Raw genomic sequence first — 111,026 nt, 5'->3', positions numbered from 1 at the left:
ATATCGATCGAACCCGTGTATCTCCCCGAGTCTGTAACTTCCTTGACCAAGGTGTGTCCGTGTATAGATCGTAGTGGTCGTGCAAGAACACAGCGAACAAACCCGAGAAGGAATCGAATCACGAGTCTCGTTCCTAATTATGCCGTAATGAAAATAAATCGTTACATTTGTACGACTGTCGTGTTCCTTTAGACATTTTCGCGAAATCATTCTCCCTCTTCGTTTCACCCTTTTTCCATCGGCGAGGAAAGGATTCTCTCTTCCTGCCGGGAACTTCCTGATCGTCTTCTTCGGCTTCCGCCACGCCACCTGTTTGATTCTCTCCAAGGTACACTCGCTATCTATTTGTCTATTTCGGCGTTTCTACGCTTCTTTCCTCCCCATCCGGAAGTCCGCGACTTCGACAGGATTCAACTTCCAGCTAGTAGTTGGCTCACCCCGTCGCTGTCTCGCTTGAACAATCAATTCCAATTTCACGGGAATCTCTTTTAAATCTTGCATTTTCCGTGTTTCGCCCCGGGACCGTCGCGTCGTCTGAGGCTTCCTCCGTGGCCAGAGGTATCCGACAAACAGAACGATACAACCCGGCTGGAGCGATCATCTGCATCAGTGTTTCCCAACCTTTATCAAGTCATCTCACCGACTTTTTATGATAGGACAGATAATCCGTAATCTTACCTCGAATTCGTATAGAAAGGCATTTTTAATAGTCTGATCAAATAATTAAAATAATGTAAGACGTTTAATATATAGAGCGTGATAGGGCGCATGTTACAGCCAAATATTTTTACATGTGAAGCCTCGCTCTCGAGAAAGTCCATGTCAAATACTACTAGATTAAATACATTCAGAGAAAAGATCTGGATTTAGGTACGACCACACTAAATTGCAACACCTTTACGTTTATTTGTAATATATCAGTAAGAGCAGCAGTATTATAATTATAATAGTAATAATTATAGCGCAATAGCTATTATGTACAACCAAACAAAAAACAAATCCTTATGTCGTAAGTTTAGGAAAATATTTTACATAGACGCATCGAATTCAAAACCGCTTAAAACGATGAACGACATTCGTGTTCCCGATTTTTTTTCTTTTTACTTTACAATCCCCTTAGAACATCTTTCGTCGTCCTTTATACGGAAATGTACAGTGCTCGAACGCCACGAACACATCATTTTTCTTCCATCATAAATTTACATATATACGACAGAAGAACGTTCATAGTAAAGAATAAATATATGTATATATGTGCACTAAGTATCTCTTAACAAGTTCTGTCACCAATTAATCCTTACATATTATGACCACTATCGGTTAAAATTAATTGATCGAAAAATCGGTGTTCGATCCTCGTACCCACGCTAAAAAATCATGCTTATTCACATCAGAAACGCTTGTCGAATTAAGTAGAAAGAAGACAAAATAAAAGAAAAATTTATTATCTAATATACGTGACACAAAGGTACCTGCGATCGCTACAACCACGTTTCATGTCGGATGTATGGTACAATAAGGTTTCTTTCACGCTGATCAGCCATTGTAAGCTTTTTCAAATAACAACGCGACAACATGGAAACTTTACATCGACAAAGTAGAAGATATTTTCACTGACGTTCTTATTAATCTACACTCCTTTTTGTTCGTTTCGTGTTCCCTTAATCATAAACTTGTGTATAACGTTACAGTACGTAAAAGAATGTTAATGTTTCGCACGACACCGACACATATCTAGCGTACTACAATCCCCTTAATTATCTAAAACCTAAAGATAACGGTATTGGAGAACTTGCTGCGAGATACGAATTGCTTCTGACTTCACTCTGTACAACGGCGTTATCCGTAGAGAGATTCGAAACGTTTTCTTTTATAGATTACCAGAAATCACAGATCGATCGAATGAAATTTCAACGAAAACCAAATCATCGATGGTTCCTCGAGTTTAATATACAAACCTGCGAAGCTCAGAAAGAAAGTGCATGCAGGAATGATTCTTTGACTCGTTGAAAAGTCGTAAGTAAAATCGTAACGAAAATTTCAGCGATTCATCTCGCGAGATACACGGCGAAAAATTTGAATCCTGTTTCCACAAGTTTGTCCATTGTTCAGCGTACTACGATCAACATCCGTCCAGGAAGAAGAAATCTCTTTTTACGTATCGCGAAACAAGCGAACAAAGGAAAGGAAGGAATATTCACCGAAGGCACTCCAACTTGTTGCGCCCAGGAACTGTAGTCTCGCTATTCTCGCGATGTCGTTAGATACATATAATCGTCGTCGCCCGAGAAAACGAACAATAAATAAAAATCGTATGTTTCAAATTCAATCAATCGAATACTACAAACTCTATCCGCTCTATCTTTTAAAATTTTCAATGCGAATGATATTACACAAATCCTCGATGACGCAAGTATCTACGATACAAGAAGGTGCGTATACGCGTATACTCGCGGCAACGGAAAGACTCGTTTTTCCTTCAGATCTTGATAAAAAATCCTATTTTATTCATTTATATTTTCATGATCTATTATTCCTTTTCTCTGTGCTCTTCATATTCCACACATGTTATAATAATAAAATCTCGAACTCGTTTCTTGCGCTTCCTTTTTTTCGCTTTTCTCTCTGACCTCGGGGACACGATATGTACTGCATACGTTAACCTTCCAGTAGAGAGAATATAAATATATTTCACAAAATCTGGCCCTATAGCACGACGAGATTCAGTCACTAATTATCCCGTTTCATGTCCTGATCCTCCAATCCCTAGTTACTCGTTAAAACCTAACACCTGACCACCAACTGGCGTCAAACTACTCTCCCTGTGCTCTCACACCTCCCTTTCCTTCTCTCTCTCTCTCTCTCTCTCTCTCTCTCTCTCTCTCTCTCTCTCCATCTATCTATCTATCTTTCTATCTATATATCTATTTCTCTCTATCTCTGACTGAAGGATGAGCCTTTTTTCAAGATACTTGGATATCGAACTGTTCGAAAATAGACGTATTATTCCGGCCATGTATGGTCCATGTTGAACGATACGATCTCTCCTCCTTGATTTCAATTGTCAGCAAACCTCGAGGTCTTCGGTTCCAAGACGATCTATTCGCAGATGCTGCCGCGCTGAAATGACAACCTCTTCTCCTGGACTATCCTGACTATGCAACTGGCATGGCTCGAGGCGTTTTAACGTTTCTCTACTTGTCCTGACAGGATGTCGTTTCCTTACGCGTCGTCTCTGTAGCCTCGATCACCTCGAACCCTTCCGATGTAGAGGTATCGGTGGATGATCCATTGTCTCCGATCTTCGAGGAGGAAGCAGCGTTCCTAGATACTCCCACCTCCTCTATTTTCGGTTGCGTGCTCGCCTCCGCGCTAGTGTTCGAAGCTGTTGACTCCGTGAGATTCTCTGCCGCTAAGATTCAAAGCAATGTTCAGCAGATCCCGGTGTAACGATACTGGGAGAAGCGATGCACACAAAAAGCCATGGGAAGATTGGAAAACGAAATTAAGTGAGTAATTAGCAGGCAATAGAACCGTGACGAGCTGGGATCAAGATGAATGGAAAAACACGGTGATACATTTAAGTAAGCGTGGCAGCGGGCGTGAAACATTCGTGACATGTTAGATCTAATTAACCCTTTAAGTATCCGTGTCCCGAATAATCTGAACATGAATATATTTCCTATAAACGATGCAAGATTTGCCATGATCGTTAGTGCCAGTATGATGGTTTATGTGGACGATATACATATATATAACTTAAAAATTGTTCTTTTATGGAAGACCCAAGTACTTGGTCATGAATTGTCATGCCTCCTGTGTTACCATTGTGCGTAAAATTTTATATCATAGGAATAGGTTTTCTATAAACATTATTTACTAATGCATAGTTTGGTAAGAGTGAAAATTTGATCAACAGATAACCTGCTGATAATTGCTACCGTTTGTTCGTTTCACACAATTGGATATTCATTCAAGTTAATATTCGAATTGATCAATACCTTACTAAGGTAGGAATTATTCGTTTTATTGGTGACTTTGCTTATACTTTCATTATCGAGGTATCAGTTTATTTACGTAAATTTGATAGAATTAAGAGAGACGCATGAATACGAAAATAAATGAATAACAAAGAAGATAAAAAAATATTTTGCCATTCTATATGAGCGTATCAAAGAGCAGCGTTATCCGACTATGATAATGAGCGAGTTGTAAAAACGAACATCCAGCTACAAAGTGCCTTTTATGAAAATTAATATTACATGGCGAATCAATGAAATGTGACCAAGGTATTTTTACGAATTTACACTCACTCAGTAAAATCATTCTCAGCCAGGATTCGGAAACAAAAATAGGTATTTTTGTTCCGTAAAATGTGTGTTCCATAAAAATCATTATATCGGTAATTTTAATATAATTTAATGGAAAAATTAGAGAAGAATCGAAATACGTACAACTGTTCATTTTTGATAGAAGAGAAGGAAGACAAGAAACACTTTGCAATCTAAAATCGCGGCTAAAGTAGCTAGCTTGATAATCGTTTTCCCTTATATCTTGCTTTATTTTATTATTATATATAATATTATATATTATATATTATATATTATATATTATATATTATATATTATATATTATATATTATATATTATATATTATATATTATATATTATATATTATATATTATATATTATATATTATATATTATATATTATATATTATATATTATATATTATATATTATATATTATATATTATATATTATATGTTATATATTATGTATTATGTATTATATACTATATATATATTATTAATCACAGTGACTGCAAAATATTCTACCATATTCATTATTTCATGACGAATTATTTCCAACAGAAATATATAAATTATATAAGTACAAATACTACTCTATGTATCCATCTCACTCGTGGAGAGAATTATGGACTGCTTGAATCACGGAGAAACATGATAAATAGAGTTAAAAGAGGGAAAACTAATTGGTGCAAAGCATAAGTGCGAATTGATACATGATCATAAGGTATCGTATGCTGAATGATACAAACGATTCCTGAAGTGACAACTATCTGTTGCAGGAGCTACAAAACGTACTTTTAACGTTGTATAATGTTTCAAACCGCATAGTTTTAGCAGTATACATGCATGCGTTAAGCACACGGTCTTGGAACAACAAATGAAAATCAAAGCTTGTGTGTGAAAAGTCGAGGTGAGGAACTATGTAAGTGGTAGAATTAATGGAAATACGTTTTCTGTTTTTGTCGAAAATATCCGCTTCTGCGCTTACATGGTTTGCCATTTCGACTCGTACATTACAAAGGAACACAAAATGATATATGCAAATTATCGTCTACTTCTACCTTCGTTATTTACCTTTGTTATTTTGTTCTTCGGTGGACGAAGAGGTTGCTATTGTGACTTCGACTCGTTCCTCTAAATGAACAACGGAAGCGGTCGAATTCGACTCAGCTGGCGGTGGACTGGTCGATGATGTTTCTTGTGTCGGTTCAGGTTCTATCACACCTGCTGACTCTCGTGCTGGTGAAGGTTCAGGTATTGGTTCTGTGCTAGTCAGTGCCCGATTTAGACTAGGCGAAGGCTGTTCCGGTGAAGGGTCAGCCATGCCAGGCTGTGCATGATTGCGGAACAGGAGGTGCTGTAATTGAGCCTGCTGTAGGATCACGGGCAGCTCGTAGTGATGGAAGAAGTATAGCATCGAGTGCTAAAATTGGTAACAAAAACGTGGATAAATAAACTGATTACTTTTTACTCAGCTTTTTTAATAACTTTCTGTGAAAAGATTGCATAAAGGCTAACTCTGTAATAACCCTATAATAACTGACTCTAATTGTATGTCTCTAAGTCTCGACCAAAAAATCAAGATGATAATTTAAAAAGTCTTAGAAAGTCTGCGAGATTTCTTCAAACGGTAAACGATATCCATTTTTCCAACTGGAATTTCGTTTTCCATAATCGATTAATAAGCAAATTTAACATCATTGATTTGATGGTGTATTAAAACTACGATATTTAGTTTGTGAATTTGTGGCGGTCACTACCGATAGTGTTAGATGGAATATAGGTACGAGGCACATGGCCTCGTGATATCGGCTGTTCGACGAGGTACACGCATGTGTGTGTCGCTCCTGCCCAACAAATTTATATGGAAATTCACCAAATTTGTTCTATACCGTTTCTCTCGTTCTCTCCGTGCCCTTCGAAAGCTTTGCGTCATCCATCTCTCTTTATCCCTCTTCGTCATGCTTCCGAACTCACCGTCTATCGCAATACCCTTATTGAACTGTAGTTACAAACATTCCACGCGTGTATATGGGGTATGAATAATTTCGCTGTTACCGTAGAACAAATAAGAAAATTTCTACTGATACAATGAAGCAAGATTGGCCATTTTTGTTCCATCGAAATTTACCCTTCGTTGCTAACATTGACGAAACTTGATTGGCCGAAATTGGTATAAAATTGAGAAAGTACGCAATAATTATTGTCTTTTGAACATGGTAAATGATATCAAAATTTTATGATGCATTCGAACATCTTTCTACAAAATATCTGACAACAGTAACATTTGTCATCGTAACGTAATTCATCATAATTTATATTATAACAAATTGCTACTTTTCCTGAAATGTTTGTCGGTAGAATATATTTAGAACATCTGTTGTACGCGGCTGTTGTGCAAGTGACAAGAAAGAAAGAAACCTTAAGGTTAGTTCTATTATCTACCTTGTACTATGCTTTGGAATACTACGCTTTTATCCTACCCAATGATATCCATTTTCAGTTGAATGACCGATTCCATAAGTCACGTTGGTCAAGATAATACGTCATGTTAATCAAGATCCGATAAAACATTTACAAAGATTATTGATAACTTAGAAACAATAAAATTTCAAGTATCTATTACCAAAGATGGTAATGCAGTCTTTACAGTCCTAAAGATCATTTTATGTGGATATCGCTCTGATCATTGAAACTTTTCAAAAAAACTTTTAAGTCGTTTCGTGGAATACCAGTCGCGGATTAACCCACAATTAACAAAGGACAAAGACAAATGTTCTCTCGATCCTTCATTTTCGCATATTCTCGACGAATTATCGAAACGATATTGATCGATACGTTCGCATTCGGAGCAACATACAAATGTAGCCAAGATTCTTCCAAGCGGTCCAAATTAAAGATCCAAAAAAAAGCAACGTCGAAATGAAAAGCGTAAACCGATAACTTAAGAGAAACGAAACGGTAGAAGAAAAGGACGAGAGAAAAGAAGGGGAAAACCGGAGAAAGAGAAGAATTGGAAGAATGAGGCAAACGCGGAGAAGTTGAATATGGAAAATAGATATCTCGAGACATCGGGCACCTGTCGTCGACATGAAGGAAATGGTATCTACGGTGATTCGTCCGATATAACGAAACGAATTTGCATCGTTTCAGAAAAAAGAACACATCTACGCGAGTGATAGAGTTGAACCGAGGCAACTGCCATCAGTTAGGTTCGAGGGAAAAGGATGGCCAGGATAAAACGATAGCTAGAGTGAAACAGGTTACCGAGGAAACCGGATTTTCGTTTCCTGGATAATCAACGCCGATGACATCGATATCGACCGGCATATAATCACGCCGCGGGGCTAATCGCCCCGATTCTCTCACCTATATAGAAAAGAAGCGAATGGTTGGATGAGTGAGAATGAGGATAAGAGAGAGAGAGAGAGAGAAAGGGAGAGAATAAGCGAGAGCGAGGTAGGAGTCAAAACGATTCGGTTTAACCGATCGTGTCTTGTTGCCCGGCGGGTTTTCGAATTTTCCCGTGGTCTGGCTTCTATTCATAAACTCGTTCCGGGGAAATAATTGCCGATCGTTGCTTGGCCGGCTGGTTGCTCTTGTTAACGAGCACCGCTTAACTATCGGCTGATATTAATCGCGACTAGGACAGGAGTAAGTAACTTAATTTCAGCGCTCGAGGAATATAGCTAGATCACCTGATGGTTAACCGGTCATTGAATATAACCCAAGATGAATACAAAAATCCTCGAGAAAAATATCGCTTCTGGAAAAGTGATTTTTGAAATAGTAAGATAGGTATGTACTCGTCTAAAATAGTATTCGATATACAGCGTATGTGATTTAAATAGTTTAATATTCTACATTCAACTACCCCCATCGAATCAAGCGATATTCGTACGAAAATTTGTTTGCATTTTTTCATAGAGGTATTGTTAAATTAGGTATGTTGCAGATAACGAAACAAAAACATTGAAATACTTTCACGTTAGATTTAATCATCGATTTATCGATTTTAGATTGGATTTAATTATCGGCTATAAAGTGAAACAAAAGCTATTAAGAAATGACGAATACTTTTTTTTCTTTTTTCTTCTTCTTTTTTTTTTAAGAACAAGGATATTGGATTTGATTTTTATCTTATTGACGTAGTCTCGTTATCCATTTCAGATAACTACTTGACTATGTACTGTTTTTAAATGTACTAATTTTGGACTTTTCTAAGGCACTCAACAAAACAGAAAATATTTGAACACGTTATAATTTGTTCCACATAATTTTTCATAAAACGATATTTCTTTATTAATTAGTTAAAAATATTTAATTATACATCAAACTAAATACGATCGACTTGCCGTTACGTGTATCAACCATATTATTTTCTTCTAAAAATATCCATTTACACGCATAAATTCGCGATCTGCTCGAGATTATTACGAATTCCACCGTACTTTTAATACGCGATGGTGTCATAAAATGGATATTCCTTTTGTGAGCATATAACAGTCGAATCTGTTATTCATTCGTATCTTTTATCGGCTAATTAGCCGCTCCATTACACTTTAATGGTATTTAATTTTTCCACGCAAAATATATATACAGTACATACCGAACGCAATTATTAACGCAACAGCTAGCTATTGTAACGCCATTAGAGTAATAACTGTTAATACGCCCATCGCGATGATCTAATTATGATTCATTGCATTATCAAAATACGCTATCGAATCAGATTACCTAGGATATAATTGTTGTACTGAAAAATTTACTTTTTGGAAAATTCGCCAATTTCACGAAAACGAAATGTATACGACTACATATTTAGTCTTTCTCATTTACCGATAAAATAATGGAAGGAAATCAATTATCAAGGTATGCTATGTCGTTCGTTTAATTTAAAATTTCTTCAGTAAACTTGAAATTTGCAGTCAACAATTAAGACGATTACGAATGACTAATACAGATACGATGCGAAGTAAATGCTCATACGTAGAAAGACATGACGAAGTATTGGGTTATACATTTCAAAAAAATTGCAGAACATTTGTGTTTGTGTTAAATCCGCTCTTTATCAGATCTCCAAAAAACAGTAATTTCGAGGTAATAATGACAATTTCATCATCCATTGTTCTTATGGACTAATCTAATCAAACTCAACGAAACATACTCATTGCAAAGACTTAACTTAATCTTAATCTCTTAAGCGAAGATATGATCTCTTTTTCTGACGAAAGATAACAGATGTCTTATGATACGATTGAATATGTGGATTAGATATATAACTAAATACATTTAATAACAAATTAATGTTGTATTATTAACGTATATCGATATAGAGCTGATTAGTTCATTATTACAACAGGTAGGGTTTTATCAAGCTAGACGCAAGAAAAATTATAAATAACATCCGTGGGAAGAAATAGGATTGCAAATATCTGAAAATATTCAAGAGTAAATGGACTCGATTCTGAAAGTTATAAAGATGTATGTACAATGTATTCGGAGAGAGAAAGAGAGAGAGAGAGAGAGAGGCAGAAAGAAGGAGAGAGAAAACTAAAGTAAAGGAGAAAACTAAAACTGAATGGTATTTATACCCGCTCACTGAAATCCTAAGTTGGCATTAAATTATTCTCATTGATTGAACTGTCAGGTGCATTGTCCTGGTCGCGTTTACGTAACTTAAGTTTGAGTGATGGCAAGGTCTAGACTGCAAAGTAGTGGCTCTTCATTCGCTATCGTTACTGTCAATAGCAGAACTTTCACCAGAAGCCACTGGAATTCCTTGTAAAATATTCGCCTTTCGTTTTATATCGTTCGAACTGACGGAAACCTATCCCCGAACACCTAATTATTAAATCTACCGCGAAAAGAACTCAGCACTATAGCTCACTATACATCGTGGACCACGAATCTTCTGGATTGCACAACACCTCTTTTAATTTCTAATAAAAAGTAGCTATGTTGTTGTATTTTCATTCAGATATTATAACAACGATTCAAAGTTTTAATCAACTTTGCATAAAATCTGTCTCTAGATAAAATATGAATGTGAAAAAGTGCAACCAAAATTTGTTTCATTCGGTTACACTTATTTGAGCCACAATTAGTCTTTTTCGTCCATCAAAACGAATCCACCCTGTAACGTTCCCCGTCATTACGGTTTTCATCGATTTAATTCAGCCGGCTTCAAGCGTCCAATCGAACGAGCTCTCGGCCGCACAAGAGAGAAAACATATTTTCACGCACGACGAACATCCGGGGCTAAGCAATTTGAAAGGTAAACACATTTGCAGCCCTCTTGAGAAATTCACGATCGATGTCAGAAAGGAGTGATCGATCGGTAGGCGGTAGACGGTAGACGCCAAAGGGGAAAAGTACTCCGTGACATAATTTCTAAACGCGTGTGCTCATTGTTTGTGCAGAGTTCTTTGATAACCACCTCGAACGACCACCACTGTTAAGTTCGCTAGGAACATATTTATTCGGCCGAGTGTTTCTCAAGTAGGTCGCAAAGTATTCTTGATTAATGCGCAGGTTTTCAGTAGTAACGAGAACAAGTGTTCTTGCGCTTTCTACTTGTATTCCTGTCGGAACCGCTTACGATTATTTTACTATCCACGGCGACTGCTCGTTTGCGTCTTAATCCGGAAACATTTTACCCAAGTACACGCAATGCTAGACTTTGAAATATTCTCATATTTTTCTCTTGTTAAATCGGTATATTTTAGAACTGTTTAACTAAATCTACTTTCTTTTAAAAAATTATTAACAACGTCTAATAAACGTAAGTCTCTGGTATCGTATCCTTTCTTTGTGCTTTTTAATTGTTAAGCAAGGGTACTGAAGATATACTACCGAAAAATGACTGAGTTGCGAAGAAATGAAAAAAATTATTTGCCTAAAAGTGTATCTTGAGCGACGATATCAGTTGAATCATAAAATAACAATAATAATAGTGTTTATTTGTAATTAACGGGTAAAAAAGCGTGTAGTTACATGTTACTACAATTGGTGATTAATGATTACGGACCATGTTGTAAGCTGATAGTTTGAAAAAACCTAATGATTTACAAAACAAGTCAATAATACTACAAAACTGGTTAGCAATTATGCATACATAATATTTAACAATTTGAGGTAATTAGTTGGATAGGGTTCGGGTTTAAAGAAAGTAGAGAAATGTAGAAATTTACTTCGTGTAAGATATTAGGGAAGGTGATCATGTTATGGTGCGCCGCTGCTCAACGGTCAATAACTCCAGACGCGATTGAATAGTTTCGTAATCATGACAATACTAAGACATAGGTGTATTAGTTAAATATGAGGCGAACCTAAGAAACTTGGCTTATACTTATTCTATTTGGATAATTTGATTTTTATATTAAAGAGATCAAATAACAGAAACGTGTTCAAAATGAGGACGAACTAAAGAATTATAGAGCACGACGTACATAGTGCAGAAATATTGGGAAAAAATTTAGCGACACGATAAATAAAGCCAAGTGTTTTGTATGAGGTATGAATTACAATACTTGTTGGCAGTGAACTTGAAAAGAAAGGTTGTTAGAAAAGAATATTCCACAATCGCGGATGCGGTTGACGATGGATAGGTAGAGGCGAGTTTACGATTGAAGTGAATTATATTGCGTTTGGAATTGTTAATTTCTAATCTGTTTCTGGTGCATTATTGAGTAAATCTATCAAGATTCCTCTACAGGATAGTTGCATCTTTCACATATGTAATTACTCGATAAATCTTGAGGTCGTAGACAAAAAGTAACATTTTGTTGTGCAAGAAGACAGAAGAGATACCATTTATAAAGAGGATAAAAATTAGCGGACCAAAGTGGGATCCCTGAGGGACACCTAAGAGAACAGCAATTGCCTTCGAGTAGCATTCATTAAATTTAACAATTTGAAACCTGTTAGCGAGGTAACTATACTGTATAGCTAGGATAGGTTAACATTGAAGCCAAGGGATTTAAGTTCTAAAATAAGAATGACATGGTTAGCAGAGTCAAAGGCTTTACATAAACCAGTATAGATCGAATCCACTTGTAACCCATTCTCGATTAAGTTTGAGGTGAAATGTTGAACCAGAGACAAAGTCATGTTTTGTTTGTCAATTATTAAATTTTTAAGATACAATGGGACGTGATTAATAAACTTCGGTTGCCTTTTATGGTCTGCATCTAAACATTGATTGATTGATATTATAAGAATGAAAATTTAAAACAAAATAGCATTACAGTAGAAATTTGTATTACAACATGTAAACATTGTACTTTCATAATTTTTGCTCTGTGAATATTATTTCGTAGATGTCTACTCTCCATAGTCATCGAACAATACAATATGCAAGAAAATTCTTACACCAACCATTTATCAGCAAAGATACTTACCTGTATGAAAAGCCAGGATGTAACAAGGGCCAAGCTGCTGTACTGCCCATTAAATCGGTAATGATATGCGTAGAAGGAGAAGTGATAGAGATAAAAGAATCTGAAACAAAAATTATTTCGTCTATAAGAAGAAAGCATGCGGTTTTACTTTTATGTATTATATCGTATTTCTATCAGCACCAATGTTATTTAACAGATTATATAATTCCCCGATATTTACGATATAGCGGTACGTGCAACAACATGGACGCTTTATCGATCAAATCATATCAAGTTCCTGCCTATTGAAATATCAAGGCTGGCGCGATATCTGGCACGTCATTAGTATGACTAGAAAATTATAAGTAATGCCACGTTTACAATTTTTCTCATGAATAAATTTTTATACATAAAACTAAACGAAAATTCCATCCGAAATTAAAATACGAAATAACAGTTTCTAATAACAACATAGCAATATATTTTATTATCATTTACAACATCGCCGTTTAGATAAAAGAAACTGATAGCACATTTAAAACAATAACGATTTACTTAATAATAGTGATACTCAGTGAAGAATGATTGCGGAAAATATTTAATAATCAGATTTAATAAATATATTATTCGTAATCGTTGCAGTTACAGTAGAGCAGAAATATTATAAAAACACGTAAAGATAGCTACGTAGTAATGTTACTAGCTATTAAGTAATGACCACCTATTTATTGTAATTTATCAAAACGTTTTTGTATCGTTATAAACAGGTTATTTCGTTTACTAACGTCCATGGGTAATAAAATATTTTTAAACCGGCGAAACTTCCCGATTTCGCGTCTCGAAAAATCATAAAGTTTTTTCTCATCGCGTCAAGAATTAATCCACCTCTAGTTTATGGTAAGTAAAACACAGAAACATTTTATCTCTTAATCTTCTTCTAACTTAATTACTTGTTACGGTATTTCGTGCTACCTCGTTCGATGAACAAAGTCGCAAAGATTTTTCTTCATGATGGTTGCTTGCAACTGTCCAAAACAAGATTTTAATTTGTTTGTTGAAAAATTTACACAGTAACTAGCAATTTATAAATTCATTATTAGAGCAATTAACTTACTTTACTAACTCAAAGAACGTTCCATTTATTTCTTACCTCTCAGTAAAGAATGAGAACCACTGGTCCATAGAATATTGAAAGTTTTTTCGTGCCAAATTTCGTGTTTTCCTCAATGATCATAAAAAGGACGTAGGATGACTTTTTTTACTTTCCGCCTCATCTTACGGTGGCCCTCGAGGTGATAAGGGAGGGGTTGTAATCAAGTGATTTTTACGAGTAGCTGTTACGGGGTAGCCAATATTTGCGGTTCAGGGTGGAGTTCAGAGTGCAACGCCAACCTTAAGTGAGGAAAAGGTGGCACGCGAGGAAAATGCCAAGAAAAATGGATATCGTATACACCCTCGATAAATAATCTGACTAATTTCCTAACATTTATGCTGAAAATTCCTTTAACTTTCCATAGCGCACCGTGCTAACCCATAAAATTTCTACTAAATCTGCGGAAATTGCGATGCCAAAAATTTCGTTACAAATGGTGATGTATCTGCTGATTAATTTACGCGATACAACGCCATTTGTGCATGACATTTCCTTTCCCGTTAGCAAGTTATAAAACATAGGAAATAGCAGAAGAAACATCTAATATCGAACGTTTACGATATCTTCCAAGTTTAACGAAAACGACATGTGTCATTAATTCTTGACAAGCGATACGCAGAAATGTTTGTTATATTCAACCGATTATCATTATGCCTCGGGTGTGTATTCATGAAAACTTTATGATGAATTTAATCCTGAAGTAACTAATTTTACATATTAATGATAACGTGATAACCACGTTGTAGCGAAGTTGTTGCATAATTATATTTGACGTTCTGTATGAATATTAAATGTATTCAGTTTAAATAGTTATAATTAATCATATGCAACGTACCGGAGACCTAGGAAAATAGACTACAACGCGAAAATGCTACGAGCAAATATCCTTAAGCCATCGGCGGCTAAATTTCATATTATAATTTATAAACATAAAATAGTCAACGGTATAAAAGAGAAGCAAGAATACAATATCAAGCCGATGTTATCATTGACTTTGTCATTGGCAATAACAGATTAAACTTTACACATGTTTGGAATACGTTGGTAGTCGTTACTTAAACAATGACTATTTGTCCATAAACGATTCCGTCTCAACGTACAACTCTGCCAAAATCTTACATCGTGCGAATTTATATACGTCAAGCAACGGTCCAAAAGCGTTCTGCATTACGTTTTACGATGCTGTCAGTCGTAAAATACAGTTTAGGCATCCGGTCCATTCCGATCTTCGGTTTAGTACGCAAGTTACACGAACATCTAGTACATCGAGATAATCAGACCAAGGATATGTAACCTAGATCACACGACATAACAGGTGCAAACCTTTATAGTTTTCTTTCGTATATAGTTCTGCAGAAACAATGAAATATTTACAGAAATTGAAGGATTTCATTTCCCCAAGTATATTTATTTAAAAAGTAATATTTTTGGATATATCAAGCAGAGTAATAGTTTAGTAACAGATATAGAAAGAATAACATGTTTATTATTATTTTAATAATAAATTTATCTCTGTGATATTAATTTGCAACATCGACTAATTTAGAGTCGATGAACCAAAGACACTATATCTGCTTTAGTAGATACTGCCAGTCAGCCAGCCTTGGCCAGACAACGAGAAATTCGTCCGAACGGATGATACATTCTCTACGTTTGCATAACAGGATAATTCGATTTTAACGTAAGCGCCGAAAAAGTAGAAAAAGTGGAAAAGCATAAAGATAGGAGGATAGAGTGCAGAAGGGAAAAGGATAAGAAAGAATGCACGTTCAAAATCCCGAGTTACGTATTCCGGGGACATAGCCTCTAAAGTGTCCCACGCTCAGGGAACCGCAACCATCCGACGACGATTCATACGTCTTTCCCGAGAATGGTAAAGGTAAAGAGGGGACTGGAGACTCTCCAAACGCATTCTGAATTCAGTGAATAGCACTGCCCCTTCTCTGGATCGCGAGAAGGGATACCTTCGGACCTTGACGTAAGATTTTTACAAGTTACCAAGTTCCGGTCCATTCCTTTGAATTTTCTCGCGCGATAAATCCTATCATTATCGTATCAGCTGTTTGTCTATGTAACTTTAAATGGCTCGACGACTCATTTATCGATACACATACGATATCTATTGATAAACAGAAGTAAATTCTTTTATTAGCTTGAGAAGTAAGCTACGAAATATTCGTTTAATATTGATATTTAAGAAAATCATGGTTTAATAGAACTATTAAAATAGAGGTACAACTGCAGATTTGTAATTTGCAATTTGCAGTTCATCGTTTCCGAGCAGTGAAGATTTACGATGCAATATAAGGGTCTCTGGATGGAGCAGATCACACGAAATGGTTTCGCCAGGGTGTACTTTGTCTTTCGTTCACTTTCTCCGAGGGCACAATTCATGATAGCCCAACATACCGACAATGGATTTACGATACACACCAGCCGACAGTTTCCTATAAAATAGCCGCTCTGAAATATCGAGATGGCCCGTATTTAATTCACTTCGGGCAACATTTTGCGTAATCCGGAGAATAAGGAACAAACAAACTTCTAAATATACCAATGGACTTGAAACAAAAGACAACGTTGCGTAATGCTGATGCGGTTAAAAGAAAGGTGGCTTTCAATGGACGAAACGGATATCCTTCAGTGTTTTTCTATACAATGATTCGAAGTATTATCTCCTTCCTCCCGGTATATTACCAGAAAATAGTCATCACTTTGTAGAGGCGACAAAAAAATAAAGAAAAATGAAAACCGGAAAAAGGGAAACAGCAAAGTATATTGTGATGATGTAAATATACGAAAATGAATGGTATCAGATAGAGACAAAACAGCCGAGAGAACAAAAAATAAAGACGAACGAGAGAAAAAAAGAGGAAGAAACAGAAAAAGAAGAAGAAGAAAAAGGAGAAGCAGAGGAAAAAGAAGGCAAGAAGGGCTATTCAATGGGGGGTGTGACCGTCTCCATAACTGTACGGTCCACTCGACTAACGTAAGTATATTGTCAATCAATCCACGGTATAAAAGCAATCTGAGGTTCGGTCGACGGGGTGGCAAGATCCCGTGGGGCGTGGATGGGCCGATCGAGCCAAGGATCTAAGGAACAAGAGAAAGGAGAGTGGCTCTGGAAAGGAAGAGAGTAAAGAGTGCAAACAATCCCCCCTTGGTCCTAAGAGAAGGAACGAACGGGAGAGAAAAGTTGATAGAAAAGGAGAAGTTCTTTACTCTGGCCACTCGAAGGGCTCTGCCCAACAAGTAGGATGAAACGAAACTCCTGCCAGGCTCTGATACCTATACTTATACTCGGTGGGCACGAGTGTACGTGCGTCGCGGGATATGTGTGCCGTATATAGCGAACGACCAGCGTAACCAAACGGATATAGTCGATGCTAGGATATATCTAACAACGTCGCCGGAAGACCTCGATGTTCTCGGGAAGGTGACGTGTTCTGCTCATGCCGAGTTCCGAGTGCTAGGAAAATATATCGATTCGACCAGCGGAAGAAACAATGATAGGAATAAAGATTTGCAGATTCATGGACTTTCTTTCGATAGTTCGTTTGAATTTATCGATGACCAAAACAGGCGTTTAAAATGGACTCGTTTCAAGTCTGACGAATCGACCGTTTCGATTTATAAAGATTTTAGTTAACTTTCTTTCTTTCAAAGAATAGAAACGTGACAGGATTTTTCGATCAATCTAATTTGTATATAGCATATTTTCCTTTAAGAAGATGCTCGAAAAAAGAACAACGATGAAGAAATAAAGGCGGCGATACCGACAGAAATAACTCCTATCTAGGTAAGATAACGTAGATGACTTCAACCATGCACCAGCAAATAAGGTTACACATCCCTTATAACCCGACGGGAAGTTGTCTCTGCAGCGTCCAACGGAGAGTGGGCTGGAGTAGCGGAAAATGAAATAATATCGGCGTAAACACACGGGACTGGACGCCAAAAAGGCCGTGGAGAATAAATACGTAAGAGAGTTTACGGATGGGAAAAGGTGGGAAAAGGATATTGGAAAGAAGAAAAAGAAGGAGAAGAAGAAGAAGGAGAAGGAGGAAGGGGAGAAGAGGTGGAGGAGGAGGAGGAGGGGGAGAAGAGGTGGAGGAGGAGAAGAAGAAGAAGAAGGAGGAGGAGGAGGCGGAGAGAAATTGGAAAGCAGGGAACGGAGGAAAGATGAGATACGTCGTGGGATCGTACCACGTGGCAAAGCTCTTTGGATACCACAGGTTTTTCGACGTTGAGACGGCCAGCAAATCTGGATAATGTATTTACAGAATCTTACGTTGTGACCCGTCGCAGTCACGTAAAAATTGCTTGTGCCATCTTTTTGCAACGTCCTCTCGATCCCCAAGCTCATAGTTCACATGATAAATTTTCTTATCGGATATTGAAAAACAACGAATGTGAATTCGGATTTATAGACTACCGTGACAATATAAAAAAGACGAAAAATACGAAATAAGATCTAAACCACTCTGTGAGAATTGTTAAAGCAGATACACGAACCTCATGAAATCCGTTGAGTGCGATAGAATGATCTCTTTCAGGCGTGTTGAGCAAGCAAGGCGTAGTAAGAATCATTAATCATGCGCTACCACCTGTGGACCACCTCGAGTTACACTCGAGAAGTTCGAAAGGGAGGGACGAAGAAGAATGGAGTGGCACGAAAGCAGCCTCCCAAAGCTCGTACCAGTTATTGTACGGCTGGCAGGTTTATCCGGCCTTTAATGCGTCCCACTGCATTATACCAGTTATATACAAGGTCCGTGCTGTAATAATACAGAATAGAACGTGGAAATTGTTGATTATTCCACGAGAGTATACCGGATTACCGTACACCATGGCGTTGAATGTTACATCATGCTTCTGGAGTCAGAAAAAATGACCACGGTAGCACAATTTTATTATCACTTCCATTTCGTTCTTGCAAAGAAATATTTGATATCCCAAGCAACCCGATAGAATTCAAAGAACATTAATATTTTACATGTGTAAACCTGTTTAATCTATCGAAACGCAGTTGGAGAACTCCGACGTAGCTAGCATCGTAGAAACCAACATTAAAATTGATCGAATCGAAATGGACATTAGAAACTTCCGATAGAACATCTACATATGTACGCGAGTCACGAAACTCAAAACTTTCTCCAAAATGCACGAGATGGTAATCAACTGTCCCAAAGGATCACATCGATTGCTAGGGAAACGAGGATTCCCTTACGCATTTACGAACTCGTGACGGTCGCGAAGCAGAATCAGGAAGATCGATGATACGATGATCCGATAACCGTACGGTATGTCGTTAATATTTGATCACGCTACGTCCAGAAACTTTGCGGTCACACGTTCAGCTCGACGATCGCGATCCTTCCACTCACGGGACGATCGAATGTGTAATTTCCTCGCTATCTTTAATGAAATATATTTCTCGAATACGCTGGTTAGTGAATATTTGCATCGAATTTTTGTGTACTTTCCAGTTGGTTTTCTGAAAAATGAGATTGAAAGAGCGAAATTAATCGCAGAGAGAATAACGGTTAATATCTAAAGCAGCTGGTGTAGGTTAAAGCTAGTTTCCATTAATACACACCAGCAGAATAAACCGTTTTATTGTAGGTGTAAAAAAGCTTTCGCGTCTACGTCGATTGCAAGTTAATCGTTTTCCGTAGGTCGGCTTTTACATCACCGAATAAAGTAAAATTGCTTATTTTCCCGAGACGATAGAAGGCAATAGAACCATAAAACGCGTCTTTGTAGGCAGCATAGTGACCACTTGGAAGCGGTGGTATGTGGCTGAATTAGAGTTTAAGAGATCGCTAGCTATTGGCAAGCTGCTCGTGCAAATCGTCAACGGTCTCAATTGGACGAGTTTCCATGTCTTCCTAAACGATTGTACATACTTTCGAACATTCGAACGAATTTAACACGTCCACTCTTGAAATCGATTTACAATATCCTGATTTTTACACATCTTTTTTTCACTTGAATTTGAACATACAAAGCGTTAGATTAAAATCCACTACGAAAATGTCTAAATTGTGAAAATTGTTTGTGTAACAAACATGTGGAGTCTTTTATTTACTGGCTATTTCATTTACAAGATATGTAAAATAAATATAATATAAGACACCCTCTTTGCCTCCCTTTTCATGGTAGACTCATTTTCTAAGTGCGTTGAAAAAAGCCAATCGCTAGGTGGTATATGGAATCACACAAGCGGTGCATTACGTTCCACTACCGGAATTTCACTTGTCATTAGATGACTTTTATCGCGTAACGTATAAAGTCGATATCAAAACCTCGTACCTTTTTGTTCACTGAATAAGAAGCATTTCTTCTAATGACATTAACAATCGATCAAAGATTCAAATTAATTACGAATCTGTCCTATAAAAGCATTTTATGTCTCTGCAAAAATACCTTATTAAGGAAACAAATATGAAATGGTTAACCGATGAGCGTTCACATTAGCAACACAATCTCCACGAAACGAAAATAAAAAGAACACCATGCATCCGGTAGATTGCTAGATAAGCCATTTTCATGGAGGCATAGCAGAGGAGAGCAGAGTCGACAACGGCTTTCGTTGCGACGTGATACCACTCCACTAATTAGACATTAGCGCAACAAACAACCCCAAGGTACCGTGTACCTTGCTTCCACCCTGTCAACCACCTCCAGAAACCGCCCCAATCCTCCGGGCGGAATGCTCAAGTTACAAATTAACTTGCAGAGATCATCCGTTTCCACCTCGACGCTCACCGACGCCTATTCGGATCTCTCAGAGTTCGCTCCGGTGGAAATTCAAACACAGACAAAAAAAGAGAAGCGACACGATCCTGCGCACCCACGACTAGTGCTCTCTCCGTTAATGTATTTTAAATCTGCAGTATACGGTCGTGAAAGAGACTAAATCCATACCTCGAATCAATCTTTCTTACGAATATAGCATCAAAAAAATTTTCGAACACAATTATATTGTTTGCTTGCTAGAAAAGTGACAAAAAATCAGCAATTTAATATTATCGCACGATCAAATTATATTATTTAAGGAGAAAAGCGTGACGGCTTAACCATTTTCGAAGATTGAAAGCTTCGAATAACTTAACTTTCCTTATTCGCGTTTCGAGTAATTTATACCTTATTCTTATCGTGAAAAAGATACAAAAAATATAGTAATAACAATCCTACAAATTACAAACCTACAATCAAGTCAATTGCAAGGTATCGCTAATCACGACGAGAGTTCTCAGAATTATCGTTTTCGCGGTTCAGGGCCACAAGAAGGATGACGCGTTAACAAGTAAGAAACAACTCAATTGCACAAAATATTTTCAATTTGATCGCTCCGACGCTCTCGTAATTTCTTCTACCTTTTTTCCTTCGTTTCTTGTTTTTCTTCCTTTTTTCTTTGCCTCTCGGTAGACTGGACAAGATAACTATGACAAATGACGAATCACCGAGGCGTTTCGATTACGCAAGAAATCGGAAAAGTAACGAGGATTTTATCGATATGCGACAGCACGACAACCATTGAACCCCATGGAAACGCCGCTTGTGAGCTATGCTACAATGTTACATATCTTCGCGTTCGGAGGCTCCGGGTGTTAAGGTTCAGACGAGAAGAAGGAAAACGGGAGAAAGATAGTGAAGCAGCTTGTAACCAGAGAGCCATGAGAAATTCGAGAAAGAATGGGTGGGTCGAAGGATACCAATTATGAAAGAAATCACGGCTGATCGCGTTTAAGATGTGAAATTGCGTCCATTTTTGCCCTCAGCTTCATTAAGGACTTCGAATCAGCGATAGATGAGAAAAGAAAATAAAACTAGAGGAACATATTTTTACCATTGCTGGTCTTTTTAACAAAGCTATTGTTCTTTCATAGATAAAGGAAAACGTCGTAATCATTAGTTAGGAGATACTTGTTATGCCAGGTCGTCTCATAAGATGATTTTTACGACATAAATTCCGAAAAGATATTGCAATTCATTCGGCGGTTGGGTTTTGATTCTGACGAAGAAACAAAGAATCGTCCGAGCTGATCAAGTAAACGCAAGTTCGCGGCAAAAGCGTTTCGAAAAATACCGTAGAAGTTAAAGAGCAGAGGATAACCGGATTTTTATAATTGAAGGAAGCTTCGACCGTCTGGGTGTGACCGTACCCTGGCAACCGAGCCAAGGCTTTGCCTTCACCGAACCTTAGAACTGCAAGAAATGCGAACGGTAGAGGGGATGAAATTGAAAAGAGGAAAGCGGAAGAAGAAAAGCGTAAGGAAGAGAAAGAGAGAAACGAAGGGGAACCTACAATGCTCTCTCTACTTCCACCGATCTTCCCTCTCCACAATCACCCCTTCGTAATTAACCTCCATTACGGCAGTTTTCTGTTACTCAGCCATTCCTGTCCGAACAGTCCCCTCCTGTTAACCACCCCCTGTTCGATCCACCAGAGGGATAGAGTTGCCTGTTTCCTAGGAAGCAGTAGATATCGGTTATAGTTTATTATTCTTCTAATGGAAAGCAGCAGACATCCTCCTAGTCCTTCTTTCCTCCCGCCACTCCAGCAACCACTCTTCACCCCGTTCATCGTATTCATCGTCGTCGATGTCTACGGTATGGTAGTGTCGTAATCGTCTTACGCTTTCCGAGCAAGCTCCTAATTATCGCGAACTCCGCCTCGAGATACATTTCCATGGATATCTGGTACGGAGAATTGCGGATTTTCGGAGTATGCGAGATAATTAGAATTATAACGAATAATTGGGGGGTCGCGACTCATTGCTCGAGTAAGCTTTAACTCTGTCTTTTGACTGTCTTCTAACCGATGAAACACACCGGAGCCGGTTCGCAATAGCCTCCTAATTATCAACAACATTAACACTTATATGAATTTACGTAATGAATGAATTTCACGATTTCAATTGCACTCGTGTCAAACGCGTATACGATACGTTACTAAATATTTTAACGCTACAACTAGCGAACTAATACTGTTACGACCGTTCGCGGAGAGACGCGATCGCGAGGAAAGCGCGTCAGCGGGAGGCGTAAATTCTCGCTACGATTCAGAAAATCGACGCCGCGAAGTAGTCGTTCCTCTGTGTCTGTTAAGATGACAGAGGTGGTTGGTTGAGATTAACACTGAATTAACAGAGTTAACAAAAATTATATATTTGACAATATATATATATATAAACAACAGGATAGTGATGCGCCACAAATTAGTAGACAGATGATACAGTGAATTTGGTGTAATGATTCGACTCGACCTTACAATGTGTTTTGTATTTGGACGACTTACAATTCGTTGAAGACGTTAGCGTTTATAGTTTGGATCCTCCATCGATACTGATTGCCCTTCGATGGGCCTTTGTGTTTCATGGGAGACGATCCCCACCATGCTCGGGTCACGCCACCGATCACGCGTGTCACCTTATGAATGTTTGAAATAACGAACCGAATCGACGTTTCTCGAACTCGCTCTGTTTGATGTTGGCCGCTACATTGTATGTGTTGAGCTACTTGAGACGGTTCGCTCGCGATACTGCGATGCCACGAGCGACGGTTAGGAATAACGGCCTCTGGATAGCCACGTGGCGTAACAAATACTTCGCAGTAATTTTATGGATACATAATATAAATCATATACTCTAATCTACAAATTTCGAACGAACTTTTTTCAAATTAAATCGCAAGTAAACGCTAACGATATGTGATTCGTAGCGAACATAAAATTTTCTGCTCCGTGACTGAAGAAATTGGAAGAAAACATCGCGTAACTATGGAAGAGCAAATATCAAGGAACTAGGAGAAACTTTGGAGTATCTGGCAAGATGAAGGAACCATGGCGAGAACTTCTTCGGCTGAAAAGCTTCCGTATCGGTATTTATACGTTAAAGGGTGGCGAGCCGGAGGGTGGAGGAGGAAAGGGAAGCACGGCGCCATTACTATGCAAATAGATTCAGAGTGACACGACGAGAATGGGCCATACCCCGGTGCACCTAACTGGCGCCCGTCAGGACACCATTTAATAGTGTAGTTTCGCCTGCACACGCCGCCGCACTCGCCAACCGAGCGCCACCCACTGGTCGAGACACCCACTGGTCGAGCCACCCACATCAGATCTGCCCGCACCCTCTGTGCCTCTCGCTTCCGCCATCGCAACCACCAGCCCAGCGTCACCAAGCCCCCGATACAGGTAATGAAATTGTCCATGCATGAACCGACGGGGTGGCAAACGTTTGTTCTGCGATCGAGCGAATACGTCGTTGCGTGCCTTTTGCGCAGCGAACCAGATTCCCGAGGATTTGCAGGAATTTCAGATACACAAATGAGTGCCTATACGGTGCGTACACGCTCGCGCCAGAAACGCGATCCGACGCGCCGTCACGGTTTTGAAACGGGTATATGGCCATAGCTAGGTCGAGAGGAGACGGTGCCGGGACACGTAATACTACGTACACAGAATCCCAAAGGATGGATGGAAATAGACGTGATAAAAATATAAACGAGATGATGAGAGACGAATCGCGCGAGCAACACGGAACATCACGAAATTCCTCCACGGTAGATTTGCAGGCCGCTTTTGCGCATCCACCGCTGCTTCCGCCTCTGCTAATGGCTTCCGTTTCGTTTCGTTTCGTTTCGTTTCGTTTCATTCCATTCCATTCCTTCCTTCTTTTATTTATTTAACCAGTGCTGCTGTTCGCACGGTAAGATTTCGTCTTCCTCTGGAGGTATAGCAGGACGATGTTTAACAGGAAAATGTACACGTGTAGACTTTGGATTTTAAGGTGGGGTAAGGGGCTACGAGAGAAATAAGTGTGTGCAGCGGTGGAAGAAAAGCTTTCGCGTGAATTTTTTTTATTTATCTACAAGAAAATCACGCGGGGAGAATATGATAAGCCCATTTCTGTTGATTTTCTAAGTTTGATATTCTTTTAAAAGAGGGTAAGTATATGTATATTCCGATATAATAGAATCGGAGATTACTAGAAAAATTATTCGAGGTAGAATTCTATGGCTATAATTTCCAAAATTGCTTTGCGACAACATCTCCTAATTTGCCGCTTTAATTCGTTTAGACGCATTTGAACGCATTATTATTTTCATTACTTACGCATATAGAACGAATCGTATGTGGCACGGAAATAAAATTGATAAAAATATACACAAGGTGATGAGAGATGGATCACGAGCGACAACACAAACATCACGAAACTTTTGTACAGTAGGTTTCCCTGCTTGTTTGCGCGCGCGTATTGTATTATCCGCTGGTTTGTTTTCTCTTTGTTTGACCACGTGCGATTTTTAATATAATGAATCCTTGCGCGAGCGGTCTGTACAAATACAAACCTATGATTTTAAACATTACACACGGACGTGTGATATCAAAAACCAGATGTAAAAGAACATGACGTTCCTCCGTAACATTATACGTTAGTTTTATAAAACAGAGAAAGCAAGAATTGCGATCGATCTAGATATCGATTAAATTCTAATATCTTTTTCTAGATATATAAATTTAATATCAAATATCAAAAATAACGATTAACGAGTTTTTTTCGGTAATGTTCTGACGATTTAAATTATTTATACAGGATACTTATTTGTACGTTGTCGTAATTTGTAAAGCCTAACGTTGTCTCATTGAAAAATGATACATTTCCCATTAAGCAGTCGTGGATTTTTCTGTTTAATTGCTGCGTTTAACTAGGACCAATATCTGCTCGGATTCGGTATTTCGCTATTTGCTAAACGCACGTAATGAATAATCCTTTTTCAATCCAACTTAATACTCCATAGAATTTAATATCAATTGTCAAAAACGATAGGATCTTCTCAAACAATTCAATACGATAGTAATCTCTATTACCCAAATATTTCGCTATTCAAACATTCTATCATTTACACAGTGCGGTATATTCTTTTCATTGCTTCAATATAAAATTGATATTACGCAGGTGCTTTCGACAGAATTAACGTTGTCCCCGATCAAGCTAGGAACACGAGTATATATGTAGTATATACGCTCCTTTATTTTCATCTTTATTTATCACTTTAATTACAATATTCTATGTATAACATGTATATTTAGGTACGTGATAAAGATTGATAATTTTAGTATGAATAAATGTGCTCGAACGGCAGACCATGGTTCCCGAGTGCAACAATATGTTTCAGAATGATTGTCTCTGTTTAAAATGAGTGTTCTAAATCTTAGGGACGATGGCATACGTCTTGTAGACGCATGAAAATGTATCTCGCGATGAACATTTATAGTCTTCTCGCGATGGGAGCGATGCCATTTTGAATTACGCATACCATGAATAAACAGGAATTTCATTTTGACGATGTCGTAAAACTTGGTCCGGGGCCGCGTGCATTTCCAAACTTCTGCCGAGCCGATGCTTTTGATGACACACGAAATTAAATATGCAGACACGCTGGCAATATGAGTTTCGACGAATACTCTTTCCATTGGCGATACTTTAAACAGACGCCATACCCGGGGGCTTGTCAAATGAGATATTTATCGGCGAACGTATATTCCACTTATTTAGGATTAATTAAACATTAAAGAGACAACCTATGCTTGCCCGAAAATCCCATGAACGTTCTCGCTCGAATCAAGCTTGATTTCCCAATCGTTCGCGTGCATAACAGAAATTTAAGAGCATCGTTCGCATTTTATTATGCGCTAACCACTTTTATTTGAACATTTCGGTGGGGCACGGTAGCCGTGATCCAGAACAAACGAGCTCATAAATCTATGGTACGGTATTTACCAGTAAACGTTATAAAATTATTTCGATAATCGTCTTAATTCCTCGCGATGATATTCGGCGTTACCGAAAACGGAAATCAAATGAACCCCGCTTTAAAAGCACTGGACAAGCGTTGTAGGCGAATGAAATATTAAAACTCCGCGAAACGGTTCATAAAATTTAGCGATATCGCTGCGGATCGATCCTCTCTCCCCGGGTCTGGTACCGGTCCAAGTTAATTTGTTACAGAATATTCCGTCCGTTTCGCCTGTTTCATTTTGTCCCGGCTCGCTCTTCGAAATGATATTTGCACTTCGCGGAGGTTGTCCCGGCGATATTAATATTTCAATATTAACGACTTTGGATTACCGCGCGTACGTTCCTTGACTGAGGAAAAAAGACACGCACTCGACTTGTCTTGGGTATTTTCAGCTACCACGGACCGTATTAAAAAGTTGCTTTCCGAGGAAGGAGTTGAGAGCGGTTAAAGATTTTCAGAAAAGTGACAAAGGATGCTTAGAGGACAGGAGCCATTGAGGGTGCTTCACGAGTCCTGGATAGCTAGACTGCGCTAGCTGACAAGTACGTGGAACTTTTGAGAGTGATCGAATTACTGTACTCGATATTCTTATAAACGAGAGGCGTGTCGAAATGTCAACAGAACGAAAAGTGAGAAAATTGGCGTAATCGAGAATATGAACAAATTTCATTTCCAATGACCATTTACTTTGTGGTTGGCTCTGCATTTGTTGGCTCTCGTTCGTAAAGTCGATTAAATAGCAAATAAACAATTGGTTATACACTGTAAAAACTAAGTCGAAAAAAGAGTAAGGGAACCGCTAATGATTTGTTCCTCGACATTTTTTACAGGCTAATGCGCATACTTTCTCGTTCTCGGCCCTTATACCGAGTTAAAACACTGCGAATCTGTATTCATTTCGAGGCCTTCCCTTCAGCGGCGTTGCCTCGATAACGCGAAGAAAATATCGTTGTGTGCAGATTGTTATCATCCTCGTTAATTCTCATTATCCCTTAATTTTATAAGCGTATCCCAGCGGAAGGCCCGAGATCGGATATTCTTCCGTGCAACTACGTTTAACACATTTGCTCCTTAAGACGACAATATTCATCTTTTCAATGTCGCTGGAATTTCGTGTTGGGATGTGAATTATAATACGCCTCGAAAAAATTCAATTTCTCCGACACAGTTATCGTGCGAAAAAAAACTCGCGATTCGCACCAGACGAATTTCAATTTCTTCAAAATGAAATTACAAACAAAGATACAACTATGTATATAATCCCTCACACTTACAATCTTTCCTTTTTTTATAATACATTACGAATGCTATTTTGCGAATTACTTTATATTAAGAACCACCGTTGAAATGTATTCGGAAACCAGTTCGTTGCTTCCTTCAATTAAAAAATTTTGAAATTTTATATCAATCGATTTGATTAGGAAATTGATTGACAAATATTGTGGTAGATATCAATGTACGCTATGTTAACGTTCCGCCGACAGAACTCAGAGTAACGCAGCAAGCAACATAAGATCGATTACTATTCCTCTCTTTGGACAAAGTATTTTTCTGAACATAACCGGCAGTTCCTGTTTGGTATTCCAAACCATGCTGCCGGTAGTCAAGAAAATTAATTATGTTAGCTAATTATCTTAGGGGGACTAATTTTCCATCCACTGTTTACGATTAATCATGTGTCCTGCGCGGTAAATAACGTACCTACGTTTTCGTTTCGGGAAAACAGCACTGTACCCAACACCTTCTGCATAATGGTATATCCGCAGCATTGAATAATTCAAATTCCACGACAAATAAAACGTTATTAAATTACGACTAAACTTACTAAATCTTCCGCAGGTTTATAAAAAAGAATTTCCAGCTATCGTGTTCTGTTACATCGTTCATCTTCGTTCCAATACTACACGAATCGACTTGCGTTTGGACGATGGCAATACTAATTTCGCAAATTTGAATTGGAAAGAGTAAATCAAACAGAAATTAACGCTGTCGCAGAAACGTGGATTGAAGAGGGCAATCAATAAAACAGATAAACAAATGACGTTTAACGCCATTTCAATCAAACATTTTGAAGAAAAGGGAAAGGTAGAAAGAGACAAGAAAAATAATGTCAGAACGCGAACGACGAGGATTTCTGTTGGGCAAGCTGAAAAGTCCTAAACAAGAGGTCCGAAGATGGTATCCTTGTCAGGAGAATTTTTCGCACGCGCCGATATCGGTTTCATATCCAGAGCTATCGATCTTCGTAGCGGGGTAAGACGTAAATCCATACGTCTAGAGGTAAAAGGAACCCCCTATGGAGGGTGTTTCGGCACCCTGTCGCGTGGACAAAAGCGTTGACCGATCGTATATAGACGGAATGCGAAAGGGCGATCTGTGGAAAATGAAGTCAGCTCTTGGTTCCGTCAGCGTCGGAGCCAGAACACCGTTCTGGCTGGCGCCTGTCTGACGCTTCTCTGCTTCCATGCATCCCGTATCACCGTCCTATCCTAGATACCCGAGACGAACGCGACACCCTGATTAAAACGCCAACTCCGTGTGTATCGAGCTTCATCCCTTGCCATTTCCTTCCGAAGTCCACCTCTAGGAGGTAAACATCAGAGGTTGGTGGAAAGTAATTATAGGTTCTTGCGATGTTGCCCTCTTTGCTCGAATAAGAGAACGAGCAATGTTCAAAAAATTTTCACTGGGCAAGATGAAATAATGTACAAGAATTCTAGCGAATTACGTTTAAAATGTATATAGGAGTAATATTAAACATTAAACATGAAATATATCGGAGCAGATATAGAAAGAGTACATAGAAAGAAAGATTATCTTTTAGATTGTGAAAATTTTTTAGATAGTTAACAGGTATAGTTAAGTGGTAAAAAACAGGAAATACCTGCCGAAATATAAAGCTTTAAATAAATAGGTGCTATCAAATATTATTCTATCGTATTTTGAAATTGTTACCTTAAACTTGTTTCTCTGAATTTCTACATATTCGTGTTGCAAAGCTTTTAAAAATATTTAAACACAATTCAATCTACAAACAGGATATTTTCCAACACGAGGAGATAAGATGAAAACATCGCGTTTAAGCACATAATCCGAGTAAACGTGCGTGAGTGGTTTGAAAACAACTGCACAGCTACATACTAGTTAACACCATTCGGAATCGCACGTAATTCGCACTAGTTAAATAATAACTATTATTTATCGATTTACGCGTTCCAAAAAAATATAAAAAAAATTCTCGGATAGTCTGTTAACGCGATAGCGATACTTATTACTTCGCTCGAACCTTCGTACAATCCCAAACAAGCGAAACGCGATCTCATACCCATTGGAATTAAAAATCAGCAACCCTGTAGATCGTACAACGTCCATTAAACAGCAGACACTCGAATCTCATTTTTCATCCCTCATAAGAAATTAATCACACTCCAGCTACCTTTCGGCAAGCTCCATCGTTAAGGATTAAACTTCAATCTCTCCCTTCTTCGACCACTCTGGAACATCAACCTTATAGTCTTTTCCGCAAATGAAAGAACGGTGTTACGATCAATTTTCGGAGACTTATTTTAGCTTGACAATATTCATGATTCTGTTTGGAACAGCGTCAAGAGCTTGAACTGATCGCGGAGGGTGGTAGTTAAAATGATAAGAGTTCGATGGTAGAGAGGCAAAAAGAAGGGAATTCGAGATCATCGGCCCCACCTAATGGCGCATACACTAACGCAGCAACGCGATGTGCCGAGGGCTCGCGGTATACATATAGGTGCAGGTTATGTTTGCACTGTAATTTTCCAGGCAACTCGGCTGGCGCTCCTGCCTCGACAGCCAGGCCAGGGGAGAACGATAAAGAGAGAAAGGGAGAACCACCCCGTGCCACTCTCTCCCCATCATACTGAAATAACACCCCAGGCTGTCCACCAGCCGCACTCGTGGTATGCGTTTATGGGGCCCGTGTTCCGTCTATAAGCTTCTGCTGGCTGTCGGTGTCCGTGGTGTGTGCTTGTTATTTATATAATTGCTCAATAGCCTCAATTACGGGCCTTATTCAATCATAATCATCCTCCGGTGTTATTTGCGGACAAGCCCAGCTGATTGTAAGCACTCGACGCGCCACTTGCGAGCCGTGGCGACACACGCGTGGCGTCGACGCCAGTAATGGCACCCACCGACGCGACACCCACCGACGAGGCACCCGCGGCGACAGGATACTAGCTCCTGCGAGAGAACGATGCCTTTCGTAGGGTTAATTCGCCGCTAGCGAAATGTAAATACAGGATGAGTAGAATGGAACGGAAATGACGTGACGCGACGTACACCGTCGGAACTCCAGTGCCCGGATTGAAAATCGATTCGATTCGATTCAACTCGACTCGACTCGATTCGATAAGATCTCATTCAATTGGATTCAATACGATTCAATTCGATTCGAGTCGATTCGGCAATGCCGTTTTTTGTCGATACTTTCAAGCGTTGGGTCACCGCTTTTCCGCAAATATACTTACGGTAGTAACCTTATATGTCAAAGTAAATTCTTCGGTAAGGCCCATACGAATTAGGTATCAATAAACTAAGTAACCAAGTTGCTCGTAAAGGTCAAATCTAAAGGTAGACTTCGCCAACTAAAAATTAACGTTTCGAACGTTGAAGAAGATTTTAGAACAATCTATTTCCATTTTATTTCACAACAAACTATGCAAATATAGCGAAAGTATGAAGAATTTTAGCAAGCAATTCTCGTTGACATTAAGAACGCTGTTACCCAAAGTTAGAAAGTACAATGGAATTATAGCTGCGTGAGGTCAAAATTTAGTACCATCTTGTCTCGAAATATAAATTAGAACTAAGGAAGTTGTACATATACACTGATAACTCGACGAACTATTTAGAAAATCTGAGCAGAGCAGAAATGACGCTTATATTAAGTTATTAAATTTTAACGTAGTCTTAAATATCACAATTATTATCACAACCTGCGTTGTAACTGGGAAGTTGCTCGTAAATACACAGCTACGCTAATGAATTTCCTTTCGAATTTAATATTATTCAACAAATTGCTCTGGGGAACAATTTGCAAATATTCAGTAAACTATTAAAAAACACTTTTACGATTATTATGCCATGCTTATAATACCAAGTATAAATTAGATGCGAAATATCTTACAAAATTTTGTTTTCTACTTCAAAACGCGAACGAACTTCAACAAACATTTCGCATAAAATATACAATAATGGAAAGATCATAGACAAACTATCAAGTATGTACATTGGCTCGATGCCTCTTTAAACGAAATTCAAATTTTATCTATGTATCATGTAAAATAAACTAAATCATCGGAATAATTTTCATTACGCAACTTTGTTTAAGTAAAATTATTGTATTTCTTTAAAATTACACAAGACGGGGAAATACTTGAATTTAAAATAACATTATACGCATGAAAATTTAATAATTTAAAATCATTAAACCAATTTGCATACTACATACCTAATAAATCTTTGGTCCAATTTTAAACTTCCTACGATGTTAATCGCTCTGTCAAATACAATCATGAATCGTCGAGCGTCACCAGAGTAGTCAATGACGAGCGAAAGTATTAAATTATTACATTAGATCATTATTCGAGCTAATGTAGCTAACCCGTGTCTGTATGTGCACACAAGGTCGGATAAGTCAGCCAAGCAGAATGCTGAAGGAAAAGACAGCCCTTCTAGGCTCAAATGGGACTGAACGTGCGTTATCTACGAACCGCTGAAAATCCAGACCCACGTTACGGATCGAAAGTAAAGTGCACACCTCTGGCGACGACCTAACACCATCGCGTATAGTGAAACTAAGATTTCCAGGTTCTATCTCTATCTCTCTCTCTCTCTCTCTCTCTCTCTCTCTCTCTCTCTCTCTCCTTTTTCTTTCCCTAACTATTCCGTCGTTGTTCATATCAACTGGAAGCAAATACATTCGAACGTAGTTAGTGTAGTGATAGTAATTTAATTCAGTGGAAATGGACGAGGCATTTTCTTCTCTTTTTCTAAAGCAACTTAAATCTCGCCCACAAACTATGTATGTAGATGAAATTACTCTTATTTATTTAAAATGATATTTTATGATTATATTTATTTAAAATGATATTTTAGAATAGTGTATATTCAAACAAAAGTCTACGAAGAAAATGATACAAAAATTGCAATGAAACTAAAATATGGTACAATTTTGGTAATTCCCCTAAATGGGGAAAACACAAATATTTGTGTACACCAAACCCCTATGGATCATAATATTTGAATACTATTGGCAATGACAATTCACTCGGTAATCCGAGAGCATCCACGCCCTCGTATCAATCATACTCGTCGCCCACTAGTTCATCCTAATTCTTTGTAATGGATCTCGCGTAATTCCCATTTTGAAACGTACGTACGTGCTACACACGCCATTCAATCTGGGTTATCGAGTTTTAAACATCCGATAAAAATACATATTTTCAGTTTCGCGACTTCAAACTTTATCAAATGGCACCGTTCTTATATATAGACGTAATTTAATATTCACGAAGAAACGTAAAATCACATCGTAATAATTTTTTCACTACCCGGTTTTCATAACCGTGAAAAAGAAGCGTAAAAAAGGTGCTCGCGTGTGAAAACAAGCGAGAAAAATAATTAAGAGATTCACGGCGGCGGAAGATAATATGGGCAGAGGAGGAGAAAGCATAGAATACACTAAAACCGCCGGAAAGAATAAAATGTTCCGGCCGAGTTAAATTAAAAATACGTTTCGTCGTTAATTATGCACGATTTATACTCGACCCCTCTCTGAAATTATTTGCTCGACCATTACACGGAAACTATATTAATTTGCGCTTTGCATGAAAAACATGTACGCTAGACATGCGATGAAACGCGCACGAAGGGAAATTACAAAATAATCATTAACGAATTGCGATATTAATTTCGATTGCTTTTCGAGGCAACAAATATTTGTGCGAAAGTGAAATGTGCTTGCTTTCCTGTTCATCCTGACAGAGTTATTATAAATTCAACATAAGCAGAATTTTCTAGCATTTTGCGTTGTGTAACATAAAAAAATTAAAATATTTCCATTTTTCTTTTCGATATATCATCTTTGTTCCGACTTGAACAATGTCCAATACATTTCAAATTAGCAGATTTTCTCTGTTACTTTTCTGTTTTAACACAACGACCGATTTTCTTTTTACAATGACGATCACGGGGTTCGAACATTGTTGTTCGTCAATTATAGAGATTTAAATCTGTTAAACGGACCACTTCTTTCATCTCGATTTCAGAAATCAAACACCAAATCCGTATTAGCAGACAACACGCACCCTGAAACGCTTCAACAAAGCACTTTTCTAATTGTTTTCGACAACATACAACGGACATACACACGACTACCGCGTGTGCATGCTGGCTAGACTACGAACAGTGAGCCTTTCCCTTGAACAAATGAATGAAACTCTTACTACTGGGGTTGAGGTTTTAACAGGCCGAGCCTGTGAAATCAATTGCTCGATTGCATTTATCCTCCGGTCTTTAAAACAAGTAAAAACTCATCACAGATTGGTTCTTATGACAATCGGTAAATGTATGTCGTATTCAAACGTTGTGAACGGTTCGATATCGATAGATATCGTTGATAAGCATCTATCTACGTATTGCCACAGAGAAGTGTAATAATTTTAAATATCATTACTATATTATACAATTAACTACGTTCATGTTATGGGAATGAAAGCAAGCTCACAATCTTTATCGTTCAAACAATCTGTATCAAGTTATTTCGCATATTCGGGTTTAAGGGTTAATAAAAAATTACTCGTTCTATTTTTACGATACACCCAAGGGATTCTTTACTTGCAGAAATTGGGAAGAAAAAATATTGTTCGTACGTATCTAGGTGTCTACATATGTGGTATGTAAAAAGAGCAAGAAACACGTGAAAATACCCAATTCCACGAGCAACAGATATCAAGTATGGCAATCACTGAACTTTCAGTAGCTTTTGCCTTCCGGCAATGTCTATTCTTTCGTATCGCTAGCGATTTTCAACGTGTGAACGAACGAAACGTTACTGTACTGCACAGCATTGATTTCACTTCCAGAGTTTCATTCTGATCCGTAGTAAAAGTATACGCAAGAGAGTCGGACAAATTTGCAAGAAGATTTTTTATGCATCGCGTAGCCCAAAAGATATTCAAAACAAATCGAAGATCCATATCATGATGTTCATGTATACGAGAATTCACTAATTTAAAAAAAAAAAACGAGAAATTGTTTGTACGATGCGATTCTCTTCCTTCTACAATAGCAAAAACAAATAAAAAAAAGTTTATAGTTAAGGAGTTAATCATTTTTGTGTACTGACGAATCTTTTAACCTGTAAAATAACTTTTAACTTTAAAATTTTAACAAGTCAAACCATCGTAGATCTTTATGGCAGAAAATATTTGTCCACTGCCGATTCCACTCTTTACATTAATCATGTTCTTCGTTTCGATCCATGTTCCCTCCGATAAAGGCTTTGGATTACGAATGATGGGAGAATAGAGACGGGAACCGAACACGAAGTATCGGATAAACCACGTGTAAGCGGAAGTCGAGTTTCTAATTAAAAGCGGATGACCCGTAGAAACAGTCGGTCGAGGGTGTTCGGTGTTACATAGTTGCATACCTATCGTAACCCAAAGTCAGGCAACCAGAATCCTAAGAACTGAAGATCGTAGAGCAGTAAATTGAACCACGCTTACATCTGATCGATAGAAATGATTTCGGATAGAAAACGCTTTGCGGTTAATCGGACCAGCCCACGGTTACTTTCATCACCATTTTCGAACAGTATACTTGTTATTACGACATACTTGCTATCGTCATATGTAATTTTTACAAGTGTAGAAATTATCCGTTCAACGTATGAAACATGCCATTTCATTAAAAATTTAGTATAAATTGAATGATCAAATCGTCACTTATTTACGAGAAATGATATATGCACTTTAATTACTAATAAAAGAATGCATTAGATTAACACGAACTTTATATTTATCTAAGTTCTAAAAGGAACGAATCTTGAGACAGCGCTCATTCGCCTTTAAAAAGCCAATTTTTCTAAAAGGGGCCATCACCGTTCATTAAATCTATTTGGTTTACGTGACAAAAACCGATCCGAGTTGAAGCTCGAGCGAAATAGCTCTGGCACGGAAAAGAGGTCGAACCAAGTAGTTTTCCTTCGTTTTGAGAAAAGTAACTTGCACGGATAAAAAGAAGCCGATTACCCTGTTCGTCGAACGAATCTTGTTTATGCAATTAAAGTCGATCTAGTGTAAATCTCGCAGCCAACGACGTAGATTCAACACAATGCAACACATAATTCTGGTACTTGTAAGCGGTACTACAGGAGTATTACCACCGTCAGATCTGCTTAATTGTTGTCTAACACCGGTTGTTCTAATGCTGCGTGTCTAACCTCGAACCTACCTAAAGGAAACCTAACTGTCCTTACGACCATGTTTCGCCAGAGAGTAAAGCCGTTTAGATCTATGCCCTTTCCACGCCTGCTACCAACTAAATCAACGCCGAGATTAAACTAAACTAATCGGAAAATATATTCCAAAAATTAAAATGTCGCGAATAAAAGAATGTCTCCTTTATGTTTCGTTCTGAATAACATATATCCAGATATATCTGAATTTTCTTTTTTCTGATATTTTTGAAACAATTCGCAAATAATATATAAGCAATAAGCAAATCGTACAATGCTACACAAATGTCAAAATATAATAAAACCTTGCAACGATCCTTTTCGAAGAGTGATAGGCATGGATTAATCGAATGTCTGCTTAATTTCTGCCCCTTTGGAATTGGCTGCCTTATTCATTAAACACAATTTACTTGTATAAAAATGCAAATATTAATTTCAACTACCAACTGAATAATCAGTGCACTACACAAATGTATTATAAATAAAATATTTAATCCTTTCAGAACTAAGTTTCTTTGGTCTGTGAAAAAACTATTCTTCAACAAATTTATTAATTACTCGTTTAACATTTCCCTCGATATATTTCGTAATTTCAAGAATTTTAGAGAATTTTATTCTGGAATTTATCATTCCCAATTGCTCCCTATTTGATCCGAACTTCCTTGTTCCAACCAACTTGATTTGTCAAACTTTCACAATCATTTAAAATGTTCCGCTTTAAACATGTCATCTGCCATCCGCGAGCAATTTCGTTGACCGTTTACTTGCGCGTCACCAATCTGTTCAAACATCCCAAGCGACCGGCGACAATTTTGTTTAATCGCCGTCTAATGTCCCTAATGTTTCGTCCTATACCTTTGTCAGTCTAAGGAAATTACATCGTGCTTCTCTCTCTCTCTCTCTCTCTCTCTCTCTCTCTCTCGGCCGCTGGTAAGGCATATCGAGCGTAAAACTCGATTCCTCTTACGCGAGGGATTTCATCCTGATCCGGCTTTGACATCCGTACACAACCACCGACGGAACGGCGAATGGTCGAACGCGACAATTTGCCAAATCTAGGTTGATCGAAAGTATTTATGGCAATGGAGTGACAATCAAACCAATGTGAAAGACAAATCGAGTTTAATAACCACGAGGACCACGTAGCAGGAATGAGCAAACGACCTACGACCTGCATGAACATACGGATACACTTCGTAGGCTGCCATAGACCGCACTGTTTAATCAGGATTTCTCTGCACATACCGCGCTCGAGATCTACGCATTCCGTGCTAATCAATAAACAGCAATAATTACCGAAGGTATACGCATTCGTCCTCAATTATACAGAAATCTGGTAACATATGCGAATACCGGTCTAATTGTTTCATTAAGAAATATAGATCGGTATTTCTCAGAATGTCAGAAAGACATTCAAATCCTCTGTGACTGTGTGAAATTTTAATTTGTTTATATGTAGAAAGGTTTTAATTGATTCCTTCAACATACAAACTAAGGAGTAGCAATTACTATAATTATTGCCATTATTAATCGATACAGCAGATTAAATTGAAACAAGTACTCATCGATTAATTGATGATTTTGAGATTAGAGCATCAAAAAAATAAAAAAATAATTTTTAATACGTCGAAGGAAGAATTCAGTTGAAACGTAATTTAATAAAGTATCCATATGTCCTGGAAAGGCTTTGTTCAACTATCCTCGCTACGTAGCTTCGAGCATACAAAAGCATCGACGGCTCGTTCTTTTTTAATTCGCAAACGCGTTGTATATTAAACTCCTGTTGGTCCTCTCGTAAAGTTACTGTGACAAGGCAGGCAAGGCGTTTTATCGTCATCCAACAAAGGCTACTCTGAGACAGAGTAGATACTTTGATCGTTTCAGTTTTAGCCGGAGGTGCACGGGCCAGGATAAAGAGAAAAGGCGAGGTCTGCCGATATGCCCAGAACTACGACTGACTCGCTACTTAATACAGCTTAATCCTTTTTAATTAAATGCTCCTTCGATCATCTCTGTCCCAATCTAAAAAGGACGGGATGTATAACGACCTCTGAGACTTCTACGAATGAACTCGTTATAACCGTGCTCTCCATGACGAGTAAGACGAATAATATTTGAACAGGAATTTTCTATGTTTTCTTGATAATCCTAGCAAAAATAAAATTGTAGGATGTTGGTCGTAAAACAACGCTATTAACAATTTATCCGAATAATCTGATTTATGAGTTTAGTCGTATTTTTATTAGAAGTACCTTACCAATCCATTGATATTATTTTCATAAAAATAGGATAAAAATTACCGTAAGAATTTATTCTATTAATCATGACTGTTTTTAATATTGGTTTCCTAATTTTTACCAAATTACACAGATATAATTCAATAATCTTGCATTAATTAAGTCCCTAGCGTACCGGATTATTGGCAATTCTACTGCATGTATCTTTCTATACTTAAAAGGTATAACTAAAGATTAGATTCTTACTATTTTATACATATTATTTTAAGCAATATTCCTGTTAGAAGAAAAGTTAAAGTTAAGAGTTGCAAACAACTGTGTTTATTACTAAGCAAAATAGGAATTTTAGCGCAAGTGATTCGATAGCTACAAGCAGATCAAAACTCACCGTAACCAGTGTCTTTTTGTAACCGGTGTATGACAGCAAATAGCATCGTACTGATCAGCGATCCAAACGATCAATATGATGTAAAACGCAGTCGTGGTATCGTTAAAGAATTCTGACATGATCGCTTCCATTCCTGAAACAGTATAATTTATTTTTGAATGAATTACTCATAGCATAGAATAATCATAGAATAGTCGATCAATTACATTTGTGAAAAGAAGAGAGGTAGTCCAACGACCATTCCAACAAAAGCAAGATACGATTTTCGTTTAAAACTAATTTTAACCAATTATCGAAGTTAAATCGTACTTCCGATACATAACGAACGCCGTTCGTTCCTCGAATAATGTAACGACAATTATATCTGCGAACATTTTCAAGTAAATCCTTCCGACAAACGTGTTCTTCCCTTTTCCCTTTGGCGCGTAGTCGTTAATTGAAGCAGCTGCGTTTGAAAATTTAATTCGAACGAAAGAGGAGATTCGGGAAAACGAGGTGGACAGGAAATTTTCTTTGTCCATGAGATTTACTAAGACCGGGTTGTACGATGTTTTTCGAAGCCGTATTGCTTCGGCTATCGAGGGCCGCATAAACATCTGGGATTATTAATTTGCGGAACGGAGCAACGAAAAGGCGAAAGAGGAGAAGAGAAAACGTTCGAGGAAGCTTTGTAGAAATAGCGAAACAACTTCATGGCAATCGATACCGGCATTCATTCGCTATCGAACCCACAGGCCCGTCCTATTAATCGAATAGTTTCCGCACAATTAAAAGTTCGCGGCACGCTATACAAAACCTCTGCCCATGTAAATTTAATACCGACCCCCATGGACCATTATACCGTTAAAACAATACATTCACTACCGTTCCGCCAGCCGTTTTTATTGTTTCCCAGGCGTTGAACGTTAAATCTCACTTATCGGCTGAAACATCGGCTAAGTTATTCCGTTTGAAACGATTCTCTTCGTCAAACTACCCGTAAACGAAAATTAAGGGTCTCATACCGAAAACAATTTGACGAGGTCTTCTTATTTTTTTTCTTTTTTTTTTAACTAACAACGTTTAATAGTGCTCCAATAATCAAAAATCGGACTTGGTTAAGAAAATAGAAATTCGATTTGAATAGCTGTCAACCAAAGGCTATAACGCAAAGGTACGTAAGATAGCAACCAATAGATTTGCAACAATTCGTTATAAGATGCGCAAAACGTTCCCGCGCGATAATCAAAGAATCTACTATCGAATCGTCCGTAAGCGTTGTTTCACGAAATGCACGAGAACTAAAAGATATCGTGCAATTTTCTATGATATTTCGTGCAAACTGTTACGGAAAAATTCTTTGAATTTACATCTCCCAAAATAGATACAAAAGAGAGTCTGAAATTTAAGACTGAAATTTTAATTGCGAGTCTTTGAATTTTTCAATGTAATTTTAACTCGAACAGCTATAAAAACGCAAAGGAACGCTGAAACCTTCGTTGAAAACTTTCTAGAAATTTAATATAAATTTTCTCTCGGTTCATAGCTACAAAAATATCGGACGTGCTTATAAATATCGTTGTGTTATAATTAAAAAGTATCGAGGTACAGTTTTTACAATGCAAATAATCTACGTATTAACGTATCGTATTTTTGACTGGATCACTGAATCATATAGTATAGGTATAGAATAAAGCTAATGTGTTTCGAGGAAAGTATAGAACAATGTTGTACAGCTAGCGTGTTTCCTAATGAATTGTAACGATATGAAACCCCCCCGGGGACTGAGCGGAAATAATAAAAGTATCCTAGGGTGTGTCGTGGCCAGGTCACGAAAGTGCAAAACGACCAACCTGAAATATAACGTTCCAACGGTGATTAATGACAACGTTGAAAGTTTTCCGTTGAAAAATCGACACGATATTTCCTCGATTAATTCGCGACGTACGAGTGCGAACGCGAACGCAGTCAATTAGTTATCTTACCAAAATTTTAAGGACAACTTAATAGTAATCTATGTTTTAGATTAGATTCGAATTGCAATATTTTTCTGCTATATTACATTTTTATTAAAATCGATTAATCACTGTCGTTTCATATTTTCAACATCACCAAAATCGCGAACATCCATTATATTCCCGTTTCTTACAAAATTGTCGCCAACTACGAGTAATATACATAAACCGTATATTAACGTCATCGTTCAACGGATAAATCACGTGGATGTATTCATTATAATGTATTGTGTATTTCAGGTAATAACAACACACGGTGAACGAAACCATAATAATAACAAATTAGAGATTTGATGTGAATATTAAACCGATTGGCAAAGTCCAATTAATTCTTGAAATGCTAAAAGCGTGTGTACTTTGTTTCCATTATTAGAAATCTTTACTTTTGGTGGCACGTCGTTTATGATATATTTTTCAACGGAATCAGAAATTTAGGAAATTCAGCTTGAATAACCGATCTTAGATAATAAATATCTATCCTAAGCAGTTGAACAGAATGATACGCTGAAACAAATGGAGAAGAGGAATATCTAAAGAAAAGCAGTACGATCGCGTAATTATCTCTGGTCTGTTTGGGCTGACGTACCCGAAGAAACTAGGCACTCGATCTTAGAGGGCTTGACATCGGTTTTCAAAATACACGTTAAACCGATATTAGGTGAAGGAGAGAAGACGCCTGGTATATATTGGACAAAAGGTAGCGGAGCACGCTGGCAACCGGGATGAAGGCACTTCACAACGAAAAGGATGAATGGTTCATGGAGTACGAGGGCGACCTCGGATAATTAGTTTCTTGATCGGACACTGCGCGACAAAACAAGAAGAAAACAACACGGAGAGAATGCTAACGAGTATCCTGCCAACAGTTTACACTCCAAATGTACACGACAAATCGACGAACACGCAACGTGTGACGTTTGTGATAGAAATAACATAGGAGCGGAAAATTATTCGTGGACAAAATTATTTTGTACAGTAATGAATGAAAATACTGTCACGAACTAAGATTAAGTGCAAATTTTTTAAAAACATGATTTTTTATTAGGTTTATTTTTTATGGTGTCATTTTGTTCTATTGGAACAAAAATCATATATAATTCAATAAAATAATATAGAGAAAAAGAAGTTGTGCATCTATTATTTTCTTATAAAACGAAAGAAACTTTTGGAACAACCTAATATTTAATTTTCTTGTAAAACGTAGTCTTCAAGGATGGAAAATAGTTGTGACATCAATTCCGATTCTTGAAACGTTCATGTAGAATCTTTTTAAATATTATGAAATAAAAGATACGATTGAGCAAATGGAAAGAAGAATTTAAAATCGTAATAGAACTGTCCATTATTGAAATTGTGGGAATTGAAATTTCAAAGTGAAAATTCGATTGGAATATCGAACATGGTTCATTAACCCGTAAGCGTAAGATGCGTTAAACAATATCTGCACGCGAAACATATTAATGACATTCAAGTAAGCAATATAATTATACGTGTTCAATCATCGAATATCTATCGACAGCCCCGATGAACAATGAACATAATTGGATATTAAATGTCACAGTCTGACAAATGTGCTAATTGCTGTTGAAAATGCCAATATGGAACATATCCCAATGTACGTAGGCGGCGTTGGAAATCGAAAGAAGCCATGCCAGGCTCATAATAACGCGTATTATACGCAACAATGGTATAATTTTTACATATATCTTACTAAAATCATAAAAATTATAATACGTTTGAAAAAAATAGAATTTTTTGCAAAGGGTATATGTAAGAATTAGTACTTTCATTGGTGCGTATAAGTCAACAAAAAAAAAGAAATTTTTTTTGGAGATTTTCAAGAGAGCGGATGATGATATGCAATGGACGATCAATGTCGCAAATATCATTATTTGGATAGCAACTTGGAGACGCATGAATCAGTTACATAGAGTGTCTAGGCCGAAATGATCTTAACGCCGGATAATGCACGGATAATGTACTCGTTTAAATGCATACTAGCTGGACATTACCTCAGCTCGGTAAGCCCGTTGGTGCAGGCCCTTGGACAAGTGTGCGGCAGAACTACGGCTTCAACATTTCCCTCTTGCTCTTCGCTTTTATAAAGACGTTAAAATTCCTCGAGCAACTACGACGAACGCTCGATAATCTCGCGCGACGCTGAAATTGCACAGGGAACGGTCCAATTTATGTCGCCAGCATTTTTCCACCACGAAAAAACCGATCAAGGGGATCCGTCTCGTTACTTGAGAAAAATTTCTCCGTGTTTCGACAGAAATGACAACGACGAATGGGGATCACTGGATATTGTTAACGGAGTATTCAACATTTACGCAACCTATACAAATCTTTGTTCTTCCCATTTTTATTTTCTAATTTCTAGAAAACTATCTAACACAGACATAAAATTTCATCGATACGTTCAATTAAATGCCGAATAATGGAAAAATTACAATCATTTGAAAAACATTAGAAAAAGATTCGAGCATGTGATAGTTAATAAAATGTCTTTTTGCGTTTCAAAATATTTGAAGTATAGGTATCTATATCTAGGAAGGAAAATAAAATAAAGGGAAATTAAATGAAATATCACATATAACGCTGTTTTTTTCAGCTCCTATCCAATTGTCAATAAATATGATCATAAACTCGATGCATTTGGAACAGTATGAATGTCAGTATGCGTACGCGTATTTGCCGATAGAGGATGCACGTATGTAGCTCGTGTCAACTATATAATTTCAAGTAAAATAGCTTCTCACGGATAGAAAATGGAAAATAAAGTCTTATATTCGCAATAGGTAATAGCAATTTCGTGAAATGCCTGAATCAATGTTACCATAAACCGAAACGATATGTTGGTTTCCTTCTTTCCCACTAAAACAATTTCAAAGTATAATTGTCTATTCATATAGGAAATTTCTGTTGTTAAAGAAATAGTTAGGAAAGTAAGCGCGAAAATCTATTTAATTAAGTTGATTACTCTGCATGCGCAGCAAGCGTACGACGCAGTAAGTCAATTATCTGTAAGCAAAAAGTTATGAGTCATAAATCGTTGAATGAAAACTACCTTAACCCACATATGGTTCATTGACTTCTGAGCAAAGAGAGTCTTAACACATAGGTGGGTCGGTGAACCGCGTTCGCGTTAATGGCAATGACTTACGTATCAGGAAAAGAAGATAAACAAAATTATGGCAATTACAAGGTACAAGCATTACTAAACGGAATTTTTAGATATTTTCGAAATACTGAACTAATTATCGATATCGTGCATGAAAGTGTATAATATCCAATATCATTTTTCGTTGTGTAATATAAAACGTAATAATGCAAATAATAAGTAATTTTTTATTAATCGCGGAATCCTATTATTAAGCTGATTGAAAGCCCATAGCGTAATATGTATCGCGTTCGACGTTACAGTTAATACGCGCTCTTTCAAACATATTAATTAAACAAATATATCAATTATAAAATGTTCCAATTGTAAATCTTGGAACAAGCTCCACTGTTCCGTTTTACGTTCTTGCACAGCATATTCTTCTTCCAAGAATAGTAATATAGCTAATTAAAACAATGACAATGTAACTTAATCCTGTATAAATGGAAGTAATACCGGTCACTGAAACATTCTATAAAAGGTACACTCTGTAGACAAAGGACGAGGCAAGTTCACATTTACAAGATGGAAAAAGCATAACAAACTGAAAAAAGACTCTCTTCGGAACGAATGAATTACATGTTTGGCGTATTGTAACCGTGACATAATTATCATTTCTACCACGTTCGATTCCACGAACGATTCTCTGAATCAAAATTAATTCACGATCGTGATTGACAAGATAGATAGATGTACAGTTGGTGACATATGTGACACATACATACGTATTTGTGCATGACGCATACGTTTTACACGGTCTTGCACCTATGCGCATGAAACGGTGATACCGATCGATCATGCACGAACATCGATGTCAACAAACTTCAAAATTCCGAAGTTTATCGTTACATTTTGCGACTTTCATTCGAAATTGTTTTTTCTTTTAACTTTAAACCATCGACAAGATGAGAGACAATAAATATATAATATTCGTTTCTCAAAAATAATTATAATATTTGTAAAAATGACTGACATACCGTGAGAAATTAATTAAATAATAAATTTGTTACGGCACCCGAACTTTTCGAAAATTAATTCTACTCTTCTGAAAAGACCAATCGGCACTTCTTATTCAGGAATGTTACAACATTGCGTAGTAAGTTGAGTAAACCTTAGTCAATTCGTGTTCGATGAGATTGAAAACGAAACAGCACGCAGTTACGTCGTTTCTGCAGGAACAACTGCTAATAATGTGGTTGATCAGTGGTCAGCTCTCCGCGACCGTCGCTTACGTGTCATCGGCGTCGAACAAAGCCTAGCCGACACTAATTTCGTGCGAACTACCAGAACAGAGTTGAACACCTAAAACCTGATGGACATAATATTTCCTGCTGACCGAACATACTGAGCGTGCTTGAGCTTGATGGTATCTGGGATTGGACGCACTTGTCCCTAATCAAAGTGAAATGGGGCCAAAACGCATTTTTCGCCAATATGCCATAAAAATGATCGAAATTGAATTAACCCATATCAATTTACTTCTTTATTACTCTAGTGATATTTGAAAATATATTACATTCTTTACAATATTAATACAATAGTTTCTCTCTTTATCCTGCATATATAAATGTTTCGAATAATAAATAACGATACTCTTTTATCGAAATCTGACAACTGTACAATTTTTCTGAAAGAAAATGTTACATGAATGATTTCTTAAATGGGTAAATATACCAAATGTTTTGCAGCGACGATTGTGGATTAACGTTGTCGAAAATCTATTGTATTTATGATTGATAATTTAACAGTACGGTTGCTGCTTCTGAAAGCAGATTTGGTATCTATATATGTAACCATACGGCATCTCATCTCTCCACATCCGGTGGAAATGCGCCATGGAATCTGGAGTTGAGCAATAGTTACAGAGCAAGTTGTTAGGGTTAGATAGTTGAATCAACATACAAAGCGTCATTGATCTGCTCATGTTCACGAAGCTCGAAACATATGCACAATACGCCTACATATATTCCAGGTAAAGCAAATATACGCTATGCTCGATTTCTCTGTTTCTATCTCCTTTGACCGTATTTGCTTTCAATATAATCTACATTATTCCCACGGTAAATCAAAAGTGTTGCAATACAAGAACAAGATCGTGTTCCTTATCAAATTCTGCGCAGAAATTGAACGAACGGATGTTAAATGATGTTTGTGCTGAGATATAGGCCATATTACATCCAGTTAAGATAACATCATTTTTGTTGATCCGACATTCGGTGAAAAGGCACAATAGCAAAGATTTACGTTTATTTCTAAACATTATGATCTAACCCAAGTTTTATAGAAACTTCTTAACACGAGTTAAACACGTTACACGCCACGTGTAAAGTATAAGGAGATTCACATGTCGCCTACAGCATTAAACGTCCTAATAGAATCTTTCTATTCGAATTTAGAATCTTAACAGTGCGATTATTTTTCTGTGAATAAGGAACGTGTTGATAGAAAGGTTGACCAAATGCGATATAACGACAGATAACGGATCAGTTAGATAACCAATCCCCTGAAAACGACAGTGATATATATCTTTGGCGAAACACGTGTTAGCGATTCGAAAACGTCCCCTGACATACTTGTACCACGATACGGTTAGAGGGAAAGCAGTTTCGACGGGGTCGTAAGCAGATAAACGAAACAGAAGCGAGTGCAACATGTTTTGACCGTGGCTGAAAACGTGTTTACAGCATGTTAGGTGGTCGATCATGCGTCACTGATACGCAGGGGCGCCGGTAACTCCGTTCTTTGACGTTCCATTATGCAAAATCGTCTTTGTAGTCATTCCTGACGCCAAATGCCGCGCGACGCGTGCTCGATTTCACGCGAATTCACACCGATGATGATACGCGCCGGTCGCGACAAAATCATGAACGCAACAACCGTGAACGACGAATGGAACTACGAAAATTTTAGAGAAATCGACACAAAAGCTACGCAAACTCGACTCGTATAAGCGTACGTATATAAAGGTCAACAGTGATTTGATTAGAGATAGAATCAAGTCGTCGCTTTGATTTACTAAAAAGAGTAACGTAAATGAAACAAATGCATTTTTCAAAAAATTGATTTGGAGTAAAAGATTGTTAATAACTTCCGTCTCAGAAAATAATCCAGTTTTAAATATTGATAATTGTGGTAAAAAGGACAATTAATGATTTTAAAGGAAATAGAAAGAATCCCTTAGCTTTATCTTGCGTTCAAACAACGTTAAATGGATGCGTATTTTAAATAAATTTCAGAAGAATAAGAAAAAGAAGAAGACAAAAGAAGGATTGGCTGTTATAATGACTTTTCCTTGTGAGAAATTATTTGCTGACTATTTCCGGCGGCATTAAATATTCTACGTCTGAGTTGGACAATCACAGAAGATTGACATAAAAAAAAGATAGCACATAATAGAAAAAGATAGAGACCTATACTTGTATGATAATCAATTGCTCCTATAAGTGAAAAAAAGTCAATAACATTTAATATCGAGAAAATTATATAATGCAAGCAGAGAAGCGGAAAAAGGAAGAATACGGTTATACGGAGTATTTTTAAAGCTACTTTATCATTGCTTTACCAACACAGCCTAATATCTAAATCGAAATTCTACTAAAGATATGATTATCTTTCGAACGCTTATTTTTTCTTTTTATTTTTCTCTTCATATCTCGAGAGAAATGCTCATCGTTGAGTGACGCATGATGCAACAAGCGTGAAAGAAGATAATTTCGAACGTTCGAGTCAATGATACTAAATTTTCTACCTTATATATATATATATATATATATATAGAGTTGAATTTTCTTTTGGTGTTCATTACCGCAGAAACACATACTACATAGAATAGTCTTTTTCCGCTGAAAAAGAGAGAAAGAAAAGTAATAGATATGTATTCTGTAGGTAGAAGGACAGAGAACTGTGAACTGGATACACGTAGGTATAGAAAGCTGAGAAATCCTACAAGTATCCGCCAGAGAGAGCTGCAGGATGACGGATGGAGGGCAGGAAGCGACACAGGAACCGGAACCCATTACTCCAGATAACAACTTCCCTAAGGCTTCCTTTCCTTCTTCAACATCCACTGGTAAACCCCTTATATACACACAACCGTAGTGCAACCGATTCTTGCAGTACGAATCCGGAAATTTACCACTTCTGTTGCCATTTTGCTCGGATACCAGCTGTGCAACTGGTGGCCCCGTGATATACCATAAGCGAGTCGCGAAATGGACCTTGACCGCTTCTCGCGAAAATTCATTTCGCTTTATCGACTAGATCTTTTCCGAAAGAAAGCGATTGGTGTACCAGCATCGAATAAAGAAGCTGACTACAATTCCGCCGCTAAAAGCGTAACCTTTCAAGACGATTTTTTTTTTAAAACATATTTTCAATCAAAACAAAGATTTCATTGCGGCGGAAGGGAAGACGGCAGGCTGAAAGCCTCTGTATATTAAATTTGATCAGCATTTTGAAAACCATTGAATAACCTTACGGGAGGATTAGCGATATCGCACTTTATACGGGTCAATTGGATGGCGCTGACGGACATGCGAAGCGTGAAGAGGAGATTCAGGTTGAAATGGAAATGGGCGTCGCAGTGGTAGGGAAACCACCGACGCCGCCGCCACCGTTACTAAATGGGCTCCGAGCGGGTTACCCAACTGTTGCGCCTTCATCAGAAATTTATGCAGAATCCTGGGTTAACCGTCCCGGCCAATCAGCTTTGTAACAGAGCTAACGTCGTATCAGCGAGGGAACGAAACCGAGAGAGACTCTGATTTAGTAAAAAGCCTTTAATATTTTGCGCCTTCGCCATACTGGCACGCGCGTTCCTAACTTCCAACTGCTAGAGCAGAGCTTAACGCGTCGCCGATTCAACGGATTACATTTCAATTGCCTTTCAAAAAGATTTCTCTAGTCAGCAGAAAGTCAACCAGAGAATCTTTCAAGTATCAGTAATACAGAATTTGAAAATAAAGTTCATTATATAAAATGATAAAAAAATAAGTGTATTTCTAATTTTCTACTCGTACGCACTCGTATCATTTACTGAAAGCATTGCAACTTCCCAAATGTGCTTCCAAATATTTTATCTAATACTACTAGACTACCTTATTAATGATAAAAAAAATACTGATAATCTACTTTATTTTGGATTATATTGAAATTCAAATTGAATACCAATAATTTTCCATCAACGAAATAACGTATAAGCTCCAGAAATGAGTCCGGTGTGAGTTCAAGGAATGACTACAAAATCAAAAGAAGAAAATACAACTCACCAACAAGAGCCAGAAGCACCGTGAGCAGAGATGCAGCAGGAAACGTTAGCGTTAAGTTGAACTCCAACATTTGAAGCAGATCCACTGAAACAAAGGGAAAAGAAGTATATTTCACGTGAAAAATAGGTAAAGCCGTGCATGCAAACGGCTATTCGACTCATTGATATTTTCTAAGCCGAAAGAAATGAAACAAAACAGAAAAGGAAAGGAAAGCAAGAAAGAGAAAGAAAAAAGGACGATGAAAGCGTTTAAAGAATTCATAAAAAATATACTTTATATTCCATGAAGTAAATGCATGGCGACACGATATTGTATCGAGATCGTTATGCTCGACGACGAACGGTTCGAATTTAATATTTATTAGATACTCCGTGACGAAAAGTTCCTGAGCGAAAGGTTATTACACAAGTTGAGGGCCGTGAAGAAATCGTGTCGCGTTCGACGAGTCGGTTCAAAGCTCAATAAGAATTAATTTCAAAACTTCCTGGATCTCGATTTAAGTTCTCGCAAACTTTCGATCGGCGTCCTGAGACGAGAGACAAGATTTCGCTTTTCTTGCTACACTCAATCCATACACAACCTTTTATTAATTTATTCCATTCAGTTTTTCGTTTCTATCTTTTCCTGCGATGGCTCCATATCGCCATCTTATACACGATTATTAAATTGCAAATTAAAATTTTAAATTTGCAACTCGCGCTTAGTTTGATCGTTTTGTTGTTTTGTTGCCATTAGCGTAGATTTTATACATTTATAAATTTACATTTTCAGACTGATCTATCAACTGCGAAGCTTCGCTTTCCAAAAAAGGAACCAAAATTCAGTAGAATACACTTGTATCTTCATTGATATACTACTTTACGTAACTTTGCTAAATACTTTAGCCACAAACTACTATTCCAATTATTCTTATATAATAACAACATACTCTCCTAATAGCAAACAATCTCTGTTAGCTACGTTGTATCAAACGCGAAAACAGATCTAGTAACGATCTGTAGCGAAAGCAATTACGCGAGGTATCAGTCAGATGCACGTATACTCGATTGGATTTCAAAGTTATTTTTTCTGGAAAATGGAGTTCCGTATAACAAAATGTTATTCCGTTGTTCCGACCTGTTTCGAGTCATAGAATACCTGCGATTCGCCCTGTTGTAAATTAACTTCTTTACTTACATAGGAATGAAGCATACAAAAAGTTCGCATAGAAAATATAATTAAAATATTAAATATTTTTTCATGATTATATGTTGAAATTTAATATTTACAAAAAAAGCAGAAATCTTTAACTCGCCAGTAGTGAAGCTGCACGCTGAACGTTTAATTATTCAGAAATAACTTTCATAAGGGTACTCTCTTCTGTAACTTAGTTAAAGCGTGGCAACGTAATTAAGAAGTTGAGCTATTCCCAAACGACGACGCATGTCGCGGCTTCTTTATAATAGCCAGAATATTACCGCTTACAAATTTCCGCCACAAGCTTGTTGTGTTCCGATTTAATGAATTTTAGATTTCAAGATATCACCCACTAAAACCACTCCCACTGCTTATTAAAACTCTCGAGTCCTCCATCTTGCTCTATATTAATCTAAACTCCGCTTGTTAGCAACTGTATTACGAAATTATTTGTTTACGCAAATCAATGTGTCCACTGCATTTTATCTTTTCAAAATTGGTTTAACAAACTTCGCGTAAGTAAAATTTCAATATTTTTATCTCTAAGGAACTAAATTCGTGGGTATAAGGTACGCGAGATCAGCAAGCCACCAAACAATTTTTCTTTTCTTCGTTCCCACGAATTTATCATGTTAGAAATATGCCGAGCTCTTAAAATAATTTAAGCTTGGCAACAATAGTAAACAATACGAATGAAGCGAAAAATAACAAGAAAAATATGTATATGTATATAAGGATTTCTTATCTGCTTTAGTCTCGAAACAATCATCTCTTAGACAAGCGCTGCGATTTTAATAGAATATTTAAAATTCAGTCGCTACGTTTGCAAACTGAATATTCACCAGACAAAAACCAACTACGTAAACTTCAAGTATTTTCTCTACATATTTTAGGCAAGGCGCAACGATAAGAAAGCTGAGGTGAGAAAGGGTCTGAAGGAATGCAGAAAAGGGGGAACAAAGGAACGAGGAACGTAAAGAGGAAGAAAAGATTGAATATAATGAAAACAGAATAGTAGAGATAAACATGAACGAAAGACAGAAGACAAGAACTTGAATGGTCCTGAAGCTGCCTAAAATATCCCAAACTCACTGGTGGAAAGCAAAAGGTAGTTCTACAACTTCCTCCCTACAATGTTTTTCTATGCAAATTTGTATTTCAAACGATTAACCTGGGAAAATAGCTCCTCTTCTACATCACGTTTCAAACTTACAAAGTTTGCCCTTCGCCCCTTTTTCTTTTTTTCAAAATGTAATTTCTAAGTTTTTCGATTAGATAAATAGATATCGAGAAAGATGGTTCATTATCGTTCGTTATCAGCCTACTGTCTAATCGCAAACGCTTGGAAAGTCAAGGAACGGGAATGAAATAGAGAAAAAATTGTCTATGAATCCCGGTATCGGTAGTGAGACCATTGTAATTTTCTGATTGGCTATTGACTCATTCGCTAACAATAAAATTAATCAGCGACTATATGGCTGTTTCGAAAAATACTATCAGGTCGTTGAACCCGAAGCTTCCTACTCGTGTCTTCTAATCAGCACAGTCGTTCTTGAACTGTACTACAAAAAGGCGAAGACGATATTTTTGATAAAAAAATCAGTATTGTATGAATAAGCTCTGAGAAATTAATCTCCGTATAGATATTACCAAAATTAGAATTTTTCTAGGATAATACCGAGATATCTTTTGAATATCTAAATATTTCTTATCCTCAAACATCATCTACGTTATATTTAACTTTATATTCTTTTTTTAATTTTATCTTGTTTACGTATCACAATTTTTCTGTCATAAACAAACAAAGTGAGTGACAACTGAGCTGTTAAGATTTATAAGGAGGAAGCGATAAGTACATAGAGAAAGAGAAGCAACTGAGATAATAAACTATTATAATCCTCGTAGGACAAATAAAAGAATACGAAAAATGTTCGAAACGTGATTACCTACACTCTACAGACGTAAACATCTAATGCTTCATACGTATGATAGATAAACCGGTTTGGTATCGTGCGTATTTTATTCGAGGTTAACATTATTATGGCAATGCATTAATTGCAATGGCATTGTAAGTGTTTACTATGGAAAGAATATATGGGTTACGTATTCCATCGTTTTGTCATAACGAAACGAAGAAAGAAGAAAGATTCCGTACAACGACATTCCCATTTGAAAAGTGTCTTCGTCGAAACCACACTATGCAGCTTGTATTTTTAGAATATGGAATTTACATGACGCGAATGACAACTGAGTATAATTGTCGACAGAAAGTAATGTTAGATAAAAGTAGAGGTAACTGTAATATATTAGAATTAATAATAATATAAAATAGTAGTTGCCTATAAATGAATCTTATCACTTACTACCTTCGAAACGATACCATACACTCTTTTCTTTAACAATATACATATATTTATTTCTGTTTGGATCTTTTTACAGTTAAAGGTAACGAAATACCGAAGGTTCTAAAATTTTCAATTATATTGTGATATTGAAATAAAAATTTACATTCGTGTTTAATAAGCCAAATGTTGTGCCGCGTTCGAATGAAAATTCACGATCTTAAATTTAATTTCATCGTCGTGTACAAACATTAAATATCGCCGTAAATATTTCGCTTATAAAACAGAAAGATCAATATACACGTAACACCGGCGCACGTCACTCTTAACCAAAGTAACAAACAAAACGAGGAAAATGAAAACAAGTCTAAAAGTTCCTTCTTTCGAGACCGATCCAAAACCCTTGATCAGGAGTCAACGAAAAGTTCGTCTTGCTGAATTCAATAGGTGTTTTCGTCCTTTCGGTGATTTTCAAGCGGAATCTGTGCAACAGATAAGCTATCAGAATCTTGGTCTCCATTAAGGCAAAACGATTGCCTATGCATTTTCGCGGCCCGAGGCCAAACGGTAAGTACGTATAAGGAACAATGTTATCCTTATTCTCGTGGTTAAAACGTTCTGGATCGAACTTCTCTGGATCAGGAAAATACTTGGGATCGCGATGCAAAGCGTAAACAGGAAACCAAACGATGTTATCCGGACATACGGTTAAATAGTTGTAGCCAGATTCCGCTGGAGGCAGTTGAAACTTTTGCGCGCACAACCTATCGATGAAAACTATCGGAGGATATTTGCGAAGTGTCTCTGATGTCACCATTTCCATGTACTCCATTTTCGAGAGAGCCTCGTACGAAATAAACCCGTTTCCTTCTTCCATATATCGATCCACCTCTTTCTGTAATTTCTCTTGTACGTCCGGATTAAGTGCCAGTTCGTGAACCATATAACACATCAAGGTGGAGGACGTGTCGAAACCAGCCAAAAAGAAGATGAACGCCTGAGCTGTGATATCATCGATAGTCATCTGATGTGTGGCAGGCTTCTCCTTATCCCTAGCCTGCATCAAAAGGTGAATCATGTCCGGTCGAACGATATTTTGCTCGTCCCGTGCCTTCACGGTTTCAGAGACGACCCTATGAAAGAAGTTGGCGGTATCGCGTGAAAGGAACGATAATCCCGCCATTCTGGTTAAACGTGGATTCATACGAAATAACAGAAACTTGAGTAACCGAAAAAGACCACCAAAATTCGTCGCATCCGCTCCTTTTTTATAGAACTCGTTGTTCCGGTTCTTCAACGAGTTCACACTTATTCCAAAAGCCACAGTGGCAATCACGTCGTTGGTATACCTAGTGAACGCATCTTTCGCCTCTATCGAACACGACAACTCTGGATGATTGTATAAATGGTCGACGAATTCCTCAGAACATTTAGACACCAGCTCGAACATGAATCTCATCTTGCTAGCTGTGAAGGATGGACTCAGTGTGTTCCTCATCTCTCTCCATCGATCACCTTTCAAGGAGAACACGTTTTTCCCGAAGATCGGATCTATCTTTTCGTTGATGAAACTCTGATGATCGGGAAAATGCTCAAAATTCTTCACAGCTATCTCTCTGATCATCTCTGGATCCCGAATTACCACAACTGGCGTAGAGAAATCCATCATACCGACGTACCTTGCGTTCGGATAATAATTGTAGACGAACGTGCAATAATCAGGAAGGGACACGCGACGGGTGAACAGTTTCCACGCGGATCCAAATACAGGCATCGCTCCCACATGAGGAACGTGTCTCTTTTTCCAGTAACTGTACTGGTGATGAAACAAACTGATCAACTTGGCCAGACTAACAACGATCAAGCCGATCACTAACAACTTGAACGAAAAAGAGAACGACTCCATTGATGACTCCATTGCCACGAGGATGGATTACGAGCGTCGACTCTGTCTCTAGTCACTAGGAGGAATGTTATAAATATGGGCGAATACATATACTCCATTTATCGTTGCACGAGGAACAGAGAAGGAGGGAGTAGAATGTCTGTTGCGTCAACTAAGTGAACAAACTGCGTTCTTCCTCGTGAATATTCTGAAAATACATTTTGTAGAAATTGTTGCTGTCGATCCTGCCGCCCTTTATAAATTCACCGTACAGAAATAAAAAGATAAATGGGAATTAAAGTGGAATTATCGGCAACTACGCTATCTCGTTTCGAAATCCTCGCATTGAAACATTGGTTTTTCATGTCCTAAATTGCGCTCGCTTTTTACTTCTTTTTTTTTTGTTTTTCTATATTCCGCAATACACTCTGTATAAAAGATTTGGACCTCTGCTATAGATTTTCGAAAATATAGTCACGAAATTAACATAGTCACAGACAAAGTTCATATTCATATGAAGTAAAATATATGAAATTTTGTTCGAAATTACAATTTTTAACAACTAATAAAAAAGATAATTGTTTCAAGTTTCGCTTTAAGATTTGTTTATATGACTCCACTGACGAATGATAATTCTACGAAGCGTAGAATTCATAAAAATTCTTTTTACTATCTCATGGCCTAAACTGATGACGATATCCTTTTATGAAAACAATCTACAAAAACCGATGCGTAAGTGTTATAAAAGGAAATTTATTTGCAAGTCTACTATTCTTAAATCACATCCCGATGGCATAACGATAAAAACACGTACGAATATGTCTCGTTTGAAAAATTCTATATTATATCAATGATTGTATGCAGTAGAGCAAGTGAACAGTTATTCTAGACTTTTTAACCTTCTTCGAACGGCATTTAACTCTAACAGAGCAATGTATCACAGCTGGTTTTGACACTAAGACACTAACAAATATACAAATTCTTAGCATTCTGTACAATAAGAAGAAAATTAATTACATCGTCATTTGGTTATTTGCAAAAAACCTACTACTATATATATAAATACTAATATATGTTTATCATATACCGAGGTTAATAAAGCCTCTATTCTAGCATTTAATAATCTTGTATATCTAAGTTAATTATCTCTTAAATTACTACGCTGTTTAATGTGAGACAATAACAAAATACATACTATGCTGTTTGTTGCTTAAAAATTGACAAAACTTAAGATAATATTATTTGGCGGTAATAAAATATCTACAATATTTGTTTACTTGTTTAATTACGAAACACATAACTCATAAAGTAAGACATAAATGTAAATGCTTATGATACGATTAAATCGTATATCAAAGTACGTTTAAGGTATTCTTTTTCCTAATGTAATCAGAAATCCTGCCAAAGGGTCGGTATAAGACTATTTGGGGGGGGGGGGGGGGGGGTACAAAGGAGTTCGCATCTTCTCGCTAGGTTACAAGAAATTTATGCAAAATATGAACCATTAAAATCTTAACTTTCATCAATACGAAATGATCGGTGATACATTTTCGAAGTCCAGCTCCAAACGGCGTATACGTGTATAGAACAATGTTATCCTTATTCTTTTCGTTAAATTGTTCAGGATCAATTTTTTACGGATCAGAAAAATATCTAGGATCGTGATGTCACGCGTACACAGACAACCAAATGGTATCACCAAGATATAAAATGATAGCATCACATCCGTTGGAGAAAATTCGAATTTTCGCGTGCATTGCCTATCCATGATAATTAGCATCGGATACTTTCTAAGGGTCTCCGACATTACCGCCTTCATATATTCCAAAATCCAAATAACGATCTATCTCATTACGTAATTTTTTTTGTATATCAGAATTTAGGGATAACTCTTGTAAAAAGTAACACATAAAATTTGAAGATGAATCAATGCGAGCCAAGAAGAAAATAAATGCTTGTGATACGATATCGTCAATATCCATGTGATAAATAGCCATCTTATCCTTGTCCCTGGCCTGCATTAACAAATGTAGCATATCCGGTCTGACGATACCTCGTTCTTCGCGTTCTTCCAAATTCTTGAATATAACTTTGCGAAAAAGATTTGAGGTAGTAACTGGAATAATCGTGATCCCTAATATATTGAATATTCGTAGACAGAAATGCATTTACAACATCTTAACAATACTTCAGGTGAAACTGGCGAAAACATCTTTCCCCTTGACGGAAAACTCGTTGTTTCTATCTTCCATTGAATTCACACTGACTCCGAAGAAAACTGATGCAATCACGTCGTTAGTAAACTTAGTAAAAGCGTCTTTCGCATCTATCGATGAAGTATATTTTGGATGATCGTACAAATAATCGACAAATTGTTGCAAGCACTTTGATATCGAGTCGAACATGAATCTCATTTTGCTAGCAGTAAAGAAAGGAGAGAGGATATTCCTCATTTCTTTCTAACGTTGACCTCGTAGCGAAAAAAATGTTCTTCGAAAATAGAGGCTCCATGTGCTCGTCGATATACAATACGTTTTATGATGTGTAAAATGCTCGAAGCTCTTCACAGTTATTTCTCGAATCAATTTCGGATCACGAATTAATAGATTTGGCGAGGTAAAATCTATCGCTCCAATGTATCTTGCATTGAGATAGTAATTATAAATGATGTCACTATACTTGATGAATAATTTTCCACGGACCAAAAACTGGACCAGGTATTGGGATGGATCTAATATGAGGCACGTTGTTCTTTCTCCAATAAGTTTGTTATCGATATATCGTTGCAAAGAACTTGAATAAGGTTATCGTGATCAAAGTGATCGCTAATAGAGTAAACGCTGATGAGGTCGATAGAATCTCCATGGCACTCTCAGCAGCAAATAACTGTCGTCTGTCAGCTACAAGGTTACAAATACGAACCGAGCACATGTACAAAGTTTAACGTCAAACGGTGGAGGAAGGGAGAATACGGAAGATGATATCATTATTGTGTTATATCTGCCCTCCTTTCTGTATCGTGACAAGAACAATTTAAGCAACTTCAATTCACGTTCGATTCGAAAATGAAACGAACGTACACTCCCATTCACAAGTATTAGAACACATACATACCTGTTTATACAAAACGTGGTATTTGATCTTAATTTTGACTAGATAAGGATAGAGTCGAAAGGAAGGTTAAAGCCGTGATAAAAAATGGTGCGAAAGATATAAATAATTTCCTCTGTCTTCGTACAGTATTGATCAATAAAGTATAGAATTAGAATTCCATGAATTTAGTCATATTTGATGTTATGGAGCGCACAGGGATTCGTAGTCGTATCATTTTCACATAGTTTTCTCGATGCATATAAAGTAGAACAAAAAAGTGAAACAAAGAGCATGTCAGTGGAGAAATAGAACGAAAACAAAATCACATATACGGAAACTTTATTTATAATCAAATTTTCATTATTTGCTGAATTTTATTAGTCGCAAGATACAAACGTGACTAGATACCTTTCGATAAGAACGTTAATCAAACTTTGTTTTCTCAAAGATAGAAGAAAATGAACACGGAGAGAAACCCATATCCTTAAGAAGAGAAATATACATATAGTACAAAGTAAAAGAAACATAAGTCAAAACGATCAAATAATAACAATTTTGAATTAAAATAAAAATGAAACAACAAATTATGTATACATTTGTTAATGTACAAATAATAGTTAACCATAATATAAAGTTAAACAACAATATATACTTTATGGCGTACCTAACTGTTTCTCTTCTCCAAAGTAAGCCAAAATCCGTGTTTTGATGCCGGTGTAAAATCAACCTTCTTGTACACAATAGGAATTGTTGTCTTTTCGTTAGGTTTTATAATAAACTTTTCCAGTAGACGGATTATCAAAAGCTTAGTCTCCATTAAAGCGAAACGATTGCCAATACATTTCCTAGGACCTACTCCAAAAGGTATATACGTATAAGGATTAATAGTACTTTTATTTTCGTTGCTAAACCGTTCAGGATCGAACTTCTCTGGATCGGGAAAATATTTAGAATCGCGGTGAATCGCATAAACAGGGATCCAAATATTGTCATTAGGATACACTGTCACACTTTGGTAACCTGGCGCCGCTGCAGGCAATTCGAATTTCTTTGCGCAAACTCTATCGACTATCAACGATGGAGGATGCATTCTAAGCGTCTCGGATATTACCATTTCCATATATTCCATCTTCGACATAGCCTCGTAAGAAATTTCCCCGTTTTCTTTTTCCAAATAACAATCTACTTCTTCACGTAGCTTCTGTTGAATATCTTGATGCAAAGCTAACTCGTAAACCATGTAACACAACAAAGTAGAAACAGTGTCGAAACCGGCTAAAAAGAAAATGAACGCCTGAGCTACGATATCGTCGATGGTCAGCCGATATGAAGGTTGCTTCAAATCTTTGACCTGCATCAAAAGATGGATCATGTCTGGTCTAACGATGCCCCACGTTTTCCTTGCAGTTACCGTTTTGGAAATCACATTCCAGAAAAAGTTGGCCGTTGCTCGAGACAGGAACCTCAGTCCTGCCATTCTCGTTAGATGCGGGTTCAACCGGAATAACATGAATTTTATTAAACGAAGCGTACCACTGAACGAAGAAATATCGATTCCTCTTTTGTAGAACTCGTTGTCTGGATTTTTGAGCGAGTTCACATTTATTCCAAATGCAACTGTGGCGATTACGTCGTTTCCGTATCTAGTAAAGATGTCTTTCAGCTCCACCATCGAGTGAAATTCTGAATGTTCGTACAGATAACTAACGAAATCGTTCGAACACTTGGATACCAGCTCGAACATGAATCTCATCTTATTGCCTGTGAAAAATGGACTCAATGAGTTCCTCATCTCTCTCCATTGATCATCTTTCAAGGAGAATACATTTTTCCCGAAAATCGGATCCATCTCCTCGGATACGAAACTTCGATGATTTGGGAAATGCTTGAAACTCTTTACGCCTATTTCATTGATCAGCTCTGGATCTCGTATGACCACCGTTGGCGTAGCGAAATCCATCACCCCGATGTACCTTACGTCAGAGTAATAATTATAAACGAACATACAATAATCCGGGAAAGTAATACGACGAAAAATGACTCTCCAAGCAGTTCCAAATATCGGTCCTGCCAGTACATATGGAACTTTATTCTTCTTCCAATAGGTGAACTGTCGGTATATTATCGGAATCAACTTCGCCGAAGTAATGATGATTAAAGAGATGAACAGTAACTCAAAAGTAGATAAAAATAATACTTCCATCGTTACGAAAACGTGTTAGGACGAACTGTCAACTAGTAAGAGACTATAGCGTAATCGTTAACAAATATCTCTATATAAAGGAAACGAATAAGGTGGGAGGGCAACAATTTTGCAGGAGGACGGCCATGGATAAGAGGGTGTTCACCTCAGATTTTCAGATAATCGATATTTTTTAGATCCCCTTCTGCAGATAGAAACTTTTTTAAAGCAGTATCAACTTGAATTTTATAAAGCTGCAGATACGGAAATCAATTAATTCTGCCACGTGGAGTTATCAGACATAGAGAGCATTTACCTCTTGGTATCGGAGATTAAATTAGAGATTAATTATCGAAGAAAAAAACAATAATTCCGTACAAAATATATTTCTTAGCGAATTAAAATTATCTTTTCCGTGCGTATTTTACCCCTTACACTTGTATGGAATAAAAAAACAACGCCATTCAATATTCTTTCAAACTGAAATGAGTAAAATCAATTCTTGAGAACGCAAAATCTGTTGATTGCGAATCGTAAATTTATGTATATATTTATTATTACCTGTATATATGTATATATATGTATATTATTATTAAATTTATGTATAATCATTTATAATATAATTTAGCAAAAAGAAAATATTAAATCGTCAAATCACATACATAAAACAAAACAACTAAAGATGCGATAAAGAGAAGAAGTAGTCGATATTCATGATATTACGAAAGCAAGCACAACAAATGAAATTCTTGATTCAATTATCAAATGTAATCACTTACCAATGAAGACAAAGATCTGATGATGCGAGTACCGCAGTAACATCGAAATGCAGATAGTCTGAAATAACCAAATACGTTACTGTAAATAAAATGTAATAAACCGCAAAAAAATAAATTTAATGTCCCCATGTTATAATTTAAAGAATGAAATCTGGACGGATAGTCATGCAAAAGAGAATTATTATTTTTTCCAATTTCGAATCTAAATAAGATTAATCGTAATGAACGAGTAATTTGAATAAAAAAAACACAATAATCTTAGTAATAAATTTTTCTTTTTTCTATTTTTCTTATATATCGAGTAATATGTATCAAAGCGGTAAAAGTATTTATTATTTCGTGAAAGGAAATTGCAATAAAGACAGGATACGAAGCAAATTGCAAGCCGAACGGTCGCACTCGGTTACCAGGTTGAGAGCGAATAGTGCAATTGAATTGCGAATGGTTCAGATTGAACTAGCACCTGACACCCCGAGATAATTCACTATTTACTATGAGCAACCTTGGTAACAAAAACGTTTAATAGTACTTTGCAGATGCGTCAGTGTTATTTACGAGATACTGGTACAAAAGAGACAAAAATTCCATCTAACCTAAGATCAATGTATGAATTCGATTGGAATGTGGAAAATATTTTTTTGGAATATCCCTATCACTTCTCATTTCGGAATGAAAAGACCACTACTTTGTAAAATGATCAACATAATAACCAATCGCAAGTTGCGGATTGTAGATTTTTATAAATTTTTCATATGCTAGCCTAGAATCTAGAACAATATTCATTACAATACCTACTTCAGTATATATGCATATTTTAGAAGACACCTACCGTGTATCACATGAAAACGAATATTTGCGTTCATTAAAAAAAATAATTCACAATACTTTTTATTTGTATAAAATGACGCCCCCAATAATTTATAAGTAACAATATACGAACAATCAACCGAACCATCACATTAACGCTTAGTAGTATATAAGTATTAACTTTGAAATTGCATATATTGGCTCTATGACTAGCAAAGTCAAAAGACTATATCACCACTATTATAATAATGAAAGTAAATGTTTAATAACAATCCTATTTAACATTAAAAATCTTGACATTAAATAACATTTTATTGCTCACCTAAATAATTTATCATACAACTCAACATTTAAGATATATCCTTTTTTTAGATATTCAATTGTGCACAGCAATACTTTATTTAAGTACACCTTTACACCTTTTTGTTATTTGAATTGTATTTATCTTTTATAATTCCTATGAAAATTTTAAAAATTAAAATTAAAACTTTTTATGTATTAATATGTCCAAATATTATTATTGGTGTTTTTTTAATATACTTTCACAAAATTTATCTTGCTTTATATAATAACCTCAATGGGATAAATTAAATCAATAAAAATATGAAAGCAAAACACATTTTTTCTAATTTGGTCGAAGAAATGAATATAGTCTTCCACAACAAAAAAGAAGAAATGCATTGTCAATTAAAAAAAAGGAGAATATTGTTTCAAAGTGTATATCGTACTACAACGGAGGGTATATACCCAATGTCATGTGCATATGACAGAGGAGATACTGAGTAATACATAGATGACGACAGTTCCGTACACGTGACTTTACGGTGGGTTGACCGAGGGTGATCCCAGGTAGAGTACCCCCAGCACTGAAGTAACATTCACGTGTTGTGGCACGAGATTCATTTATCTCCCATCTCAACCACAGACTACATTCAAATATTTTCAATGCTTTATGTGAAATATGTATTACAATGAATCTTATGAAGAAAAGGACACCACATTTCATGTAGACTTTTTAATAAATTCTATTTGAGTTAAATCGTTTTCACTAAATTGTTATTATACACGATAAAACACGCATAAGAAAAATCATTTTTTGTATGTAAACATTTTCTGTTTGTAACTTTAACGATACCGAATTATAGCGCTGTAATCGCTGCTTCCAATTATAGGAATTTACATAAATTTGAAATCATTGCAAAGCAATATTTAATATTAAAATTTATACTATAATAGCAATGATAAAATTAAATACAAGAAATTGAAGAAAAAGATCAGATAATATGTTCAACTAATATATGTACATATATACACATACATATATAATTCACTGGAATGTATAAGTCACCTTAATGAATAACAAATCTTGCAAATTTTCTATTTGAACATTTCTTCTACTCAAATTATTCATGCATAGAATAATTGGCTTTTCACTATATCCACCGTGAATAGCTAGGTATGAACTAGATGTAGACTGCCGTACAATGCATTGCATTTGAATCATGGTTAGTAGTATGCAATATTACTCATTTGTTCGCTCGCCGTAAACCCATTAAACACGAGTGGAGCTATTCGTTGGTCCGTATATGATCCAATCACTTCCTAACACCCGGGGAATACCCCGAAATTTCACAACCCATCAGACATGCGTGCTGTTTATATTGGAATGTAGTATTCGATAAAATATTGACGTAAATTACTTATTCAATTACAAAATATAAATTACCTATTAACAAAAACTGTCGAAGATGATATTCATTAAAAAAAAGAATGTTTAATTTTAACAGGTTTAATTTTTTACTACAACAGTAATATTTTTGTCCTATATCGATCGCAACTAAAACAGCAATTAATGAAAGTAGCCATCATTAATAATTTAAATTCCAAGATTCTTAACAATCGTCTCTTACTAGTTGCAGCAAAACGTATTTGAGAACAATTTGATACAAAATTGCCAACTTGGGGATCTCTGTAACGAATATGATACCTCTAATAACGTTGATTTATACCCGACGGTTCAATTCCAGGGGGATCACAGAATGTAAGGGTACAGGTGGTTGGAGAGTTATACGCGGGTTACCTCAGTGCGTGGTTACTTTAAATTGATTGCCATATCCTTTTACACGTACTGGGTTGTCGTGTGGATACGTGTGATATCAACCCCTTGACGGAGAGGAATATATCCGGATCGAAAACACGTAGCACATGAAACTAAATCCAATTTACACCTCCAGAACATTCTGGAGCTATGATTATCATATCGTAATGCGATATTATAACACCGAAACGTGCAAATCGTAATATAAATAGCTTCATCTTTTTAACACAGAAATTGCAGGGAAAAATGTAACTTAAAAAATGAATAAATTTATAAATCAATAAATCATGTATCTTAATACATAAACTGATAAAAGATTTACTTTGTTTTACATATAATATCAAATATTCAATCTCATATCAAAAAAGAAAGAAATTTAAATTCTATTTTTGATCGTTCGTATAATTGTAAATTACAAACAATGAATGAGATATTTAGCATTGCATGCGATTATTACTAAAAACAAAATATACTTACAAAAACTAACATGATAAAAAATGCAGCAAGATACGTAGTTCTAGCCATCCACATGTTTACAAATCGATAATGTTCTCCGGTCACCACGTTTCTACATAACAAAATTAATATATAATGTTACATTACTAACATTAAATAATATAAACAAAAAGAAATAAATTTGAATTTACTTACCGTAGAAAACCTTGATTATCTTCATGCTCTGCCAATGTCTTAATACTCGCCATCAGTAAGTCGTCGTATCCTAAGAGTTCATCAAGTATTAATCTTGAGAAATCATCACCAAAGCATTTGTCATTAACAGGATCCAAAGTAACGATTTTTACAGGAATGTTTAATCTTTGCCGTGCTACAGGTGAGAGTCTCAAGAAGCCATATTCTAATGAATATTCTACGATATAACCATCTCCTGAAAAGAGAACAATTTGTTAATAAAATATTTAAAAAATAATTATATGATCATTAAAGTGATCAAATTATTATTATTTTTGTTCCTAAATTTTTTAAGAATTATAGCATAACTATACCTGCTCTAACTTCAGAATTTGGATCTTTTAAAGATTGAATAACATCTTCTTTATTAGATTTATTTGTATCCTGCCCTATAGTATTATTTTCTGTATTTGTTAATAGTATCTTCTCATCTAAAACCTGGAATGTTAACATTTGAAACACAATTTAATATAAGACATCCCGCATATAACATATATTTCATATTTATATAATATATTTACTTCTTTAGTATCTCTGTTCATTTCATTCCATTCCAGTTTAGTAGATAATGAAGGACTTGTTGTAGTGTTAGTAATACTTAAATTTGGATCTTGCGTCTTTCCAGGCACAGCGGCACTTCTAATAATTATTTCTTTTTCAGACAATGTTAAACTGTCGTGATTTCCTTCATTTGATGCATTATTTATATCACGTTCTTCATCAACAGCAGATGGTTCAATATTGATAAATCTAAAGATAAAATAAAAAAGTAAAATACTGTGTTAATAATTACAATAATATATAATAAGAAAGTTTTATTTTTTTAATGTATTTTATCCCTCTTTACCCATCTCTAGTTAATATTCCTAAAGCACTAGTTAAGTCATCAACTTTTTCTTGTCGCAATTTCTCCTCTTTTGCGTAACTCTTTTCTATACTATAATCTTCTCCTCCATTTCTAAGTATCTCAACTCTTAATATACCATCACGAGGCCAATCATCTCTTATATGTTCTAAACAATTAGTTGGTGCTCGTGAAAATACTATGTGAATGTAAGCCAACACAAAAAATGCTGCTATAGCCTAAAATACATAATTTTAAATCTTTTATTAAATTTGAATATATTATTTTTAAATCATAGTTACCTTCAATAAAACTATAAATTCTATAAATCTTCTGACAGGTCGTGGAAATGTTCTGGCATAAGTTAATGCTGCTTTAATAAATATTGCATGAAACAATCTATCCCTTACATTAACTAATGGGTTTTGATTATTATTATTCCTAGCAGTATTCATATTGTTATTATTTAAGACTGGTCGAGTTGGACTACTTGTGTTATGATTGTTATGTACAGCTGCACCGTTCTGATTATTCGTTATTGGTATTGTAGCACCATCCACTTGTGGCATTTTAAATATTATATAATATTTGTATTTAGTGGATGATGTAATAACTAATAATTCTGTTTCATACTACTTCTATGTATGAAATCTCTTAAAAAGTGCTTATACATGTCGTGTATGTACATTTCCAAATCAAAGTGAATTCTTAAATATCCTGAAACAAATAATAATGATAATATTAAATTAAAATTACCATATACTATTACATAAATTTGCATATTTTATAAAATTTTCATCTTTTACATAGTTTTTATAAATTTTCACCTAGAAATATTCATCTTTAACATTAAATTATATATAATTAAAATAGATAATACACAGCATTGTTAAAAACTTATTTTATCTATATAGTTAAAGTTATATGATACATCTACGATGTACATTTAAAAATTTCTTTAGCATTTTATTTCATAATCAATCAACTTGCATATAAGACTGCATAGAGACTATATAGAAGGTAATATTACATTTTTATATCATAAACTTTACATATTAAATATGTTATTGATAATAACAACTACAACTAATGTGGAACATAACCTATAGCGCAAATTCTGCATGCATCATAACCTATTTGGCAATCGCATTTTTACGTTCCAGATTATGATACTTACAAATATAATAGGATCACTTATGCACAATATTTCTTTTCAGTTACATCATGATGTCAGATAAATTTTTATTAATTAAGAAAATAAATAAATGTACCAATTACATATTTTGTTATATAATTAAATAATTTAAAAAACGTCAGTAATTACATATCAAAAGGAAGTATATACAACGTTATACATTTTATATTTGTTATGAATACATATATCTCTCTCTAAATTAATTGTTATTCACCGGACGTGACATTTCACAGCTGGCACATGAATTCGTAACTTTTTAAGATACAAATCAGACATATCGTACCTTCTTTAAGCTGAACGTTGTACTACAACGTTGTATTTCTAAAGTTTTATTGTTCTCCTGCGCGTCACTGCAGATAATAGTAAATTTATAATAGTACCGCTTGCAAATATTAACAAATTTAATTTTTGTCAAATTGTCACTTCATCATCATATGTTTTGATATTTCACAACTTGTATTATAATAGTCCCCAAATATTACAATATGAAATGTGACCAACATTATAGCACAAATCTTAAAAACTTACCAATGTTTTATTCCCTATTAATTTTTATTCAAACTCTGTTGTTGATCAATCACTAAAACGACTCAGCCAATAACATAATATTCATTAATACGTTAATTTTAAATTTAAATGTTTAGATGACAAAAAATATTGTAAAGAAACATAAAGTTTTGAATATTTTAACAAATACAATACCTTGTATAGTTAATATAATATCAAGACACTATTAAAAATATACTGTATAATTTTATGTGAATTCATACGAATAAACTATCTTTAAGTAACATATTCAAGGTATAACATAGTGAAGATAAAATCCATTGTTTAAAAATATCATCAATTGCTGCATTATTTACAATTATGAATTCTCCAAGATCACCACAAACTCCTCTCAGTTTTGAATTGAAGAAAATCATTAATGATAGAAATGTTTTAAGTATGCGTAGTCGCATGAAAGGTATATAATTAATAATTTATGCTTTTATCAAATAATTGTAAAATGTGAAATGTATAATGTTTGTATTTCCAGTTCTCAACAGTCTAAATGAACATAATCAAAAGCAATGTGAAGAGAAAGAAAAAGATTTGAAGTTTCAAGCTATACATGAAATTTTAACAACAGAAGCTACATATTTAAGGCAATTAGAAATTTTAATGGAGGTATTATTCACATATATTTACAGATATTTAATAACATAAATATCAATGATAGAATAAAACATAAGCATATATGTACTTTTTTCAGTATTTTGTACAACCCATGATAGAAAGAAAGTTATTACATCATAGTTTACTTTCAACATTGTCTGAAAACATAAAGACGTTATATAATGTTAGTGGAGAATTAATAAAAGAACTAAAACAAGATCCAAGAAATATTGCAGGCGCATTTCACAAACTTGCTCCGTTTTTTAAATTGTATTCTGTTTATGCTTATGATTATGAACAAATTTTATCACTACTGCAGGTATTTGTTATTACATTAGTTGACTAGTTAAAAATTACTGCTATATAGAAAAATTTCTTGTTTTAGATTAAACAAGAAAATGATACTGAATTTAAAGATTTTATTAGTAAGCAAGAAACAAGACCAGAAGTTGGTAGAAAATTACCTTCACTATTAATTACTCCAATACAAAGGGTACCTAGATACAAACTACTATTGAGAGAAGTCTTGCAACATACATCTAACAAACATAAAGAATATAATCTTTTACAAGGTAATTGCATGATAGCATAAAACAATATCATTTCAGTCTCAAGTATTATATACTAAATAAATTGATTATTTTACAGCATCTTTAGTAGAAGTGGAGAAAGCTGCAAGGCATATAAATACCTTCATTGAACAATATGAAGAATCACAAAAATTACTAAGACTTCAAAAATGTATTGTAAACCCAATTAATTTGATAAAACCTGGTAGAAAATTAATCAAGCAAGGAGCATTAATGAGAGTCTCTAGACGAGGAAGCTCTGCATATAGAAGATATTTTGTTCTTTTGAATGACATTTTATTATATTGCAAAGGTGATCCACAAAATTCACTGACTGTATGTTGTGTTTTACCATTAAATAAGTGTAAAATTGAATCTGTTTTGAGTGGTGGATTGTTTTGTGTTACTTGTTTAAGTGAAACACTTTTACTTTATTCTGAGAAAGATGATAGTAATTTATGGATAGAAGCAATACAAAATTCTATAAAGAAGGTATTATTGAAAGATAATTTCTCTTACTTAAATATTAAATTTAACAACTGATTTATATTATCTTCTTATTTTAGTACGCAGAATGTAGACAAACATTAAGAAAGGATAGCAGTTCAAGAAAACCATTAAGGCGTAACAATCTTAATTCATTTCCATCTGAAAATATACCAATAGTTGCTGGTAAAAGAAAGAGATCATACAAAGAAACAGAGGTGTGTATGATACTCTTTGTCAATTTTAACATCTCTTTACTCTAATAAATTTTAAAAGTATATTAAATTAACAGATTAATCTAGATGCATCAAAAATTACATATTTGAAAAAAAATAATGAAACAGATGCAGATATACAATCAAATAATAGCTGTTTGGTACTTCTAAAAAGATTTAAAAGATTTAAAAATGACGATGATTCTAAATATATTAAGTCTTGTGAACAAAACATCAATTCTGTAAGTTTTGATATAATGTTCTATAAATATAAAAATGTTGATACTCTATAATTTATATACAATTTCTTTGCAGAAAATTACAGATAAAGAAAATGTACATTTTACAGAATGCAGTACACCATATTTATCTCCTAATAAGTTTGCAAATTTTAAGCAAGAGTCATCAACACTCAAATCTATCAGTGCATTCTTTGCATCTCTTGGTTCATCTTTAAAGGAATTCTTTTGGTTTAGGTAATACAGTTTCATGAAATTATTAATAAAATTAACGAAATAACGAGATGATCTTTTAAAATCCCGATATTTTTCCCTCGACTTTCCTAATGAATTATTTAAACGTCTATACTACTAATAAAATTCAATGTAATTTATACACATATGCATATGTACATATATTTGAACTATTCCAAACACGGTCATCCGTACTCTAAAAGTAACAAATATAAAAGAAATAAATAACTAGATATTTATATACAAAAATAAAATAACATATCTTATAGAACAAAAATTACTAATTTAAAATACAAATGCAGCAAATATATTCTTTCTATTCACCATTATTATATAAAAACATACAGTAGGTATTATCATATAAATATAATCTTGTGTAAACATAAATAAGATACAGAAATCCCTAGATAGGACTAAATCTGGCTGAACTAAACGAAGATACTCTGATACCTACAAATGATAAGAGAATTGAATTTTTTATCATATAATTAACAAAATATCATTTCGAATCCAGGTAGGATAAATTTTTAAGAGTGTAACATAAGATAAAAAAGATAATAGAAATGTATAAAAAAGACAAGTAATGGATAATATAAAATAAGTACTACACATTTTATGTTGTACTATTAAAAACAGAGAAAGCAACATTTTTAAATATTATATTTTATTATCTATCACTTTAATATGTTTAAACAATACTTCTTGTCTTTAAATTTATTTGTTAGGTTATATACGAAACTTAAATGAATTTTGTGGTAGGTTATGTTTATGTCGCGTTTAATAAATGAAATTTATATAATAATACAATAAGAAAAGTATTCCTTTAAAACTACGTATAATTATCTGGTTTAAAAGCAATTAAGGAATAATATGTTTAAAGAAAATATAAATAAAACATTAAAAAGATTTCTTTTCCTTTTAACCAAAGTATACATATGTATATATTTGTATATACATATGGTGAAAAGCATTTACTAAAACAAGTAATATTATCAATATACACGTATATTAAAATAACTACAAGAAAGTTCTTAATTTCATATTTATAAATAAGATTTAATAATAATAAATTAACTGTATAAAATAAAACTAAAGTCCGAAATAAAGTTTTACATATTTTAAACATATGTTACATGTAACATAATATTATATTATCATAAAAGTTACTTAAAAATTGTACGTATATTTATATATATGTATATCGCAGATGCTTCTATATTTTTTGATGGAGCTAAAAAATTAAAGAATTTATACACTATCATTTTTTACATAAGTAGTAATTACAATTGAGTATACTTTGATATACATATCTGTGGATTAATATATAATATTTACATTAATTTAAAGTATAACAAAAACTATGTTAATTTAGTTTCTTTATTATATAAAAGTAATATAGATTGTGATCCGAAACCTTTTAAAAATAATTATATGTAAATTTAAATGGGAAAACTGTAATAGAACTTTTTAAAAATTTTTTCCTCTTAATTCTTTTATTTTAAACTATTATTGCATCAAATTTTTTAATTTTATAAGCCATACATAGAATCTAGTTATATGAAATATGTATGATTTATTATAGCAAACCTATAATATTTTAAACATGAATGGTATAATACCTGAAATGGAACAAATCATTAGTCAACTTGAAAGGGGAACTGTAGTAACAAAATTTTTTTCAAGAAAAAGACCAGAAAAGAAAACTCTTATGATAAGAAGAGAAACTAGACAAATCGTATGGTCACGGAGTGCAACGTTTAGACCATTTGATGGTTCAGGTAAAAATACTTTAGCTTTTGAAGATATTAGTAGATAATTTATAGCAACAACATTATTTTGTAGTCCAAAAGAAACGTTACTAATTTACTAATAAAAATAAAAATTGATTGAAAATGTATAAGAGGACTAACAAATGTGTAATTTTATACATCCAAAAAATAGTTATCCTACAACAATATACAATTGAAATAAATTTTCACCTAACATTTTAGGCACACATTTTGCATGGTTATGAAGATATATCTACAGCAAAAATGGGCAAAATATTATCTGAGGATACTATTTATAGGTCAAAAACCTGAAGGAAAGGTCCTTGTGAATAATGTATATGGGTGAGTTTATGACAAAGATACAATCTAAATCAGTTAATGACTTGCATCTCATAAGCTTTTATGTACATGTTTTATATCTCATATTAAATTAAACCATTTTTTTTCTGGCCTGGTTATTATCCATTTTGATATTGAATTAAATATACAAATATATATGCATATCTTGGTGGACATTTCCTTCATTTTTGGTCTACAAACAAATCTGCCCATGGATACTGTTGATATATTGGATCAGCCCCATGGGATAGCATGGGTATTTGATTAAACTCAAAGCTTTTATAATAATTATTATGCACTGTTTGCATATATTACAGCAAAACATGCATATGTAACACAATAATTGAAAAAATACAAATACTTTCTAAAGCTGCTTTTATTTCTTCAAATGCTTAATGTTTAAAAGCAAATTTTTGCACATTATATTAACATACAATATTATATATATATATTCATAATATAATATATATACATATATATATGTATGTAGTTGACATATATTATACCGTATTCTATTTTTGTATTAGATATGTTACATACACTACTAAATGCATTAAACAACATTTTGTCATTTGATTTTAGTCGAAATAAGAGAAATCAAAGAAATTAAAGTAGGGAAGCATTCTAAAGATTTTGAGAAGTGGCCAGAAGATGCAAAAAGGATAGAAAATCTTAGATGTTTTGTTGTATATTATGGTTCTGAATTTCGCCTTAAAACTCTTTCAATTTCTGGTAAAATTTATTTTAAAATTTTTATTTCTTACATAAATATCATTTAAACTATAATTTTACAAGTGGCTGTTTTTATATATTCATTTCAGCTCTGAGTGAAAAAGAATGTGAACTTTGGGTAAAAGGATTACGTCGGTTGGTTCAAGATACTATAAAAGCTCCTTATCCTTTACAAGTTGAAAGATGGCTAAGAAAAGAATTTTATGCGATGGAAAATTCAAGGGAAACGTAAAAAATTATATTTTTATTTATAAATCTAAGTTATTTTTGAGATTATTTAATTTGATATTTTATATTTTATAGAGTTACTTTAAAAGATATAAAAGCATTTTTACCTAGAGTTAATTGTAAAATAGCAACGAATAAACTTAGGGAACTTTTTCAAGAAATAGATACAAGAAATAGAAATGAACTTGGCTTTGATGATTTTGTTGCACTTTATCATAAACTCATCTTTGATCAAAGTGTAAGTTTTTTATTTATTAATACATATTTCTAATATCTATATATGTTGTGTCATCTACTATTTTTTTATTTTTGTAGAATCTTACAGATTGGAGTAAATTACTTAATTATTCTAAAACGGGACAGATTGTTACAGTACAAGAGTTCCAAAATTTTTTAATAACTGAACAACAAGATCCTTTAGGAAATAATGAGATTGAAGTATCGTGTTTCATTAGAGATTATTTACAAGATCCTCAAAGGGATGTACAGGAACCGCACTTTACGTTCTCGGAGTTTATTGATTTTCTGTTTTCGAAACAAAATTCCATATGGGATTCAAAATATTCGCGAATTTATCAAGATATGACTAAACCTCTTGCATATTATTGGATAGCATCATCACATAATACGTAAGTATGATTTTTCTTTTGTAGAGAAATAAGTATTATAAAAATAAATAGTCCATTTGCATAAAATATTCTTGCAGATACTTAATGGGAGATCAAATTAGCAGTGAAAGTAGTTGTCAAGCTTATGTTCGTGCGTTAAGAGCTGGATGTAGATGTATAGAACTTGATTGTTGGGATGGGCCAGATGGAATGCCCTTTATTTTTCATGGGCACACACTCACTACAAAGATTAAATTTTTAGATGTTATTAAAACCATCAAAGAGCATGCTTTTGCTACCTCTGAGTAAGTATAACTATATGTCTGTTTAATTTCTTATCTTAAAGGTTAAAATATAAATATACTTCTTGTACAGTTATCCTGTCATTTTATCCATTGAGGATAATTGTACTTTACCACAACAACGTAAAATGGCAATTACAATGCAAGATGTATTTGGCGATATGTTATTAGTTCAACCTGTAGATAAAAATGAAACTTCTTTACCATCACCACATGCACTGAGAAGAAAAATTATATTGAAACATAAGAAACTACCTGATGGCGTAGATGAAACATCATTTCTGATTCGAAATGATGAAAGTAGGCAAGAAATGGATCTTCGAAATACAGTTAAAAATGGCATTCTTTATCTTGAAGATCCTGTTGACAGAGAATGGAATCCACATTTTTTTGTATTAACACAACAGAAACTATTTTACACAGATACATTTTCTAGAACCCAAGAAACTGAACACGATGATGATGAAGAAACTGTAGTTCGACGACCGACTGATGTATGTATGCACAGTAAAGACGTTTTGAGTGAAATTTTGCAATTTTATTGTATTATATTTATAATCGATTATAATACAGGGAGTACCGAACGATGAATTACATTTTGGAGAAAAATGGTTTCACGGTAAATTAGCAAGAGGAAGAGAAGAAGCAGAAGAATTATTACGACGTTATTCGCACCTCGGTGATGGCACATTTTTAGTTAGACAGTGTGTTACATTTGTGGGCGATTACTGCCTTTCATTTTGGCGCAAAGGAAAAGTAAATCATTGCCGTATTAAACTGAAACAAGAAATGGGTCAAACACAATATTATCTGATTGATACAAATTGCTTTGATAGTTTATATAGTTTAATTACACATTATCGCAATCATCCATTAAGAAGTCAAGTAAGAATAAACAAAATTAAAAATTGTAATTAAATCTGATATCATGGTTCTATTAATTAACAATTTTGTGATGAAATAAATAGGAATTTTTAATCACGCTTCAAGAACCTGTTCCACAACCAAACAAACACGAAGAAAAAGAATGGTGGCATTCTGAATGTACTCGAACTCTAGCCGAAGAAATGTTAAAACGAATTCCTACAGATGGTGCATTTTTAGTGAGACCAAGTGAAAAAGAAAGCAACTCTTATGCTATATCTTTTAGGTAAAATTTTTGGAAGTATTAATTATTATTTAAAATAATATATTTTAAATCTACTTTTACTATGTTACAGAGCAGAGAAAAAGATTAAGCATTGTAGGATTAAACTAGAAGGACGTTTATATACTATTGGTACTGTACAATTTGAAAGTTTGGTTGAATTAGTTAATTATTATGAAAGGCACCCGTTATATAAAAAAATTAAATTAAACCACCCTGTAAATCAAGATGTTATTAGAAAGATGGAATTGGTAGCGTATTTTACATTTTTATTTATTAAGTTATACTTTCTGATCTTATTGAATTGCTTCATTACATTCAGGATATAGATGATGGATCTGTTTATGGCATTCCCGGTTATATGGACCCTACTAGTTTTACGTCAAAAGTAAGTTATAGTAATAAAAGAATAACATATACGAAATATATGAGACATTTAATTTACTTTAAAGGTGACTGTAAAAGCTATATATGATTATAAAGCAAGGAGGGATGATGAATTAACATTAGTAAAACATGCTATAATAACAAATGTACATCGACAAAGTGGTGGTTGGTGGCGAGGAGACTACGGCGGTAAAAAGCAACATTGGTTTCCCGCTAGTTACGTGGAAGAAATAAAACCGCAAGAAAGCCAAGGAGATGTAAGTAATTTACAGGTCATGATCTCAAATATTATCATTAAATATAATTATATGTTATCTTATTTTTGCTTTCAGTCAGCAGATTCTATGATGTTTGGTAGCCTACAAAAAGGCTCATTAGACATTATGGGTGCTGTGGTTGAATTAAGAGTAGGGGGTCGACCTGGATTAGAATGGATACTAAGAATACAAAATCCAAGTATGTGTTCAGTATTTGAAGTAGCAACTTCATCAAAAGATACAGCACTAGAATGGATGTCCAGTATTAAAGAAACTGCTCAAAATGCCAGTGTTAGAGTAAATACATAAGCTTCCTTGTTTTTAAAACATTACCTAATAAGATTTCAATTTAAATAACCAATTACACTGTTAAATGCATTCTAATTTTTTTTTAGGAAAATCAACACAAAGAAATGGAACGTGCATGGAGAATAGCTAAAGAAATGTCAAATCTAATAGTTTATTGTAGATCCGTCGCATTTAATTTAGACAGAATAAAAACAAAAGGTTTTGTATTTAATGAAATGAGTAGCTTCCCTGAGACAAAAGCTGAGAAACTTATGTGTCAGCAAGAAAACAAGTTTTTTATAAAATATCATCAGGTGGAACAATATAAAATTACAATAGACTTAATTTTCTAGTTAGAAGACAAGAATGTTTACAATTATAATTTTGCAGATTCAATTTAGCAGAGTATATCCAAAAGGACAACGTATCGATTCATCAAATTATAATCCTGTGCCAATGTGGAATGCTGGTTGTCAGATGGTAGCACTGAATTATCAAACTGGTGATAAATCAATGCAGCTTAATCAGGCAAAATTTAAAGAAAACGGCAGTTGTGGTTATATTTTAAAACCGGAATTCATGTTTAGAGATGATTTTAATCCGTATGATAAAAACTGTTTACATGGAATAGAATCACTTAAGTTTTCTTTAAAAGTTATTGGTGCAAGACATTTAATTAGATCAGGAAGAGGTATAGCTAGCCCTTTCATTGAAATTGAAATTATAGGAGCTGATTTTGATTCTGGTATAAAATTAACAACAAGAACAATACGTAAGTATGAAAATGTGATATTGTGATTAAATATTTCGATACATAGACAGTGGTAAAATTAATATTATAGCTGATAATGGATTTAATCCCACGTGGAATGAATCTTGCGAGTTCGAAGTTTTTAATCCAAACTTCGCCTTCATACGATTCGTTGTGCAGGATGAAGATATGTTCGGTGATAGTAATTTTATTGGACAAGCCACTTATTCTGTATGTATAAAATGTCTACAATTTTTAGATTACTAAATGAATATTTTACTATTTTTCAATACACTTCTATATTTAGGTCCGATGTTTACGACCAGGATACAGAAGCATCCCATTAAAAAATAATTATAGTGAAGATCTTGAACTCGCATCATTATTGATACATCTTCGAATTACATCTTCAGCCGTAAGTATAAAATTTCATTATTATTTATTTCTATTACCTTGTTAAATATATTTCTATATTACAAATAATTATTGTAGACACATTCACATAGTTTGTGAAACCAATACTAAATTACAGACTTTAAGGTGTTTGATACCAGAGATGGAAAAAGGTAAATGTTCAAAATTTACATTTCTTCATAAAGTAGTTCTTACATTTATGTATATAGCATTATATAATACGAATTCTATCATTTCAGATTATTATTTAACATAAATACTATTACATGAAATACTTTAATCAAAATCTGAAATTAACTGAAATATTATTATAAAACAGACTGGTTATCCACAAGGATTGAAGAAATCTTCAAATTGGAATCAATGATTATTAAGGAATATACCTTTCTTTTTGTAACCAATTACATAGATAATTTAGAGACATTATATGCTATGTATAATATAAACAAAGTAGCTATTACAGTATTGAAAAAGTAATAGATATTAAACACAGTCGAATATGAGAAAACGCAATATCTTTAAAAACGTAACATATTAATAAGATGAGATTCAAAAAAAATCTTTATTATATGTAAAAAGATCATTGTGATTTAGTATAGACTATCTTTATACTTTTTATGTAAAAAGTAACAAATCAGGCACTGACATATCGAGATACATCTTCAAGTTGTATTATGTATCACTTCTTTCATTCAGACAAAAAGAGTAGATATGAATAACGAGGCCTTCAGCTATGATATATTTTAGACTGAATCAATATGTACAATACGCTTCTAATTCTTTTAATTAGAATGGTATTTTCATATTAATACTATTTATTTATTGTTTCAATGCTATATAATTTTAATTTAGTAATATAGTATATAAAAAAACTAAATGATGAGAGGCTCATTACTAAATGATATACATACATGTGTATTGCCTTTCATGTAAAATCATAAACTTTGAGCTATATAAAATGAGATATAAATGTACTTATTGAAGTAATGTATCATGAAGTTACGTATTCAGTAATAGTATTGGAAATCAGAAGAAAAATAACTCTAAAAACAATTAATTAAACTTACACACTTATTAAGAAATATTACAATAAGAATGTTATATCTCATTTATATGTTATATATTTTATATTCATAACACTTTTTTATCATCGTTCCTATTGATACAAACTTTTATATTTAAAAATAATATTACTATAAACTACTTGTTAGAAACAAGGAAATAGTAATGGAAGTTTTTGATATAATTTTATATAGTATATTAACCTTTTCGTTACCGCCGTTTAAGGAAAAAGTCGTTATTCTCAGCCCAAGTTTCAAATTTTCAACATGTTACATAATATGACATATATTTTTACATATATAATAATGGGAAATGATAAGTAAACAGTACAAGCGGCTTTTAGAATGCGTTACATATTTATGATGCGTGGTAGCGAAAAGGTATTATTTGTATAATTCATGACTTTTTGTTTTACATTATAATTAAATAATATACTATTATTTAGTAATTTTAATAGAAATTTAATTTAAAAAAATATAATTTTTTGTATAATTTCTTGTTTTTATAAGGATATGTTATACTTATAATTATAATAATATTTCACTAATATGTCTTCATTTTGTAATAGTTAATTTAAATATATAATAACAACAACGCTATTGATTAAATCAGATACATGATTAAAATGATAAATTATTCCAATACCACATGCATATTAAAAATATATACATATGTATATTCGGTATAATTAAATACTATGTACACAACCAATTTATAAAAATGAAGAATAAAATATATGTTATTATTTGTTCATTATTATAAATCTTATACATATCTTTTACAAAAAAGAAAATGAAATATAGAATTTCAGAATAAAATTTAATATAAAATCAAATTTAATTTTAGTAACTTTAAGTACTAACTGTAGAACTATTTTTCACGTATATTAAGAGCATTAATGCTGAAAAAGAAAATTACATTCCTCCTTATTTCTATATATTTAATAAAATTCATTTCTTAACTATAGTCTATTTTATATATAGCCATGTAGTCTTAATCACATATAGTTATATAGTCTTAACATAATCTTTTAACTATGAGTTTCTTTCAGAAAGTTTCTCCCTGTTATTGCCTAATATATGTAAAAAATAATTAATATAGGAATTAAAAGAAACGATTTATGAAGTATACACTTTATTAGATGAAATGTGTCAAAAAATAACACCATATATATTTATTAATTCTAAATGTAGAATTCTGCATAACTGAAAAATGTAAAATATTTTGTTATGGATAACTTATTCATAACTTATTCATATAGGGAATTTTTAAAATATAGTAGATATGAAATTCTGATTTATGTTTTTTTAACTTCAGTTGTAAACAAGTTACAAACTATTCTTAAGATATTCATCAAACAAAAATAGAGCTACAGAATGATCATTTCCAGTTAATAAATTCTTCAAATCATTTATATAGCCGGCTAAATCACGAACACGATCAGCCTGTGGTTCTATGAATCTCTCTTCAACATAATGAGCAACACCAGCATCGTTTATCTTATCATTCTTTGTAATATCATGATGTATATTCAAGGCTTTATTTGCAAGCTCCTTTTGTCTGTCAAGTGCTTTGGCTAAACTGTGAAGTTCATTCAATTCATATGTTACTTTTCGTTCGTAAGTCTAAAAAAAAGATATAAAACATTAACAAATTTTGACCTTTGTCTCTTTTTATGTTATACAATATGTGAATTATAAAATTCAACAATCAACATACAGGTTCCGTCAAATGTGGTGGTTGATTGAAGTCCATTGTGTCACCTCGTTTGGTAACATATTTGATTATGTTAATTGCATCCTCCCACAATTCATCCGAAAATTTACGATATAATTTCTTAAATCCATGACGTTGATCTTCATAATTTCCAAAATAACTAGACATTAGTAGAAATTCGAAGCTGACTCTAATATTAGCATTTGCATATGATTGAAGATCAATCAGAGGATGTCTTTCAATATGTCCATATTTTGCATTACAGTTTAACATTGATTTTCCATCTAAAAATTTAAATATTAATATATTTATAAGCACAAAGAAATTTCAATAGAGGTTTGAGTTTTTAAAATATTAAATATTTCTGTATCACCTTTTGGTATTGGGTCACATACTGCTAGTGAATCATCATAGCATGTATCTTCAGCAGCAGCAACTGCCAGAAGAATGGATAATATTCCAAAGAACAACATGTTTTCTGTAATTTTACATAATAAATAAAATATTGAATATTTGTGCTATTTAAATATAAGGGATCAAGTATCCAATATTATTTTAATTTATCTAAAATTGTTAAAATCCATTTTTATTTCTAATATCAGTTTATTAAGGAATTATAATCTTAATAATTTTAATAACTTCAAAGTACATTACAAATGCGTGATTAATGATAACGACGTTAAATTTTAAATAATATGTGTAACTAATTTCACACTTATAAGAATATACTAAATTAATAACTGAAAAGCGACAATAAAGATGTACGATAGCCCAATTACGAATAGAATACTGAATGTGGCTTAAGATACAAAATAAATGATGTGGATTCGCACATATAATACGTGTACGTCACGCGCCTATGATATACAAAGAAAAATTTATATTATCAATAGATACCAAATGCTGTACATCGGTATTATCGTCATTACACTTACAAATGCGCAGTATCTCTTATATCAAATGATAATGAAGTAACATATAATTAAAAATTTTTCATTATTGCATTAATTTTATCTTCTATTTATACTATATAAATATTTGTACATTAATAAATGAGATTGAAATTGCTTATATTCACATACCTGATCAAATAATGTGCTTGTACAAAGGAAGGAAACGTGAATACTCTCGCTTCGACGTTCTTCCAACAATGAACGTTGAAGAACCGTGTTCGTTGGTAGTTTTCACACAGTCATAGTCAGCTGATAGGTAGGGCGCATGCGTGATAGAAAGGGGATAGAAAATTCCAGTTAGTCCCCGTCGACTACTTACGAATGATACGCATTTGTTGGTCAATTATTAAATAATCGATGATCGTACATCGTGTTTAGTTCACATACGTTCTCTTATCTAGCTTCACTAAAAGCAGCCTTCTATACCAGTGCGTATAAAGGTTGCTCCCGAAAAGTAAAATTACAAGTGCTCTCGCGATTTTTCGAATTCTAGCCTCTGAAAGAATTCAACAATGAAGCTGATTTACATTTTCCTCGTCACTTTTCTTTGCATCAATGGATCGCTAGGAAATAAACTTCAATGTAAGTCTATTATTTATCTTACAATGTTTGTTTTGAATACTCTTTTGACATTTTTGTGTAAAAACATCGATTAAGGTTAGCATGATATTTCCTAACAGATTCCATTGTGATTTTTTATCCTCTCTATTTTTAAGTCCATATTGTCCTTGGACAAACTGTTTTGTATTTCCTAAAAAGATGCTAAACATACAGCTAAACATACATGTTTTAATTAGCACCTAATAATACAGCGAAATAATATATGTATATAATTATAATCTGTTCGTGTCGTAATGCAACAACTTAATGCGTATATGTATTTCTCGTAAACAACTTCTTTTCCTTAAAATGTAAGAGATAAAACGTAAGAGTAAGTAAGACATATTGTACATTATTTTCTTTAATTCGTGTTTTATTTAATGTAAAATTTCAATGTGTTTCAAATAGCAATATTAAAAGTTAAATAACATTAGCTTTAAATATTAGTGTTCTAAAATTATAAACATTATCAATTACCTCTACATTATATGTTTTAATATATTAATTTTCATGTAATATTATTTTTCTGTTATTGTGAAAGAACATAATTTTACATAATGCGATGCGTTTAGACAATCAATATCATTGTTAACATTTAAGGTTCTCAACATTATCGTATATAAGAGACTATTCCCTGGACTCTAGACCATCTATATATATTGTCAATAAAATGTTGAGAATGTTAAATATTGACAATAATATTGATCCTCTGAACACTCCTTTATATTCTTTGCCTGACTTTTGGACATTTTAGGTAATTGAGCTTATTTGTCATGAACATGGTTTCATAGCTCTCATTGTGTCATTATTCGCATGTATAAACATTGCCAGAAATATATATTAGATATTGTGAAAATGATTATGATGCAATGCCTATAATATAAATTTTTTAATTTCCTCATTCATTGGGTTATTTATCATGTTACATGTACTTTTACTGAACATTTGTGTTCTTTGAAATAAATGTGTATTTCAGATAATTTAACATTATTTTTATGTATAAAATTTGTATACTTTGTATGTTTACTTTATTACTTTGTATGAATGAACAAAGATAAAATATTTCAATGTACATCATTATTGAAAATCCATGATCAATATTACTGTTGTACATATAACTAAAAAGAAAATTATTCTATATTACGTGCAAAATACATTACTAAAATAATATAACAATTGGAGCCAGTAATTATACTATAATAAAACTAAATTTGACTATGTAAGTTCTATATACCCTTCACTATTATGTTACATTTTATGTATTTATTTGTAATAATTTGTCTTGAAAATTAATTATTTTTTTGTATTAAAAAAATATTTGATACATAATTTTCTAAGCTTCAGAACAAGCTAATAGACTTTCATGATATTAGACTGTTAATTAGTAAGCATTATCGACTATCTTATTTGTACAATGATAACACTTGATAAGCTTTACGTGACAATGTAAACGTATTGATTACTGCATGTTCTAAAGTCCACATTCAATATAAATGTATACTGTACATTGTTCTGAGAAGTCAGATAATTTAATCTAACCTACTTTACATCATTGACTTCATTTTCTAATATCACAAACTGGTTTTTGTTTCAGCCTTAAATAAAAGCCTTTAGCATTTATTCTAATTTTATGATAATTATTTTTTATACTAGTTTCGTTTTTATCTACTATAATATATATTTTGTTTATATTAATACATCAGAATACATGTATTGTATCAGAAAAAATGAAAAATAATATTCAAAGTTAGACACTAACAAAACAATGAATTGAACAAGCAATTGAAGTAATTTGTAGCTAACTATATATTTTTATAATTATAAAAGATATGAGAATATAATCTTATCCTAAGTGTATACAAGATTTCATTAGATTTGATAAATTATATGTGATCATTGCTTTGTTATCTATTTATGATTTCAATAAGTAATATATCTACAGTATTGTGAAATGTTACAATAGTATTTCAACATATTTTGTAAAAAATGTTATATATAGTTTTTTAATATCGCTTATTACTTTTAGCTGTTTTTATTTCTTTATGTATCATTTAAGACTTTAATAAAATATATATTATGTATTTTTGTTATCAATAAATACTTAATTAATACTTGTAGGTACATCCAGATCTGTATTTGATATACCAAAGAATTGGACGCAAATGGCTAATTCATGCATGAATGAATTGAAAGCTCAAGTGAATACTGAGATTAATGCTGCTATGACTTATCTTGCAATGGTAATTGCATTTTTTCATTGTTTTACAATGTATTTTGTTAAGAAATATTATATTTATACATTCTTCTTTATTTTAGGGAGCTCATTTTGCTCGTGATACAGTTAATCGTCCAGGATTTAGTAAGTTTTTCTTTGATTCTGCCAGTGAAGAAAGAGAACATGCAATAAAAATTATTGAATATCTGTTAATGCGTGGTCACTTAACAGACGATGTTAGCAAACTCTTGGACATCAGTTCGGTGTGCATTTAGAACTATTTTATTATAAATATAATTTTATTTTGATTTATGTTTTATAATGTACAATCTAATCATATAATTAAAAATATACAAATATTGTTTTTAGCTGGGACCATTGCGCGAGACCTGGAGTAACGGTATTGAAGCTCTAAAAAACGCTCTTGAGTTAGAAACTGACGTTACAAAAAAGATTCGCAATATTATCAAACACTGTGAAAAGCCAAAAGACAGCAACTTTAATGACTATCATGTAAGTTATATTGCAGAAAAAATGCATGTGATTACAATCTTAAATTTATTTCATTGTTCCAAATTGATTAATTTCAGTTGGTGGACTACCTCACTGGAGAGTTTCTAACTGAACAATACAAAGGTCAACGTGATCTTGCAGGAAAAATTTCAACTTTGGGCAAAATGATGGCAACAAATGGAGTATTAGGAGAATTCCTGTTTGATAAGAAACTTTTGAATAATGAAGTTTAATTTGTACTTGAAATAACAAAAATTTTACTCCAACATTGCATATGAAATTATGGCCATATTTAGAATGAACTATGTATATTAGGTGTAAACGATAGAGTCCAGTTGTAAATTAAAACTTTAAAAAGAAACACCCATTGATATAATCGCATCTAGGACCGTACGCATTTTGTACAGGTAATTTAAATGTTGAACTGCGAACGTTATTTGTAAATTACTATTTCGTTTAAAATCTTTGTAATCAAAACTATATAACAATAAGTCTCTATTACTTCTTACACAATAACAATTGATGTATTAATAAAAGTTAACATGTAGTTAAAGATTAAGACATATACTTTTGAAAGGAATAGTTTCAAATTGATATCGTACGGTTTTTACAAGAGACTCGATACTTCGGTATTTGAAACGTATAAATTTTAGTTCATCACTAAAATTTATAATTTTACGACTGCGCTATATCGTTTCCACTTACAGTAACTTAGTTTTATTAAATTTTAAGTTAGTATCAAAGATATAAATTGTGTTCTATATAAAATATTTTTCTAAATGTGGTCTGTAATATAGACATACAAGAAACCCTGTTTACAAATGTTTGTTAAACTATAATAAATATATTACTCTTACCAAATAAATGAATATTTTAAAATTCATACAAAACAATACATATTTTATCCACTTTTCCTAGTAAAATATAAAATTGCCATTAAAATATAAATATTACTTTTATTGTGATAGTTTATATTTTAACCTACAACAACAAATTTTTAAGTCCTATAAAGAAATTGTTCTCATTTATCACAATCGTAATCGTGATGCATAAATGTACATTAATACATTATTTTAAAAATTTGTTTATATTTCTCAAAATATTACACCCGTTTATATTGACACATATATACATAATGATATATTGTATTTCATATTTTAGTTTAAATTAATGATACTAAATGTAATATATGAATATTAATTATTAATTTAGTGCTAAAATTTTATTTTTATCAAATTTTATTGTTATTATTTACTTATAAAAGATCCACACATCTATTTCACATTCTTAATATTTATATAAATAGGATCTGTGCAAAAAATGTATATCAAAAATGTGATTTTGTTATGTTTAGTTATTAATATAATTTAATATTAATTTGAAGTTATTGAATTTTTTGGTCCTTACAGATCTTATAATACGTAGCGCTGTTAACTATGACTCTCACTTCTTAATAGAGTTGAATATCTTGTAATTTGTTTTCTATACATGATTGAATATTCTGGCCAATGAGAATAAAGTGTGGAAATTCGTTATTTTGAAATAGAATTGAAGATATAACGTTTATAAGAGAATTTGTATTTCTTGCTTTAAACGTAAGTGTTTAGTTAGTTATTAATTTTTTAATATAGTTATTTAAAATCTGGACATTGTTTCTTTTATTGAATATGTAGAATACTTTTAAAATATCAATTCATTGTAACCTTTTAAATAATACATTGTACTTTATTTTTTAAATATTGTTTATAAAATTTTTATGCGAAGTATGTGTATACTTTACAGAGTTTTAATTTTTTTATTAACATATAATGAATCTTTGTATAATTTTATAATTTTTAATTTTTGCATTATGTAATAAATTAATTGTTTATTAAAAGACTTCTGTTTGTTAATGCTTTATGCTATTTTCAATCATAGGTTATATTTAAGCAATGCTGAAGGATAAAAAATCTAAGTCTCAAACACAAAAGGCAATTTCTCAAGTTGAAAATAATCTTAAACAGTTAAAGGTATCAAAAATAAGTTCTGTATTGACTGAGAATACATCAAGAAATACAGAAAATTTAAATAGTACAAACAGTCAATGCAATACTTATTTGGCAAATATCAAACAAACTAAAGAAAAGGGCTCTAAAAAGTCAACAGAATTGATGCCGCCACCTAAATTACCTATATCTTCTAACACGATAGCATATATATCAAATATAACTGATGATGACAAGGAAAATAAAACTGAAAAAAATAGAGATATTGAGAAGAATGTAGAACAAAGCAATACAAATAAAAAGAATCAAAGTGAAAAGAAGTGGGTTTTAACTGATTTTGATATTGGACGACCATTGGGAAAAGGAAAATTTGGAAATGTTTATCTAGCTAGAGAGAAGAAATCAAAATTCATCATTGCTATGAAAGTATTATTTAAAGCACAAATACAGAAAGCTGATGTGGAACATCAAGTTAGGAGGGAAATAGAAATTCAAACACATTTAAGGTAAAAAATTTTAATATTTATAGTAAAAAGAAAATATTGACTATTATCATAAAAACTTCAATATCTTAAAATTTATTTAAATTTAAAATTACATTTGATTGTTTCATCAACTTTTGCTACAATATAAATAATATCTTTTATAAGATGAATTAGAGTAAATGTACCATTCTTATTTTTCATATAGGCATCCAAATATCTTAAAAATGTATGGATATTTTCATGATGATAAAAGGGTATATTTAATTTTGGAGTATGCCCCAAATGGAGAATTATTTAAAGAATTGAATGCACAACCAGAGAAACGTTTTGATGAAATTAGAACAGCAACATACGTATCTCAATTAGCAGATGCTTTAAAATATTGTCATAGTAAAAAGGTGATACATCGTGATATCAAGCCTGAAAATTTATTACTTGGTATAAAGGGTGAATTAAAAATGGCAGATTTTGGATGGTCTGTCCATGCACCCTCATCTAGGAGAAATACTTTATGTGGTACTTTAGATTATTTACCACCAGAAATGGTTGTTGGAAAAACACATGATCATACTGTAGACTTATGGGGACTTGGTGTGCTTTGTTATGAATGTTTAATTGGTAAACCTCCTTTTTTAGCTGAAACTTATGATGAAACATATATAAAAATCAAGAAAGCTCAATATAAATTTCCCAACTTTATTAGTGAAGGTGCAAAAAATTTAATATCTAAGGTGAGCTGTTATTTTATGTTTATAAGATAAAAAAATGCATTATTAACTAAACTAAATAATTAAAAAGTTTGACTACTATATGAAAAAAATAATAAGTGATAACTTTTCATTTTTCTATTCTAGCTATTAGTAGTTGACGCAAATCATAGATTACCTTTAGAAGATGTTTTAAGACATCCTTGGATTGTGCAAAATCGAACAACAGAACCACATGTACCACAATGAAGTTGTTAAGTTAATAAGTTTTATATTTTGTCTTATAAAACAGTTATATTTCATTAAAAAATATTTTTCAGCAAGAAATCTATTTTAAATATTTTTTTATATTATTCCTAATATTGTTATTTTATACGTAAATTAAAGTATTATATAATTTGAAACAGTCTACTACATGTTTTTTAAGACGTATATTCTATTAATAACTTAATTACAACATAATTTTAATGTAATCAATTATCGAAGTTTATTTCAGTTTTCTTAAGTCGAATTTACATTGTTATGTTTATTAACATCGTTGTTGAACACTGCTTTCATCTTTGCTTTCTTCCGCAGATGAAATAAGGATGAAGTGTTCATCCGCCGTGTTCCTCTGAAGTGAAACAGTGTAAATTCGGCTTTAATTTTTGGAGTTTAACTTATTATATCAATATCAGACTGAAAAACAAGTGATATTACAACAATGAATTATAAGTAATAATTTGGAATAAAAAAATATAATGTATAAGAAAATTATGTATATATTAAGTATTTTAATATTATTGGAATATTTGTAGGTAGTAAATTTACATAAATGTCTTTCATAAATACGTTGTGTTTTTATGTATACACATATCGTGTATATTAAGAAAGTGTATATTAAGAAATAAAATCACAATTAATTATTTTTGTAGACAAATAAATAAAATAAGTAATTATAAAAAACTTTATTTATTGACAAAAATTGAATCATAAATTTTTTTTAATAATTTTTGTATACATAGTAAGTTTAATTCTTTTTTATTGAACTAAAAATTATTTTCATTATTCAAAAATATATCGAACATAAATTTGATTTGTTTTATAAAAATGTCATTAACATTTCTATATTGCATATATTCTACAGTTAAAAAATAAAGAACATCGTCAGTTTTTATTTTAAAACAGTAAATTAAGATCTAATATATTACATTTACATCTTCGATCGACAGAGATGGACACTAGAATGCCTCAACTACAAAAATGAGGCTAAGACATACAATATGTATTTTTTGCGTGAAATTCACTGTCATCTGTTTAAAAGTACTTTGTAATGGAAGATTTTTTACACGTTTATTTAAAATTTATTTTTATTTCACGTTTCCATAGGTTCCATGACTACATCTACTATAGGTGTATCGGTTGGAGTTTCCATAGGTGTATCATCGGATTTCTTTTTAATTGAATACAATTTCTTTAATTTTTCATAGTGTTTGATATCCTATAAGTTATACATGTCTTGTTATGCAATTAACCTATATTTATAAAAATGAATGTTTATTTTTTATTAATGAAAAAAATGTGTTTACCTTCTCTTGTACGGACGGTCTTATTTTATCAAATGCAACTACGAAATGTCGCATAGAGATTTCTGGTTGTCCTGAATAATGCATATCCATTAATTCTCTTAATGCTTCTATTCCAGCTTCTCTGATTAAAGCTGCTAAGTCGGCTCCAGTATAACCATCACATTTACTATTATATCCTATTTCTTCAAGATTTACATCTGCAGCTAATTTTGGTTTGGTTGCATTCTATAAATATACATTTATTTCTAAAGGGAACAAATTTTTTTTAAATGGTTTTTGAAAAGAAAAATGTTACCTTTGTTAGTGCTCTTAAGATGTCAACGCGATCTGCTGAGGTAGGCAAATCAACATATAAAATCTTATCTAATCTTCCTGGTCTTAATACTGCTGGATCTATAATATCAGGACGATTGCTCGCAGCCATTAAAAATACTCCTTGTCGTCCTTCTACTCCATCCATTTCAGTCAACATTTGATTTACAACACGTGAAGTAGCAGAATTATCACCTTCTGATCGTCTGGGACACAATGCGTCCAATTCGTCAAAAAATATAACGCACGGAGCAGAATTTCTAGCTCTAATAAAACACTGTCGAACTGCTTTTTCACTTTCACCAACATACTGAAATAATAAAAATAAAATATTTAATAATTGCATTTTATAATATTTATTATAATCATCTAAATTATTACCATATTTAAAAGTTCTGGTCCTTTAACAGAAATAAAATTAATACCAGCCTCATTTGCAATAGCTTTAGCTAGTAATGTTTTCCCACAACCAGGTGGACCACATAATAATACTCCAGTTGGTGCTGTTAATCCTAACGCTATAAAATGTTCGGAATGTCGAATTGGAGCCTAGAATATTAAACAAAAAAAAAATATTTTATATCTTTTAAATATGTATCAAATTATTCCAATATTTTTAATTAAACCAATATAAATATACTTACAAGTATAGCCATTTGCAATTCTTCTCTAATATCTCGTAACGAACCGACATCATCCCATGTAACATCAGGTACTGTTGCAAAACCTTCTCTTTTGGCTGATGGCTGAATTATATGAACAGCAGTTTCAAAGTCATTGTGTTCAATACATAAATTTGATAGTCTTTTTGAAGGAAGTGGCGGATCATTACGCAACCAAGTAAGTAACCCTGTTAAATCTGGAGATTTGGAATTTTCTTGTATTACATCCATTTCCAAAGTTGTTTGAAGACTCTCTGCATTACTTGTTTTATTTAACTTAGGAACATTATTTTGATTTGAGGTAGATGGTTCAATGGTTACTTCTTCGACTAAATTACTAGAATTTTCAAAACTTTCAGTTTTTGTCTCAATAACAGTACTATCTTCTGGAATTTCTGAAGATTTATTATCTGGAACCGACTTCAAGTCTTCAAGTATTCTAATAAGAATATAAGAACATAGGAAAATATAATTGACCATATTAAATAAATTAATTTTAAAATACTTATTGAATATTTAAACAGCTACCTGTCCATAGCTGCCATAGCTGCTTCTCTAATTAATGCAACTAAATCGGCTCCAACAAAACCTGGTGTAAGTGAAGCTATTGTGGATAAACTAACATTTGGAGCAAGTGCTACCTTTTCTGTGTGCACAGCTAAAATCTTTGCTCTTGCATCTCTATCTGGTATACCCAGACACACTTCGTGATCAAATCGGCCAGCTCTCCTTAATGCAGGGTCCAATGAATCAGGTCGATTTGTTGCTCCAAGTACTAATACCCTAGTACCATTTTCTTTCAAACTTAGTTCTGCTCAATAACATATTTTCTACTTGAGAAATTATTTTAAAATTAATGTAATTTACTGCAGTTTGACTATAATAGTAAATTACCATCCAAACATGATAACAGTTGTGCAACAATTCTTCTCTCCATTTCTCTTTGAGCTGTGGCTCTATGTGGTGCTACAGCATCTATTTCATCTAAAAAAATTACACAAGGTGCTATTGCAAGTGCCTGTTCAAATAATTCTCGAATTCTTGCTTCACTTTCGCCTGATACTCCTGCTACCAATTCAGGTGCTGCTACTTTCAATAATGGTATATCTAACTCCTAGTTTTCAAAAATATTACATAAATAGTCAAATAAAAAGTAGAGCAACTATTGACACTAAAATAGTATCTTACTCCTGCAATAGCATACGCTAATAAAGTCTTTCCACATCCAGGTGGACCATGAAGTAAAAATCCTCTTGGTGGAGATATACCAAGTTGCTTAAAGATTTCTGGATGTTTCATATGTGCAAGTAATTTACATACAGTTTTTAAAGCTTTATCATTTCCTCCTATGTCAGCAAATGTGACTTTGGATTCAGAAATTGGTATCCCTTTGACTTTTTTTATGAACATGAATTGACTACTATCAACATCTTTATCGCGTTGTCGCTTCTTTGCAGATTCTACCATTGTATTTGAGGTTGTTGTAGTAGCTGCTGTGTTCAGTTGTTTTACTGTAGTAGTTTGTTGTATTTCTTTACTAGGCTATAAAAAGTAAATCAGGTAATGTCTCTGGTATAACATTATTTTGACATAATAGGCTTCATGTATCAGTACTATTATTTTGATGTAGATATCATATTAAATTATATTTGAAATAGATGATATTTAACAATAATAAATTTAAGAAATGTAACTCTATTAAAGAAAGCTTTAAATTTACTGTTGTTTGTTGTTCAACTTCTTTAGCATGCACAGCTTTTTCTGTACCCGAAGATGGACCTGGTTTCTGTTGATCTTTCTCCACAATTTCAGGTTCATTTATTTTATTTGAATTTGACTCCACTTTGCTTACATCATCATCACTACTAATATCTATAAGTTCCTTATCACTGGAATTTCCATTCTGTTTGTTTTGTGATTTTTTATACATTTTTAAGAGCATTCCATCTAACATAGTATTTTGAGGATCTGACTAAAACCAATATATTTCTTTCAAAATTTACTATATCATATTTAAATATTATATCTATATATACCTCGACATCAACTTCTTCCTCTTCATCTTCATCATCATAAGGAGACCATTTGCGAGAACAATATTTCTTTGCAAACATTTCTGTAAGTTCATCATATGCTTTACGCACTAATGCCCTGAAGGAACCTCGTTTTTTAATACGGTAATCTCTATACTTCTTTTGTAAAGCATCTGCCATTTCATTAACGTCAATATAGACTTTATTTTCATTTTCATGCATATACTAAAACAATAAAAAAATTAATTATTCAGAAGTACTAAAGTATAAAGTAGAAGATGTACTAACACATTATCTTAAAACAATTAGAATTACTGATTATATTAAGTAATTTTCCACAAAATTAAAAATATTGAAAGACATAAAGATGTTCAAAGTGTGGAATAAAATAAAATTTTATTTAAAAAAGCGACATTATATACAAGTATTTAACTAATTTGTATGAAATTATTTATATGTATTACACAATTATTGCATATTATATTTTAAGGTTCAATGCATAAATTTACCACGTAAACTGCATAATATAAAAAGTGTTGATTTTATACACTTGTTAAATTAAAAATTCTAAAAGTTATAAAATAATTCAATCACCGTTTGTACACGTGATATTAGTAATTGATCCCGTAAGTATTTATGAGAAGAATCAATTTTATGTTTATTATTCATAGTTTTTGATTTATAATCTCCACTAGATCCTTGTAATGGAATAATATCAATCGAAGCATTCAATTTTCCAACCTTCTGCATTTTTCTAATGTCAGGCGTCATAAACACTGTTGCAAAAATTAAATGATCACTAAAGTTTTATTTTTACTTTCTTATATGTTCCAACACGTGTTATCATGTACGTATCAACATTCTTTAAACACAAGTAAGTCTTCGATTTTAGGAAACTTCAATACTTTAACTATAACCAACTATAACGAAAAGAAAAAGAAAAGAGTACATCGGTAAAGCGGGAACAATTTCCCTAGTAAATTATTTCACAAAGCTAGAAATAAAAAAGAATAATATATAGAGTGGAATGTATTCAAGTCAAAGATCATTTGAAACTATAATTACGCTATGAAAAATTATATTATATAGTTTATTAATCTATAGAACATATTTTATAACAAAAACTTTCAGCATTTGTTGATAATATATATTTTACTATTTTTATATATTTTTCGCAATTACTTGTAAAAGAAATTTGAACTTAAAGGAATGAATACGAGTTGTATAGCTGCATTATCAGAGGTGAATAGAGAGATCGTCGATGCAATGTTAGGAAAACAGCTGGAAGATCCATACTAAAAATAAGGCTCCCTACCGGCAAACGGTCGAACTATATGCACATTTCCGTTGCTATTGGTGGGAGAAACATGAGACCAGTGAAAGGACGAAAAAACATAAAAATTGTTTAAAAGTTTAATTAAATATTAAAAGTACATTGCTTTTTTTGTATAGATTACGGAAAAGCCACCTTGGGAGCAAAAACAACAATCAGGATGCCACAAGCACCCAACAGGAACCAACAGTAACTACCAGTAACGATCTTCGTGGAAATGATTATATGTTACGATAAAAAATAAAATTATTTATTGCAAATAAAATTTATAATCAAATAGAACAAAATAAAATAAAATATAATATAATATAATATAATATAATATAATATAGCGTAAAATATATGTAGAAAGGTTTTCAATAAATCAGAACAGTTTAACGGTATGTTACAGTCTTGTTATTTATCCTTTCTCCTATCCAATACTATACACCAAATTATATTCTCCTGATACAAAATCAAGACTGACGAAAATCTTTTTCGAAAACTCGAAAATTTCAATTTTAAAAAATTCCTGGAATATGACGTCATTTCCAAGAATTAGCGAAATTGTGCCACTTTTTATGCTATTATATTTTTCTGATACAAAATTGTTCTTTCGACCGACAAATTTTTTTTGACAACAGAATTTCTTAGAAAATGACGTCGTTTTCAGCAATTTAAAAAGATTTCAAATATTTCTATGCTATCTTATCCTCTTAATACTTATCTCCACTTAGATACACAACTCACATGGAAACAATATACTAAATCAATAATGGACAAAATACAGACAGCAAGGAGACAAATGCATTGGCTAACAAGTCGAAAATCCAAATTAAGCATAGAAAATAAATTAAAAATATACAAAACGATCATAAAACCAATCTGGACGTACGGAATACCACTATGGGGGACAGCAGCAATGAGCCATATAAACAAAATAGAGACAATACAAGCTAAAATTCTCAGAACAATAGTAAACGCCCCATGGTACATTAGAAACTAGGACATACGGAAGGACCTGGGAATACCAACGGTCAAGGAGGAGATTAGCAGATACGCGGAAAAATACAAGGAAAGAATAGTAACACACACGAACAGGCTAACTGCGGAAACGATCAACACCTCAAACATGAAAACACCCCGCAGACCTCACAAAGGATATAACCTAACAAACACGAAGATGGTATCCCGCTCGGGGTAGCCACCCACATGATAATCAAACAGTTAAAAAATTCTACCAAATGTCCAAATTGGGCAAATTGAGAATGTAAAGAATTAAATAAATAAAAAAAAACTTCGTACAGCCCACGTGGTACAAAATCAAACGCACATTTCCCCTCTCGTTGTGCACACACACATTTCTCCCACCAAAAGAACAAACCAGTGTATAGTTCGGCCATTCAACCGCTAGAGGCGGTAATTCGTGGAATGTACCTTCGGAACTGGTAGAATACATATCAGTATTGAGAACGTTTCAGTATTTTGTGAAAGCTTTGTAATCATACCGTATACCGTAATACTTTTCAATTAGTTGACGGCACACCATCATGGCGATGGGTTTTGGTTGCGTCTTTGATTTACAGTTAAGAAATTTGTAGTGATGGTCTAAATCGCATTTTTTTTATAATTGTTATTAACATCTGCAAAATCTTTTATTACTACTTTATTTTAAGTATATTTATATGAATTACAAACTTCATAATGGTAAAGTTGACAGAAGAAATGGTCGTGGCTCGGACGCGAATGTCTGACTTCTCTGCCGTAAAAAAACTTAATTGTTGGTAAGCGTTTATAACGATATTACCCTTCTCAAATGAGTTGTTATTTATTCTATTACTGTGTAATTGATTTTATGTGTAATTATATTAAAATGACATGTTCACTGTAGTACATGCTTATTTTTTAAGGAGTTCCAGTAGTACGATTTATAGTTGTTTTATGTTCTTATTGGAAAATAGATTACTCCAATAATTATAAATATTTTAGGTTTTATTATATTTAATAGAATGAAAACATTTCTTAATAATGATAAAAATATAAGAAAATGCAATTTAATATTTGTGTTTAAAATTGTACAATTTAATTGACTAAAATAAATACAAATTAATAAAGTTATTATACATGATTGTATTTAATTTATAATGTTAAACAATCAGTAAACTATTTCGAATTGTCTTTTGTGGAATAATTTTTTTTTTTTTAATATTTATAAATATATAACATACAGCTGGATATTTACATAAATTAATTTATTTATATTGTTAATATAGGGGTACAGAATTGACTGATGTAAGCATTTTAAGGAAAATGAAAAATGTGGAAGTACTGTCATTAAGGTAAATAATTAAGATCATAATCTTGATAATTAAGATCTTAATCTCTAATTGAGATCATAATCTATATATATATATATAATATATATCTATATATATATATATATATATACACAATATATATATATATATATATACACAATATATATATATATATAAATTGTGTAGAAATTATTACTTGGAAATTGTTTTATAAGAAGAGTTCATAATAGTAATGATCTCACTTGTTTATAATTTTTAATGCATTCTCTAATGCATTCCTACTATGGAGAGGTTTATATAAACCTCAAGATCATAGGCACAACCTACTACTTCAGAAGTTGTTCTACCCACATATTTTGAATTCATTGTAATATATTTCAATATTCTTGAAGAAAAATAAAACTAATTTGATATAAATACTGGCACATAATGTTTCTTATAATGTATATTAAGAATGACATCAATATTAAAAACTCTATTAGTAATATAATAGATTTTATTTAAATTAATTTAAATGAAATGGAATTTAGTGAAATAACAGCATTTATTACACAACTAATATATAAAATATACAGAATAGAATGTATATATATAAGAATAAAAAAAAAATAAATATATAAGAATATAATATATAATCTCATTTACTTAGGTGGTTACACCCACCTTTCTATATGAAACATTTTACCTTAGTGATCCTATGTATTTTAAGCATGTAACTTTCAATGTTCATGTAATCTTATATTACAATTGGGTTTATATATTTTGACTTTATTTTGAAATCCATTTTTATAATTTTCAGCAAAGCTAAGTAATTGTAATATGGCATTGAAAATATAATAAACTTTAATATAAACATAAATAACATTTAACATATTCATATTAATACTATGTTATATTTTAAAATCTTTTTCATTTGTTTATAGCGTTAACCATATCAACACCCTTGCTGATTTTCAATACTGTTTAAGTCTTCAAGAATTATTTGTTAGAAATAATAATATTGAAGATTTGAATGAAGTTTGTTATCTTCAAGGTTTACCAAATTTAAGAAATTTATGGCTTGGTGAAAATCCTTGTGCTGAGAAAGAAGGGTATTGTGTATGGCAATTAAAAAATTGATTAATTATCTGAGTAGGCTAGTTAAGTAATTCATTTATTTCTAGTTATCGGTTAGCAGTTTTAAGAGCTTTACCAAATCTACAAAAGCTTGATGATGAAATAGTATCACCTGAGGAAGTGCAAAATGCATTAACAAGAGGTCGTGTTTTAGTCCATCCTCTTGACATGTATGCTTCTCCACCACAATCAGATGCAGTTAGTCCAGAGGTAAAACTATTTATAAAAATAGGCCTTCTTCACACTATACTTATATAAATCATTTTTCATTACTTTGCTATATGTAATGTCTTCATTGAAATTTTGGTTTTATTAATGATATATGTTGTGCAAATATTATTAACTAAATCTACCATTAAATTTTAATCTATTTTTTTGTTTAATCCTATCATAATGATTTCATAAAAATAGAATGTTATGATATGTTAACACGTTTTTAACAAAGCCTTAACATTTGAATAACATTTACACAATTAGGATATTACTACTGAGTATATTGAAGAAACTGAAGTGATTCGACATCGAAGATATAGTTCCTCAAGTGATCAGGTAATATAAAATTCAAGCTGTATCAATTATTTTTATAATAATTTCATTTATAATAATTTTATAAACCTTTTATGATAATTTTGTTATAAAAATTACATATTATATTATGTTCTCATTATGCTATGACATATAAATATGCATACATTTATTTAATGTACGGGTATAATTTGTTATAAGACTTATAAAACTACTTGTTCACAGAGAAGTTTTGAAGAAACACAACATGCTCAAGAAGAGTACCATGATCCAGATCATAGAAATGCAAATTATAATGCATCACCATCACATCATTATTCTCAAAATAATCAGTATACGTATGAGGTAAGTCAATTGCATGTTTATTTTGCATGTAAAAGGATTTATACTAATATGTTTATATGTTTAGTGAAAATATGAAAGAAAATAATTATTCTATATATTAAAGTTCTCAATAAATTGATTTTATTTTAGTACTAAACTTAGAAATATAATTAATTTTCCATCTTAGTAACATTGTTGAGCAATATATCTAAATTAATATTTAACGAATAAGCATGATTTTATTATTGCTCCTTTTGTCTGCAATCATATACTGACAGCAACAGAATGGACAGTCAAAGAATCAAAGCAAAGATGACACTATACGTACAGAGTCGCGCAACATCAGTGAAAACGTGGCCACTAACACTATTGAAATGATCAAGGTACATCCCATAGATTGCACAATGTTTGTGCAAAGTAGTAATTTACTTCTAGTGTTACCTTGATAGTTCTAGTGTTCATTAGTTAAACTTATGTGCTACTTACAATTTATCACTTAGTGATATTGTTAATTTTAAATGGTTTTCCTTAATCAATGAACAATATGAATCAAGTATAATATATTTTGTATATTTAATCATATGCAATATATACTTGTCTTTCTAATATTTCTATTTGTATTAATATGAAGAATAATTTCAAAAACAGAAATCATTTGTGATTTTAAAAAGAAGACCATAAATTTTATTACGTTTTGTGATGATATTTAAACATTTTTGTATTTGGTATTAACTTTTACAATAGCTTTAATTTACAGAAATAGTTTAGATTCCAGTTTAAGATAAGTAGTTATAATGAATGGTTCACTGAGGCATGGACCACCCAATTATCAATTTTATTAACAAATACAAACTAATCATTAACTTAAATTAATTTTATAATATTTTATAAATTTTAGGAATATTAGGTATAAATGCACTGCAAATACTTTTTGAATTATAATTATTTTTAGGAATATGATGACCGACCAGCAATTTCTAGACATAATGGAGATTATGATGACAGAAGATCTTATGCAGAATATAGTAATAATGATACACCACAACGAACATACGCACCAACATCTCCAAGGACACAATACTCTACAAATGAAATTATAGATGAAAGACGCGCAGATAGAAATAGTTATGACTATGATAATAGACTGAAATCTGAATATAAAGAACATCATGACCATAGAATTAAAGATTATGAAGAGCAACATCAACCATCATCTCAATCTAGACGAATGGCAGTTCATCATAATGTAGAGAGGGTTAGAATTAAAAATTAATGTTAATTTGAAACATGCTGACTCTCTTTCTAGCTAAAATAATGAACAAAATAAAATTTTTCAATATTACAGGAAGATTTAAACCAAGTGCATGGATGGGTCAGACATTCAGATAAGGAGAAGTGTAGATCACAGTTTCACTATCACAGGAGACCTGTTACAAGAGTATGTTTCATGTGTTTTTATACAAATCTAGAAATATGGAACAAAAATAACATAAAATATTGTGATTTTAGAATTCCAACATTTTATCAGCTGTTTTATGCTTAGTTAAAGAGCTTGACTACCCGAGTTTGGAAGTAGTAGAAATGGCAGTTAGAAATCGAATGGATGAATTAGAAGAATGATGTTTCTGACGCCGTCCCCAAAATACTCAGGGGATGGTTACCTTCTCTCATATGGGTAGTGTTTCTTCAATTCCAAGTCCTGAATTTTCGGATTCTCTTGATAGTATGGTAATTCCTTGCCAGTATATTGATAACGATGCAAACTGTAATCTTGATCATCCTACATATGATCGGCATTCGATCGATGATAACGCTGATAAACAAAAAATTCGTCGTAATGGTTATGTGGAAACTTGTTCAATGCGAAGTCCCAAAAATATATCTGTTAACCCAAATTCAAAATATTTTGGAAATAATCAGAATGCATATAAACTTAGGGACTCTGTACCAGATAATTTAATGTCAGTAGTTGGTAACTGTGAAGAAAGGAAAACCAATGATGTTAGAAGAGTGGCAAGTAGTGACAGCATCCCCCGCAGTAACTTTAATGGTTTAGCTCTAAGTCCAGGATGCAGGGTTCTGAGTCAGGATTGTGTAAGAAGATCAAAAAGTCCCGATGTTAGAAACACAATTGTCCCTCTTCGCTACATTCAGTCAGCAAAAGGTACTTGGACATATAATTTGTAAGTTAAATTGCAAATAACATTAATACTCTCTCGAAATAATAATAATTTCTCTTAAAAATGTATTTCGAGAAATTCCTAAACACTATTAAGATAATCATTGCATAGTTAAAAAGAAATGGCATAATTTTGTCCAGTTTCTGAAGAGAATATATATATATATAAATATAAAATTAGAAACAATTGTGATATTTCTCCAAGGAGTAAAAAATAAAATTTTATCTCAATTATTTGGATGTAATATACAATGTATGAGTATACTCAAGATGACACGTTTATGTACTTTAAGTGAATAATGCAAAAATCAGAAATAATGAATTTTGCATTGTTTAGAATAAATTTAATATTTTATTGCATTAATAAGGTATTGAATGCAATGTTTTTTAACGTTACATTAATTTCGGTATAATGTTATTTATGATTTTCACAAATGTAAATAGAGTTGTGTTTTTAAATAGTCAAACATAGCTTTTTATAGCAGTTTGTTTAAAATATTGCAGAACTGTTACATATTTTCAAAGAGTTTCTATAAATTACGACGTGATACAATGTACTTAAATTACAATTTGTATATAAAGCATATAATCAAAGATGAATTTATGTCGAATTAGATATTTAAAAACAAAATATTAGATAATTTTAAGTTAAGCAAGACATTCTACTTATGTTTAATATCTCTAAAAATTGAATCTTCGCAATATACAATAATTTATAAAACAAAAGGTAACATAATTGCATATACACTTATACAAGATATGTATTTGCGAATTTTTGTGCAGTAACCGTGATAATTTTTTAAATGCTATTAAGTACCACAGAAAACCATAACAAAACTTTATATACTGCTGTAGTTTCTTTACTTTCATTATTGTTTCTATTGACAAATTTATGTGTGCGTTAACAGAATATAAATGCAATAAAAATTTTATTAATATTAATTGAATTGTAAGCAGAATTGTATTTATGATATAAGTAGCATAATGTGAAAATAAGATATATGGAGATTGATTCTGTGTAACAACACATACTACAGATTAATATTAGACTGATAAATATGTATGGCATATTTTTTGGAATGAAGTCTTCATATGTTATAAGTGGATAAACGATATAAAAACTGAAATAACAGGGCTACTAAATTCTTTCTACAATGTAAACCGTTCCAAGTAACTAAGCCAATTTCGAACTTAGATTTAAGATATTTTATAAAAATGCGGAACAAAATATTTTTTGTTATATATAACCGTCCACTTATATTATTTTATAAATAATTAATGTTATTGTTAATTAGTATTGTTAAAAGAATGATTATAATTAGTTGCCTAATATCTGTTAAGTGCAAAAAGCAGATGTTAAATGTTCTTTTTTTTTTTAACTTAAAACATGTTTTAAGACGAATTATATATAATAAAACCAATAGTTATAACACACGTTTTTTATTACTGTCAAAGTTTTAGACTGGAAGAAAAAAGTTAATATTGTTACTTAGTAATTCATTATTCGATAAATATTAAGTTTTTTTTAAGAGAACTAGTTATTTATTATAACAAATTTTCTTAATCAATATATACAGTTATAATTAACTTATTGCAGTTAAAATATTAATGTTTTACAAAATAAATTAGTTACGAAGATAACTATGTATTGATTTTCGCACGTCATTTCTTCATTTAGTTACTAAATAGATTGAAATATACAATTTGAAGCAAAATGCAATGTACCTGCTTCTAAAAGGATAACTGTTCACGACTATGAAATAGAAAATATCGCGCAGTCTCATTTAAATACATTACGTCGATTAATTTTATGTACATTTCTGTCGCTAAGACGACGCTGTCCGTAAACTACGTGTAAGTGCTAAAATCATAAAAGTACTCTATTTTTGAAAGTGGAAGTGAAAGTAAGAAAAAATGTCATTATATGCAACACCAATACTTTATTTAAACATGGGTGGTGAAATGTTATATGTTTTGCGACAAAGACTGAAGGCACAAAGGATAAGTGTTGATAAAACTATACAAGGCTAGTTTAATACTATACAAAAAAGTATACATTGTATGCTGCTAATTTATATTAGATACTTGTGTATTTTTTTATATATTTTGATTAATTTTAAAATGTCTTTTTCTATTTATATACAGTGTTAGACGAAGTAACTGCTGCTTTACTTAATCCTAAAATGCTGTCTTCTGTATTTGAGGAAAAATCTTTGACTAAGGTATCTCTTTTACGACCTACTTTAGAATGTATTGTGTTATCATCGATAATGAAACTTGATAAAAGTAGTATGAATAAACTGTTCGATCTAATGATCATGATGGTTAAATATCAGTTAACTGCAGCTACTGGTCCTGTAGAAGTTGTATTGTTAACATTAAACCATACAGATGCAATGCGTGACATGGTTAGCAATCCAAATGCTCAACAATGTATTGGATTAGTACACCAAATGGTAACCGATGTAAGCATTTTACTCATTGATTAAATTATTGATTTATGTCTAATTTCTAAAAACGATTTACTGATGATTCTAGTTTTATGGTACATTAACTTTTGAAGAAGTTTGGAATGCCAGAAATGATTGTTTGAAAGAATTAGAGTATTATTCCGTGAAAGTATCTATACTTCTTAGACTTGGATTACAAAATGATGATGGTAGCTTTAATTCAATGTACCATAAATACAATGAAAAATATGAAGAAAATAAAACTCGCCTTTCTGGTACAAAATTATGTGATATAGATTTGAAAACTTACTATGATGGTTCTTTTAATCTTTTTGGTGAACGAGGTACAATACTGGGCAAAAATATGTAAGTGTCAAATACGAAATTACCAAATTTTTCAAAGATAGAATCATATAAGAAGCATATTATACAGGTATTCGATGTTGTATGGCATATCAAAACTAACTTCTGAACAAGAAAATCATAATTACGTTAAAGAATGTGGTACAAAAGCAGAACTTGGTATGTTAGCTGTTCAACTGGGAACTGAAGAAACTTTGTACAAACGACCTTTTACTTTGAATTTATTTTCAACTGAAGATAATGATAATACAAATATAGAATGCGAGTCCGATTCTAAGGAGGGCAGTCAGAATGACGTTACAGTTACAAAATATGAAAAAACGAAATTTAATGAAGATTATAAAACGAAACTTGATATCATACGTACAGATCTTTTTAAAGATGATCATGAAGACATAAAATACAGCATGAATTTGTTAGAACTTTTAGATAAAACAGAATAATTTTATTTAAACTTATTTTTTCGATTACGCCATGATAATTAATAAAATAAATAAAAATGTTCTTTAATTTGTTATTTACATTCATATATAAAAATATTTCGTCCTGCACAAATCAATTAATACATCCTTTTACATAGAACAGCAATATTCCAGTTTGTGTAATATATAAAAAATCGTACTTTTATAAACATTTTATATTATGAATTATAATTAACATTACTCTGTATTAAAATTTTATTTAAAAGTGCACTACAAAATATGTATCACGTAAACATTAAATTAATGTCTCTTGCACAATAATAAATATAATTATTTTTAGTTCATATAAAATGTACTAAAGATAGAAGAAATGCAATTCTCAAAACTAAGTTATAATCTAAAAGAGAGTTTACTTTATAGCTTAGTCATATCCAAAATATATTTCACTCCAGTTCGACCATCAGTATGGAGTGCATTAATAACAGCTTCTTGATACTGACAAAATGGAACTAATTTATGTGGTGGAGCTTTTAATCTCTTATCCTTGAATAATGCTCCTAATTCACTAAACATCTTTTCACGCTCTTTGGAATTCATATTTACCTTTGTCCATGCTGTCATCCAAAATCCTTTTAATGTTATATCCTATTTAATTTTTGAGATTATTAACAAACATTACTTACTTAATTATACTGTACATTACTTTATAAATTTTAATTAATATACCTTGAAAATAAGTGCAGACGTTGGAACTGTTAAAGGTTCTCTGGACATACCACCATAAGTTACCATAATACCTCCATGTGCTAAATGTCTTAGAACTTCTAATGCATTTTGCCCGCATATACAATTAAGAGCTAATTTTGGTGAAGGTAACTTTTTACTTTTAAAAATTTGAGTTTTCCTTATTTCATCTTCAGTAAGAATTTCATCTGCACCCAAGCTCGTCAAGTAATTCTACACAGGTTTTATTAATCAACGGAAATAAAAATTTAATTTTTTAACTGTTTTTATACCTTTAATTCTTCTATATTAGGTCTGTCCCTTATAACACTAACAGATTTATAATTCCATATTTTACATAGTTGTATAATCATCTGTCCAACAGCTGAATTCCCACCATTTTGAATTACAGTATCACCAGGTTTTAATTCCACAAAATCTTTAAGCATTCTGTACGCAGTACATGGATTTACATTTAACATACTAGCTTCCACAACGCCAACTTCTTTTGGAACCTAAGATTTTAACATGTATCAAATTTTGAGCTATTGTGATAAATATTAGGTTGTTCCAAAATTCCTTTTGTTTTATAAGAAAATAATAGATGCACAACATTTTTTGTTTTATATTATTTTATTAAATTATATATGATGAATATAAAACAAAAAATGTTGTGCATCTATTATTTCTTTATAAAACAAAAAAGAATTTTGGGACAACCTAATATATACAAACCTTATTACTTGAAAGCACATTATATACCTTCAGAAGTTCTTCCACAGTATAATTTGCATGTGTTCTCCATGTTCCTAAATGCGTACCATTTGGTATAACTCTATCTCCAACATTTAAATATTTTACATTAGATCCAATAGCTATTATTTCACCAACTCCTTCATTCCCTGGAATAGCTGGTAAAGGCGGTTTACTTGGATATTTACCCTGTATTGTATTTATGTCTGCTGGATTAACAGGAGCTAACAACCATTTGACAGAAACCTTTATTAACAATAAATAACTTTTTATTAGAATGCATTACAAAAAAAAGTTAAAAATCATTTTAACTGAATTACCTGATTATTTTCTGGTTGATTAATAGATTGTGTTGTAACGTGTAAAACATCTACAGGTTCTCCATATTCTTTATAAAATAAAGATTTTACAGAATCTGTTTTAACACTAGCAGTCATTTTACGGAACGACATAAAATTCGTAACAATTGATCGTGATAACGGTGAAACTAAGCTTCTCATGTATATGACCATTTTAGTGTTCTATATGATACCTAATGATACTTATTCAAATATTTTTTTTTAAATTATTCTTTTAAATAATGTCAATAACAATTGAGAGATAATGCAGTGGTTTACTGTAATCAGCTATAAACATATGTCTACCTAGATAAGTTAGTATAGGATTTTAATTTACATATATAATATATTATTATAAGCGTTACATATGTTAAAACAAATTTATTTAGTTTAATTATTAATTAAATAATTGATTATTGTTTGTATTTATCAATTTATTAACAAAATTTCCGGGTATTGTTGTTTTGTTATTGTTATGTATTTATATAAATATATTTTAAAAATAATATTTGGATTACTTAGATACAAAGAGCTTATATAGTTTGAATAATTTTCAGCACTTATTTAACATATTTTTGTTAAATGTTCCTGTTTTGTGATTATAAAATCATATTAAAATATTAGTGGTTGTAGCAGAGGGTAAATTGTATCAGGGAGTTGTGCCTGGTTGTACTATCAGTAATACCAAGCGTGAATTAAGAAATTTCATGAGTAGATAGGGAATTTTTATAATATTAAAAAAGAAAAACGAAAAGGAGAAAAAGAATAAAAAACATGATAATTTTTTAATCTTAAAAGGTGGTTTCAACAGATAAGGAAAACAGTTGTAATTAGTACATTTTGACATGAGCTTAATAATCTCGAATTGTTACAATTTGTACAGTTACGATTTGACATTTCAATAGATGACATCATAAGTTTCTGGCTTTATTGCATATAACAATAGTTTTATACATTGTTATGTACATAAAAGAACTAAGTGGATTAATATAATTTCAAGGTAAATCGTTAAGTAAAATTTAATACTTAGACTGTTCTCATTATATCACAATAGCTTTCTACACAGTCAAGTTTACTATTGAAAGTTTTAATAAAATAAATGAATGACTAATCTATATATTTTTTATTATTAATCAATTCCTAAAGTGAATGTAATAATTAAAGTATTATGAAGATTATTATTATATATGTTCTTTTACAAATTATTGATTTAGGAAATTAGAAAAATGATGGCTTCAGAAGTAGGTTCTACAAACAATGAACCTGTACATGTCAAGATCAGTAGTGAAAAAGCTCCTCTAATCCATGGAAGAAGTGTTCTATATAGATTAAGCAATTTCTTTAAATTTGGACGAGTACAACAGACAGAAGGAGATGGATACGTAGAATTTGGTAGTTTGAGTGCAGATAGTAGCCGGACTTTGGGAACATTTGCTGGTGTATTCAGTCCCGTTACATTATCGATGTTCAGTGCCTTAATTTTTATACGCATGGGTATGAATTTTACAGAAGTAATTCAAGATATTGTATTGAGTCTATATAATTTCAATGATGAAACTAAATATACACCATCATGCAAATAAACTTTACATTGTAGGATATATCGTAGGCAATGCTGGATTACTTGTCACTTTGATACAATTCATAATTGCATATGGAATTTTGTTATTTACTGTAGCATCTGTATGTGCAATTTCAACAAATGGAGCAGTTGAAGGAGGTGGTGCTTATTGTATCCTTATTTGAATTTTGTTATTTTCAACAATTAATAATGTGTTACACATAAAATCCATCTGTTATTTAAAGATAAGATATCAGTTACTACCTTATGTTTTTAATATATATGTATATTGAATATGTTAGATAATGACATATATTTAATTGTTGTTTTTAATATCAAATTATTGATATATTAGAATTATTATATATCAAAATATATTTAAATATCAAAAAATTATAATATATAAAATTTTTATCATACATATATTTTCTTTTGGAAGCAAGTTTGCAATGAAAATTATAAGATATTCTAGAACTTTAAATATATTTTATACAAGCTTTTCCTACTAATTATTGTACAGTTATGATTAGTCGTACACTTGGACCAGAATTTGGTGGTTCTATTGGTACATTATTTTTTATGGCTAATATTGTCTCGAGTGCTCTTTGTATTTCTGGATGTGCAGAAGGTTTGATAGAAAGTTTTGGACCATCTGGTTATTTAGTTGGTAAAAGTGCACTGATACCAGATGGTGGATGGTGGAGATTTTTATATTGTTCTATATTAAATACTGCCAATTTAGTAGTATGTTTAATAGGAGCTGCAATGTTTGCAAAAACTAGTGTTGCAATTTTGGCTGTTGTATGTGTCTGTCTAATAAGTGTTTTTATAAGTTTTTTGGCCAAGGGATATATGGAGGTAATGTTGTGGAGAGCACAAAAATGATCAGAAACGTGATTTGTCTTTTATTACAGATACCAATTCCAAATGCAAATATGCTGGTTCAAAATGCAACAGAACATGTTAATGGCACTTATACAGGATTGCTGTCATCTACTCTTATAAGGAATCTTTACTCAAATTATAGTGCAGATTATTCAAGTAAAGGAACAATGACTGATTTTGCAAGTGTTTTTGGTGTATTATTCAGTGGCGTTACTGGTATAATGGCTGGTGCTAATATGAGTGGTACTTAAAAAGATTATTAATCAAAATAGTTTTTATTTTTACACATGTTTCAAGTTTTAATATATAATAATTATTTATATATAGGTGAATTGAAAAATCCAGGGAGAAACATTCCACGTGGAACTTTGTCAGCAGTATTATTTACATTTATATGTTATATTCTTTTATCTATTCTTACAGCTGCAAGTACAAGTCAATTTTTATTGCAAAATGATTTTATGTATATGATGCCAATTAATATTTGGCCACCATTCGTGGCAGTTGGTATATTAACAGCAACATTTAGTGCTGGTTTAAGTAATTTGATAGGGTCAAGTAGAGTTTTGGAAGCTCTAGCAAAAGATAATGTATTTGGTGAGTGATCAAAATATGAAGTTTTTATAAATTTCTTTTATATTTATTTATTTTGTCTACATTTTGCGTGTTTCATATTTATAGGTTCTGGTTTAAATTTTATAATACAAGGAACATGGAAAGGAAATCCAATTGCTGCAGTTTTAACTTCATGGACTTTAGTTCAAATAATTTTACTAATAGGTTCTTTGAATATCATTGCTCAGCTTAATTCAGTGTTGTTCTTGTTAAGCTATTTGGCTACTAATCTAGCCTGTCTTGGTCTTGAACTTGCAAGTGCTCCAAATTTTAGGTATCTTTTATTTTGAATTTACCTAATTTTGAATACTTTTAGGTATACAAAGTAATTATAATGCTTGTATATCTTTTACAGACCAACGTTTAATTATTTTACATGGCATACGGCTACAATTGGTCTTCTCGGTACATTAATAATGATGTTTGTTATAAATAGTATTTATGCTTCCAGCAGTATAATACTTTGCCTAATTTTAATCATTGTGTTGCATTTATTTTCGCCAAGTAAAAATGCTCCTTGGGGAAGCATATCTCAAGCACTGATATTTCATCAAGTTCGAAAGTACTTATTAATGTTAGATTCACGTAAAGATCATGTAAAATTTTGGCGACCACAAATACTGCTAATGGTAGCATCTCCACGATCAGCGTGTCCACTTATAGATTTTGTAAATGACTTGAAAAAAGGAGGACTGTATGTAATAGGACACATAAAAGTTGGAGAATTTTTGGGCCAGAATATCGATCCCACTATAGAAGAGTATCCACATTGGTTAAGTTTAGTTGATCATATGAAAGTAAAGGCATTTGTCGAACTAACAGTTACGAAAACTGTACGTGAGGGACTACATCACTTAATTAGGATATCGGGAATGGGAGCTATGAAACCAAATACAATTGTTCTTGGTTTTTATGACGAAGAAGCATCGATAGATTTCTTCAAGAATTCACAGTATGCGACTGATATATTTGAAAATGTTTCAACCTTACCAAACAGTACTGCGTTTCCTTTAAGACATACAAATGCAGAAAAAAATTTGGATCCAATACAATATGTAGGAATGTGTTCAGATGTGTTAAAGATGAAAAAAAATTTGTGTTTATGTCGAAATTTTCATACATTAAATAAATTACAAATAGCTAAGTAAGCACATGATTAATTTTTCATTAATATATGATTAATTTATATCGCTATATAATTTTTTAATATTGTTGTGTTTTAGGAATTCTTCTTTAAAATATATAGATGTATGGCCTGTGAATTTTTTCCAACCAACAGATCAAGATCCATTTGATACAACATCATTATTTATGTTGCAACTTGCATGTATTATTAATATGGTACCTGTATGGAAAAATCTACATCTCAGGGTATTTCATTGTGAAGTTTCAGATAATAATGCAAGTTTGAGCGTCTCAGATTCGCATAATTCGATTAGCGAATTTCCTCGAGTTTCTAACGAACTTCGTATAAGAAAATTATTAAATATGTTGAGAATATCAGCATCTATTAAACAAATTCCTAATTGGGGTACGCAAATAAGTGGGTTAAAGGGCCATTCTCTCATTGATTCGGCAGTGGAAAGTCAATATGAATCGAGTACTGAAAGTAACGACGTCTTAAGCAATGTTTCACGTGCTTATATTTTGAGGTATCTTGTGTAAATACATATTTTATTTAATGTCTAGTATTTAAAAATTTTGTAAATAACCGTTCTTTTATTATATTCATTTTATTTTACAGTGTGAATCAATTAATTAGACAACATTCTTCACAAACTGCTACAATATTTATATATTTACCTGCACCTCCAATATCAAATACATGGGATGAAAATGCTTTATATCGTCAGTATCTCCAACTGTTAACAGAATTAACAGCAGATTTACCACCCATAGTATTAGTACACGGTGTGAGTGCTGTTACATCGACGACACTATAATAATATGTAAATATAGGAATAGAAATTCTTATTGTGTAATTTCTACACAGAAAAGTGTTATTTAATGAATAATTTATATGACCTTAAGTTATAATTTTTATATATGCTATGTTTTTGGAAAAATTACGGGATTTGAAAAAATTCTCAAATACCAAAAATGTTTCTTTTTACAAATTAATGATTATGACCATTTCAGCAATAATAATGCGTTCTTATTACAATAAGAAAATCTCGTAACGAATATAGATTATTGCTGTGATAACGAATTTATTCTATAAGAGAATCTTCAAATATAAATATTTTTTAAATATTGTAATACGTCTTTACTAATAAATCTGTAAGCTGATATCTTATCATATTCATATATGAAACTACATATTTCTATACCAATTTTTTGTACTGCACCTGATATTAAAATAAATGCAATAAAATAACATTAGTAAGATCAGACGTAAAATTAACAAAGCATCATTTTTATATACACTTTATGAATTAATTAAAATTTTATATATGCTCATTAATGATAATCAATAAAATGATCGATTCGATAACTATTTTTTGTTGTATGAAATTTTTAAAAGTTTGAGAAGATATTCATCATAATCTAATATAGTAGTAACGAAATTACAAAAATCACTTTACTTAATCTTTAAATTTTTAGCTGAATTATTTTGTAATTCTAGTACAATTGTCTTTATTGCAATGTGTTTATTCATAACTAGGCTATATGTGCAACTAACTAACTTGAACAATTGTTCAAGACAATGACTGGAGATAATAGTGGTAGTAGTGTATCTGAAGTATGTATTAAGTTAGAAATGTGTATATTATTTGAACTTAATTATATTGATTATTACATTATTGTCTTAAATTTTAAATCATTACGAGTGAACCGAGTTTTAAGAGGTTACCAAGAGATCATTGCACACTTGAGTTCTTTTCAAATACCTCGATAGAATCATATTAGGCATAAGTGAAAACCATCCCCAGTTATTAGAGGTGAAAGAAGTTAAATAGATAATTATTAAATTTATTGTTTATTAGTTAGGATATATGTACAAGGTTCAAAAAGGTAAGCGTAAAGAGAATAGTGGCTTGAGTCTGAACCTTCTGAAAACCTTGATTCTGAAAATGATCTTGACCTTGAAGTTCAGGGTCAAATTTTTTTATATTGTAACGTATTCTACTCATTATGAGGTACAAAAATCTGAAAGAAACTATAGATCGCTAATGATCCCATCTCTTGGAAAAATATGAGAAAGTTTTAATAATTCTTAAACTGGTTTTATTCACGATACGTGTACATTCTACAGTTAGATGGGAGAAATGTAGCATCTATTGATATAAGTTGATATCCTAAATCTATCATTATATATTGCATAACTTTTTTTCTTTGTTCCTTCGTTTTTTTTACATGTGTTTCTTCTTTCTCTTTCCTTTTTCTCACTATTTAAAAAAGCATCTGACAACGAACGTGAATGTATGGGTCCTATATAAAAGCTTTACTGACTGTAGGTTGAGTATGACTAGTTTGGAGAATAAATTCTTTTAAAACTGCTCGTTTTAAGAATGGAAGAATGATTTTTCGTACGAAAATCCCTCTGAATACACTCTTTTCTAAATTTATAGTACTTGTATTGTATTTTTCAATAATCTCGTGTTTATATCGATTTATTTGTATATTTTGAGCGTTATAGTTAAATAACATTAGTAAATACAAATAGAACTAATTAAGGGTTGTTACAAAATGCTAATCATTATTGTTGATGTTCACGTATTGATCATATAGTAATCAATTGTTGCTATTTATTAAACAAGTCAAACTCATTAACCATTTGCATAACGCATTGTCAATGCATTTACGTAATTTATCTATATAACAACGTACTTTACATAGAAATGTTATTATAGTTTTCATTAATTGATAACGATTTTTTAATATCTTTAACACCATATATTACCTGACTTTGAAGCA

General features: G+C 32.6%; 14 protein-coding genes across 33 annotated transcripts; 7 read left to right on the top strand and 7 right to left on the bottom strand.

Annotated features, from left to right (window-relative positions):
* Window positions 1–886: 886 nt before the first annotated feature.
* Window positions 887–66,729, bottom strand: LOC122574825 (membralin). 3 transcript variants are annotated; one of them, XM_043742909.1, is made up of 13 exons: window positions 66,577–66,729; window positions 65,401–65,815; window positions 65,102–65,337; window positions 64,776–65,004; window positions 64,569–64,692; window positions 64,216–64,450; window positions 64,042–64,132; window positions 60,660–60,717; window positions 49,203–49,286; window positions 38,779–38,911; window positions 12,713–12,812; window positions 5,385–5,733; window positions 887–3,412 (listed from the first exon to the last, which is right to left on the bottom strand). In XM_043742909.1, exons 2-13 carry the CDS (start codon window positions 65,665–65,667, stop codon window positions 3,195–3,197), a joined length of 2,124 nt encoding a protein of 707 aa, XP_043598844.1. In that variant the 5' UTR covers window positions 65,668–65,815; window positions 66,577–66,729; the 3' UTR covers window positions 887–3,194. The 3 variants fall into 3 exon arrangements, with proteins under 3 accessions (XP_043598844.1, XP_043598846.1, XP_043598845.1); XM_043742911.1 differs by having other exon boundaries at window positions 49,203–49,283; XM_043742910.1 differs by lacking the exon at window positions 66,577–66,729 and adding an exon at window positions 66,276–66,495.
* LOC122574832 (cytochrome P450 9e2-like) lies at window positions 52,768–55,045 on the bottom strand. The gene has a single exon (XM_043742919.1). The coding sequence runs from the start codon at window positions 54,636–54,638 to the stop codon at window positions 53,088–53,090; it is 1,551 nt and encodes a 516-aa protein (XP_043598854.1). The 5' UTR covers window positions 54,639–55,045; the 3' UTR covers window positions 52,768–53,087.
* LOC122574835 (cytochrome P450 9e2-like) lies at window positions 56,268–57,496 on the bottom strand. Its single transcript, XM_043742924.1, has one exon. It carries the CDS (start codon window positions 56,771–56,773, stop codon window positions 56,396–56,398), a length of 378 nt encoding a protein of 125 aa, XP_043598859.1. The 5' UTR covers window positions 56,774–57,496; the 3' UTR covers window positions 56,268–56,395.
* LOC122574833 (cytochrome P450 9e2-like) lies at window positions 58,021–60,626 on the bottom strand. Of its 2 annotated transcripts, none has more exons than XM_043742921.1 (2): window positions 58,363–60,626; window positions 58,021–58,181 (listed from the first exon to the last, which is right to left on the bottom strand). In XM_043742921.1, exon 1 carries the CDS (start codon window positions 59,899–59,901, stop codon window positions 58,363–58,365), a length of 1,539 nt encoding a protein of 512 aa, XP_043598856.1. In that variant the 5' UTR covers window positions 59,902–60,626; the 3' UTR covers window positions 58,021–58,181. The 2 variants fall into 2 exon arrangements, with proteins under 2 accessions (XP_043598856.1, XP_043598857.1); XM_043742922.1 differs by lacking the exon at window positions 58,021–58,181 and having other exon boundaries at window positions 58,445–58,550; window positions 58,700–60,626.
* A 151-nt stretch (window positions 66,730–66,880) lies between the features above and the next one.
* Window positions 66,881–69,240, top strand: LOC122574834 (rac guanine nucleotide exchange factor JJ-like). The gene is made up of 8 exons (XM_043742923.1): window positions 66,881–67,257; window positions 67,330–67,460; window positions 67,546–67,767; window positions 67,834–68,020; window positions 68,097–68,509; window positions 68,584–68,721; window positions 68,796–68,960; window positions 69,034–69,240. Exons 1-8 carry the CDS (start codon window positions 67,161–67,163, stop codon window positions 69,196–69,198), a joined length of 1,518 nt encoding a protein of 505 aa, XP_043598858.1. The 5' UTR covers window positions 66,881–67,160; the 3' UTR covers window positions 69,199–69,240.
* Window positions 69,241–69,736: 496 nt separating this feature from the next.
* LOC122574589 (1-phosphatidylinositol 4,5-bisphosphate phosphodiesterase gamma-1) lies at window positions 69,737–78,186 on the top strand. 2 transcript variants are annotated; one of them, XM_043742312.1, is made up of 20 exons: window positions 69,737–69,946; window positions 70,774–70,969; window positions 71,882–72,031; window positions 72,121–72,259; window positions 72,335–72,497; window positions 72,575–72,888; window positions 72,966–73,172; window positions 73,243–73,663; window positions 73,743–74,054; window positions 74,138–74,319; window positions 74,390–74,567; window positions 74,639–74,704; window positions 74,769–74,960; window positions 75,036–75,257; window positions 75,356–75,562; window positions 75,639–76,020; window positions 76,091–76,230; window positions 76,307–76,414; window positions 76,492–76,565; window positions 76,653–78,186. In XM_043742312.1, the coding sequence occupies exons 1-19, from the start codon at window positions 69,935–69,937 to the stop codon at window positions 76,510–76,512; spliced, it is 3,612 nt and encodes a 1,203-aa protein (XP_043598247.1). In that variant the 5' UTR covers window positions 69,737–69,934; the 3' UTR covers window positions 76,513–76,565; window positions 76,653–78,186. The 2 variants fall into 2 exon arrangements, with proteins under 2 accessions (XP_043598247.1, XP_043598248.1); XM_043742313.1 differs by lacking the exon at window positions 69,737–69,946 and adding an exon at window positions 71,183–71,302 and having other exon boundaries at window positions 70,831–70,969.
* Window positions 78,187–78,592: 406 nt separating this feature from the next.
* LOC122574587 (ferritin-3, chloroplastic) lies at window positions 78,593–80,411 on the bottom strand. 2 transcript variants are annotated; one of them, XM_043742308.1, is made up of 4 exons: window positions 80,274–80,411; window positions 79,565–79,669; window positions 79,195–79,475; window positions 78,593–79,100 (listed from the first exon to the last, which is right to left on the bottom strand). In XM_043742308.1, exons 2-4 carry the CDS (start codon window positions 79,662–79,664, stop codon window positions 78,804–78,806), a joined length of 678 nt encoding a protein of 225 aa, XP_043598243.1. In that variant the 5' UTR covers window positions 79,665–79,669; window positions 80,274–80,411; the 3' UTR covers window positions 78,593–78,803. The 2 variants fall into 2 exon arrangements, with proteins under 2 accessions (XP_043598243.1, XP_043598244.1); XM_043742309.1 differs by lacking the exon at window positions 80,274–80,411 and having other exon boundaries at window positions 79,565–79,688.
* An 80-nt stretch (window positions 80,412–80,491) lies between these two features.
* Window positions 80,492–84,337, top strand: LOC122574588 (ferritin subunit). Its single transcript, XM_043742311.1, has 5 exons — window positions 80,492–80,726; window positions 82,863–82,984; window positions 83,061–83,222; window positions 83,329–83,472; window positions 83,550–84,337. Exons 1-5 carry the CDS (start codon window positions 80,657–80,659, stop codon window positions 83,703–83,705), a joined length of 654 nt encoding a protein of 217 aa, XP_043598246.1. The 5' UTR covers window positions 80,492–80,656; the 3' UTR covers window positions 83,706–84,337.
* Window positions 84,338–84,777: 440 nt separating this feature from the next.
* Window positions 84,778–87,335, top strand: LOC122575216 (aurora kinase C-like). Of its 2 annotated transcripts, XM_043743881.1 has the most exons (5): window positions 84,778–85,067; window positions 85,390–85,963; window positions 86,148–86,673; window positions 86,797–86,907; window positions 87,226–87,335. In XM_043743881.1, the coding sequence occupies exons 2-4, from the start codon at window positions 85,404–85,406 to the stop codon at window positions 86,896–86,898; spliced, it is 1,188 nt and encodes a 395-aa protein (XP_043599816.1). In that variant the 5' UTR covers window positions 84,778–85,067; window positions 85,390–85,403; the 3' UTR covers window positions 86,899–86,907; window positions 87,226–87,335. The 2 variants fall into 2 exon arrangements, with proteins under 2 accessions (XP_043599816.1, XP_043599815.1); XM_043743880.1 differs by lacking the exon at window positions 87,226–87,335 and having other exon boundaries at window positions 84,779–85,067; window positions 86,797–86,976.
* A 624-nt stretch (window positions 87,336–87,959) lies between these two features.
* LOC122574854 (nuclear valosin-containing protein-like) lies at window positions 87,960–94,006 on the bottom strand. 8 transcript variants are annotated; one of them, XM_043742971.1, is made up of 13 exons: window positions 93,842–93,954; window positions 92,540–92,574; window positions 91,819–92,000; window positions 91,228–91,449; window positions 90,912–91,163; window positions 90,380–90,733; window positions 90,086–90,305; window positions 89,720–90,002; window positions 89,174–89,630; window positions 88,911–89,078; window positions 88,513–88,839; window positions 88,218–88,442; window positions 87,960–88,129 (listed from the first exon to the last, which is right to left on the bottom strand). In XM_043742971.1, the coding sequence occupies exons 1-13, from the start codon at window positions 93,937–93,939 to the stop codon at window positions 88,004–88,006; spliced, it is 2,949 nt and encodes a 982-aa protein (XP_043598906.1). In that variant the 5' UTR covers window positions 93,940–93,954; the 3' UTR covers window positions 87,960–88,003. The 8 variants fall into 8 exon arrangements, with proteins under 8 accessions (XP_043598906.1, XP_043598905.1, XP_043598907.1 ...); XM_043742970.1 differs by lacking the exon at window positions 92,540–92,574 and having other exon boundaries at window positions 93,842–94,006; XM_043742972.1 differs by lacking the exon at window positions 92,540–92,574 and having other exon boundaries at window positions 93,870–93,954.
* Window positions 94,007–94,181: 175 nt separating this feature from the next.
* Window positions 94,182–100,428, top strand: LOC122574857 (cilia- and flagella-associated protein 410). 4 transcript variants are annotated; one of them, XM_043742981.1, is made up of 10 exons: window positions 94,182–94,320; window positions 94,810–94,875; window positions 95,778–95,945; window positions 96,018–96,180; window positions 96,448–96,519; window positions 96,721–96,840; window positions 97,098–97,202; window positions 97,772–98,074; window positions 98,165–98,257; window positions 98,329–100,428. In XM_043742981.1, exons 1-10 carry the CDS (start codon window positions 94,241–94,243, stop codon window positions 98,437–98,439), a joined length of 1,281 nt encoding a protein of 426 aa, XP_043598916.1. In that variant the 5' UTR covers window positions 94,182–94,240; the 3' UTR covers window positions 98,440–100,428. The 4 variants fall into 4 exon arrangements, with proteins under 4 accessions (XP_043598916.1, XP_043598917.1, XP_043598918.1 ...); XM_043742982.1 differs by lacking the exon at window positions 96,448–96,519; XM_043742983.1 differs by lacking the exon at window positions 97,098–97,202.
* Window positions 100,429–100,564: 136 nt separating this feature from the next.
* Window positions 100,565–102,319, top strand: LOC122574859 (protein OSCP1). Of its 3 annotated transcripts, XM_043742989.1 has the most exons (5): window positions 100,565–101,024; window positions 101,144–101,220; window positions 101,335–101,463; window positions 101,537–101,814; window positions 101,882–102,319. In XM_043742989.1, exons 1-5 carry the CDS (start codon window positions 100,913–100,915, stop codon window positions 102,252–102,254), a joined length of 969 nt encoding a protein of 322 aa, XP_043598924.1. In that variant the 5' UTR covers window positions 100,565–100,912; the 3' UTR covers window positions 102,255–102,319. The 3 variants fall into 3 exon arrangements, with proteins under 3 accessions (XP_043598924.1, XP_043598923.1, XP_043598925.1); XM_043742988.1 differs by having other exon boundaries at window positions 101,144–101,463; XM_043742990.1 differs by having other exon boundaries at window positions 100,565–101,057; window positions 101,144–101,463.
* On the bottom strand, window positions 102,293–104,626 carry LOC122574858 (enoyl-[acyl-carrier-protein] reductase, mitochondrial). Of its 2 annotated transcripts, none has more exons than XM_043742986.1 (5): window positions 104,030–104,626; window positions 103,692–103,955; window positions 103,250–103,471; window positions 102,960–103,190; window positions 102,293–102,878 (listed from the first exon to the last, which is right to left on the bottom strand). In XM_043742986.1, the coding sequence occupies exons 1-5, from the start codon at window positions 104,219–104,221 to the stop codon at window positions 102,648–102,650; spliced, it is 1,140 nt and encodes a 379-aa protein (XP_043598921.1). In that variant the 5' UTR covers window positions 104,222–104,626; the 3' UTR covers window positions 102,293–102,647. The 2 variants fall into 2 exon arrangements, with proteins under 2 accessions (XP_043598921.1, XP_043598922.1); XM_043742987.1 differs by having other exon boundaries at window positions 103,719–103,955.
* A 243-nt stretch (window positions 104,627–104,869) lies between these two features.
* LOC122574855 (solute carrier family 12 member 9) lies at window positions 104,870–109,409 on the top strand. Its single transcript, XM_043742979.1, has 10 exons — window positions 104,870–105,047; window positions 105,262–105,541; window positions 105,645–105,779; window positions 106,129–106,466; window positions 106,523–106,736; window positions 106,821–107,090; window positions 107,175–107,382; window positions 107,464–108,252; window positions 108,332–108,760; window positions 108,853–109,409. Exons 2-10 carry the CDS (start codon window positions 105,274–105,276, stop codon window positions 109,049–109,051), a joined length of 2,850 nt encoding a protein of 949 aa, XP_043598914.1. The 5' UTR covers window positions 104,870–105,047; window positions 105,262–105,273; the 3' UTR covers window positions 109,052–109,409.
* The last annotated feature ends 1,617 nt before the right edge of the window (window positions 109,410–111,026 follow it).

Source organism: Bombus pyrosoma, linkage group LG14 (genome assembly GCF_014825855.1).
Source record: "Bombus pyrosoma isolate SC7728 linkage group LG14, ASM1482585v1, whole genome shotgun sequence".
Lineage (NCBI taxonomy): Eukaryota > Metazoa > Arthropoda > Insecta > Hymenoptera > Apidae > Bombus > Bombus pyrosoma.
Note: the sequence above shows the minus strand (reverse complement) of the source record. Positions and strands in the feature narration are given on the sequence as shown.

What these genes read in the sequence shown, in the direction of transcription:
- LOC122574587 (XM_043742308.1), bottom strand. Translation starts at nt 79,664, where the DNA reads ATGTTGTTCTTTGGAATATTATCCATTCTTCTGGCAGTTGCTGCTGCT. An exon ending in ATGTGACCCAATACCAAAAG is followed by an intron (nt 79,476 to 79,564) that starts GTGATACAGAAA and finishes TTAAATTTTTAG; the next exon opens with ATGGAAAATCAATGTTAAAC. An exon ending in CACCACATTTGACGGAACCT is followed by an intron (nt 79,101 to 79,194) that starts GTATGTTGATTG and finishes TCTTTTTTTTAG; the next exon opens with ACTTACGAACGAAAAGTAAC.
- LOC122574858 (XM_043742986.1), bottom strand. Translation starts at nt 104,221, where the DNA reads ATGGTCATATACATGAGAAGCTTAGTTTCACCGTTATCACGATCAATT. An exon ending in ATCAACCAGAAAATAATCAG is followed by an intron (nt 103,956 to 104,029) that starts GTAATTCAGTTA and finishes TTGTTAATAAAG; the next exon opens with GTTTCTGTCAAATGGTTGTT. An exon ending in CTAATATAGAAGAATTAAAG is followed by an intron (nt 103,191 to 103,249) that starts GTATAAAAACAG and finishes AAACCTGTGTAG; the next exon opens with AATTACTTGACGAGCTTGGG.
- LOC122574859 (XM_043742988.1), top strand. Translation starts at nt 100,913, where the DNA reads ATGTCATTATATGCAACACCAATACTTTATTTAAACATGGGTGGTGAA. An exon ending in TGTTGATAAAACTATACAAG is followed by an intron (nt 101,025 to 101,143) that starts GCTAGTTTAATA and finishes ATTTATATACAG; the next exon opens with TGTTAGACGAAGTAACTGCT. An exon ending in TACACCAAATGGTAACCGAT is followed by an intron (nt 101,464 to 101,536) that starts GTAAGCATTTTA and finishes TGATGATTCTAG; the next exon opens with TTTTATGGTACATTAACTTT.
- LOC122575216 (XM_043743881.1), top strand. Translation starts at nt 85,404, where the DNA reads ATGCTGAAGGATAAAAAATCTAAGTCTCAAACACAAAAGGCAATTTCT. An exon ending in GAAATTCAAACACATTTAAG is followed by an intron (nt 85,964 to 86,147) that starts GTAAAAAATTTT and finishes TTTTTCATATAG; the next exon opens with GCATCCAAATATCTTAAAAA. An exon ending in CAAAAAATTTAATATCTAAG is followed by an intron (nt 86,674 to 86,796) that starts GTGAGCTGTTAT and finishes TTTCTATTCTAG; the next exon opens with CTATTAGTAGTTGACGCAAA.
- LOC122574825 (XM_043742909.1), bottom strand. Translation starts at nt 65,667, where the DNA reads ATGCCACAAGTGGATGGTGCTACAATACCAATAACGAATAATCAGAAC. An exon ending in TTTTTATCATGTTAGTTTTT is followed by an intron (nt 60,718 to 64,041) that starts GTAAGTATATTT and finishes TGGTTATTTCAG; the next exon opens with ACTATCTGCATTTCGATGTT. An exon ending in TCAGATCTTTGTCTTCATTG is followed by an intron (nt 49,287 to 60,659) that starts GTAAGTGATTAC and finishes CCTTTGTTTCAG; the next exon opens with TGGATCTGCTTCAAATGTTG.
- LOC122574855 (XM_043742979.1), top strand. Translation starts at nt 105,274, where the DNA reads ATGATGGCTTCAGAAGTAGGTTCTACAAACAATGAACCTGTACATGTC. An exon ending in TGAAGGAGGTGGTGCTTATT is followed by an intron (nt 105,780 to 106,128) that starts GTATCCTTATTT and finishes ATTATTGTACAG; the next exon opens with TTATGATTAGTCGTACACTT. An exon ending in AGCAAAAGATAATGTATTTG is followed by an intron (nt 107,091 to 107,174) that starts GTGAGTGATCAA and finishes TCATATTTATAG; the next exon opens with GTTCTGGTTTAAATTTTATA.
- LOC122574832 (XM_043742919.1), bottom strand. Translation starts at nt 54,638, where the DNA reads ATGGAGTCATCAATGGAGTCGTTCTCTTTTTCGTTCAAGTTGTTAGTG.
- LOC122574854 (XM_043742970.1), bottom strand. Translation starts at nt 93,995, where the DNA reads ATGTATTCTACCAGTTCCGAAGGTACATTCCACGAATTACCGCCTCTA. An exon ending in GATTTTGTACCACGTGGGCT is followed by an intron (nt 92,001 to 93,841) that starts GTACGAAGTTTT and finishes TTTTTGCAACAG; the next exon opens with TGTTTATGACGCCTGACATT. An exon ending in TCTTAAGAGCACTAACAAAG is followed by an intron (nt 88,443 to 88,512) that starts GTAACATTTTTC and finishes GTATATTTATAG; the next exon opens with AATGCAACCAAACCAAAATT.
- LOC122574834 (XM_043742923.1), top strand. Translation starts at nt 67,161, where the DNA reads ATGAATTCTCCAAGATCACCACAAACTCCTCTCAGTTTTGAATTGAAG. An exon ending in TACAAAATTCTATAAAGAAG is followed by an intron (nt 68,510 to 68,583) that starts GTATTATTGAAA and finishes TTCTTATTTTAG; the next exon opens with TACGCAGAATGTAGACAAAC. An exon ending in GATCATACAAAGAAACAGAG is followed by an intron (nt 68,722 to 68,795) that starts GTGTGTATGATA and finishes TTAAATTAACAG; the next exon opens with ATTAATCTAGATGCATCAAA.
- LOC122574835 (XM_043742924.1), bottom strand. Translation starts at nt 56,773, where the DNA reads ATGCATTTCTGTCTACGAATATTCAATATATTAGGGATCACGATTATT.
- LOC122574857 (XM_043742981.1), top strand. Translation starts at nt 94,241, where the DNA reads ATGGTAAAGTTGACAGAAGAAATGGTCGTGGCTCGGACGCGAATGTCT. An exon ending in ATAATCAGTATACGTATGAG is followed by an intron (nt 96,841 to 97,097) that starts GTAAGTCAATTG and finishes ATATACTGACAG; the next exon opens with CAACAGAATGGACAGTCAAA. An exon ending in ACACTATTGAAATGATCAAG is followed by an intron (nt 97,203 to 97,771) that starts GTACATCCCATA and finishes AATTATTTTTAG; the next exon opens with GAATATGATGACCGACCAGC.
- LOC122574589 (XM_043742312.1), top strand. An exon ending in ATGGAAAATTCAAGGGAAAC is followed by an intron (nt 72,260 to 72,334) that starts GTAAAAAATTAT and finishes TATATTTTATAG; the next exon opens with AGTTACTTTAAAAGATATAA. An exon ending in ATCATCCATTAAGAAGTCAA is followed by an intron (nt 74,055 to 74,137) that starts GTAAGAATAAAC and finishes TGAAATAAATAG; the next exon opens with GAATTTTTAATCACGCTTCA.
- LOC122574588 (XM_043742311.1), top strand. Translation starts at nt 80,657, where the DNA reads ATGAAGCTGATTTACATTTTCCTCGTCACTTTTCTTTGCATCAATGGA. An exon ending in GCTAGGAAATAAACTTCAAT is followed by an intron (nt 80,727 to 82,862) that starts GTAAGTCTATTA and finishes TAATACTTGTAG; the next exon opens with GTACATCCAGATCTGTATTT. An exon ending in AACTCTTGGACATCAGTTCG is followed by an intron (nt 83,223 to 83,328) that starts GTGTGCATTTAG and finishes TATTGTTTTTAG; the next exon opens with CTGGGACCATTGCGCGAGAC.
- LOC122574833 (XM_043742921.1), bottom strand. Translation starts at nt 59,901, where the DNA reads ATGGAAGTATTATTTTTATCTACTTTTGAGTTACTGTTCATCTCTTTA.